A 144,179-nucleotide genomic window follows, 5' to 3' on the forward strand; every position below is an offset into this window, starting at 1 on the left:
TCCACTTTTTGAGATAAAGCACAGGCACGGCTTCAAAGTCTAAAATTAAGCACAGCAGCATTCCTGTGATACACACAATAGATGTACCACAATGGAATGGGAGCACTTTGACTCGGAAGGAGACACATCATGCAGGCTAAAAGGTTGTCTGTGGTCACTGGTCAGAGTGACAGGCAGGGACATTCTCAGCAGCAACAGGAGGATCACAAGGACAGTCAGGTGATCTACAGAGTAAAGAAAATCACCAAGGACACCTAGTGGACAGGTGTGGTACAACCAAGCCTAGCGATGAATGCCATATCCGCATACTACATAGAAAACTGAATACTGAATATCTGTTAAAGTAATCCTGCCTCATATAATACCACAATCAGTTGATAAGTTCAATAGATTTTTTTGTTGTTTTGTTTTATTTTGATGGGTTGGAACTCTTCCCCCAAAGCTTCTCAATTTTCTCTACATACTTGAATACTACTATCTGCTTAGAATTATAGAATTGGGTCACAGCAAGTTATTCATTCATTCATTTGTCGTTACCGCTTATCCTCTCAAGTATCGCAGGGGCTGGAGCATATCCCAGCTGACATTGGGCAAAAGCCCTGGACAGGTCGCCAGACCATCGCAGGGCTGACACATAGAGACAGACAACTGTTCACGCTCACATTCACAGCAGGTCACAATTCCCTATATATGTCAGAATTTTCTTTACTTACATCCTTTAATTGCATCTTACTTCTTTTAATTAAAGACACAAGCAAGAGATTGAGGAAAGTAGGAACTTAGCAGATGTGGTGAAATGCAAGAAAAAGTATAATCTTCATTACCAGAAGCAATATAAGTTGTTGATCACGGCTACACAGCTGCATCATCCATAACTACTCTTTGGGCTTAGATAATTTGGGTGTAATGTCTCAAGAATGCCAGTGCATCCCAACTCGTCTTTGTAAGTGGACGTAAACATAAAAAAACAATGCACGAATTGTCAGTTTTGGATTTTCAGGGACTGCATGTCAATTTATGACCGTTACAGGCATTGTGTCTTTTCAAAAATCTACTTCATTTTTGACAGGAAATGTACTGTTTCTGCTTGTTACATGCAGGCAGTCTTTTTTAGAAACAAACTTACAACATAGCTAAAAGACTGTGTTTATGTTATCTCCTTAAGTTTGGACAACAAATATCTGTGGTAAGTTTGAGAAAAAAAACCCACGCCATGGCCTGGCTGAAAATAAGTATGGTTGCTACGTTTCATGTGACATACAGTATGTCACTATTGTAGCATGCTATACATACTCAAACACAGGAAGGGAACGGCGACTACCCAGATACAAGTCCAGAATTTGTTTGACCCATCCACCACTCCTTCCTCCCATCATATATGAACTTTCATGCTTGTAATGCTTGTGTATTTAGTGGTGGCATTCAAAACCGACACCGGTTGGTGCATTTCATATTGCCCCAAAGGATGCCTTTGTGCGTTGGTAGCACGACATTCTCACTCCGAACTCATAACATAGTGACGGTTGGTCATAAACCAGGTTATAGAAAACGCACAAACATGCACACACATACACCCGGGATACAAACCCCTTATATTACATGGTTACCCAACCTGTTCTCACTCTGAACTCAGAATGTTGTAGGTTGATGCGTCAAGGATGTCTAAAACATCATAAGTTGACATGGAAGGTCAGTGACTGAGAGTGAGAACATGTTGGACAAAGCTGTGGTATTTGATGAGTTGGGAGTGAGAACAGACTAAGAGTATGGGTGTGATGTTGATTTAATCTAATTCAAGCTGCCTCTAAAGCTGACCCGCTTTGTTCTGAGCCCACAGCGTAAGCAGTTAAAAGTTTATTGCTTTAGCTGCTCATCTACATATAATGAAAGAAACATGACAGAGTTAAAGGTCATTTAGCTAAACAGCCTCTCTGCTGAACACACTGTTCTACACAATCTGCTCAGATCCAGTAAGCTGCAGTGAAGTGCTGTGTCTAAAGGGACTGAATGCTGCTTTATGATCAGCTAAAAATATAGAAAATCATTTGTTCTCCTCCAACCACTGAACATCAGTCATACAGACAGTCCCAGTCCACCAGGAGTTCACCAGCCTCCGGCCAACTTCACGGAGGTCTCTCACTTTCTGAAAGGTGTCGAAGTAATTGCACTTTCTCTCTCTCTTGTTTTCTGTGAGCGTGGGTGTGTAGGGGTGTGTGAGTACATTCGACTTTAGCCACGAGTTGTGTTAGAAAATCGAAAAACAGGAATTGATGTCCGGCAACAAAATAACCCTGGCTGAAAGGCAGCAGCTAGATGTACTGTAGCAAACCCAGTGAAAGAAAGCACCTCTCAACCACGTAGCCTCACATTTGTTTTTACTTAGAGTTCCAGTGTCTAACGCTTAAGGAAAGATATTGGCATAAATAGCATATAATATTCTCAACTATGTTTTCTTTTGTGTATAATCACCTAAAGTAAAAATCTTGTTTTGGTTACCTAAGAATGAGCCGTTCATTTCTGCACATGGAGTTGGTCCTCTAACATGGAGTTGCCCATGTTGTATATCACTGTTGTTGTAGAAACTGTATTAAAACACAGAACACAGAGATTATTCTCTGCAGATCAGGATAACACATGCATTTTTTTCAGGATAAAGACCAGCTGTATGGCCATATCAAATTTTGGCTGCACAGATAATGTTTACAGGATATATTCAGTGTTTGGTTTTGTCTCTGTAGGGGATTTGGTGATAACTCCAAAAAAACTGAAGCCAGCATTGTCCCTATATATGAACATACGTATATGTAATTATCAGTTACAACACAACAAACTGACATGTAATGAGAGATTGACAAAAAATGATTTGGTTTCCAATATGCAACCTTGTCAGTAGATCAGACTCCTCGTCTTACTTCCCACATGATCTTTCTTGCCACAGATTGATGAAGGACATGTCTATTTCATGGGTCACTTCATTTTAATTAGCCCTCGTGCCAATATCAAAGATCTCTTGCCAGCATCTGACAGGCTGGAGGAATTCTAATTGAACCCTAAACTCATTCGTACCCTCTCAGGCCAAACTGAGTCAAGTTTGATAAGATACAAAGTTAGAGTTAGAATCAGGAATATCAGTGTTATAACGTCATTTTTTTCATATCATTAAATGTTTATCATAATATTCTATATCATATTAAACTTTAAGCTGGGTAGGGAAGTAGGAATTACATCTGCCCAAGGTATGCTTTGAACTTTATACATGTTTTTGTTGCAAATCATTGTCCCCTGTCTGACCTAATTATCCCAGCAAGCCAGGGTAAAGGTAATTTGGCCTTGATTTAGATTAACGCTGTGCTCTCTGCACAACAGCTGCATGCAGCGGACCGCTGCTTTACTGGTTCCACTCCCTGGCATTTTGTATCTCAATGACAGCCAGAGAGCTCACTCAGTATGATATGATTGTTACAACTCTTGGAAACTCACCTCAGTGGCTTATTAATAGGCACAACCAAGAGCGCCCAAAGCATACAGTATGTCTCATGAATAACCTTTAACTGAAAAAGACAACATTTTAATTGCTGGAGGTTGGGTGTCCTTACTGACAAGTCTGTGCTTGACTACAAATGTAATCTTCACAGTCATTAGCGTACTGGTGTGATTTATAACTGAGGGTTAGAAGCAAAGTTTTATTAGAATTACTGGGCTTACTGAGAGAAAACAGCCATCTGTTGAGCTTGTAATATATCCAAAAGTAATTCTCCATATCACCTCACTGGTGTCTCAGAAATGAAGGCACCAGGTGTAGACTGTAACTGACTTGCACTTTCAATGTTATGCTACTTTATACTTCTACTCCACTACATTTCAGAGGCAAATGTTTCACTTTTTATTCCTCTGCATTGATTTGATATATTTTTGCTAGTTACTTCTATCATTAATAGAATATATAAATCAATTAATAAATCAATTACCCAGCAATAAATAGAGTAATTAGAATAAGCACCAACTTTATCAGCTGAAGAATTAAAGTGATGTACAAAAGACTGCATCATTAATTATAATTAAGTCATGATTTTTAAATGGTACTTTACGAACAGTGGCAGACCTAGCACATCCAGTACCCTGGGCAAGCTTCCCACAGTGCCCCCCACCGCCCATAAAAATAAATGATGATGATGATGATGATGATGATGATGATGATGATGATGATGATGACGATTATTATTATTATTGCATTTAATTTGACCAAGAAAAAGAGCTAGTAAAATATCAACATAAATAAAAATTGCAGCTAAAACAATAACAATTTCTTTCTTTTCCCCAGATGGCTTTTGCCTTTTTAAATTTTATCTTCCTCGAATGCTCTCCAAATAACCTCCATAATGTAATTTTTTTAAAATGTCAAACTCACTATCCAATGAGCTACAGTGCCGCCTATTGCAAGATGACAGAAAAAAAGCACATCATGATTTGTATATTTTTAGACGTAAGCATTTATAGGTAAAGAAACCAAACAACTTTCGTTCACAGGCTACAAGTCTAACAGGGGGTTCCATAAAATGATCAAAACTCAGTCAGGGTTCAAATTTAAACACAATAACGTCATCATTTCTTTATCTACACTCAGTTTAAAATAAGACTAATACATATGTAAATGTCTTTAAAAATCATCACAATAAATGTGTTATCCTCTCTCTTAGCTCAGCTGCTCCAGTGAAAGTTGTTCAGTGTATAACTTCATTCTCTTAGTGTTCCCACTTCTTTGGAGCATGACGGATACCCGTTTTAAATTCCTCCTCACTATACAATCCCATGATCCCTGTGATCCCTTCTTCCAGTGGTAATCGCCATGTCTCCAGGCAGCCCAGCCTCCATTAGTGACACTGATTAACCCCGCGGTGTCTGGCTGTTCACCGCCTGATGGTGCTGGACAGGCGATGGTCTGGGAACAGGACCGGTTGAGGAGAGAGGTAGCCTGAGTGGACTTGTTAAAATGTATGAGTTTTATCACTTCTTATTGAGGCTACTTCATTTGTTGATTGAAATGGAGATGTACAAGAATGCAGCTGAATGAGATTTAGTATTGGATTTTCTCAGAGGACTTAACCGGCCTGCCAATTAGGTGTAATTTGAATGATGCACCTTGAATCTGTTCCCTGTTCGGCTGGAAGCAGACACAAGTTTATCTGAAAAGCAAACGCAGGGCAGATATATTGTGCTCCGGGGATACAGAAATGGTTGATTTGATGGCTAGTTGATATTAGATTATTAAATTTACACCTACAATTAACAACTGAACTATCCCTGCTCATATATATCTGACTGCAATCATTAAGTTGCTGCGTCAATTTGAGTTTGATATTAAAAACAATAAATCAAGCGAGACTTAGAGTCTTAAAGCAAAGCAGAGAGGCTGTACTTGTGCTACATTTCCACTGCATGGTACAGCACAGTTCTACTCAATTTGACTCGCCATTTTCCATCAGAAAAGCTTGTAGATAGTACCTGGTACCTGGTACTTCTTATGGTATCACCTCTGTTGAGGTTTTACGTGAACTGTGCCGGAGAGATGGAATTAAAACACTGCAGACCATTTCATTGGTCAGAGATAGTCGTCATTTGTGCGATTATCATCCTGCACAAACCTACTATTTTTAAATAGCCACGCTGCCGTTTATAGCGAGAGCAATCTTTTTTATTCACTCGCTCAGTAGGATGTAGCAGTCAATAATAATAAGTAGAATATTGTTAGTGTAATAATTATTGTCTTGATTATCCTTAGCATAATTATTCTTTTTTACAAGTTTTATTTGGCTTCTTGACATGGAAATGGGTTAGTAGTATAGCTGTTATTTTGTATTATTTTTATTTTGTTATTTATAATTAATTGATTAAAAATTAATTATTATTTATTTATTTTAATGCAATGGCATCCTCTTGGTTCTTGGTATCAGTCGATATGTCAAGATGACTCATGCAGATTGGTATCAGGAAGGAAAAAATGGTGTCACAATATATCCAGTTAGAATCCTCAATTAAGAACCTCTCTCAGCAGCTCATAAAGTGTGTCACACAACATGTACTAAAAGTAACACTGGCACATGTAATATATACAATAAAAAGCTGCTTAGTTAGGAAAGAAATTAACTCACTGAAGTATTATTATTATTTTAAATTCTAAAGTTATTCAGTGATAGTTTTCCCCTTTCGGCTCTTTTCTTCACTTCTAAGATTTCCATTTCTTCTTTTCCTTGTTTCCTTTCAAGGTTAAATGTCTGAAAGCGCTTGTTGCCTATACTGTACAAACTCACATAGGTTTCTCAAGAGACTTTCTAAGGCGAAGAGTTTTGGTTTGACTCTCTTTGACTCCTCTTTAATTGCTGGAACCAGCAACATGGTGGAGCCTAAAACAGCAGTAGTTAAAACTAAAACTGCCTGAAAACAAACAGGGGACTCACACATAATATATTCTAATCCAAAATGAATGAATTTTAAAAAACAGAATATTAATATATAAGGAATTAGCATTTAAATAGACAGACACTTTGTATTAAGCATATATCAGATAAACTGAAGGATTCAGTGACAGTTATTTTGACTGCACTACAAAATGAAATGCCACCCTTATGTATTTTATTTCAGCTGTTGCAGAACAACAACCTGGGCCCTTGGGTGATTTTTAACAAGTCAGCGCTTTATGTAGTCAACTTGGCATCTTTTAAGCTCATGTCAAATCATTAACTTAGCATAATGTTTGTACTTTGTTTTCTTAGGGGATTGTTGATTAAAATTGAGCAGTCAACACTGCACTGTTATTCATTTTGAACAGGACTGCATTTAAATCAAATATTTATTTTACTAATAACATTAATCCTGCAATACCCATGATTTAATAATAGCTCAGTCATGGTTCAGCGGGCTGTTTGCCATTTCAGGGAATCTGATAACTGAAATGTAAATTATATGTTGCCAGATATTACTGTTTAGTAAACAGCAGTCCTGTTATCTCTACTCTTAAGCGTTTAGTTTTTTTTTTTTTCTTTTGCTGTATCACATTTAATTTGTTTTTTAATTTGGTAAAAAGTGACATTCACCTCCTGTTAAATATATAGATAAACTTTTATAGATTTTATCTTTTTTATCTATACATTTTATCTTTATGTTTTTAGTATTGAGAGAGTGCTTTTGTAATTATCATGTTAAAAGTTATGTAATCTGAATGTTTTTAGTGAAGGAACCTTGAATATGTTTTCTCTTCAGTTTCCTTTTTATAGTTCTCCTTACTTTCTTCGAAGGTATGATATGCTAATCTTTTTTTTTCTATTCAAGGTTTACATTATTCAAAAAGGGGTTGCAAAAGTCATGTTCATTTGGGTTGGCTTTAATACATTTGGCCCTTTCCTTCTGTATTGTCTGAGGTGCACTAACAGGAATTACATGGTGGGGGATTGAGAGGTGGAAGGTGTTAGCGCTCCTTAATGCCCTGGAGAGCTGGCCTGACTTCTTTTATCTCAAATAAGCAGATCAGAGGACTGCTGATGGATTGCTGACTGCGTGTGAGAGATTTTCAGCTCTACTGGGTGTATGCACATGTTGTGGATTCGCACTTGCATACAAATAGGCCTGCATTTTTTTTTTTTTTTTTTCGTGAGTTGTGAGCTTGAATGTTTCAAGATTGAGCCTTAGACATACTCTGTGTGAATAGCAAGGGCAATGGAACATTTTCATTCAGAATTCAGCTGTCGATGGTGTGCAAAAGCCTGACATTTTTACCACAAGTAGAGACTAATCCACATGCTTCTACTGTCAGTCAACATCAGCCTTGAACTGTATCAGCTTTTCCAAAAGGAAATCACTGCTAATTGCTTCCACATGTTCTGCAACTTTGACTTCTTGTAGATTTATGTGGAAAACAAATCATCACACCCATCACTTGAGCTAATTACACAACTATCTGCCACACAACAGTCTCTTTCTGTCACCCTTAATTGTGTGCAGAGTTTCCCATTATTATTTCATGAGTTGACACGACACTGGTCAGTGATTGGCATTTTGCACTGTTCAGCATCAGCAGCAGTATTTATTGGGTGAAACATTGTGGCAGAAAGCTCAGAGGAGGATGAATAATGAAATAGTAAGACAAAAAAAAAAAAAAAAAAAAAAAAAAAATCCAGCTGGCTCAACTTGATTATAATTCAGATAGCCACTCTGTTCAATTGACAGAGAGAGATACAATGAAGATGTTTTTCTGATAAGAATTATTATTATATATTGTTTTTTTATTTAAAAAAATGATTAATATAAAAAAAAGGTTGGTGGGACTAAAGTCTCACATTTCGGTCCTTGAAAGGCATCATCAGTTCCTGTTAACAGTCACACTCTGACATCAGCAGCTGCTCCAATGACTACAGGTCAACCTGTGATTGAAGTCTTTTTGGGAGAGAATTCACCAGAGCCCAGGCCACAGCAGTAACTGTTTGGTATGCAGACAGACACACTGTATTCCAATTGAGGCATCACACCGTGATCCTCAGCCCCTAATCCGTGTTGTTCATGGTCACGACTGTGCAGGAATGTGCTCCTCATAGCAAGCAAGCGATTAGGTTTTTCTAAAAAAAATATCTCAGAGTTGTATTCTGTGTCACGGACAGACAAACTCTCCATTTTAATTACATTCTGTCTGACTTACTTCTTTTCTTCCACTTGTCAAATTCTGGTATGTTATCGCTACATTGAGATTGCTCCCATTGTACCGACTATGTGTCCATTTCATTCTCTGCTTATCTCTCTCCATTTCTTTTCTGCAAAGTCCCTTTTGCACACTGTTGTTTCCTGTGACGGCAACAAGGCAAAATTGTGCAAATCCATTTTGTAAAGGGATCACAAGCAGATGCTCTGTGTCCTCACAGGAGACTACATGTATCTCTCTGTAAACCCTGTGTATATTGTCTGAAAAAACTGGAAAATAAATGTGCTCACAATGAGACATAGAAAGTAAACTAGAATTCAGCTTATGTGGTTGTCAAAATGGGATCATACCCTCTACAATACATCATAAATGACAGGGTAAATGAGCTGTTTTCATTTTGAGGGATAAAGGGACTACACTGCACTTAAAAGATACAGACAGGTTTAAATTATGATGCAGCTTGGTGGATGAAAAATGAAACTGATGGTTATTCATCTCTAAAAAGTGTCTGTTTTATACAGAGAGAGTTTGATCATTAAAAAACAGGAAGTTATCATCTCCCTTTCAAGAACAGACTGTTCATAATGACTCCATTTTTACTGTATTCATAATTAAGTTTTACTTTAAAAGCTGTAAAATTTCCTTTTTAGGCTGAGGCAGGGGAAGCATAGCAGTCTTCTTATACAGGAAGGAAATGCAGAGCCTTTCCACTTTTATAAGCAAACCTGTGAAGTGTCACCGTGGCTGAAGGCTGGTGAAGCTCAATCCTGCCTGACCTCGCTGTGGTGTCGCCCCCTGGGATTTATGAAACTTTATACTCAGGGCGGATCTGGGCTTTGCCTCATAGACTGTGTATTGTGTTATGGTTCCTTGTGCTCACACAATAATAGAGCGAGATTGTGGGGTTATTTAAGGGAACCATGGTTTAGTTACACCTGTGCTTTTCCTGCTGTGGCAAGTCAAACACAATAAAAAGGTCTGTTTGGTTTCAGGAGCTACAAGTTATATTAAAAACTGATTTTGTTGAATTAATTCATCAGCTGGGTTTTCATCCAAATGTAGCACAAATTACTGCAGAATTTTAAAAAAATCTTTTAATTTAAATGCTTTTCCATCCAGTACTGTCATGCTGACCCAATTGCCAGAAGCGTACGTGACTGCAAACCATGTTAAATTTGCATTTTTCATACATAACACATCAACTTTGCTAAAGTGACATGGAAATAGCTAAATTATCCTCTGCCAGTGGAGGGGATTCGTGGATGGCTTGACACCCAGGTGAGACACCTGCTATGCTGCAGACCACTGTTTAAACCAACAAACAACAAAAGTGGTTATTTGACTAAGTCAACACTGTTTCCAGTGGATATTTTTGTCACTTAATGTCACCAAACCTGACTTTTTTAAAGTGACCTGTTGGTGTTTTTTCAGCACAAATAGCAGTTCTTTTTTACCAAGACATTGCTTTTCCTGCCGGGGTTGTACCCCAAAGCAAGATATTTTAAGCCAAAATATAATCTTTTCCAAGCCATAACCACGTGTGTTTTGTGCCTAAACACACCAAAGTGTTGTTGAAAAATTTTCATGCATCTGCCACATTGTAAGATGTAACCAATCTATGGTTTGCAGAAAAGAACAAGGGCAACATTTTTTGAGGTGATTAAGTTGGTAATGCGGATATTGGGACCATTTCATCGAGATATGTCTTGGATGGGGTTAACTCTCCTGTCACAGCAGGAGGTAGTGTCACATGATGGCATCATTATCAAAACTCAAACAAAGAAAACTATGGAGGTATAATAACAGAGAACACACTTAATACAGAGTTTTGAACAACTAATAGGACAGCTATGTGCTTTTGGAAAAGTTCTGTTAACAGCCCTGTGTGCATAAACAATCATGCTAAAAGCCTTTAGAGACAAACCAAAGAGCTTTCAGTGGCCTATGTAATGATGGTTTGTTATGACTCTCCAACAGTGTTTATTCACTGAACCTGGTGCACTCAGTCACATTTATTGTTTACCTATACAAGATATAGCAATTTTTTCCCCACATTTTTACTATATCCACTAAGATTTTTTTGCACAAATTAAAAATGTGCATAAAATGTGTTGGATGGCAAGTATGTGTGTATGTATATGGGTAGGTATTTATCCTGCAGATGTATATACAGATATAATATTATTATTCTATGTTTTTTTTTTTTTCTTTCTTTTTTCTTTTATTAATTAATTAATTAATTAATTTACTTATTTATTTATTTTTTTGTTATTATTGTTATCGCAATACTTTTACTATAATTCATTTTTCTATCTGTTTATTTTATCTTATTTAATTAATATTATTATTCTTTTTTTTTTTTTTTTTTTTAATTATTTATTTATATTGTTGGACCTGTGTTTATTCTCATCAGTTTGTCTGTCACCTTCGTACTTTATAATTATACAAGGGGTTTCAGGGGATTTGGGTGGGGGGAGGGCACTGCTTATCTATTTATATTCAATTTACTTGTTAATGTTATAAAAAAAAAAAAAAAAAAAAAAAAGGGGAAAAAAGGAATTGTACACACTCTTATATACACTGAATATTGTTGACTTGTCCTTTATAAATAAAAGTTATAAAAAAAAAAAAATGTGTTGGATGGAAAAGTACTTAATTACTATTTGACATTTACAGCAATGCGAGTCATTTTGTTATATTTAGAAAAAAAAAGATAGAAAAGCAAGAAAAAAAAAAGCATTTTATAAGTGTAATAGAAATAAAAGACCAAAGGCAAGATGAGGAAGTTAGGTTGATGAAAATAGGTAAAATGAAACTTTAGTTAATGGATTTTTTTAAACTCACAATTATTAAACAAAAAGATGATCCATGCAGCATACAACAATTATTATTGCTTCATTTCCACAAATCCACTTTATTCCAGGCATCTAATGCAATTCTTTTTCATTTGGAAATGGGAAGTAAAGTTTTTAAATTAAATTTGCTAATATCAAACGCATTCATAAAAGTATATTACCGGGCTCCTAGAAGGTGATCAGTGACCTGGTGTACCTTTCAGAGTTTGTGGATCTGTAATCTGGACCAGCATAGGGAACTGTAACGTGAACAAATTGTAATGAATTAATATTCTGTACACATTTTTGAAACATTTCATAATTTCATGTAATTTTATTTAAATTAGTGTATGCCGAACTTAGTGTTTTTTTTGAACACCTGCCTTATATCTAGTAATTGGTCTGTAGATAATTTGTCTGCTTGTATTATCAGGCTCCATTGACATTCTCTCAGCATCTCATCATAGTGGCTCTGCAGCTCATACACCCTTCAAAAGAAAACTTTTCTCAGTTGAGGATGCATCCTTCAATGAACCCCACAGTTTGATCAATTTCCTCTCTATTCTGTGTGTTTGTCAATGTTTGCACTCCTCCACCATTTGTTACCATTGTCTCTGCATCTGCTCTCCTCTCCCAACCTTCCTCTCCCCTCTCCACACCTCATCAATCTCTATTCTGCAGCTCTATCTCTAAATCTGCTACAGTGCTTTCCCTCTCTTCCTCTGGTCTATCTCCTCACTTTCACCTCACTTCTCTGGTGCTCCCTGGAGGAAACCACTTAAAATGATGTTTTATTACAACTTTCAACAGACCGACCTTTCCCACAGTCGTTTCACACCTCCTTTCCTAACAACATTCTCTCAGATAATGGCCCGTGCTTTATGTTTGTGTGGTGCTGTATTTTGCATTTACGTGATCATTTCCTACAATGGCATTTTCAATATTAAATAATATACCTTTGATTTTACATTATCATATATATATATATATATATATATATATATATATATATATATATATTAAAAAGAACAGGATTATTCTTTTGACCCATATGATGCAACATTTTGGAACATAAATGTAATCAGAATGCAAAATGTGTGGTTTACTTTTTCTTGCTTTTAGTTTAGAATCAGCAAAAACAGCCTTAAGGCATGAGAGGATCACAGGTGACAGGATGACAAACCTACTGACACTCTGTTATCTAGATCAGCAATCACATTTGTTCCGCCTGTGACCCATTAACACAAAGCATTCTGTTATCGTGACCCCTTTGTGTTTTTAGAGACTTGTGTACATAAAAATACACAATATATAGACATTTGTGCTGCCACATTTATTTCTGACAAATCTCCTACCTCAGTAATCCTCCCATGACCCCTTCAGTTCATTGTGCAACACCAGGTTATGGAGCAATGATCTAAATTATTCAGCATTTATTATTCAAGACAGAAAGGAAAATGTACCACTACAGAAAACAAGTAAAGCCTTTATTTGAAAGTTTTGTATTTTCTTAATTATTCTTAGATGTTTCCTTAAAAAAAAGCATGTCATTAGTCCCAGATTTTAGTTAATGTACAGACAATGTTTACTGGGTCCAGACCTTTGAAAAAGCCCCCTCAACAAAGCTCAAGTTATGTTATTTATCTAGCATTGTGGCATGAAACAGCAGTTTCTTGGTTGAAAAAAACAACTAAAAACAATTGGACTAATGCCGTCGTCAAACTGTTGTCAAGCTGTGTGCTCAAGTGCACCAGACAGTTGAGGAGTATCAAAAATGGCATCCATTCTTTTGACCCATATGATGCAACATTTTGGAACATAAATGTAATCAGAATGCAAAATGTGTGGTTTACTTTTTCTTGCTTTTAGTTTAGAATCAGCAAAAACAGCCTTAAGGCATGAGAGGATCACAGGTGACAGGATGACAAACCTACTGACACTCTGTTATCTAGATCAGCAATTCACATTTGTTCCGCCTGTGACCCATTAACACAAAGCATTCTGTTATCGTGACCCCTTTGTGTTTTTAGACACTTGTGTACATAAAAATACACAATATATAGACATTTGTGCTGCCACATTTATTTCTGACAAATCTCCTACCTCAGTAATCCTCCCATGACCCCTTCAGTTCATTGTGCAACACCAGGTTATGGAGCAATGATCTAAATTATTCAGCATTTATTATTCAAGACAGAAAGGAAAATGTACCACTACAGAAAACAAGTAAAGCCTTTATTTGAAAGTTTTGTATTTTCTTAATTATTCTTAGATGTTTCCTTAAAAAAAAGCATGTCATTAGTCCCAGATTTTAGTTAATGTACAGACAATGTTTACTGGGTCCAGACCTTTGAAAAAGCCCCCTCAACAAAGCTCAAGTTATGTTATTTATCTAGCATTGTGGCATGAAACAGCAGTTTCTTGGTTGAAAAAAACAACTAAAAACAATTGGACTAATGCCGTCGTCAAATTGTTGTCAAGCTGTGTGCTCAAGTGCACCAGACAGTTGAGGAGTATCAAAAATGGCATCCACTGTAGACAAGATAGACACTGCTATCGAGGCTGTTCTAAATCAACATGTCTTCTCAATATCGCCAAACATCGTAGTTCATTTTTACTTTGCTCTGCCCCACTCTTAAAAGTCGAGTGTGTAGAAGTAAGCGTTGTGTTTCAGAACTGAGACTTCTCCCGTGTGCCAAGCATTTAGGAGAACTATGATGCCCTGCAGTAATGCGGACTCCTCACCGATTCAAGTACTTCTTTTTCTTGGAAATCAAAACTAAACTTTTTCTCTGCTTTGACTATATTTAGTACCACACAACATATTCTCCTCAGGAGACTGTCAGAAAATTGTCAGGATTTTTTAAAGATATAACATACCTGAAAAAAAGGTTTTTAATTAAATGAATACTGAATCGGAATATTGAATGAAACCAAAGAGACCTTGATATAAACAGCAAATTTTCTGCCCGGTCAGCAGTTGAAATATGTGGATATTTGCAAACAGAAAGAGATTAGTTTCAGCACAAAAAAAGCTACTGAGCAATTTAGCCATTAACAGTGACCTGCATAACTTTCCTTTTGAACTTAAAAGAGCCATGATCCTGAGGTTAATCTAAACAGAGGTCTTCTCGGGGTCAGGGAGGAGGAGGGTGCGCTCTGCCCCTGCTGTGCAATGGATTAGAAGCGGTGGCAGGTCATTACATACCTGGAAGCTGAAGCTAATCAGAATGTTGGCAGAGCCGCAGGCCGCCGGAAATGATTGCCTCTTTTTTTACCTTTCAACGTTCATCTGTACTAATGGTGTTGTCACAACGCTGGCATTTTTATGGCCACCTATAGCACATTTCCAACGCAAACACCGCAAGGAGGTTGTCCATATTTCAGGGGCTGTAAGATTCTTGCATAAAATGGGCATACATTAAGCACATGAGGACAAGAAAAGCAGGAGAAAATCTTTCAAGCAAAAAGGATTTTTGCTCCAGCAGGAAAAATGGAAAGTATATTGCTGAGCCATGTAGCATTGTGATGGGATTATAATGTACAGAATTTAATGCTTCTCGATATCCCGTGAAGCTGTTTCTTCAGTGCACATCCACGTGCCTCAAAGATATATCTGAACATACAGGATCCTCTTTACACGTCAATGTCAATATGAAAACACTTTTGTTCTATAACAATTTGGATATGATCATGAAAATGATCACATATCTCATTGAACCGTTTGTATATTATTAGGCTGTTCTCATGCACTGAGAAGTGAGACTTAAACTGCAACTGATGTTGCCAACAAGCCTAAAATTTATATTTATTAATCAGAAGTTATATTTATTATTCATGAGAAGAGTATTTGTAGAACAATCTCAGGATTTAGATTCAGATTGTTTTTGAAAAATATAAATATATACTTTTTTTGTCATAGTCTGCTGTGTCCTGATTCTTAAGACTTTTGGGAAGACTGGACTAAGTATCTGTACAAGACAATTTGAGTTGCCGCCATAAGTTAGTTTCTTTGTTTTCACTTGGTCGGCTTATTGTGAAGACTGTGTTTTCTTAGTTTTTGAGTTTCAGTTTACTGTGTTGTACCTGTGCTGCTTTTCCCTCACTAACCCATCCACACACATGCTCTGCATCACCTCCCTGCTCCTCAGTTTCTCACAGCCAATCAGCTTCCTGCCTGCTCCTCTGCCTCATTGCCTTATTACCCTCACCTGAGCTTCTTTGCCCTTTTTCTTCACCTGCACTTCATCACTTCATCAGTAGTTTGTATTTAAGGCCTGGTTTTCACTTCAGTCTTTGTTGGATCCTTGTTTTGGTCGTGTGGTTTTTTGTTGTCTCTGTGCTCAGAACTGGAATGAAAGAGTTATCTCTTTGAGTTGTCTGCTGTCTTCTGCATTTGGGTTCATGTGCTCTGAGTCTTACACTTTTAATATATTGCCACTTTTGCCAATGTATGCCAATCTCCAAACCTCATATGCATTTTATCTGTTTTAAATGTTTAGATTTTTACTTTCAGTGATATGTCCAAGATTCAGGCTCTTCAATGAGGGTAAATTGATACAATTACTATTTGGTGACAGTTTTAAAAAAACGGTATCCATAAGCAGCATAAGTTTGTCTTTCTTGACTGGATGAACAGTGAAACTTCTTATCTCTGAAATCCTCCTCGCTGAATCGACAGAGTACTTTGCGTTAACACCCTCTGAGGTATAATAAGTGCCTGTTGTTTAGATTTTATTTAGTTTGCTTTACATATGCTCAAGGGGCATGGCGTTTAAAGACAAAACTATATGAAATGTCTTTAGTCTGCTGCGGCTTTAAAGACATCTAATTTCAGCTCAGACTTAAACAAACAGGCAGCAACATTTTTACTGAAATGCAAAAGAAATGTTTGAGTTTTAGTAACATGTCTGCTTTAAATAGTAATCACTTAAGACAGTTATAAATACTATATGAATGCATATATATCCCCTTTTTTATTGAGAAGTGATTCCTTTTCCTGACTATTAGGCATGAAGATCTTATTATGCATGTTAAATTATAAGCAGATCTCATAATTAACAAATATGCACTAAGCTGTCCCACACCACTGAATCAGCAACTAAAAAACACTCCTTTCTCTGTATATACTGTAAATCTGTATATTTTCTTTGACATTTTGAACCCAACTTTCCAAGTTTACACAAATCTTCATACTGCTTCATACATCAGTGAAACAGGCCTGATGTGGAGGCAATTAAAAAGACATTCAGAGTCGGTTAGTATGTTGGTGATGATTAAAAAAACAGGGTTCAGATCAGAAAATGGTGAGAGCTATGCTTTCAGCCTAATAAGTTCCTCTGGGCAAAGTTTACTTTGTACTAAGTCATTTAGATATAGAGTCTTTTTTAAAATTCTCTTAATGGGGGTTTAACACCATCTGAAACATTAATTATCATTTGGGGTCACTCCATGGATCCAAATTATATACCTGCAAATGAAAACAAAGCATGATTAAACATCATAAAACACTGTATATTTTTCCCCTCTGGTATTAAGTGATGATAAATCTCCACAAAACATTTTTCTGTATGCATTATGGTTTTCACCGCCTGCTCACTGTTCTCCTTCTGTCTGGTCCCAGCGGTTCCACTTAGCACTCATTGCACCATTTATTTTCATTATACTCTGACACTGTGACTACAGCCTAAAACCAGCATCTCATCATCTCAGTGCTTTCTTGGTTGGAACTCACTATGGCCCACAAAACTCTGGATATTTTATTTCATTATCCACTTATTGCTCCAAACATTGTGTTTTAAGGGCTCTCATTTTGAGATCCAGAGCACAGCTTTTTATTTCATATTAACTTTATATAATAAACAACATCTCTGGAATGTCAAAGGAATAATAACATTGTCAAAGCTTTAATTAGAGACAGCTTTATTAGTTTTTGGCTGTATCTTCGCTTGTAGTGCTTTCAGTGAAGGTAAACAATAAACAAGATTGTTTTTGTCTTTGAAGCTTTGTTGTTCTGCCAAATATCAGTTCAAAGTTTATACATTTGGTCTTTTATGATCAGCCTATGCATGAAAAAAGCTGAGTGTCCAACAAATTGTGTATCTCACAATGAATAATTCATATCTCCCGAAGGCGTGTATGTAATCCTGCATGTGTATGATTTCTTGCTCAGTATGAATGAAGCTTAAGCTTTTCCATCAATGCACTCAGCAGTCTGCTGCTTTCATCCTGGAGAGCAGAGCCGAATCCCAAAGAACCTCTGAAGGAGCAATTACAAGACCACAGAAATGCCAACTGTCATGCTCCTCCCAGGGATGATGGCCAGATCTTGATGAACTGCCCCAAGTGTGGTTACTTTCTGCTGGCCTGACAAGAGGCAATGACTGCGAGCTGGGACTCAAGAAGAATAGCACATACACACTCTGCAACACAATACAGAATATCCTCAGTATGGTGGAGCGAACTGAAATCACCTGCTCAGCTGATATGCACAGTATCATCTTGAGTAAAAGCTGACAGCTTGTAAGACCCTCCAAAAAAGTGATTGTCCCTAAACAATAGTAAGTAAGCACAGCAGTCAATCTTAAGATTCCCCACATGTTGAAGCTGTGTGCTCAGGCACTGAGAGTCACATATATTTCAAGACTTTGGTGGATGGCATATCTTTTTGTAGTCTTTACAAAATAACAAGCACAAGGCCAAATTTGTGAAGAGCAGATTTAAAGGACCAGTGTGTGGATAAATATTTGTGTTTCATTAGATTTAGCTGAATTTAGGTTTTGATGATGGGTGACCAAAATTCTATGTCAAGACAACGTAGTCAGTTAGATGTAACAAACAGATGTTGTTGATATTTTGTTGGGTTTAAGTTGTGTCGTTAAGTAACCAATATCAAACTTCTTTTAAACATATTATCCCATCGTGATGTAGAAATGACATTTAGTCATAACGTATGGAGAAAGAAATTTTTACTTTGTTAGACATTTAAAATGTCATTTACCTGATTTTCTTTCCAGCCAATTTTTTTCTTGTCTGTCCAACACAAGACTCCAACATCTTTCTGACATCATACTGACATCCACTGCCAGCTGACTGTGACAGAATGGGAAATTTGAAAAGAGAGAACAGTAAATAAAGGGTGTAGGGCTAATGGTAAATTGTCTGTTTTAAGCTTTAATTACAAAGAAGGTACAGTTGAGGTGAAAAAGAAAGAATGGTGAGTGAGAGGTAGCAATACTAGCTGTATAAACTAATCTGTCCTCTCTCTGTTGAACAAGCTTCTCGGCTTATGCTCATAGTAATTGCTTATGAGTGATAGACAGACAACATGCATCACTGAGACAGCTATGAATACAAAATAAAGAATATAGTTTTACCTTACTGTGAGTGTTATGTAAATGTCCAGGTCTATGAGCAGCGGGCAACGATGTCAAGCAACTAAGCAACACAGATATTGAAGTTTCTGAGAGAAAATATAAAACCTTCAACTTTCAGACTTGGAACAAAACAGCTTGGCTGTCAACACCCTCCGTGCCTGCTTTGCATTTTATCATCACTATAAAGTTGGAACCGTACCGATCGCTTCTCTGCCCTGCTGTTAAACTGATTTTTTTTTTCTTTTTTTCTTTTTTTTTTACAGCTTGGCACACTACACAAGAGCTCTTGTTGTTCATAAGACACATGAATTTGCCGGAGGGGCGGTTTGGAGCACATGCCAGTTTATTTGGTGAGCTTGGCACCGCTGCACATGAAAGTGTAATAAAAACCCATCTGCTACAAGACTGACGCTGAGCCAGTCCAATAGAAATGAGGCTTGTCCTCTGTTTGTAATTGCTTTTTGTTTTTTTTTTTGTCGTGTTTGTCTGTCTGTGTGTGTGTGTGTGTGTGTGTGTGTGTGTGTGTGTGTGTGTGTGTGTACTTGAGGATTTGGCCAACAGTTTGTAATTGTAATTTTTAGATGTAAAATCAGAAGTGTGCTGCTTCAGTTCATACAGATACACGACATATGGACTGCACCAATGCTGCTGCTGCCAAAAATACCAGAACATGTTTTTGTAAAGATTTCATTTAGGACAGAAAATACAAGCTACTGAACTCACCAACATGATACACATTGTTCTAACATGCTGTCAATCTTGTGCAAACAATGCATTTCAGCAACTGTGAACGCTCAGTGTTGAACCTCTCATTTCCTTTTGAAGGCAACGGCAATGTATAATAGTGTTGTCATGACAACAGGGTATAGTGATGGAATTAAGTAGCTGCACACACAAGCAAATGCAAAATTGATTGACTCTGCATAATGCGCCCCGAATCGCACGCTCTCTCTTTGGGAATGCTGATGAACACGGGATGAATCTCATCAGAGAACAAACATGCTGCAGGATGCTACACTCTGGAAATCCCATCATCTTACAAATGAAGTAATGCATTTTTCAGCTGGCCAGATAGAGCTCCATCTCTTTTGGTGTGCTTGTTATTACACACTACCACCTTTATGTTTCTTTTCTGGAGCAGGCAGCAGTTTTAAATTTGAAGATTTGATACATTCACCCTTCTTTATAATATGTGACGGCAGCAAAAGGTGCCACAGCAGCTAGGCTGATTTCTCTTAGTATTCTGACAGTGAGGCCTGATGGGGATAGGGAGATTGAATGTGGGTGATCTGCAAGAGCATACATTCACATGATTTAAACCGCATGACTGTGAGATGTGGAGTGGGTTGTAATGAAGTCCAAAGTAAGCATAGAGATAGGCAGGTAGTTCAACATGTCACTGTGGTAAAATCTTATCAAAATTTTCACATTTCAGTCCGCTGCTGCAGAGGGGTTTGCTTTACAGTGGGACAACAGTCATCATCCCCTGGGGAAATTTTCAAGTACAAGCGTAACTTTAGAAATCCATTGATTCATTTTCCTTGAAATATGAAGGGACATAATAAGTAGTGACAAGTGACAACAGAGCTGAGTTGTTTCAAATACTGACTCACTCCATCAAATATGTACAAAGACAGACGACTCTATAACTAGCAGTCCACTGTAGACAAAGCAAATCATTTTCATGAGAAAGGTCTGTCTTCTAGACAACCGTCTTTAGGTTTACTCTAAAGACAGACATATAAAGAACTTGCTATGGCATTTCTTGTAGCCTACTATTTTTTCAGCTATTTTTGTCATTTAATCCATGGTTACAGAAGACTGCAGCCTCTCAAGACACCGAGCTTGTTTTGGGAAGTTCAAATTTTTCAGTGAATGTGATGTGGAGAGAAAATGTAAGAAAATACAGGCAAAACATGCAGATTCTCTCTTGCTGTCAAGTGACCATGCTAATAACTAAGACATCTCTCTGGTTTTGTTAATGATGGTTGTTGTGTGAAAATTTGGGAAATGCACGAGTTAAATGCGAACATTGATATAACAAAAAACTGTCACATAGCCCCAACAACTTTTTACACATTGGTTTCTGAAAGGATTAAAGAAAGGAAGATGATATAGCATGGCATCAACGCAAACATGTCCATTCAGCTATTCTGCTAAAGCTTCTATACATTGTGTGCTTTCAGCAACTTTATACATCCTAAAAACTGAAAATTATAAGTCCACTCAGTCTAAAAATACCTCAGTCTCCTGTGTGACAGTCCTGTGTTTAACCTATTCATCCATCATGTTTTACTCCCTCTATGGACTATGTCGCTCATTATGCTATGTCACCTAACTTTCTGGCAGTTAAATTATATGTTTTTTTTCTCCAAATTTACCACTTTAATCTCAAATAATTTTCAAGTTGGCTTTTACTAGCCCTAACCATGACCTGTTCCCCTAACCGCTTCCAACCTTGATGTGTCAACATGAGGAGTACTACCCAATCACAGCACATAGTGTGATCCATAATAATGTGTCATAGGGATATGTGTAAATATGTGAATAGCTGCAGTGTGACTTGTCTTACCTGGGCTGGGTGCAAACAGACATTCCAATCTTCAAGCTAGGCTAACTTGCTTTTGGCTGTAGCTGCATATTTAGCATACAGACATGCGATGTCAATCTTTTCATCCAACTCTTAGAAAGTGAATGGCCGTATTTTCTGAAATGTCAAACTTTTTGCAGAAAGGTGAACATCAATTTCCTAGTTTCTTGGGTGACTATATTTTTATGAAAGACATATTATAATCTTATAAAAATATTGTTTTTACCAGTTCTTTTTCAGCCAGACATTTTTTTTAACAACAGGGGAAAGTGCTTTTCAAACAATGGCATCTGATCCTGTCAGCCCTAAATTTGATTTAAGTATGTAGTTGCAGTTTTTCAGCAGTGCTCTTGTCTTGTTACATTGGATAGAGGCATGTCCGGGTTTGTTCACATTTAACTGAGATAGATTATTTACAAAAAGGCTTAATAGGCTTAATATGCCTCCACACGTGAGCCTTTATATGTTGATGTGACTGTTGCTTGGCTCATCAGTGTGGCCTGTAGGAAGCTGAATTGGACCTGAGAAATCCTGAGCCTGCAGTACTGATGACAATTGGTAAAGGATTAAATAGCAGTTGACTGCAATCTGCGCCCACTGTGTTGAAATGCCAAGGGCTGCTGAGAGTGAGAGCACAGAAGATTGCATCACCTCCTGAGCAAAGGCTGGCTCTAATGAGAGCGTACTAACACTGCACTGTTTAATAGCCAGAATGGATCTTGCTTGTCCAGCTCCCCATAGACGAGCAGGCACTGTGAGTCCACATGGCATTTATAGTAAGTGCTCACATAGCTATTGACTGCTGAGTCAATGACTAATAAAGAGCAAGTATTAAGTAGGAAGAATTTCACATTTATGTAATCACTTTAAAGTGTTTTCATAAGTTAATGCTAATTACTGTTGATCAGAACTCACTCCATTGCTCCACACTTTCTGTAGTTATTTGATAAAAATTGTAATTCAGTTTAATATTCAGAACCATTGCATCTACATGTGACACACAATACACTCATCAGCACCACACAAGATCTATCTTTATTCATTGCATGTTTCCGTCAAGCCACATTAGCCTCGGAAGGAAAGCGGTAAACGGAAAGATGGTTAATGTGCCGCACCTGCTGCTAGTTGACATCTTCGCTTCTCAGCGACAGCCAGTTAAAATTGTAGCAGAAATGAACAGGAAAGATTTACTGGAGCGCAAAGCTGTATCCAGTGAACCAGGAAATGGTGGCAAGGTTTTTGCCATTACATAATTTTTCCTGAACGGTCAGGGAGATGACACGTAGGAGACAGAGGAGACAGGCTGGCCAACAAGCTGCCTGACTGGGAAGTGATGAATTCTGTGGTGTGTGAAAATACTTTTCTCCTGTTGAGAACAAGTGTCATGGTGTAATGTTCATGAAGGGTCTTGTGTCGGCAAATGGCACTGCATCAGGTGGTGCTACAAAAGATGGCTTTGACTGTTTCCAGTCTGGTGGTTCAGCAGCTGTAAATGAGGGATAATTTTTCAACGGCACGCCGAGTTCAAGTCCAAGTGTTGCATTTCATTTTTAAAATCAACATGTAAATGTATTTCACTGCCAAACATCCTGCAGTTTTGAAGCCAATGCAGTTATTGTTGTACATAAAGTGTGGCAGACTAGAGCTTCAGATCCAGAATGCTCTATTTAAATGTCATAAAAAAGAAAGTGCATCTTTTTGCTTGTGATGCACTTTCAATGGACATGATAACTGATGAAAAAGGTGTACTCACTCTGCTCAAGTTAGCTTTCCCCTCCACTTGACCCCCAAGAGGGTCACTTTTCTCAAAATGTAAGCTCTGCACGTCTTCACCAGGGTATGGCAACATTTTCCTACATTTGACTCACAAAATAGCCTTTGGAGGTGATACCTGCACCATCTACATGCTAAAAAGCTTGGCCATTGCAAAGAGAGTTGCAGGAGGAGACGCCTTAGGACTTTTGAAGTTAAATCCCTAAGGATTGTGTAAAGGATCCAAAATAGCCTAAAAATACAGAGATGATTGAGCCTGCCAGCGACTGCACCCACATTTTAAGCCTTCACCTTGCACATTAAAGCTGTGGTCATATGGGTTCCAAAGCTCGGAGCTCAGTTTAATATTCATGAAGTGCTGAACAGCCTGAGACCTCTGTGCACTCGAGAGCCAAAAGATATATTGTTATTTGGTGTGGTAAACAGAGCTTTGGAAGAAAGTGCAGCGAGGCAATTTGCCACACATACTGTTATTTCCTCAGCCTTTTTGAAAACGCTATAGATGTATCAGACTGCACAGAAAGCTAAGGGTTAATGGGCAGAGGTGACTTTCATGGACAGACAATAGCGAGAATTGTGTCTCTCCAATCAACATCAATGTCACTTTAAGCAGTTAACATTTTCTGTTAAAAAAAAATTAACATCTGTTATTTCTGTGCATGGCTTTAAATAACTTATCGATGTATCTCATACAATGGTTTGTATGATATCTGACATATTGGTGCCCCACGATTGCCATTATGTACATACAAGGCAAGGCAATTATATTTGTACAACACATTTCATACACCAGGGAAATTTAATACGCTTTACAGGGTACTAAAATACAGGAAAGGTAAAAGATTTACTATTTAAAAAGTGAAAAGTACAAACAAGTGATACAAGATGTACAACATTTTAGAAGTAAGCTTGTGCAGGTCAAGTGAAAAGAGAATGAATAATTAAATAAGAATGCATTAAGTACCCCCAAATTTAGATGCACAAGTAATTTAAATCAGAAACAATTAATGGGTAGACTATATGTGTAAAATAGGAACATTTTTAGCTGTGACTTAAAAGTGTTCAGAATTGAGGCACATCTTATATACTGGGAAGCTGTTAAAGGTCTGTGTTACCTGATAACAAAATGCTGCTACACTGTGTTTTTCTCTTTGGACAACCAGTTGACCAGTCTCAAGTTTCCTTAGCGTTATTCTAGGTCCATATGCCACAAGCATTTCAGAGATGTATTAGGGCCCAGAGACACAAAGTCATTTGTAAAGGTATATACTTAACATGAAATTACGTAGGGTCAGGTTTAGGCAAGTGGAGCTAGCTAGGTGAGGTTTAGAAAAAGAAACACGGTGACGATGTCACTTAAAATAACTCAAAGTTCACTGGGTTTGACATGGTCTTAAACATCAGTCCCCTGGAAAAGTCCTGTGTCTGTTTGACCCATCCATCATCCCAACCTGCATCCTAATGCAGACTTTTGGTCTTTATTCAACTTCCATCTTTACTCCCGTCAGTGCACTGGTCACATGATGAGAGTCTTCCCAAATATATGCGTTGCACATGAATTACAAGTTTATAATTCCATGGGCTATATATGAATTGTGGTGCATTACTTTCCATAAATATACTTGCGAAGAGCGTATGCGAAAAGCCTGAACAGCTGTGTCGATCTAATTCACACCTGACACTTTTTTTTCTTTCGCCGTTTTTCATGAACATAGCTAAGCAGCTACAGGCTGGAAAAAAATGTTTAAAATGTTGATGCAGCACTTAATAAGTGTAATTGATGTACTGGAGATGACTGGAGCAGGATCAATGAGTAGTTCATCCAGTTTAAATGCCAACAAGCTTATACTGACCTGAAATATAAACACAAGGTATATGAGACTTGAGCTATGATAGCACAGCCTAAATAAATTAAGATCATTGGGGGAAACCAGCCTTTTTTCAAGCTAATTCATTTTCATGATGACAGCCCAGGGATGTCCAGGGAGAACATTAAAAATTGATCAGTATCTAAATGATTTATTTTTGCAATCCATATAAAAGCTGCAGCAAGTTCTTCTCATATGCTGAAACTTGTATCATTAGCCCTTTGTATTGTTTTATTTATATTCTTGTGGGAAATATAATGACAATGGAGATCAGTCAGTGGGGCCTAATGGGATTTTTTGGCAAATGATGAAAAGATAGCATTTTTCATTTTCCAGTAATAAACATTCATTTAAACCTAATACATACCCATAAATCTCATCTAAAATCTCAATAATATAATAATATTTCATTTATTGTCACATTGGGAGCAACGATTGTGCGTTACGTTCTCTGCTGATTGCATCAATTTGCTCAGAGAGAGGAGCGCGCTCCTCTGTTCTGCTATCTGAAAGCAGCAGGTAAAGAAGCGGCTGAATGTGTCAAAGAGACCTCAATAAATAATGGATGTCATGAAGCTTCTGTGGAAGCTGTCGGCTTTGAAATCCACTCCCTGGTTGAGTCACACTCCCAGTTCGCTCCTTTCATTTTACATTTAACGGACCCTGTGCTGTATAACCATCATCTTCTTCAACACACATACACACACACGCGCACACACACACACACACACACACACACACACACACACACACACACACACACACACACATATACTTCATCTCTGGCTGGGGCTGTCTGAGGCAGTTAGTGTTGGGGAGGTGCTGAGCTCAGAGCAGCCAGGCAGGTGTTGTGTCCGTCTTAGGGGTTCACGTCTGCATACATCAGCTTCAATTTTACCCTCAGTTCTCCGGGCTTGAGAGCCTGGTTGACACCCACAGGAAGGGAGCAGACAGCAGCATCAGCCAAGAGGAAAAATAAACAGCCTCTTTTGGACCAGGCACACAGTGAAAATTGTAGCGTTTCTCAAAGACCTCTAGGGTTAACTGGTTTTCTTTTGTAGCTGCGAATTGATTTCTGAGCTCTTCAAATGGTGCTATCTGTTCCCGCTCATATGTGGAAGGGGAGGGCTTTTAGCTGCGGATGTCCCAAATGTCTAAACCCCAAACAAATCACTTTCCAGTATTGCCAACACTGACAGAAGACAGCAGGTGCACTGGAATTAAATACCTCATTAAAGTCAGAGCAAACAAATAGATTTTATGGCCCCACATGACTTTGATACAACTCATATAAACCTGGGTGATCAAAATAACAGTTTAAATGTGTTCAAACTTTAATTAAAAAAAATACCTTCCCCAGAAAATCTAAAATGCATGCTGTGCGCTCCACATGTCAGGCTCTTGCACAGATGGATCAAAGTCAGCAGGATGAATGGCTCTCTTCGCTTTGATAATAATTAATTACACACTCAAGAAAAAACAAATGCCTATGCAGGCGCCATAGTAAGTGTGAGGGGATTATACCTCTTTTAATAAGCCCAGAGATAAAGAGTATCATGGCAAAAATTCTCGTCATGTATTTTACATTGTTTGTTACCAAAAATAGCAGAATAGTCTTTTTACATCAGATTAAGAGTCAGTCAGGATAATAGTTTTGCAACTTATTTGAGGCCATGTTGATTAAGATATATAAAATAGCAGCATTTATATAATAATAAAAGAACTGTGTGATAATGGCTAGCTATGGAGATGCAGTTTGTGCTTATTGTGCAATAAGTATGTCTTTAATACCAGAGGGACAAGGAGAAAGCCAGGAATATTCTCTTTGTCTCCAATATGAGATCATTGTTCTTCACCTATAATGTGAATCTTCTGGCTGTCAAAGTGGGAGAGAAGGCCGCTTGTCTTTTCACTGAGCCCAGACCATGCTTACACTGTCAGCCCTGGACAGCTCAACACAGACACACATCTACTTACCTCTGAATCACGTGAAGGTGAATCCGAAAATACTTCAGAAATATTGATATGATCAGGATTGGATGTTGATGACCATGGCATCACTCCTAGGTCACTCTGTTGTTATTCTGATCTCATAAAACAATTTGTCAGTGCTTTAATGAAAGTGTGCAACATGAAGAGGTGCCTTTTAATGTGCGCATGAAATGCTGCTGGGTGGTGTCAGCTAATAATGCGGCCAGACAGAGCCGGTTGCAGTGTTATAATATCCCGTTGGATGGGCGGACGGCCTGTATAATGGGGAGGTGGATAGATCCCACAAACCCTGGACCCTGATGCGGAAGTCTGGTGTTTGCTTCCCATGAATGTGATTTGTGTTTTTGGACCCTTACCCATGTCCCTCCTTTCCCTAAACCTAACCATTCGTGACTTTGTCACCTAAACCTAACCATCTGTGCCAGCATGTGTGTATGTTGGCAGTCTGGCATTGATTGCTATATGCTTTTGTTGTGTAAACACAACCATGCCATGTCATCCTACCATGTCCATTTGTTGACATCATAGTAGCGACATCCTGGAAAATAAACTACAGATGTAGAAGGACACCTAACTTGTGAAAATGTAGACAAAGAAGAAGTCCACGACGAAAGCTGCGACATGTGACAAGCTGGGACGAGAACGTGTTGCCCAGATCTAAGCTGCTTCACATCTACTTCATATTTTTTTGACAACCATTTTAAGGCACGGACTCATCTGCATCTCGCTGACCATCAGGATGATGCAAACCTTCTGCATGCTAGTAGACCCTTTTTACAGCAAATATTATGACTTGTTAAAAGAAGGAAAAGTGTGGGTGTAAATGTTAACATTAACACTTGCTCCATTCCATTAAGTATTCCAGCAAGCTTTGTCAGTGACTTAGTGTACAAAGTACCAAACCCTAGAAACGACTCACCTAAATGCAATCTAGATATATATAATGTTACTAATTCCACTGTCCTTTTTTCTGCTTTGGCAAGTCAAAATGTCTGCAGTGAAAAGGGTTTATGGGAGGCCCCATAACACTCACGCCAGTGTTAACAATCCTGTCTCAGTGGGAGTCAGCAGTTTAATGGCACTGACATTGTAGATTTTCTTTCAAACAGTACTTGTTCCTACATTAGCCTGTAGACTTAGTATCTTCTATGTTCCTGTTTTGAGCATCGCTGTAACCTCCACTGTGAGACTGTGTTTCTTGCCATAAGTTAGATGAGAAGACTGATACCAATCTCATGGTTGTCACTGTAATAGATGGCAGAAGCAGCCAGCTATATATAGTCTATTTTCAGTATTGTTTATTTACTCTTTTTTGTGCTTATTTTAACATAGGCCAATTTTGGGCAATGTCTTGTTAAATTGCTCTTTATCTTGGCCCCATGTTTCTAAAAGAAAACAAACCAATTTGTTGAGGATTTAAAGAGTTAATTAGGGGAACATTTGAACATTCACTCATGCTGTTAACTATAGTTTTCAGTCTTATATAACTGCAACTCAACCTATGCCTTTGGCTTGCAACCAATTATAAGTGGTAAAAACATCACCATAATCCCCCAATAATGGGTCAAAGTCCACTGTACAAAAAGTAGTTGTACATCTGATAAAATAAAAGTCCTTATTTAAAAAAAAATCCTGCATATTTAGATAAACTAAAGATGTAAAAACAACCTAAACAACGGTAGCAGTGTTCAAAGCTGACATAGTTACTGAAGAGAGTTAACAAGATATATAGTTATATATGTAACAAGATATATAATTCAAATATAGTGCAGTAATTTAACTTAAACTGACACAAACATGTCTGTGAGATCCCTCCGCCTAATTGACTCTCACAGTGTGAGCCGCTGCACCTGTCACCACGCCGCTTCTCCCTCCGCCTCCGCTGGCCGCATCATCTCCTCCCGCAGAGCCGAGCGGAGCAGCAGCAGCAGCAGCAGCGTCTCTCCCCTCCAGCCCTCAGCTTTATGTCTGTAAGGGTTGCTCAGCACCGGCGGGGATATTTTACCGATGCTCTTCACCTAATGTGACACTTTTTATACAACTGCTTGAAACACCGGCTGAAGCAATGGGAGCCTTTGGGGTGATAATAGGGATTTTACAGTACGCGGGACTTTATATTCAACTTAACGCAGCTCTCAACGGCGGACGCGGCGAAGTGGATAATCACATCTCCGGGAATGGTAAGTTGTCTTATGCCTGTGTTTGTTGGTGGTAGAAGGAAGAAGCTCTATAATAATAATAATGCAATATTCACTCTTGAGGAGTGACTGTGTGATTTTTTATAGGCCTATCCCTTTTAAAGTTTAGTCTTGTTGATATAAAGATATACAATATTTCTTACTGTTGTCTGTGATATATGCCCACCCAAAAGTGGTACAATATAGTACAAGTCTGTGAAGCTTTTGTTTATTTTTTTTTTAATGGAAGAAAATACGACTTATTTAAGAACTTATCAAGAGATGGGCACAAGCCACTTTCGTACCCCACGTTTAAATTAGTTTCAACACCACAATTTTTTATTTATTTTTTGGACAAAATTAGGTACAACGCCTTAAAAAGCTTTTTAAATCTGTATGAACCTGTATCCAAGAGGCTGGTTAAGCATATAATTCAAACAGCTGCTGACCAAAATGTCTTCACGATTGTCTGTGTTTAGTTATTTATGCAGAAAATCCTCCATGTAAAAATAACAGCTTAAAATCTATGAGAAATGTTAAGATAACTACAACCTAAATTTCTGTGCAAAATAAACAGATTCCCATTGAAATAGTGACAAAATATCAGGAAATAAAAGACAAGCTTGGGCTATGATAACCTTGCTAAATTATATGCGTTATGGATCATGACTTTTATCATGGGATCAGAGCGGAAATTAAAAATAGCTGAAGGTTGATGAGCTGAGGCTGTACCTTCTGTAAAGAATAAGTTGCTAGTTACACTGCTTTCTTGTCTGTGCACTCATCCTGGAAAATGTGCAGCAAAAGTGAGTCATTTTCCAGTCCTACATTACAAAAAGGCCCAGCTGCATCAACTGTACTCATAAGATCACACCTGAACAGCTCCATTTATGCATCTAAAGAAATTTACTCTCACCTGAGCCATATTAGAGATTTGAACTTCCAAACATCCCTTCACAAACACTATTCTCTGACCCGAAGCTCCCAGAATCCTAATAATCCTAATAACCTAATAAGGAAAACAATAAATGCTTTTCATTCATGGTTCGCAGCAGCGGCAGACGGTAGAGAGCAGGACGCAGGAAACCTGAGGAAAGAGCGAGGGGGGATGACATGCAGCATAATAAGCTCCTGTCAAAAGCAGATTGTGAATATTGCGATTTCATGGTATGTGCCTCAGACAGTGAGGCTACAGGCATAAAAATACTATCTTCTATTACCACTATCTTACCTCTGGGTGCTGTATATGAAATAATACATCATAGTATGTATGTAAAAGTGTGTTCAGCACTAAAAACAAGTTCAAGTCAGTTGTTTGAGGGGAGACATGCACCATAAACCAACACCAGATCAGCAGTCCAAATGGCCACGGTGTTATCAGATTAATTAAATGTACAGCACAGGTTTGGTTGAATGTTTTAAGCTAATGGACATGGAAACTTTTGAGAAAATACAAGTCAAGGTGAACCACAAAAAACAACAACAACAAAAAAAAAGCCAAGGGTATGTGCCTTCAGTGTTCTTGAGACAAATTACATCTCCTGAAGGCACCCAAAGGAGAGAGGGGATATATGCTGCACTATGTGCTTTTTATGGAGTTGGGTGAAGGCCCGCGATGCCCTGTTGCTGTACTGTAGCACCTTCACCATATTTTATATTCACAGCTCGATGCCTCTTGTTGGAACAAAATTCACAGCGTTAGGTTATTATTGTTAAACTCCTCTGGGGTTTGAACCACATACTGCCTGTGCACTTGACTTCTAGTAACTCTGATTTCTTTGGTGATTATGCACTTTGTTAGGCAATACATTAGTAATATTACTTTTCCAGAAAGAACCAATGTAATGAATTATTAATAACATGTCAGTAATAAATATTACAGTAATCCCCCAAAAAATAACTCTTTACAAACTTGCTTTTGTTGTTGCCTCCCTACTGCTTTAAAATCCTTCAATCAGTCACATCCCTGGATTCATTTTCATTATCGTCATGCTGTGCATGCACATCACCAAACAGCAAGCTAGCTTAGAGGATGACAAGTTTTGAAATGCTGGACAGATTCCCGTTACTTTTAATTTTGTTGGAAGAAAAGATGACAAGACCACTGTTGTTCCATGTAGTAAGTCTAAGACTGTTTCCAAAAAAACCCCTCAATCTCTAACCAACAGCCCAACAATGTGAAGCTCCAGTGTGAAGCTACATGGAAAAACAACTGTGGACAGCAGGCTAGACGCAACAAAGAACTGATGAAGCTTATGGTGGGATTTGTTGTGGATGAAATGTGGCCTATCTCCATGATCGATTCTGATCCAGGGGCATCTTTTATCCTGAGTCTCAGCTGAGTTGGGCTACCACACTGGTTTGGGCCAGTGCTATGCCAGGTCATCTATGATAACGTCCTAGTGATGTCAGTATCGACAGCTGGAATCGAACCAGTTTATTTGACCAGATTCTGTGGTGTCATTCATCCCAAGTCGGGAATAGCGGACGCAAAAAGATTTATTCCTTTCGGCATGCCTAGTTTGGGCAGATGCTGGGCCAGGTCATTTTGGCTTCCTGAGCAGTTTTATGGTGGAGATATCTCTCTGTAACTGAAATGCAATATGAATTGTGTAACAAATTACTGTTGGCAGGGAGTAAAAATATTACTTTTCAAAAGCATAACAAGTAATGAGTATTAAATTTAATTTTTTGACTGACAAGCCCAATACTATCTATCCATCATGTGAAATTGCCTTTTATTATTTTGATCAGTCAGTGTCATTCACTGCTGATTAAACTCGAAATAGCTTGAAAACCTGCTGTAAGATAGTTTTATCTTTTAATTAAGGCAAGGAGGAACATATATAAATAATAATGAGCACTATCTGGATAAAAATGTATGTGAGGATTTAGATCTAATTAAACAAAAGTAAAGCCTGCTTCAAACTTCTAATTAATGTCTAATTATGTTTCTTAGACTTTCTTGACACCACTTATACAGTGTAAATGTCACTGCAAATCTCTTTCTGAGTATAAATTTTCAACACATAGTAGGTGTTTTGTTTTAATTTGTTTTGTTTGCTTATATTTAGACAACTTTATTATTAATGCTTTCATTTTCAGTCAGTACTATTGTTTTTAGTGTAGAACACCTTTTCTGTTACTTTTCTCAGTGTCAGCTCTTTTAAAAATAATAGACATTTTCACCTACCAGCAATCTTACCTTTCTCCAGAAGCTCCAAACATAGATTTACTGCTGTCTAATTAAATTGTGTGATAACCACTTCATCACAGTGTCTCACCAGTTGTCCCTCGAGCCCTCTCTGCTTAGCAAGTTAGCTTTAGCTCGATCGCGATAAACGAATGCAGCATACAGCCGTTCCAGATAGATTGACTGTCTTGGACAGGTTAGAAAATCAATTAGTAGCATTTCTCCCAAAGGGAGTTAATTAAAATTGGCTATAATCATTGTGTTCCTTCTCCCACTCCATGTCTCAGACTGGCTTTAAAGACGAAAATGCCTGAGGGTGTTGAGTCTTAACAAAAATGAAAACCCCTGTGGAAAAACAGCTGTTCAGGTTTTTAAAACCTAATCCAAAAAACCCAAAAATAAAAGCCGTCTATTTTCACTTTTGAACAACTGCAGCTCCAGCACCAGAAAATGAGTTGTGGTATCCTTTGTGGTTAAGTAATCCTCAGGAGATTTTTTTTTTCTTTCAATCGCACTCTTTGATAAATTGCCCAGGCAGAGGGGTAGCTGAGCCGTCATGTAGAGCAGAGAGGCTGGATGCACTGTTCTAGAGAGTGCTTGTTAGATCCAGCCCTGACTCATTTGTTTCAGATAAGTGCGTCTGGCTGGGGCTCAGTCAGCCCCTGCACCCCAGTTTCCACTTCAGTTAAAGTGTAGATTGAGTCACCTGTGACACAAAATCATATGTTTTGTGTGAAGCCAAACAACCAGGTTACGTGGATCAGTGCCTTCACCTCATTGTGGCCCACATGTGTCAGAGTATGACTCACCTGCCGTACAGGCTGAGACTTGGCAGTAAAAAGGAAGAGTGAGCATTGTTTACATGAGGGTCATGTCGACACCGTATAACACAAAGTGATGATGATGCCACACCTGGTTTCCTCATCAATTCTGAACCCTTCATATCCAATGTGAGACAGTGTTAGTGCTCTTTGGCAGCGTTCATCCTGTTATCCATCGTAAGCGTACCACTTTCACAGTGTGGGGGCGTGTACCAATTCATTAGGCTTCCAAAGTGTCTGGGATTCTCTGCCAGTCCTCTGCTTGGTGTCCTTTTAATGAGGATGGCCAGCCCCGGCAGTTTGCATTGGCTTTCAATTTAATGGAGCTCTGGCTGTGCGAGGGGGGCCAACAGATTGTACAGTCATGCTGTCACAGCGGAGGCTGCTGGCGGAGGCTCGGTAGGAGAAAGCAGGAGAGTGAAAGGATGGTTGAAACAATGCTTACCTCGAGAGGATACCAGAGGCAGAAGTAAATTTTAACATGCCGCTTGAAGGGTCAACTGCTTCCTCTGGTGGCACAATAATCCTTGGTGTGATATAATTATTTATGGTATGACCCATGTTTTAAAAAAGTATGTCTGCTTCACTGAACTTTCTGTGGAATCAATGATAACATTTAATTTTCCATGTAGCTTTGCTATATAAAAACAAAAGCAACCAACCAGTCTGGGGAAGCAGCAAATTTGTAGAAATACTTACAGAAAGTAATGCACCTCAATTTGTACATAACCCAGGTAATCATGAGCCAATAATTTGTACATAGCCTATGTAATCAGGAAGGCTGCAATCACATGACCAATGCTCTGAGGGGAGTAAAGATGGAAGAAGAATTTAAGACCAAAAATCTGTGTAAGGACGCAGGTTGGGGTGGTGGATGGGTCAAACAAATGCAGGACTTTTCCTCAGTGGACCATGTTTGGAACCGTGTGAAACCAAGTGAACCTAGAATTAATTTATGACACATTTTTGCCAAATTTCTTTTCCCAGACCTAACAAAAGTAACTTAACTTGCTTTAACCTCACCTTTGAAACTTTATGCTAAGTACATAATGTCTTTCGTGTGGCACTAATTTGTTGGATATCATACAAACATACCTTGTGAATTTACACAGTTGTTCCTTATTCTTTCAAAATGAATTGACATGAACAGTCTTAAAATAGAACATTGTGCTTCTCTTGGATACTATCTGAAGACTAACTAATTATGAAGTCAAGCCTTTGGTCACATTATAGCACACTGTCTATACATGGTCCAGCCATATATTAGGTTTTGACTTACTCTTGTTCAGATATGGAGGGGACGTGACCTCAATCCCCTGCGGTGATTATGCACTTACTAATAACGGCAGGATCAGCTCTTGAATTTATTCTGAAGCACTGGAGAGAAGTTAGCAGTGAGCCTGGAAAATTTAGTTTTGTGTGGACCTTTATCACCTCTAGCTGAGATGGCCAGCTCTGCTCAGTGAAATGAGCAGTGTTAATAAATGACTGACACAGAGGTCCTTTAATTGAGAGGATGGATAATACTGTACAGGACATTTCTGATGAGGTCCTGGTTGAATAAACTCACTTAGACCCATTTAAAGAAATATATGTTAAAGGGACAATTCACCTCAAAATCAAAAATTGCATATTTTTCCTCTTGCCTGTAGTCCTATTTTTCAGTCGAGATTGATTGGTGTGATCATTGGAGCCATCAGTTGTAGAGATGTCTGCCTTCTCTTGAATATAAAGAAGCTAAGTGGCATTCGACTTGTGGTGCTCAAAGTGGCAAAAATATACATTACAAAAACTCAACAGCAATGTCTCTTTCCAGAAATCATGACACAACTGTTTTCTCTCTCTAACAAACCTAACCGCTTCACATCGCAGAAGGAAGCGTACATCTACTGCTGGCTCACTTGAGCTAGCTAACATAACAGCTCAGCCAAGGATAGCTGGCGCTACTGTTTACATCTTTCCCATGAGCCTCTTGTCAGTGAGTAGATGCATGCTTCCCTCTGCACTGTGATAAATTTTGCATGTGTAGTTGAGAAGAAAAAAAAATTTCCTACATGAAACTGCTCACAACAAGGCTTGCAGATTATCTTCAGTAACTGGGCCATGATGTCTGGAGAGAGACATTACTGTTGAATTTTCTCTTTTTTGGGGGGGGCGCCTTGAGCACCACAAGCCGAGTGCCATCTAGTTCCACAATATTTGAGAGACATCAGACATCTCTACAGCCATATCTCAAACATTGGGCAACTCACACCAAAACAATCTTGATGGATACACAGCACAACAGATCAGAGGAAACACACGTTTTTCTGTTTTTGGGTGACCTGTCCCTTTGAGGTTACATTTTAAAACATTCCTTAAACCACAGTGACACTGCTTCACCTTTCATTTAACTTTATCTCACATTCAAACAACACATAATTTCTAGCAGAGTGCTCTAAGCACTTGGTACTCAACTGTCGTGTCTCATGAAAACATACACACCATCACTTAAAGGTTCTTCAGGGCAACATATTCAAACACAACATAATGTTGCCTTTCATCCCCAGAGAGTCCAGATGGAGTACAATGTGCATTCTAGAAAATGGCTCCGGTATGTGTTTTCAACAACACATGCTACTTTGTGTTACCACACACTGGGAGGAAATTCAGAAATAGCCTCTGAGTCTTGTGTCCCAAGGGCCATAAAAAATTCACTCTGGAGTACCGGCAGCAACAGGCAGACAGCTGCTTGCTTGATTACCGCCTCCATTCTTATTTCATTATTTTACCTTCCACCTTGAATGGAGGCTGAAGGTCTCGCAGCAAGCAATTATTTCCCCAAGGAGACTCCTGTCTGTTTGCCCTGCCGCTGATTCTGAACCAAATACAGCATTATTGACTTTCTGGCAAATTCCAAGGGTGCCTATGTTTATCTGTGTTATTATGTTTTTCCACATTTTGTAAAAGTCTGTCACTTGTACAAGCAACTGCTATACAGAAATCTGTTGGCACACTAAGTCAGGGTGTATTCAAAACTGCAGGTTTATACCAATTTTTGGCTGCAAGTAGTAAATAAATAAGAATACATAAACTTAATAAAACTGACTTAATCCGGCAGTAAACTAATATCTTTTTAATGATACTGAGTGAAAACTATAGTCTCTAAACCAATATAACTGGCTGTAACCCCTGAAGGTTTTTCCCATTATCTCTAACTAGACATAACTTCATTCTCTAGTTGGTTATCTGCATGCAAGCTTTTTAAGATCAAGATGGATATATGCAGCAGGTCTCTTTATTACAGGAGCTCCTTGTTGTTTCATCCACCATTCCCTTGGGGCTCCCCTGATTATTAAAGCCATTCATCAAGTTAGTGAAAACCCTCTTCCGAAGGAATTCTGTTCACAGGCTATTTACATTCACCTTGGTGGAAAGTTACGATGTTAAGCTGGATTTTTATGTCTTGGTATTTACTGTGTCTGATTTCTTCTCAATGAATCATTCCTTCTCTTCAGTGCCCTGCAGATGCGACTCAAATGGAAGCATTGAGTTAATGACCCTGATTTTACTAGCTGTCCCCTTAAGGTGGCAACTTTTCAGGTGAAAAATGTTTGCACTTAACCTAGAAAAGGATTTTTCGACAATTCTTTCGGCTGCCAGGGCTTCATCCCAAATGCCTCTATTTGTCTCATTCTTATAATACTTTTACACGACTGTGAGATGTGCGCCGACAGTCTCATATTCCCTCATTTCAGACATGGTGATATAAACATGTTACATTGCTTGCATTTTCTCCTTTAAAAGCAGAAAAATATTTACCACAATGCTCTGTCTTTGCTAGAGGAGCATTTGATGAAACACTATAGATTTCAAATACTGGAATGTTGTTGTTAGAACACTGCCCATTTTTATTGTCTGTCCTATTTGTTTTTTCTTTTTGTTTTGTTTTTTGTTTTGGGGTTTTTTGCCTCTGCAAACAAGTACATTTTAATGGTAGAATCAATTCTGACCATGCTCTTTTTCAGTGTCTTTGGTGCCTTGGTATTTGACAAGTTACCATTACTGTATGGCAATTTTAAGTCTGCAAACCGATTGACAGAGCATTTTACAACACCTGCAGCTCTTTATAAATGTTACAGGTTTATTTGGTTGAATTTAGGTTTTGACGTGGAGTGATCAAAATTCAGTGTCAGGACGTCTATTGCCAACGTCAATTTGACGTAAAATATTGAAAAAATGGCACTGATGTTTGTTGGTTTTAAGTTGTGTTGTCAGGTAACCAAAATCCAATGTCTTCCAAACATCTCATGTCACCATCATCTTGACGTTATATAACAACATTTAGTTGTATGGCATGGATAACAAAACCCAATGTCTGCAAAACATCATAATGTTAATGTCCACACAACTTAAAATTTAATGTCATTAGACATTTAAAGTACAGTCAGCTCGATTTTCAATCCAACCAAAATTTAATGTCTGATAAGAGGCCATCACCTTTCTGACATCATATTAACGTCTGGTGCCAGAGGCGTTATTTCTCCATACCATAGAGTTTAATTGTTGTCCAAAACTGTTAAAAGCACTTAAGTGAGCCACAGTATTCTAGTACAATGACCACAAGTATGGTAATTTAAGTCACTCCTACAAATACTGTTCTGGTGCTGTATATACACTAAATGTGTGTAAATCCACAGCGTAAGTAGTTCCAAATAAATGCTCTATTTACTCTGGTTTGTGTAAAGTTTGCTAAAAACTACAGGGCCCAGCTGAATTAGGTTTTTTCATCTTACTTAAAGAATGGAACTACATAATCAATTAAAATTAATGTCTTAAGTAGGAACAACTGGACTTAAAAGTGTTGAGAGATGGACTAACACACTGTTGGTTTTGCCGTTTTCATGAGACATTTTCAAAGTAAGAAAAAAAGGATAACATAAGCCATATCCTTTAATGGTATGGCAAAGAAAAACAGAAGCATGCACAGTTGGTAACAAGCTTACCCTGCAAGCTTGTCTCTCTGGCTCTCTCACTCACAGACGAGCACACACACATGGACCAGCAAAGATACGGGTGTCACACTTGCTTCTCGTCCATGTTAATAAGCCCTCTGTAATTTAGTCATCCCCAAACAGCTCAAGCTCCCTCCAAAGCAGAGAGGGAGATGGAGAGAGAGAGAGAGAGAGAGAGAGAGAGAGAGAGAGAGAGAGAGAGAGAGAGAGGATCGATGGATTGACCTCACACTGGCACTCAGGCTGGATTTATCCCTCTCATTTTGCCTTGGACCTGAAGTGAGAAAATATTTAAGAGTGGTCTCTTTTGGGCTGGAGCAGTGTACACGCATTTGTTTATATATTTATGTCCTCCACCGTGTTGCTTTCTTTCATTATTTTTTCCCCTTTTCATTTTTAATGAGTCTTTGGTGAATAGCGAGCAGCTGCCTCTGTGTTCTTGTGGCCTCGCTTCTATCATTGCTCTCTGAGCAATATAGTTAAAAATGCCAAGGAGGACCATTTTAAAAATGCATGTACTGTACTTGCATCTTGAAACAAGGGTCCCCTGCCTCTACTAGAAGGCGGTTTTGACAAGACCGCCTTTATGAGAATCTATACTTAGAAAAGGCCAAGCCAAGCAAAGTCTTTCTGTGCCAGCTATATAAGCAATATAAATGAGACAACCCAGTGTGCTTGAGATTTCCCTGGAAGTCAATATTCACATCAGAAGTGTGTGTTTTCACTCTTTTCACAGCCAGCTTGGGGCCGTGAAAAGTTACTATTGGCTTCAGCTTTTGTGTTGATATAGCATTCCACCAAGGTTGTAGGATTGATTTCCTGACGCTACCGTGATTAAAGTCAGGAAACAGTTGGCTGTCTGCAGAGCAGGCTTGTCAGGCCTAACGTCGGCACAGCACTCACCGGGAGACGGTCTGGTTGTCAACAAGCCATGTTTCACAAGCAGGTAGAAGAGGGCACCTGCATAGCAAACTGAAGCCAATTTGACAACTGTCAGATCGATAAAGCCAAGAGAAGGTGGTTTGGGCACAGCATGATATGGTATTGCTAATGATTTAGGATGTATACAGAGACCTCTAGGAGTGTATCTGTCATAACTGTCATTGTGCATTTGAATTATTGTCCTCCAATCAAAGGATAAAGCTGAACTGTGATCAACAAAATAATCTTTGTTATTGTCACAGTCGGTCTTTTCCTCCTTTCTTGCCACAGTCCCTATTCCCCTACTTTCCATTTTCCATCCATCCAGTGTCCGAAATTAAGTTTTTCACCCACTGGCCAAGATGTCTGGTAGATAAAAAAAAAATCCACTGGCCATGCAGTTTTTTTACTGGCCAAAACAATAAATTGCCTTCTTTTCTCCACATATACATGTGTTTCAATACATTTCATTGAGATAATAATGTATTATGATGAATGCAAACTTAACAAGAAGCCAGAGCAACATCAGAATCTATATAGCTAGCTTATACAGTTATACTGCTCATCTCCTCATCCTTAACGTGTGAATAAGAAAGGTAAGCAGTGATGCAGTTTATTTGTGTAAGGCTTTTATTGTGATAGGTAAGAACAGAAAAAAGTGGAGCTAATGCTCTGTCACTGACTATGTGGGAGGCAATAAAGAGTTTGCTGTCTTATTGCAAACTATGGGGCCTGCTTGTTTTTATTTCCCGATCTCCGTATGTATGCGTGCAACACTAGTTAGCAGCAGCAGACCGGCAACAATTCAAAGTTTAGTGGATCAACTGATGTCCCGTACAGTAAATGGTGCAACAGAACTATTATCCAAGATTACCCCTATTTTCACCTGACAGCCTCACCTATCTACTAACCTGTTCCCACATTATAAGCCCTACAGTTACCTGACCTTCCCTGTCTACCCTATCATGTGTTCCTTCCTCTCCTCATTAGTCCTGCATGTCACGGTCCTAATCAGTTTCCAGAGGCCCTCACACTTTTTGTTTAAGACGATCTAATGTATAGCTTTAAGTTGTAGCAACCTTTCTTTGTTTTCACATGTCAAAATTTATTAGCATGTGGTTTTCTAGGTTTGGGGTTTTTAGTGTTACTTTGTTGCATTTATTCAGTTAGTCATGTTTCCTAATTTATTTTGTAGGTTTACTCTTTATGTGTCATGTCTGGTTTTACTTCCTGCCTCTGTGATTGTCTGCCCACTTTGATTAGTTTCACCTGTCCCTCACTCTTTCTGCAGTCTTCTCACCTGTTCTCACTTCAGCAGTTAGTGTTTTCCTACTTAAACCTGCCCAGTTCTTTTGTTCTTTGTCAGTTTGTTGTCATTTTTGGTTCAAGCCTTCTATCTGCTCTCCAAGACTGTGACACTGCAGTACATATACCAGCCCCTGATCTCCAGTCAGTTGCCACATTGCACTATAAAGGGGAGTGAATTTAAATAGCAGATGAAGGAGGACTAAAATGCAGACAGTTGAGGCTCATTTCAGTGATTAATAAACAAAAGAAGAGCTACAGAAGCTTAAAGTAGAAAGTCCAGAAGTTTTATTTAGTCCGTGGGATAGCAGGAATGGAGCAGGGGAAAGTACAGGCAGCATCTGAGTCTGTTTCAGGTTTAAGTGCAGATGGCTTGAAAACATATTGAGGCACATGGCAACTTGGAAGCTGAAAAAACTGCAGACTGATGGGAAGCATGGGAACAGGTGTGTAGATTGGTGCTTCAGTCATATGGTGAGGAAAGGAAGGAACGTTGTCTTGTGGGTGAAAAGAAAGACGGCCCATAGAGAACAGGGGATGTTACTGGAGAGGAGGGACAGAGAGAGACACTGTTTCACACCTGTGTGTGACATTTCTGATTCTGACTCATTACATCACTTTGTTATTTTGAATTAATTGTCCATAATGTGACACTTTAAAAGCTACCACTTTGTGTTGTGTTTTAGGTGATGAATATCACAAGTGATTTTTCAGATTCATTTTTAGCTCATGAAGTACAGGCTATAGTTTGCAAACACTTTTACACTACAGTGAGTGACAGGTACTGAGTCTTAGGCACTACAGCTCATGAATATGGAACAGACAGACATGACAGAAGAACATCCTGCTCAGAGGAGGTGTGAGAAGATGGTGGTTATGTGCAAGGGTGAGATGAAATTTAGTGAAATTAGTCACTATAAGATGCACAATTTGAATACAGCTTTAACTTGAGAGTCACATATAACGTTTTTGATAAAGCTGGGTTGTACTGCCTAAGTTTTGTGAGATATTTTCAGGTGAGCTGCTGATGGATTTTGACTCTGTTATGTATAGTAAATATGAAAGTTTCATGAGAGATTAAGGAAAACAACTTCATTGTACTTGCTGTGGGACACTAGAAAGTTTGTTGTTTTTTTTGTCAGAAAATGTGCGCACTTGAGAAAAATATGAACAGACACAACCCCTAAAAGCCTGCAGACCACCCCTAACATGTTGAGCAATGCAGCACACCACAGATGGAGTATTATTTGCAAAGCATACAGTAACATCTCGCAAATTTGGCTTTTGATCCTTCTTTTTTTTTGTGTGTCTTTTTCTGTATCTGCGATTTGCCTTTTGTTCCTGACAGTGGTAATGAGGCCGTTGCCCTTCACTGGAAACAAATCAGTGAACAAAATGAGTTATACGATGAACTCAAAGAGAATAAAAAAACAATAATGTCATCTTCATGATGAAAGAAAGAAAGGAGAAGGCAGAGTTTGTGAAACTGCAGATTTTTTTTAACACTTTCAGCATATAATGTGGGGAGTCAGTCATACATTTTTTCTTTGTTTAATTTTCTGTCCTCCATCTTGTAAAATAGTTCATAACTTTGATCTTTTTTAGAGTTGCTGTAATTTCCTGTGTTTTGCTTGTGTGGATGGGAGACATGACTGTACTGTGTGTGTGTGTGTGTGAGAGAGAGAGAGAGAGAGAGAGAGAGAGAGAGATGCTGCAAAATGATAATTAGAGACACTCTCACTCTGCCTCACATCTATTACTTTCACATATAGGGACACAATGCATTATGGCTTGGATACAAAATGCAACAGAAACACACTACAGCCCCATTATGGTTTATTTGTGACATGCATTTCAAATCAGCACAGCTCCGTTTACACACATGCACTGACTGTATGCTGACTAAAAGCCAGAGGGCACCACACACAGTGAGACACACTCTCACAGGGTAAGTCTCCTAGGATGCTGAACACCTGCCAGAGCCAGTGGGCAAGGCTCCAGGAGATGTAGTGAGCTACTCTGAGAATTGGAAGCATCTCTTTATGCCACACACCAGAGAGCCAACAGACACAGATTGCCCACTCAGCGAGAGAGCCACAGAGAGGAGGAGAAAGTGTGGAGGGGAACTGTATTAAAGGAGGAAGGAAGGTGAGAGTACTGAAGAGGCTCGAGGAGCAGAAGGAACCTCTAATAGGTAGAAAGTTAGAATGAAAGGGCAATAGAAAAGGGAAAGAGAAGAATAGAAACGTAGTGTCAACAACAAGAGGGGAGATTGTTACTAGCTGGAGAGAGAGAGAGAGAGCTAAGAAAGGATTAAACAAGAGAAAGAAAGGGGTGGAAAATTGAGAAAAATGTTGCGTTTGCAGAATTGGGGTCTTATTGGTTGGCTGGGGAAATGGGAAAGTGCAGGAATTACCTTGCAGCAATAAGCCTGTCGGTCTCTATAGCTCTGGACTCCCGAGTGTATTTTTCGGACTTCCCATGCAGCTGTCTCCTTGACTTGACTTTGACTTCAGACATTGTGGTTTCAAATGGCTGTGGAGACTGAGTGAGTGTCATTAGGCTAATTCTTCACCAGTTCTCCTTTACAACCAGAGTATACTTTGATTGTAAGTTGTAGAGAATTACTTGCATTTCTTACATTTGAAAAGGTATCAAGAATTAATTTTTTAATTGAAGAATTAATGTTTTTGTGTCTAAGTGACAAATGGAAACATCAGTTTTTAAAATTGGTCCAGCGTGACCATTGCAGACAGCAGCGATAAAATATTGCAATGTTACCACTCAGGGCATGTTCACAATGTCAATTTACATCCACTTCAAATTACTGTTATAATAAGTGTCTGACAACATTAGGGAAATACAGAGATAGATTGTTTTGTTAAAGAATAAGATAATTTTTGTTTAACCAGATTCAGTCCCGAAGTAGCTTTTGCCAAACCCATCAGACTGTTTAAATAAACAGTAATTTTAGCGTGTAATGCCACCCATATCTGGGTTAATTAAGGGTTTATTTCAAGCGAGCATAGACTGGTTTCAAAAATTGCTGTTTCCATTAGTCACTCACAAAATATAAGGTCCATGTTGAAAAATACCAAACTTGCCCTTTAAGTCTATAAAATTAAGAAGGATAGAAACAGCCAATAATGTGTAAGAATAATGCTTCTATGATATGAACCAAACACGAGTGGCATCGTCTAAGTTGTTGTAAAACTGTAATCAACAAATGTAACCATTGTAACTTAAAGTTTACAATGATTATGGTTTTAACACATTTTCCACTCAAAATTCTTGGTAATTTTTGAAAAAGTGGGCCTTCGCTGATAATTTATTAATCTTTTTTACTGATCAAACAATTAAGTAATAAGATATCATTTCAAAATTACATTACTTTAGTTAATTAAGATGATGTTTTTCTACTTTGTTTCAAAATCATTCTTTGCACGCTCTCTTGTTTTTATTTTATACAGTGTGTGTCCCACAAAGATCTTTTTGTGTGTGGGAACACAGCCTGTTCAAAGTGACAGATGCTGCTGTCTGTGCTGTGCCGCTAGCTGTTGATACTGTATCTTGAGGACCAAGAAAAAAAAAATGTCAGCCCCTGCATCGAATACTAAGAAAACTCAGAAGATTGAAAAGCCACCCTGTGTTGTTTTGCTCATATATTTTATACACAGTGAAGTTCTCTGCTATTCCAGGCTTCGGCTCTGGCACCATATGTTCAAAACACATTATTTCAAGACACTGTGATAAGTTTTGTCATACCCTCTGTGCTCTTCATCATGCAAACCTGAGAGAGGGGGTGCCAGTCTTGAATAATAAGATATAGGAGACGAAAAATGGCAGAAATAATAAAAAATATGCAGATTTTCTTTTTGTTATTCATACAGCACTTCTTAAAGTAGGCTTACTGTGCTTTTTCAAACGAAAGTTAATACTGTTACAGAAAAAAAGAATCACTGACAAGAAACCATGAAGAAAATGTCCTTTTTCAGAAACATGTTTTGAGGCACAAATGCATCAAATACATATTTTACCTCAACTTTGCTCCCTTCAGGATATTTTTTTCAATTTTCGTTCTTTGTCCTATCAGTGTGAAAGAAATTTGTGGCAAGCGATTGATTGAGACATTTATCTTTGCCGTCACTAAGTATTGATTTAGCCTCACAACAAAATTATAAAATTCAAGAAATAATTTGCAGCTTAAAAATTGCAACACACGCTAAGTAGCTATTTCTGAAATAACTGAGCTCCCCTGGCATTTATATACATTTATAGATTAAAAAGTTTATAGTTCTGGTAACATTACAGCTTCATTTCTGAATCCTTTAACTTTAGAATAATCACCAGAGCTTTTCCTCAGATGCTATTTCTGAATCTCTTGGACTTGCTCAGTTCAGATTTGGGTTGCTTTGTTATCCTGAAAGATTTTGCTGCCATCAGGAAAGACATGCATCATCAGATGAAAGTGAATCATTATGCCAGCTGTGATTACAGTCAACAATGGCACTGAAGGAACAGTTAGCGCTACAGGAAATTGTCCCAGAAAATATGTCCCACTGTGCAGCAGAACCACAAGACGTCGGTGCAGGAGCATTTAATGTTTGTGTCTCCTTCTGCTTCACACAGAGCTGCACCAACATCAGAACTCTAGCTCAGAAAAACCTCTATTTGGATGCTTCGGTATCTTGTTATCTAGCTTGTTTTGTCTGTTTTCATATCGGTCTTAGTATGTAGTATAAGTTTGACAGTTTGAAATTAAGAACCAAACAAGAAACCCTAGCAATATGCACTTTTAAAACAGCTATGATTTTAAACATCTAGATAACTGGACTAAAAATTATATATCCTATTTCATCTTAGGCACTATGCCTCCAGTCATCCCTGTCATCCTCTATTTTTGTATATCTAACAAAAAATGAAAAAAGATTAATATATGAAAGCTGTCTTAAGAATTAACCTTTTAGAAATGCAGTGTTTTAAATGAAACTTTTTTAAAATCGTTTTTAAATGTCATAAATACCTTATCTTTAAATGTTAGGTCCACAATTTTTTTTCTCATAACAATCAAATGTTAATGTATGTCAATACTATATATATACAATGCCAAATGTTTATTATATGTGACCAAAGTTTTAAATAATGAGGTAAATGTGTGAGACAAACTGACGTTGGCTTGTGATGAATTTCTGTATATGGTCATCTGCTCCAAATACGCTACTGCAAGTATTAATATAAATTGCAACATGTAGTTATATGCCTGCGATGGTCTGGCGAACTGTCCAGGGTGTACCCCGCCTTCCGCCCGATGACAGCTGGGATTGGCTCCAGCCCCCCCACGACCCTTACGAGGACAAGCGGTTGCAGAAAATGACTGACTGATGACTAGTTATATGTTAACATCAGGAACCAAGATAATCTTGGTTCCTGATGTTAAGATTTTGCTATTTTTAATTTACGCCATATATTTATATTTTAGTCAAACTGCGTTTTCAAAAAAGAAGAATGAATTTTAACACACACAAAAAAAAACTCTTTTCCCCCCTTTAGTTTTCACTTTGATCACAGTTTTGTATTGTTACATAAAATAGCTTCAAGCCATGTGTTTTATACGCTATCGCTTCCGGCCATGTGTTGTATAGCACACCTCATGATCTGCTTGTAGCTGACAGCAACCATAGGGAGAAAGTATGTTCTCTGCACTGATATCTGTCAGCATTTTAATAAAGCCTCGCACTGTGAGATGGTGATGGAACAGGATTGAGGAGGTAGACTGAGTTTGACTGAAATGTATCTTTATCTCACCTGTTATTTTTAATCTTAGGAGAATTTGCATAATAGAGGAGAGCTGGAGAGAAAAGTAAAAGAACGAGTTATTCTCAAGTGGCTAGAATATGCTCTTATTCCATCAAGTCTGTGCATACATAATGGTCCTGCAGGCTGCCATGACAAAACACACATACAGGAATTTAACACCTTACATAATGTGGGAGACATTCCAAGGACTTAAATCTACATATGGGAACATTTTATTTTTGGGCCTAGCCAGCTTGTTTATCCTCCAGCTGAAGAATAAAACATATGCACATGTATTGGATGCTGTTGTAACTTTTGATTGATGACTCAGTAGCTTGTCAAGGAAGTAAATGTGTTTATTTGTAGTCTGTTGGAGCAATACTGGGAGAATATTAATAAAACCCCTGACCTTTGTTGGCAAAAAATGTCGTTGTACATACACTAACTCCATTAACTTGTTTACTATATAACGTAAATGTCGCTGTCACACTGTGCATCCCGCGGAGCCCAAGCAGACTTTAAACTTTGTATGGAAAACAAAGCGATTGAACAGCAAAATCTCATTCGACTGGCATGATTCTGTGTCGGGCACAGCCCTAAATATCTAGGTTTCAAAAAACAGGTGCTCTTTGGGTCTAAGGACAAATATGACCAAAGAAAGAGGGAGAGGTTAGACTTTTTGGTTATGACGGAAGTCAGTGCGTGCGTGTGTATTTAGTTGCTCTGATTTAAAGCTCTTTTCCTCACTTTTCCATCTATCTTTCCCAGCTCTTTCTTCTCAACACAGTTGCCTTTGTTCACTTCTGCCCCTGTCCTTCTTTTCTCTCTTTTCCTCTCCTTCCTTTTCCTCTACATTTCTTGGCCCCTGTACGGCTCCATCCCTCCTGTATGTCTCTGTCTGACAAATGAGGCCGCTGCCAGGCCGCAAGCAGCAGTGCATCAAGGGCACGGCTCCGAGGGCCCAGTCGCTCAAACGACACCAAAGCCCTCTCCACCGTTCCTCTATACTCAGCCTCTCTCCTCATCTCTCCTGTTCATCCCTGGATCAGCTGTGCACAGGAGCCCAGTGAATGTCAATTACAGATACAGTGACTGACTTCTGCTTTTGCTCAGCTGCTCTAAATGTTCTCAGTTTTTTGTTTGGTCTCTTTGAATGGGGATTATACTGTAGATGAGAGGTAGAATTTTACCTGAAGATAGCAAAGACAGATTATTCTCTCATCACACTTCATGTACAATAATGGGCTGAAGTTTTTCTCTTATTTTTACCTGTTTTTTTTAAAATTTATTTATGTTTTATGTGTACCTTTAATGAGTGTTCATAATTTTATTTTTGTATAAAATGTATTTATGTTTATGTTAAGTGTGAAATCAGAGGGTGCTTTTAATGGGTTGCTGATGCGTTTGGGAGATTTTTAGTTGAAGCAGAAAGCCTCAGAATAAATGCTTGGACTAATACATATTCATCACACTGTTTCAATAAAATAGGATGTACAGAAATATTTTTTGTTCTCATCAGAGAATTGCTGTTGACGTTTTTTTACGTGGTGTCAAACAAATGTATCTCAGTTTACAACAACTTCAACTCTGCGGTAATTTGTATTTTTATATTAACAATTAATCAGCTGACAATGTTAAACTCACAGATAATTATTAACCAACTCTGCAATACCTTCAGCACTATGAATCATTTTAGCATCTTTCAACTCAGTGTTTTGGTTTTACGTCCACAGCTTTACTGTTTTGGTTCAGTCTCACAGCTCTAATTGAACCAGATTTCAGTAGTAGCCGGTAACTGTTTTTACCAGAAAAGGCGTGATAAACCCATGCTACACTATCCGCCCAGCACCATGCAGATGAAAGAAAAAGATATCAATAAGCTGGTGAACATAGTGGAGCATGTTGGAGCTGAGGAACAGTGAGTATTCTCATGACGTGGTGGAGACCAAACCAGAGTGAAAAAGAGAGTGAAAAATAAACTTATGATGCACTGTGTCTCTTGACTGACTAGATAAGCAACTGCATGTTAGTACTTTCGGCATATCAACTCAATAAAGTGATGTCAATGCTGTGTTTACCAAAGTGGACAAAAGCATAGTTAATGCAGCTCCATGACATACTAACACTATGCAGCTGCTGCAGCAGCACTCTTATTCCTGTAATATTTCTTAAATATGTTCATATAAAATCATTGCAATCAATGAGACAGAGAGAGGGTATGAGAGATGAATGTGTGAGATGAGGAGGAAGTGAGTATTAGGTGGGTGTGAAAAAAGGCTCAGTGTGGTGTGATGTACATTTAATCAATGCACATCTCCTTGGATGGTTTATGTAAACCATACTTTCATTGTACAGTAAATTAACTATATTATAATAAGATTGGTCAATACTATATACGATTATTGCCTGCACAACATTAAACTGACTATAATGAGATTACACTTTATGCTATATAACTTTAGTGAGGTGTTTGTATTGATTCTACGTGTAGCTGTTGCTTGGAGAAAAGAGCAAAGCAACAAAGTCATTTTTGACTTATGTCTGAGTTAAGCATCTATGTTAAATGTATTATTTTGATTTTATATGAAGTGGTTACGCATAACTTTTTAATCTTAGCTCATTAAATTCTTGGCTGCAGTAGTCAAGTTAAATTTGTAGTGAGAGTGAGAGGTTTATAAAGAAAAACAAAATTTGTCCCTACAGTTACATGTTTAATTCATTTTTACAGTTTTAAGTGCAATGTGTTTATACATAGTGAGCAGAGCAGAAGGTGCATTTGGGTCAGTTGATGTCTCCATTTTGCTTGAGCTTCTATAGACTGGGAGGATTACACAGTGTCCCCCCACACACATACTGCATGCTGAGTCAGATGGTATGTGATGGAAAATGTGGTGTTATGTTGAATTATTGACCATTACTGGGAGCCAACCCAGAGAAAATGATGTTCTCTGTGTAGGTGGTATTACAGTATGTGCGTGGGATTGAAGTGTTATGACACTTCCAAATTAGTATATCGGTACAATGTTCAACACAGGCTGCTGTACCGTTGACAGAGGGATTATATAATGTTCTTGAACCTTGAGTTTGCTATACAGTATCTGGAAAAACGTACAGAACTGTTGCAGATAATTGATTATGCAGGATGGATCTTACCCAAAAATGGCGACCAAGTAATGTGAGCAACTCTTTCATCTTATAATTAGCACTGGTTCGTGAGTCGATGCCTTCTCTCTGAATTTCTCATTGCTATATTTACTTGGCTACCAACACCTTGTACCTGTGTGTCACAGTTTTTCTCTCGCTGAAGTGTGATGCAGCTGAGTTGCCAGTAAAATGTTGTCACTGAGCTCCGTGAGAAATGAAAATCTTGAGGAATTGTTTTTCTGCCATTTTAAGGACGTCTTATGCCCATCATTTTCCATAATCTGTTGTTGGTTTTTTTTGTCTTGCAGCTCTCTTTACAGAGGTGCCACACGACATCACGACGCAGAGCGGTGAGGATGTAGAGATGGCGTGTTCCTTCCGTGGAGCAGGCTCTCCCTCCTACTCCCTGGAGATCCAGTGGTGGTACATCAAGGACCACAGAGACTGGCAAGAGAAACCTGCACAGATCACTAATAATGTAAGATGCAAGGAAAAATAGGTTTTTCATGATATATTTTTAATGTGCTAGCAACTAGCTAGCAATTGAGCAGAGTTAACTAAAATCATTGACTCAACTTTTGAAATTGATTAGTTTTGGCCAAAGGAGTAACTGCTCATAATTGGAATACAAACCTGACCAGTGGTGCAACAAAAAAAGTTTTGGTAGGGGGGTAATTGGATGGGGGTGGCACACCAAAACAAAAAAAAGCCATTTGAATTAATTGAAGAATTTGAGTATGTGGTTAAGACATTGCAAATATGACAATTAAGGAATCACATACTGATATACTTTGGTATCTCATTTTACAGTTATTATTACTAATTATCCCATGTGCATAGACTATTAGCCTACAGCCTACAGCAGTATTTTGGATTCAACAACAATCCTCCAAGACAAAAAAGACAAATATACAGCTTCAATTTGAAAGAGTACATTGAATATAAGTAAGACAGCATGGGAACAAGCCTTCTTAAGTTTAGGGGAGACTCGTGGGTACCCATAGAACCCATCTTCATTCAGATATCTTAAGGTGAGAGTTCATGGGACCCCTTTGAAAATGGCCACGCCAGTTGTTCTCTCTCCCAAATGTAGGCTCACTTTGGAGCATTATTTAGCCCACTTCCCAACAAGCCACGCTGACGTGGTTGGCACCTATCAATGGCCTTAGGTTATTCAGCTTCACAAGATACAGATGTGGTATCTGTATTTCATACTGGCTTAAACAGCGAGTGTTCCACAGCCTCTTGAAATAGTAATGTCGCCCCCCCCTTACTCTCCCTTAGAGGCACAACTGAACTTAGCAGCTTAAATATTGACAATTCAATTGTATGAACAAAAATAGTAATCATTTTTCAAATAGTTGTGTTAAATAATAGTTTCTGATTCATTCATCAGAACATACTCTGGATGGTGTAGATGAAGGGGTGCTTGAGCTTACCTAATAGGACTGCAGAGATATGAATAGATAGTTGGGACCCGTTGTATTAGTGCTGGCCTCTGTAAGACATGCATGACAAAGATACCAAGACATACAGGTGCACATGGACAAAACAAAAACATAAATTATATTTTCATGACTTCATAATTACACAATTTCAGGTTGCATATGTACTTATATACTGTATACACTGAGTAGAGGGGGGAAAAGGGGGAATGTAACAAGCTCGGCATGTATCCTTCATCTGCCAGGCCTTCTGCAAGTGACTAACATATTACATGTTTAATATGTTAATAACCAACTCATTTTTTGTGTGTGTTGTCAGTGTTCTTAAAAAATCAATTTTAGTTTTTATCTTATTAAACAACAGATTGTGTGAAGAAACCCAAACTGAACTTCTTTTCTGTGTCATTAAGAGCCTTGTGGTTAGTGCTTATAAGCAGCCGAGCATAACATAATCTACGATGGAGCTATTTTTGCATGCATGTTTTTTTATTTTTATTTTATTTTATTCAGTAACCCATATTCGTTCTTCAAGGTGAAGCAGAGTTACAAAGTCTGTTTTCTGTTTTTTGCAGTTCACTTTATTCGGCCAGAGGTGCCCAGACTGAACCTAAAGCTCACTGTATATCAGGGAGAGGGAAATGCACTATTAGCCACGGCAGAAACCCTCTGGCATGGAAACGAAGGGATAATTGCTGATTAGCATTTGCCAGCACTAGGGGAACAGGTTGACTCTCTCCCATCATGGGAGAACTCAGGCTCCCCTGTTGTGCCTCTAGACACTATAATTGGCACTGAGAAAGAAATAGATTTTCAAAATCTCTGCCTGCTCCATGCATAATTCATACCTATGCCCAAAAGAATACCTCTGTGCCTCTGCATACACATTCACACACACTCTGCTGCTCAGAGGCTTACGTGCTCAGTGCTGTAGAGTGTGTGCTCATACAAGCTTTTAAACATGTATAAGCATGCCTGCCCACGCACACAAACATACATAAAGCTCAACCACCGCGGAAAATGATAACTACAAAAAAGCTTTGTTCAAAAAAGACTGCTGAAAACATCAATAGTGTTTGTCCACTGCAATGTTTCACTGTTGTAAGTCCATGAAATGAGTCTGTTTTAGCATGAGATGTTTTTAGAAATGTGTTGCCTCGATCAGCCTTCCGTTGCTAATGCATCATCCGTATTTCTGTACAGGTTGTACCCCTGGAGGAAACTTCCAAAGATGCCACCAAAATTAGTGTGAGTTTGATCTTGCATCAGCTGTCAACAACCACAAAGCAAAAACACTATCAAAGAAAGCAAGCAGAATTTTTCATTAAGATGAATATTAAAGACATCCAGGGTTTGGCAAGATATATTTATACTATCCATTCAAGGATATGTGCTTCTTTTACTCTTAATTACAATTAAAGCTCGTGTGGAGAACTTATACATATGAATGAATGTGTATTGTTTACACAGCACTGATAAAGCCATCACATCGCTGAATTTCACAATATAAAGGAGTTGTGGAGTCTGGTGCCTGGGGCAACTTAATATTTCTTGCCTTTAATGTTTTCAGAAACATATTTACTGTACCATTTAGCTGTTTAAGTCCGGACACACCAAACTTATATAGCATATAGCAGCAACAAAGCCGACTGATGCATTGCTTCATGTCGCCTGCGTTTCAGAGAGAAAGTTGCACACAAACACACACTATTCATAAAAGGAAACTGTGTTGATGCTAGTTAGCCAGTTAACACATTAACACGACAATCCAATGTAAAAAAAAAGAAAATCTAGCATATTTACCAGCAGCTCCACAGTCTAACTGGCAGTGAACAAAGACACAAACCATCAGGAAACGTTTCTGCTAAAGAGTGCAATGGCTAAAAACATAATTTTACTTTATATAACAAATGTATGCCAGTCTAACTGCCTCTTGACTTTGAGCCCTACTTTGCTCACCACTGTTTCTGGCCTTGTGTGCTGAGCTAAACTGCCAGTCTGAGTGGTTTCATTCTCAGATGGCCTCCGCTTTCTTCAATGCCAATTCATGCTGATTTGGTGGGGAAAAAAGCTGCTGAGGGCCAATGGTGCAGGACATACCGCAGTAACTAAGGTGACCAAAGGCCCAACATTGATGTTGGGTGTGTCAGGGCCTGAAAATGAGAAAGTTGCTCACAAACTTTCTCATTTTATATCAAAACAGTACACAAAAATACATTTTCTCAAAACATTTCGAAATGTTATTTTAGTGAAAGTAACCATAGCTGCTGTAAGCTCAGAAAAAAAAAAAACTTGAAGAGCACACTCCTGGGGGCCAGAGAGACGCATCAAGCTCGGCTGCAAACACACCTCACAAGCATGCATCGACATTGTTTGTGTAATTACTCTCACTGCCGGAGGGGGGAGACAAATGTTCCACATTCCAGCTTTAAAGGGTTTAGATTAATGTCGAACATGTTTTACTGTATGTTTACATCATCAAGATTCAGTGTTGGGCTAGTTACTTTCAAAATGTAATACATTACATATTACCAGTTACCTTCATTTGTATGTGATGTTACATTACAATATTACTCTCTGTGTAGAGTGATACGTTATACTACTTTTATGTTACTTTTTAAAAAAAAATGTCAAAAGTACAACTAGGCATTGTAAAACAGAAGATGGTCATGTTGTCTAAGCACAGAGTGACAAGTTTATTGCAGTTCATTAACGCACAAATCCAGTAGAGGGCGATATTGCTCAGCCCTGGCAGAAGTGGTGTGGTGAGGGTGAAAAATGAAAAATGAAAACACTTTGTTTTGGGTGATAATAGTTTATGTAGTGTAATTTTATAACCCTAAATCCTGTTTTGTTTGCATGTAGTTACTTTTGTAACACATTACCTCAACAATGACAAGAATATGTCATGTTTGTTCCACATCAGGTGGTAAAAGTGGCTGGCAGCAACATCTCCCACAAGCTCCGTCTCTCCAATGTCAAGCCATCAGACGAGGGCACGTACGAGTGTCGTGTCATTGACTTCAGCGGCACCGTGGCTCAGCGACATCGTGTTCGCGCCTACCTCCACGTGGAGCCTGAAAGAAGTCAGGGGTCAGAAGACGTCAAGCTGCAGGAGCCAGGGCAGCGGTCACACCCCCACCACCAGACTGAGGGCAGGGAGCTGAAGAAGCGATCAACTGGCAGCACCACTGACTGTAATGAGAGCTGTGTGCTTTAGAGTGGGCAGTGTGCCCGTCTGTCTGCATGTTCATGACTTATCTCTAAAGAGGGACTGTCATCAACACACACACACGTCATCACAGAGTCAAGGCGTCAGACCGGACCCTTTGTGTTTGTTCTTTAATATTGCTGTTTGGATGCCAATGCTGTTGAATGCCAATAAAGGGCACGGTTTTACTGACTGTACATACGATTGTGTTCCTTTTGTTGCTTTGTTATTTGTCTCTGTGCTTTTTCCTATTGCATTAAGTTTGTGTTAATGTGACAGTAAGGCTGTAATCACAGAGAGCTTTTGTTATTTTGTCTGAGCAGGACTCATTCAGTGTCCGAGCACCCAGAACTTCTCCTCACAAAGTTACAGTAAAGGGCAGTGGAGAGTCAAAATTATCATGGATATCATTAATAACAAACATATACAAACAGACAGACCAATTCCTTTGCAATGTGCCAGCTCTGCCATCTTTTACCAAAACATGTGCCAGAAGCTGCAGTATTTCAGTGTAAATGCTTTCTAAGGAGTAAAGAATAAATTAAGCTTCTTTTTTACTTTATCTGAGAACGTTTCAATGTGCATTAATGTCATTTATGTACCCTTTGTTTAAACATTCAGTATTTAGCTTTCTAAATCATGACTAGAATGTAAATGTATGCCTTCATCACATCAAGATAATATATCAATTCTTATGTATATTCACACTTGGCACCGTAGACTTTTACTGATATCATTCAAATAAAGTTTTCTCTGTGCTACTTAACCAAATGACTCAAGAAACATAACTACTGTGTTAATTACTCCAAACTTTAGTCACCATTTTCTCAACGACAGTATAACTTTTTGAATTATTATGGAGTTTGTCATTTGAATTACGTTCTTCCCTTGACCGTGTTTGTTCTAAGTGCTGCTGTTTGGTATCTGTTCTGTTAAATACATTCATTTGAAATTACTTTGGTCTTTTTTTCTGTGATTGCGATAGTGTTGTACAAACGTGCTTTACTTTTCCTTACAGGACTTCTCTTCTATTGTATAACTGACGCCCCCTGACTAAGTGATATATTTAATGGATATTCATATTATACTTAATGTATAACAATAACAGCACATAAAAACTGATCAAATGTTAAATGAACCCAAGTAGTGAATGCAATAACTGCAGGAAGTTTGCTTAAAATGAACGATTTGAATAACGTTAGAGACGCTTTCTTCACAGAAATGAATGAAATGCTAAGGTACAGGCCCACTGTATGTTTATTTTTAAATTTTCTAATAGCCCTTAAAAGCAACAAAGCTGTGTAGTAATGTATTTTCTACTTTCACTCCACTGTACCTTCTGTTAAAAATGATAACAGTTGAACAGTTGTGAACTGTGCCACATGCCTTTTACAGCAGCTCCCCAGCCTCGTTTTAAACACTTGCAAGAACAATTTGTGGCCAAAAGAGGGCAGCAGTTCCCTTAACTTTTGGAAAACAAATCAGCACATCCAAACATGTAGGTCCAGTGTACTGAAGGTAGAAATGTATTATCTTAAAAATTTGGTGATTTTTTTGCAAGAAGAGAAGAAGCTGACTTAGAGGTGAAAATGTGCTTAAAATGAATAAAATATGTTGTTACTATTCCCATATCCATGGTGGAATGTAGTGAAACACTACTTGCTGGATGTCGATACTCTGATTCTGCTACTGAACTATTTAGTTGAACTTGACCTCTTCAGTAAAGATATTCATGATTGAAGTAACTTCACTAAGACACCAGGTGACAATTGCTGTAGGTAGAATGTGCAAATGGTAGGTTGTTGCACAAAGTGAAAAGTGACCTCTGCTATATCATCTGTGCTGTTGATTTTTGTGAGCTTTCTTTGCAGGCAGGTGATTGTTAGGGCAAGTGGGAACACCTGAGAGTGTGCAGGTTATTTAAGTCTGTGTGCAGATGGTAGTTCAGTCTCCTGCCTCCACTATGTGACTGCATTTCCCTTCCCCTCTCTGGTTTGATTATGTTGCCTTAGTTCGATTTTGCTCTTTCGCTTTACAAAACCCAGACACATTTTTTATTCATGCACCACACGCATGTCTGACACCATTGACTTCCACACTAATTTAGTTAATAATTTAGATTCTAGTCTGGTTTAGTCTGAAGTATATTTTGTTCAACTTTGCCATTGTGTGTCTCAGTTTTGATATGGCCATTTGAGCCAGGTCATAACAAAAATCATTGCATTTGTGCTTTCAGTTGCACACATTTTATCCAACAAGGTCAAAGTTTGTGTGAAGACATTTAGACAGGTTGAAACATTACAACAAAACAAAAAGACATGTGTAACAACTCTTTTAATTGAAGCACTGAAAAAATATTAAAAAATAGTACATAGTACTCAAAATACTAAGCCTCACTTGAGATCACAGTATGTATTCTGTTAAAAGTTTTGCAAGCAGAGATTTGATCAGCATCAATGAGTACAAAGCGTTCACATTTAAATATTTATGGCTCTGAATAAAAACAGGTATAATTGGAGCATTCAGGAATATATAGTGAGATTCTAAAGTATTTGAACTGATGAGCATTTTATCTTCTAAACACTGTGCAAAGGTGGGAGCATTCGTATTTGCAGTTCTGACAAAATAACAGTACTGCCGTCTAATACATTTTCAGGATTACAGGGCTTTATTTTCCAATGATGACATTTCTGTAGCCCTTGACATGACACAACTTGTTGCTGTCGAAGTCGACCACCAGCTTTCTTAGCCCAGAATGGGTGGGAGTGAAGTATATTTTCACCTTGGCATCTTCCCCTGGTCCCACTGAGGAGTCCAGCCTGTAACATAAATATTTAAATATTGAAGTTTGAGACACACATTAGGAGGGCTTTATCTCAGTCCTCTGATTGCATAAATATTTAGACAATTGATTACCACTGACATATTGTAGGACTCATGTGAGCTTTGACTATTTATGGAGATGATAAAGAAAGGAGCTGCAGTGTTTGAACTCAACAAAGTACCATTTTTTTTTCATATACCAGAGCTTTGGCTGAACAACAGCATTGACCGTGAAAATGCATCATGCAGTCAGAATTAAAGGAACTGATTGGCTACTCCTTACTTTACTCGCTTAATGAGATCACAGTATATAAATAAACTCTTAGAGATTATTGTTGAGCAAAAACAAACTAGCTCAGTGATATTTCATTAAGTGCATTCTGTTTTAACCTTGTGGCTGCACCAGTAAACCCCTGTACTACTTTTTTTCACAAGTGGGCTCCTGTCCTGACTAAACAGGGGTGCATCCAGCCAGACATCTGGATGACCGTGGCAACAAATTATAAAACAAAATAAAACATATCTCACAGTCTGGAAGTCAAACATTTCCATGGCACTCATTTGATGATTTTTAAAAGGCCAAAATAAGCCCACATTGGAGGGAACATGTTCAAATAATTTTGTTACAGTGTCTAATTTATGTCAAGTATTTTGGTAATCTGTGTGAGTACAGAGTAATGATTTCTAGATGAATAACTCATATTACCTCTCAGAGATGACGCGTCCCGCCGTGAGGTTGGCCCCCTCGATGCTGAAGCAGCAGTTCTCCAGCGACTCTGGCAGAGGGTTTTTGAGGGTGATCTCTGCAGCCAGCTTCCGATTCTCCTTTGGTTCACCCAGGATCTGCAGAACACAGTCACATCTAGCTGTTAGTTAATTGAAAGTCTCACACTTGAGTACAATACACTTTTATTTACACCAAGCTTTGTTTATAATTAATAATACAATCTCAGATCCTATTAATAGATGTTAGACTGCCTGAAAGGCTAGAGAGGTTCGGAGTCTCACTTGGCTTTATTGGGAGATACAGCTGCGTGTCATAGCAGTGGAATGAGAGCTTATATCTATGTATCATGTGGCAAAGGGGGAGCATATAAATACACACTGTGGGAACATGTGTTGTCGTTCCAACATTGCAGTCGCATACTGATATAACCAAGGTATGGGAGAACTTGTTTGGTATGGCTGATACTAAGCTTTAAACATCACCATCAGATGGCCCATAACATAGTTTTAGTGATTTCCTTGACAGATTTTTTTTAATTTTCATGTTAACATTTCTAATTACTAATTTTCAGGGCTTGTTTTGACTTTGAATTTACATTTTAAGATCCAGTATGTAAGATTTCAGGGAAAAGTTTGTTTTCTTTCATGAAAATTCACCTGAAAATAGTTGTGTTTTTTTTTTTTTTACCTGAGAATGAGCTGTTAATATCTACATAGGGAGCAGGTTTTTGTCCACCATGTGTTACAGCACTATGTTTCTACAACAGCACAGAAGGGACAAACTTAACACTGGCTCTAGATAGGGCCATTCATTTTGGCCACTATAGTTAGCAACGACTTCGCAATGGGTTAAACTGTGTTGGAGAAATGCTGACATGACTGAAATTGCTTTATCCAGTGTATTTACCAGTTTTAATAACCTTGTTCATTTATTTTGGAGTGGAAGAGACCTCTGCAGATAATCCAGCTCACATTTAAAACCTCTTGGACAATTGACACTGGAGTAATCACAACTAGGTGTTCATGCTTGGCACAAGGGAGAAGTTGTAGCAATCTGCTGTCCTCACTACAAAATGGTTCCAAATCATATGAATGCTACACACTGCTCCTTTAATTCAAAATGACAATGTTATTTTTTGGCATTATTAATGACAGTTTGTCCCAAGTCTGTATCTCTAGTTGCAGGACATAATACTCACTCTGACTTTGATTTCAGGATTGTCCAGCACAATGTTTCTCACTGCCAGTGTTGCATCTCCAGTGGAGTAGTCCACCAACAGAGCCGCCAGGCGGATTAAGTTGTCCTCAGTGATTGCGCCTCCATATTTAGAGTAGTTCAGCCTAAGTGGAACTCGCCTCTCTAGATGAACAAATACAATATATTTAAAAAAAAAACAAAAACAAAACAGCTATAAAGCAATCTGTGAACACCATATGGTGATTTCTCTCACCTCCTCCTGGTGAGAGTTCAACATTGAGCAGGTCTTTAAAACCACAATTTTCTCCCAGCAACCCGTTGTAAGAAACGGCGCAGGATCCAAACACCAGGCGGCACTTTTTCTCACTTTGTGTGTTGTTTGTGACCACAGCAAACACATCGAAGTCACAACCCTTCCTCATGTCTGATGTGACCTTGATAGTGAGATGTAGGCCCTCATTTTCCTGCTGCTGGAGCAGCTTGTTTTGATGGTTGGCCTTCTCGAAAGTCTGCCGCTCTTCATCAGAGCCTGGAAACATAAAATAAAAGGGGAAAAAAACAACTGAAGAACAAAAGTTCAAATTTGACTTTTGACAAATAGCAAATTTCTATATAATTAACACAATGAATTACCTTTACGCAATGGAGCAAGTCTTACCTTCTTAAACTACATTAAGCGCAACACAAATACTGACAGGGAATGAAAGAATAGACACAGCAGGTGACCTTGTTGTAACCTGCTGGCATGCAGAGGAGCTCTGTATATAGTTAAGGTCATGTTTTATGGTGTCTTATAATAACACACACTATTTATGGTGATGACCAACTCTACTGATGCTCAGTTAGATGTTCAGTGCTCTCTACCTTCAGGGTACTTGTAGAGATGAGTGATGTCCTCTCTGGCGTCACTGCCCACACGCTTTGTGCTGATCTTCTGGCCCACCAGTGTAGTGCTGGTGACTTTTGATGTACTGTTGTCTTTTTTCTTCATGGTGGTGATGACATCAGCATTGACTTCAGCAAAGACAAATGGGGCATCATACTTGAATGTGAGGTCGCCTTCCTTAATAGCCCTAACAGGGATGGGGCCACAGCAGTACACTCCTTAAGGAAGCAAGAAAAGGCAGAAACAAACATGACTGTGAAGATTTGTTTCAATCAAAAATTAGCATTGTGGGTTCATTAACGCAGTGTGTTTGTTACCTTCACTTTTCTCCTGGGGTGTGGGGTCACTGGCCTGCCAGCCATTAAAATCAGATTTAAAGTCTGGCCTGGTCATCCAGCTCTCCACCCAGCAGTGATAATTCCTGCAGACACAAACACACCATCAGCTTGATTCCTATACTTGACACTCTTTCTGTTTTGGCAGTTTAATAGAGACATCTGATTAGTGCACCTGTTCCAATGTCTTTACCAAAACCACAGTAAACTGGTTGAATTTAGTTTTGTCACAACTAAACTTCTACTGATTGTGTCTGCTCCGAAGAAAATAGTTCCATTGCAAACATAATGGTCACATCTTAGTCAATAATTGAATCAGTATTCCAAAGTAAACAGTAAAATAAATGCATCTGATTTTTTTTTTGATGAAACTATATTCTTCAGAATATGTAATACTACCACATTCCAAGTACACTGATACTACACAATCCTTTCTACTGCTGTATGACAAATGTAAAATGTATGAGTTCTTACCAGATCATTTCTTTAGACTGAATGAGCTCTCCATTTTCGTTGACTAAGCGGTGAATCACCAGGTCACCGTTGCTGTCGTGGGCTGACAGGTAGTTGGTGACGACTCGGCAGGGGATGCCAAGGGCCCTGGAAACTAACAGGGTATAATAATAACTTACGTGAAAATTGCAATACCAAGAGGAGGAGCAAGATGTATACTGTAACTATGTGGTTACATATATGGTGTTATGCTGTGTCTGTTTGAGACAAATCAAGTGTGTTTTCCAGTGATAGGCCACCAGGCTCCACCACGCCCTATCTTACTTGAACAGGCCACTGCAGCAAACACCCAGCACTGTCCATAGCGAACAGGCTGACAGGCTTGTGTGTCCCAGTTGCGCAGAATCTCCACACTGCCCCTCCAGAACATGGGGCTGACACCTCCCTCATAGCCATCTGTCCATTTTCCCAGCAACACCCCTTTGTCGTCATTACAATTCACCTAACAGGAAAAAGAAGGGAGTGCTTTTGTATGGTTACTTTGAAATGACATAACTGGTATCACACATGAGCTCATCTATGCAAATTAAGACAGCAAAAAAGATGGAGATATCAGAATTTAACATGACTTACCATGGCACTAAGCACTCTGGAAACATAGATGGGATTTCTCCTCCCTGAGCAGTCTTTGCCAGGATTCCTCAGACATTTAGGATTCATGTCCAAAATCCTGAGACAGATGTCCAGGATTCCACTTTCAAACTGTGTTTAAAAAAAACAACTGCTGATCAGCTGTTTGTCACTGATACAAGTATCAAGGTGGAAAAATAATCAAAAGAGAGATCCAAGGTTAAAACATCCTTTGCAAAAAAAAAAAAACAACAAAAAAACAGAAAGCAAATTATATGTGTAACTCTGCCATGCTGTAGAGCTCAATAGCCATACTGTTAATGCACTGCTAATGCCAGACTAATCAAACCGTATTGAATATCAAAGACAAGGCTGAGAACAAAAACAGTCCTCTCACTTTATCAGACCCAGACTGTCCACTGTCAGATATAAATAACTCACTGTCTAATTTCACTGTCAAATGTTCATCAGTTATTGCCTGTTTGCAGTTATGCAACTCATCATAAATCACTTGATAAGTGAGCCTTTTCCTGTTATCAGAATATGCTTCAGACTCCTTCACCCGTCTGGCACAATGCTGGCTTGGTGGACTGTGGATGTAAGATGAAGTGCTGATGTTGGTACCTGGCCAAAATTCCAGGCAGTTGCTATTGGATGTTTGTAGCTGCCACGAAAGATGATTCCATCCTGAGATAGGACATACTCAGTTAAACCCTGCTCGTCGTCCATGTACACCGCATCTCCTGTTGCATAGAAACATCATATAACAATACAATGAATGACCTTCACAGCATTCTCATAAAAACTTAAAGTTTCACTTAACTTAAAGGAATAGTTTATCATTTTGTGAAACATGCTTATTAACTCTCTTGCCAAGAGTTAGATGAGAAGATCAATATCACTCTCATAAATGTGCATTCAATATTGAACTACAGCCAGAAGCTGGTTATGTGCGCTGAGTATAAAGTCAGAGACAGGCTCTTTGGCTCTGTCAGTCAGCCTACACCTGGACTGTAAGTTCACTATTTGCTGGTTGCCCGGCAAGCTCAAAGTCAGGCATGACAATCTATCAATATTTTATTAATACTGTGATATGAGACTATATAATGTCTTCGATTTTGGAAAATACCAAAGGAGTTTATAGTTTATAGTGGCTGCATAACAGTGAAGTGATGTAATTTTCTGAACTGACCAGACTGTTCTAGCTGTTTTATTATTTGCCTTTATTCATTGAGTCATTAATCCACATTATTAATGATTATTTATCAAAAATCATTGTGTAAATATTTTATGAAAGCACCAATAGTCAATTCTACAATATCATCACACTATCAAGTTATTTGACATCTTTCTTAAAATCTTTCTTAAAAAATGAATATTTGACTTTCTCCATATCACTTAACCCTAGCTAAAAGTTATAGTATTGACAAAATAATGATTTGTTCAGATCAAATGAACAAGATACAACAAGTTTATTAATTAACTTTTGAGATGCTGGTAGGTAGATTTTGTTACCCTCAGGCAGTGCCAGGGTAGCTTTTTGCTTCTGCTTCCATTCTTTATGTTGAGCTAAATTAATTGTTTTCTTGGTGTAGCATCATATTTGCCATAAAAATACAAGAGTGGTACAGTATAGATTGGCTGAAAAAAATAAAGAAAACACTAATCATATCTCTAAAAATGTTAAACTATATCTTAAAAATCAAACAATCATCATTTACCTAAACGATTACAATTCCTCTATATAATCTCTTTCACACTGCTGCTGAATAGCTTCTATCATAAGCCTACTCTGAAGTGAAACATGATCATCAAAGCACTTTGTAGCTGAAGATTGCTACACATGATCCACTAAACGACAGCTTGACATATGGTCTGTTTACCCACCTGGGCACCAGGGGTTAAAGAGCAGGATAAACTCAATCCGCGATCGCCCCAGGGTCAGGGTGTAGCGACCAATAGGTGCATCAGGGGCAGAGCAGATGCACAGAGCCACCATGTCCCCAGGGGGACTTGTCACAGCAGCACTCCAGCGGGAAGTGTCAATGTTGGCAGAGAGACCAAAGGAGGCCCTGGTGCCATACTGCTCAGACGGCTGAGGACCTGTGTGTAACAGACAATATGGTCAGAGCCCTGAGATTACATGAGGGAAAAAAGCCAAGAGAAACATTTGTGTCTGGGGCATTGAAATTCGCAGGGTTTATTTTCACAGTTTCCCAACCCTGCCTAAATTTAATTCAAACATCTCTGGAATCTTATCTCATGCATGGACAGCCTAACTGTGTAATGGCACATAATTATGAACAAAATTGTTTGGGACCCAAGTCTCCCTCAGTACAGATTTCAATTCTGGAAAGTTATATAAACTTAAAGGGACAGGTCATATCAGAATCCAAAATATATATTTTCCCTCCTACTTGAAGTTCTATTTAATAATCTAGATTGTTTTGGTGTGAGCTGCAGAGTTTTGGAGATATCAGCCATAGAGATGTCTGCCTTCTCTTCAGTGTGATGGAACTAAAAAGCACTCGGCTTGTGGTGTAAAGTCAACAGCAACATGTGTTTTCAGAATTCAAGATCCAGTTTCTCAAGATAGTCCACAGACCTTGCTGTGAGCAGTTTCGTGTAGGAACTATTTTCTTTCTACTAAATATCTGCCAACCATATCAGCTCACATCTAACATAAGGAAGTGTGCATCTACTACTTGCTCAATTGGCACCACTGAGATAGCTAATGTTACATCTCAGCCAAGGAGGACGTCATTAATGTTTACATCTTGCGCTTTCACAAGAACAAGCTTCTCATACATGAGTAGATGCGTACCTCCTTCAGTGCAGTGATATGGTTGAAAGGTGTATTTTGGTAGAGAGAAAACAGTACCAACATTAAACTGCTCAAAACAAGGTTTATGGATCATCATAAGTAACCGGGTAATGATTTTTGGAAAGAGACGCTGCTGGTGTTGAGTTTTTTCTCTTTGTTTTTTGGCGCTTTGAGCACCACATGCCAAGTGCCATCTATTTCCATTATGCTCAAGAGAAGGCACACATCTCGCCAATATCTCAAACACTCGACAACACTCACCAAAATAATCCAGATTGACAAATAGCACAACAGGTACAAGGAAAATAGGTCATTTTGATTCAGGGGTGATTGACCCTTTAGTCCAAACAGTCAATTCTTTCACATCCTCCACTCTATGAAGCCAGCTAAATCGACAGCAGGAGACTTCTTTCTCACTGGGTGGGATTGAGGGTCCAGTCCATAAAAACATTCTTGACTTTCAAAGTTTGATAATGTTATCTCTGACAAACCCTTTCCTGTTGGCAAGCAACACTTCCTGTTTATACAGTTAGATTCATTGGCAAGTAACAGCTGTCTTATCACACACTTCATGAGAAGTTTATCCAAATATGAACTGAGGAGAAGAGACAAATGGTTTTATGTGTATATAGGGTATGCTGACCGCAAATATATGAGAATTCATTATCTGGGGCTCCCAACAATAACAGTTAAGTCCATCAACACCCACAGAACAATAAGGGAAGAGCTGAGGTTAATAATGGAAAAAACAACAGAACATCTTACAGCTACTGTAAGTGTGCTCATTGTAAAAGCCAGTAGCAACATCACTGGAAACTGAACACCGGGGGAAAAAAAACTTCCACTTCCCTTCCATTAACATTGCGGCTCCTTTCCCTTATCATCTTTGAAAGTACAATAGGTAGCAAAGAAAATAACATCTGCAAAAACACACAGTAGGTTCCAGTGTGACCCTTACATCCTGTGTGAGAGGAAAGTGAAAGCTTTGGTCAATTACTTTTCTAAATGTTTTAATGCAGTCCAAATTACTAATGTTCTGCACTAAAAGTTACAGTATAACATAATAATTACTCATGGGAACATTGCATTTCGTATATTAACTCTAAAATTCTACAAATTTAAGAAAGATGTAAAAGTAAATAGAAAAAGAAAGAGTAGTACCTGTCTCTACGACACAGTCAAGAGAGCTGACTCCTGGCTGGTAGCTTCCAGAGCGAAGGTACAGGCTGATTGAGAACGGTTGGCCTCTCCTCACAATCAGACGGTCTATACCGTTGAGATCAGTGCGATGGTCCACGTTGTTGAACTCACACTCCAGGTTCCAGCGATCAATGTCCAAAGCTTAAAAAGAAAAATGGGCATTTAAAAAAAAAAAACAGAAACAACATACATGCAGAAAATTATCATCCTTATATTGGGTATTTCAATTAGTATCCTTTAAACATACCTGTACCTTGACAAAAATTTGTACTACATCTCTGTATTTAAAGTACAGCTTTATCTATGTTTTAAAGTATCAAAAGTAGATACACACTTTGATTTTTATAAGAATTCTCATAGTTTTTTAGAACAGATTCATAAAATGCAAATAGAAATTAAAGGGTATCTCTTCAAATTCATTTAAACGTGTAGAACATCTGCTTACGGCACTCTTTTAGCACTATTATAGGACCTTGTTTTCATTTAATGGGAGGATAGTGTACATGTTTATGTGATGCTGTAAATGCTACAACATGGTCTCAGTGAATGCATGTTGTAAAACTTCTGTTTATATATATATATTTGCAGCAGGCTTGTGGTAAATTAACCAGAAAACTGTTGTTAAACTGTTTAAACTGTGTTAATAAACTGACTCTTATAATAGCTGTACTTTCCTGAGGGACTGAAAAAAAGGTCAAATGTTTGCTTATGTGATCTTCAATGATATTACAAAATTAGTGGACTTTGGAATAAACCGGAGGACTACAGGACACTTGCAGTCATTTATGGTAACATCATTTAGTTTCACAGGGCTTACTGCATGGATTTAAACACAGACAGAGAGTCACTCCTTGTGTAGTGTGCAAACACACAACCACTCCTTCTCTCTGAGGTGTATTGAGACTAAGAGAATCCCACCCTTTGATTTCCTGTTTATAGGAAAAGAAAGGGTCCTATATAATGCCTCCATGGTCCTCCTGCTCCATGACATGTTAGGGGGTTAACCTCTTCCCATAAATTATTCAAAGGTGTTAAGAAAAGTCCAGGAAATGAGGCGGCTGTGTCAAGGCTAGGCTAGACGTAGATAAACAAAGACTAAGCTGCAAAAACTCCCTGCTGTTTTACATGAGGTCTTTCATTCCTCAGTGTGTCTCATAGCTCTGATGTTTTACTGATCTTACGTCAGTTCCTAATTAAAGACATGTTAGAGTAACTAATTGAGGGCAAATGCCTAAAAGATGCAACACCACCTATTCAGCTGTAGTCTGAGGATTATCTGAATCTTGCTGCTCAGCCTGTGCATACTCTGCAGTCATTTAGCCCACATTTGATCTGTGCAAATATTAAAAGCATATTGGCATTGCTTTGTGCAAATGCTATTTAACAATTTATTCCGAACCGTCTGGCAAAAGAAATACATCACATGGCTCCAAGAAATACAAATTTTCTTCACTTTTTTCCTTTTAAAAAGTTTTACAGTACTCGCACCTCAAGAGAGTCCAATAAAACAGATCAGCAGCTTACAGAATGTGAAAACTATTACAGAAATCAATAACATATGACTGTCCAACACCTGTCAGAAACAACAGACTTAATGGTGTAATGCAGACTGGTGTCATGCTTTCTGTAGTAATTTGGGGGTCTTTTGGTGGCTACGTAATTGTTAAAAAAAAAAAAAAGCAAATGAAGTGTGATTTGGTCCCAAACCACAGTGCAACGGCATGTGTCGTTGAAGGTGAAGCAGCTGTGGTAAAGCAGATGGTATTCATGTGTGATGTAAATCCAAACTGATTACATTTTATTGAACTTGCATTTTTTTCTGTAGTGTTACATAACTTGCAGCAGCACAATGCTCTAATATGAAATGCAGAGGCAAAGATTCCACAGCACTGACCCTGCCGTCTTCACTAACCTTTACATACTGCACACGCCCACGCCTCAAACCCACTGTACCAACCATGGCCCACACTACACACAGACAGCCTGTCTCAGTAAGCAGCACTGAGTCCAGCATTTGCCTAATAAGGAAATTAAAACTAGATTGAACTGGTGTGAACTTGGTAGTCACTGGTACAGAAAACACCACTTTAATGCGATGAAAAAAAATCTGAAAAACTCCCCTCCGATGTGAAAGGAGTTTTCAGTCCTGCAGGTAACTGCTTTTTAAACTTCCCACAGCTGGAAAACAAGTGACACTGGTTTATATATATGCTGTTTATTCTACTTACAAACTATGCAATGATGTAAGCTTTGCTCATATATTTGTTGGTAGCTGATCCAATGCACACCTTACTAACATCCTGCGACTATGAAGAGTAAATATACCAAATTTAAAGAAAGCTTTTTTTGTAATGACTGTTCCAGTGCACAGGTTAAGTGTAAAACGCATATTCTATAAGTGAAACTTGTGTTCATTTTCTACTATAAAATTGTCGTCCGATATTTTTGGCATGCTACACATTTTGCCTACACACACAGGTCAAAGACTTATATCAGTCTTTAGAGGTGGTTCTGTGTTAATCTGGAAGTTTGACCACTTTCTTGTTTGGAAATTCTGAATGTCTTTACAAGGGCTTACAAATATGTGTAGGGTGGTGTGTGAGTGCCCGTAAAGAGGAGAAGCACAGTGACTGTCTGCACTCCAGCTGCTTCTTGGCTGCTATTATAAGGGTCCCAGGGCAACAATCATATGCTCAAACATGAGGGTGAAACATTTTTTAGATGCATTGGTCTTTTGATCTCCGATGATCGTGTGCTGGACACAGTTTCTCCTGCAGCTCTGAAAGCAGCAGGTACAGGGTGATGATATTTGCAGACTATGATAACTTTAAACGTATCACCTTAATTATTTTCAGATATGCTGTCTACAGCACGCTTAATGATAGCAGTGTCCTAGAGTTAGTGAAAGTGTGTCCTTCCTGGTCATTAACTCCTGAATGAGTGTCAAGACAACTGCACACATAGCATCAAAATACACTGACAGTGAGGAAGGCTTAAAGTTGCATTACCCCAAACAACCATATTAGGAAATAATGGAAGAAACCATAGCAGCAAAATCTTTTGGGAATTGAGTTAGGGAATAAAAATAGCCTACAAACAGATTATTACACCACCAATCAACATGTGAGTATTTTAAACAATTTATCTTGTTATAAACTACTACTAAATTATACTGGCAAATGAAAAAATAGTTTTTTCCACCTTTTAAGCCTAAATGTTACTGGCAATAAACAACAGGAGTGTTAAAAAAAATAAAAGCAGCCAGAGTAAAACTTACCTTGAGCCATAACTGCTGCTGTGTTCTTTGAGTAGTTTTCAATGAATGTCCTGCTCAGAGGGGAATAATTGTGTCTCCTCTCCGTTATCTCAGCGTTATTTGTAGTCCCCCTCCTGCTAGTCTGTCTGATGGTGGGCGTGACGCGACCCTTCACCAAACAGAGCGCGCCCCTTTCCGCGTGTGCTTACATGCACGCGATCTCACACACATGAAGTTTTAATCACTGCACAGCCTCCGGTGATTCATTAATGTTAGTACGTAAGAACGGTGACTTTTATGCTATTGCGTTGTTACCGTGGAATAATACACTCTCTGAGCTTTTGACCCCCCCCCAAGAAAGAAGAAGGATATTGCAGGGTGCAGTGTCGTTTCTCCAATATTTTCATTATGAGACAAAATAAAACACATTGAGATAACATGGTAGTACGGGGGTTATGGAAAATATAGGCAGGTGACTATGGAGATTTGTTGGGAGCAGGAGGAACTGTTAAATTGTAGTTTCCCTGAGGTTTTAAACAGTGGTGCTGGCAGCATTTTTTTTCATTGGTATGGCCAGATGGGGCTACTTTTATCTTCGGGTGGTACAGAAAACCAAAAGCCATAACTGAATTTCAGGAATTTGATTATGCTGTTGAAATATGTGTCCGTGTGACAGTTAAAGATTCACATATCCATATACTTTGATGTCTTATTTTACAGTTAATATTAGGCCAATAATTATCTAATGCGTATAGACTAATACTGATACAGTAAACACTTTGAGTTCCAAGATATGTGGATAAATAATGGGTTCTAAGGGTACCCACAAGTCTCCTTTTAACTTGAGAAAATTTGTTTCCACTAAGTATTTTGTTCCTTACAATCATCAGTCTTCAAATATAAGCTGTATATTTGTCTTTTTAAATACAGTAATGTGGGCATCCATTTACATTTCCCTGGTAAGACCAGTGAGAAGCCATTAGTTGTGTCAGGGTTGCAAGTTAAAAACTCAAATGAGCCATGTCGGACTTGGTGACATGTTTTTATTATCACAAACATGGGAGCTGTAGTTTATCTTGAGTGATAACTCACTAGCACATGCTAATTACAGTCCCAAGCGGATGCACTATTTACTCCTTTTTGAGTAATTTTTGTTGTAAACTTTAGCATTCAGCTGTTATATGAAATAACTTTACTTATCTGACTGATCTAACATTTACATCCTCAGAACAAATGAACAGCATTCAGAAAACCCTCAATAGGAATGAACACACAGTTGGTTTTGATCTTTTAATGGCATTTATTGACATCTTATCTGCTTTAATCTTTCAGTCAACTCACCTGTCAGGTCAAAGGTGATGCATCACGGAGAAAATGTGCTCTGGTCCATGATGAGGTGAAGAGCAGGGTATGCACAGGTAAAAGTGCACAAAAGGAAAAGTTGCAAACAACTTCTGAAGTCACTGCTAGTGTCACTGTTTCTTCTTTGGCACAAAATGTAAAAAGCTTTCTACAGAATGCTTCTTGTGCTCAATATCAACTGTTTCCACTGTAAAATTTGTACCATTTATGCTCCAAAAGTAAAGTAGATAATACATTTCTAATTGTAACCATGTCAATAAAAGCAGAGGTTTCAGCCAGTGATATGGCTTACAGACTCTGGACAGAACGGATTTAACTGCAAACATGCATCTTGGCTCCAGAGTTGGGCATTACATCAGGAGAGTGAATTCAATGATTAACAGAAGTGAAACCAAAGCCAGAGCACTGTGCAAGCCCACACAGTGGAAATGACTGAGTGTCTTTGCCAAGGCGGGCTTGGGTACTTCAGAGAGACTGTTGAATGTATCGCCTGGATTCACCTCCAGATGTAACAATAAAAAGTTTCAAACTTGTACATCACTAATGGACTCCTGGGCCCCTGAGCTCAGGGATGCAAAAGGTCCCGCCACCTCTCCAACATGAGAGTTAGACACAAAGACTTAAATTTTCTGTCTTTTTTTGTGTTTCTCTTGTTGGTTTGCCCGTTTCTGTAGTTATTTGGTGTCTGTTTGTAGTCCCATGTGGATTTTTTCATGTCTTTTTGTGGTAATTTGTGTCTGTTCCTGGTCAATATGTTAATTTGAGTAGTGTGTTGCAGGTAAAGACCAGAGGGGAACCTGGCCCTTTGCTTGGCAGGCCCGTCCACTAATCCATCCACGGTCGAAAAAATGTTCCATAAAATGGTTTGAGGGAAATCTTGTTTTTTTCAGATGCAGAAAAGTGTAGAAATTATGGCCTTTGACATACATGAAGTAACCTGGTAAGAGTAAGTCAGCATAATATTTCCTTTTAAATACTGTTGTTAGTAGTTATGCTACATGTCTGTGATTCAGTGAAATGTCAGTTGACACCTGCAGTGTTTCATTCTCTTCCCTTCACTTTCAAAATGTCAGTATTGTGGCAAAACCAAGTAATCCTCTAGATTTCATGTGGGAGGTTTCACCTAGATTTTTGTCTTCTATATGTGAAATACTCACAAAAAACTTGGACTGTATGATGGTCTGATTCAATTCCATTCAACTTTATTTGTAGAAAAATTTAAAACAGCTGCAGTTGACCAAAATGCTGAACAACATAATGTTTTGCTTTTTGCTTTTTATCAGGGAAAGCGATCTGTGGAACACATTACACCATAAACGTATGTATTACATTTGTATCAAATATTATTGCTCAGCCATATCAATGCCTGAATTAGTAATGGCACTATTTGGCAAATGCCCATAATAAACGCATATCAGCCACCAATATTTGAGTTTAGAAATTTGAATCTGACTGTAAGCATTTTCTATTAAGTGAAAACAGACCGCGCCTCTTGTGTGTCCAAGTGGGATTATTGTTGTCGCTGCTACACTAAGATAACCAGATCAACTTCTGTTTATCTCAAAGCCTAACTAAAACAGTTTCCATACTTATTCCACTGTTCACCATTTCCTCTACAGGGAATAGTAACTCCAAAGAACTTATATTGATTCTCTTTGGTAACTAGAGCAACCGAAAGCTATCAGGGAAAACAAATGCGTTAACCTTTTCCTGTTGTGGTTGCGCAATGGTTGACACACCTTATTTGTGCCGCAAATCAAGCCCTCATTTTTACAGATCAGACCCTGTGGCAGAGGCTTATAGGGGACTTTTTTTAAATGCTGATGGCATCATTATTTTACAACTATTACATGCAAATGTGCAATCACCACTGATTCATAATGATGACCTAAGCAAAAAAAAAAAAAACACCTATTTACACTTACAAAAATGTCAACATGCAAATAAAAACACAATTTAACATTCATCATTGTTTTGTATTTCAAAATGAAAGCCATACAAGTGTTACATATCTCCATACCAGTAACATATTAGTTTATACAAAACGGTTAATGAAAAGAAAGTACAGAGTGAATGTGTATTATTTTCAGAGGAAATAAGTATGAATTAAAGTAATTAAATTTGATAAAACTGTACAAAAGAAAATACATGTAGGACATAAAAGTGGCATTGTCTCTGTGACACAGTTCTTCACGGATCTCCTTAAGATTTCATTAATCTCCTGGGATCAGGATGGGGCACATCAGGATTATTCAGCCGCATTCTTTTACTACTGTAAAGTTTAGCATTATGTTATAAATAGCAGGTATGATCCTTTACATAAGCTATGAAAGTAGACTGTGCACTATGCAAAGCCATGTCAGTTACACATTTAGAAATGTATCACAATTTAAGTACAGTACATTCACAGACATCTTGTGACCTATTCTTTTAGTGGTGAGATTAAAAAAACATTTATTTACAGAGTGGTAATGGATTTCAGTAACAGCTGGTATAAAAGGATGCTGTTTGATGCTGACACCAACAGACGACTTTTTTTGGGTTGCCTCCAAATCTGTAGAAAAAAAGGATATCTTTTAACTAACTTTTCCCCTCCACAGCACAATCTTCACCATTCATCTTTAATATACACATAATAATTGTTCAAAAACTAGTCATATTATTTACATGTTGAAGAAAGATGGGCAATGTATAACACACTATACACTCACCTTGTACCGCATTGCAGGTCAAACCTCAGTGGATTTTCCAACAGTTGTGGTTTGAACCTGAAGCATTCATAAAACTCTATTAATTTAATTTAAATCAGAACAGAAAATTAATCATGAACATGAGAAAATCCACCTAGAATTAAGACATAAAAAGACTTTTGAGCATAAGGATGACAGAGATAGTTTATTAAGTGAGTAATTTACTTTCTGGTTACATTAGGTATTTTTTTGCTAATGTTTTTAACCAAATGAACAACTGCTCAGTCAGTGGTTATGCACTTTGTACTGCACCTTGCCACAGGGCAGATCCTTGGCCTGGTATTGTGGTTTGGGTTTGGGCTTTGGTGCAACTGGTGGCTGGGTTTTTTCTGGGGATCCTGCCAGAGCATTTGGTTTGTGGAAGACCGCAGACGCTTCAGCAACCACTGCTTCCTTAACAGTGATCACAGAGGCAGAGACGGAGGAGGTGTCCTCCGCCTCTCCTCCAATAGCAGAGTGGTAGCTGTGACTGGAGCTGCTGAAGCCACTCACACTATCTCCTGATGACTCAGAGCTGTCCACTGGAACAGAGACAGGCTTTGATTACACACATGATCAGTTGATGGATGAATGCATGGGTGGGTGATTCAGTCTCAAATTTCTTTACTGGAAAGCCAAGTTTCAAACACTGGTGCAGCAATCAGTGTCCCTTCTCATATGCCCTCAGGTGTTAAAAAGTGATTGACCTCTGACCTTTATAATGTGACCTCATTGGAGTGGAATAAAACAGTACAAAACATCTTCAGTGAAGCTGTTAATGACCATTATGATGAAGTTTCTAAGTTGATTACTCAAACTGTTTTTTGTAATTATTTTTTTTTTAGTTTTTAAGTTACTAACCCTTTAAATTATTAATTTATTGATTTGCTACTATTACATTTTCTCCAGTAGTTTTTAATTTTTTATGCTTTTGTTTATGTAGCTTTAAAGAAATTTATTAATTCATCAACAAAAAGGCAATAAATATTTTCAATTTTGAACTGGAGTTGTATATTTCAACACATGATCTTGACAAAAAACAACAAGAGAACAGTTTAAATTGCCTGACAAATAATGAATAAACAAATTGGCCATATTGTTTTCGAAATTTCCATCAATAACACTCATCATGGCACTGGGAGGTTCATGTGTGTACCATTGTATCTAATTCTCTAGTCCATTTGCAATAAATCATAAGCAACATTCTGTTCATATTTGAGTTAAGAGAACATCAGCTTAGTTGTACACAGTAAACTCACACAATAAATTGTGACTCCCACTCTCATGGTCCAGGTCATCCTCCTCCAGACCTCCAGGAGGCGATACATATCCTCCAGGGCCTCCTGAAACCACTCTCCGCTTTGGCCCACACAGGTATCCCACAGGGGACAGGGAACCTCTTCCAGAAGAAGAGGAGGAAGATGAACTGCTTCCTGAACCAAGAGATTTTGGCCGACCCCCAGGAAGCCTGTCCTGTGGACTACCTGATCCCAAAGAGGACAGCACCCTGTTCTCTGCAAAGACCAAGTGAGAATCAGTTTGATCAAAGGAAGTGTGATAAACTGGGATGTCAAAAAGTCATAGAAAAGTGAGTAGAACTGTTTTTTTTGGCAGTATTTGATTACCTCTTCCCATTAATACGTAGTTGACAGCTCTGTCATTGATAGCTGCATCACTGGGCTGGATGTCCATGAAAGGCTTGTTTCCAATACCCATGAAAACTCTCTCCTGCATGCGGACCTCTAAAAAACACACAAGATACCATTAGTGTACAATATTTCAACCTTAAGAAAAGACACAAGCACATACAAGTAAAAACACACTGACAATTAAAAAATAATATGAAATGTCAAAAAAGATGCAGGTACACATAAGCAGTGCAAATTTTAATATATCTATAAACATACCATGCTCTTATCACATTAACTTCCAACATTACCATGTGATGATGTTATGTACAGTATATATATTGGCATGGTGTCATTTCTTTAACCTTACAACCTTAGCTGTGATGTCGCTTGACGAAAAAGCTTGTAATCAGTCTGTAATCAGAGCGTCACCAGTGTGTGTTTATTTGCGTGCGGTACCTCGGTTGTGTACCGCCTGCTCCCACAAGATTCGTTCCAGGTCCTTGGTCCATGCCTCCTTCACCTCCCGGCTGACTGCTTGAAGTGTGTATGTGTCCTGGGTTTTTCTTTTCCTGAACCAGATCTCAAAACACAGGCCGCTGTCACCGCTGTTCTGGGTCATCCCTACATCTGATGTCTAAATTTAAATAAAGATTGTGTAAGATGGTGGTTTAAGGTTTGCAATAAGACCGCAGCTCAAAGCCTGTCCCTGGTGTTACTAGGTTTTCTTCTCAGATAGGTGTTAGTCTAATATATACTCTCTTGCTACTATAATACAAAATGAAGTAAAAGTACTACAAATTCATTAACTTTTTCTTTAAAACTACCTATCTTATCTTATCTCTACTACTCTGGATGTTTGTAGTTGTGTTGTGGCTCTTTTATCTCTTGAAAATGGAAAGAAATAGACTGAAAGATTCCAAATCAGACCAAGGCTGAGAGATTCGATTTGTGATATAAGATTCTTTTTACAATGTTTTTGTTCAGTCTTAGCTCTGAAAAACCTTTTTTGTCCACTGATTGTATATTCATTTCTATTGACTATAGATACGGCAACAGTGCATTTCAAGTAATAATAGTAATAATAATAATAAAGACTTTTAGAACATGAATATGTTCTAAATATGGCGCCCACATAAGCCATATGTATATCAGTTACTCAACCCGCGTTACCTTGAATTCAGAAAAAAAAAAGACCAGACTGATGTGTGTTTTGATGAATAAACTTATTGCAGGATTAGAGTAATTGTTTCTGCTTAAGTAACCTCTGTAGGGAGTAACCCTTTACTGAAGAGGAAGTGGTAGCAATGCTTAGATTTTTGATTGCGTTGATTGCTTAATTTACTGGCACTTTCCGTACACAAGACTACACTTGAAATTCACATGAAATTGGTTGACATAGCAATTATGCGTACCTTGAATGACTGTTTGTAGACATATGTTTCATTTCCTATGTCTGTCTTCCTGGTTTTGCTGAAAAGGATGAGTTCTTGAAAGAGAAAAATGTGACGTAAACATTTCTTCTTCCTGAATGTGACCCAGAACTCATCCTGACGTATCAGCTGCCCCTGCTCCTTCAGATTAACCTGCAGCACACAAAAGGCAAGTCTTGGGGTCACATACTGTAGTCAGCAAGAATGCACCAGAAAGAAGAGAGTATATTACAAACATACAGGCTTGAAAAAATTGAACATAATGGCAGATTTGGTTAGTTGAATCACATAATTACCCTGAACAGAAATACAAAATAATGTGATTTTTTTTTTTATTACCTCTTCCAATGTAACAGAGACAATAAGGTTCATCTAACTAACAAAATTCCTATGAATCCAGCTCTGTTTCCTTTATCTCTGCCCTCCAGATATTATTGCTCCAGAGCATCATCCCACTCACACAAAAAAAACTCCCTTTACATTCCATGGAAAAGATGATTAAACTATTATTTTTTCCATATACTTTTCATCCATCTCATTTGTTCCCACCCCACATTAATCAGCTGTACTGCACAAATATTCATCACAATGCTCTGAAGAACACTCCTCACCCACACTGTACACATCATCCCTTATGGAAAAATGCCCTGGTCTTGCCTGAACCTGTTTCTCCGCTCTTCTAATAGCGTTGCCCAATGCTGGATGAGATAAGTCATTCTTATCATAGGATAGATATCTGCACACCACCCGCACTTGTATGTCCTGTATAAAAGATATGAAATCCTCCCTTCTAGTAATCTTACTTGATATTTCAGTGTACAAAATTACACAAAAGATAAAAGAAACAAACTGTCTTACATCACACTGATGGATGGCGTCCATGGCCAGCAGGTTGTTGCCGTGGCGGAGTTGGAAGTGGATGACCTCCAGGGCGGCCTTGATCTCAGCCATCTCTCTGGTTTGTCCTGCACCGCATTCCCTCACCATGTCCTGGAGCAGCAAGCTGTACTTACTGATCCGCTGAACGGGCTTCAAAAGGTATGACCACAGGTCCATTTTATCCCCCAGTTTCAATTGCTTTTGCTGTTGTATGAAGAGAGACACTAATTTTAAAGTAAGCTTAAAACTCAGATTTTATGGAAATGCACAGACATCACCACCTTCAGTAAAAACTGTGAAAACACCTCTCAAGTGACAAATTTTGTAGTCAATAAAGTCAAGGTTAGGCATTTTTGGGGACATAAACATAAGTAAAAGTAATTTGTTGAGTGAATGGGAGGGCATCTAAGAATAAACTAGTGTATAGAGATGCACTTTGCATCTTTATTTGGTCATTACTTTTTATTCGCTTTTTTTTTAAGTACAGCCTCATAGAGCTGCCCACATAGCCTGTGATCTTGCTAAAATATACTCTCATTTAAGAAAATCGTGATGTGGTTTTAGGAAGAGAAACGAGAGAATGAAGAGCAAAAGGAGGCTGGCAGCAGTCCTCACCTTGAAGAAAGCCTGTCCGTGATTGATGAGAAGACTATCAGACTGCGGTTTGTTCTTGCTGTAAAGGGCATACAAGGCAAAGCTCTCTCTCTAAAAGAAAAGGAATTTTAAAAAAGACCATAAGGCATCATTGTTTTCAGCAACAATAAAAATGCAAGTACCACAATGTGAAATGCATACTAAGCAACAGACCACAGCAGTTCACAGTTGTGTGAGCTAGGTACTCCTTATTTCAAATCAATGTGGTCAGTGATATCAACACTAAAGCATTTGAATCCTTGGAAGCTGAAGACATAGCATCAGTCTGCCGTCAGGACACATCTGGAAGGGCTTTTGTCAGCAATCGATTATACTTAATTATCACAGTTTTGGTTCAAAACAGGAAACCATGGACTGCGACTTGACATTGGACAGACATTAGACATCTGGCAAAACCATGGAAAGAACAATAACTCAGGTGCACCCCACTTGCAAACCATAATTCACACACAGCTTTCAATGCGCCGTCAATAATACACCTACGTGTCGTAGGAAGCAGCGTCCCACTCTGAAAGGTTCATTCAGGCAGGTCTCCAACTCATTCAGGAAAAAATGTCGGTGGAAGTCGTGGAGCTTTTCTAAGTTGCCGAAGATGCTCCCCCTCTGGCCCCTGAGGTCCTGAGGGACGTCAGACCTCTCTAGCTCAGGGAAGTAGTGCTCTCGAACGTAACCTAGAGCCTTCACATACTCCCTCTCTGTGGACAGCAGCTCCTCCATGATCCGCCGCAGTTTCCTGTTACACATATAGGAAATGGAAAATGTTAAAACTTAAAGCTCATAACTAAACCCGGGTGTGCTCGGGATCATACTCAGTTATTTATTTGTCAGTATGACAGTATTGTTTAACTTGAGAACAACTGCAGCATTCATGACTATAACGTATGTAGTTTGCTGTAATGTCCTGGACAGCATCTCACCGAGCTTTAAATTACAGCAGAGGGAGGGGGGTGTTACTTACAAAACATTGCTGCCATTGTCTTCTGCTGCCGTGAGTAATGTCTCCGGGGTCCTTGACTCTTTAGGGCTCTGGTGTGAGACTGTACATCCCCCACCCTCTTCTTCATTACTGTCTCTTTTTGACTCGCAGCTCAAGTTTCCAGAGCATATACTCTCGTTATGGGAAATGGGCATATTTTGGATGAGCTGCAGATTTTGTTCCAGTGGCTGTGTTTTGCCCTGACAGTGTTTGTGTCTTACATTCAAAGGTGAAAAGTCAGAGATGCTCACCAAATGAGAGCTCACACAAGAGCCCTCGCTTAGGGACCGACCCAAAGGTTGGTGCGGTGAAAAATTATCCCCCCCTTTGACTGAGTCTGCGCTTCTCAGATCTGCCTCGCTGTGGTGTTCTCTTAGCCTCCGTTTGACTTCTGGATGACAGTCAGATTTTTGTGCAAAAACTGGAGCCAGTTTCTCATTTTTAACTGCTGCTTCAGGTACATTCTGCGCTTGTGATTGTCCTTTCTTGCTCATTTTTGAGTCAGTTTTTAATTGTTGGTTGAAGCATGCAGCAGTTTCTCTTTCACTTTCTGAGATATTGACTACCTCTTTTTGAGAGGTCAGCTGCTGGGTCAGGGAGCATTCATCCTCCCCCACCTCGCTCCCCTTCTCCTCCTTCTCCAGTCCTCCATCTTTCCCTTGAGACTTTGCAGATGTGGTATGCTGGATCTGGTTCTTATCTGTGCTTTTCTCCTTTTTTTGCATCTCCTCAAGACGCTGCCTTACTTCTTGGCACTGGACCCAGGCTGCATTCCACACTCTCATCACCCCCAAGGCCCCTCTTTGCACCACACAGGCCTTAGCTTTCACAGCCTGGAGGTGCGGGGTGGAGAATTCGCCACCTAATCTTTCTTCATACATCTGGAGTGTGCTTAGGGTCTGAGCTGAGTAACACCCCTGCTCTACCTGCTCCAAAAAATGACTGCATTCCTTGGCCAGGGCAGATGCCTAGAGAGAGAGAAAGAAAAGGGGATTTTAGATTTGAAGGTTAACACAAATCAGTCAGAAATATATGGACAAAGGGCAAATGAAGAGAGAGAGACTCAAAATTGAAATGTCAGATGGGTGAAAAAGCAGGCAAGAATTACACAAACCTGTTCACAGAAGCGGTACATATGAACCAGTGTGTCCAGTTCTTTGTGCCTCTGTTCTGCCCGCAACATAAAATCATCCATATTGGATTTGAAAGTGCTGACCATAGTGAGAAAAACATCTGTTGCAGGACTGGAATCACTCATGCCAACAACTTCCTCTGCCGCCGTCACTAGCGTCAAGGCGTACCGTTGTTTCTCCTGTAACAAATGATAAGATGTCAAGTGGAATTTGCGTTTCCTCCCCTCTTCTAAGGAAGTTCCTAATTCACTATTTACAGTTAACAGCACAGCAATTTAAATATTTTCATTGTCAGGAAAATAAAAAAACTACTGGTATGCGTAGAGAAATCAGACAGCCAGATAATGTCAGCTGTTCTTATTTCTTGAATCTCTTTTGTTTAATTGTTGTAATACCTTAGACTCAGTGAGAAAATCATCAAAGTGTTGCAAGGCCTTTTCAGTGCACACCAGGGTCTCATCTGTTGTGTAAGAGTCCTTTAGTCTCTCTTCGCCTTCTGAACTGAACCACATCCCAGCCTGCAAGACGTAATGTACAATTATGCAGTGTTAGTTTATAGCTGGGCAAACTGAGTAAAATATCACATATTTTATTTTTGAGGAACAGTGACAGTTCCTTTTGAGGAACATATTATGCTTATTTTCGGGTTCATACTTGTATTGGAGGTTTCTATTATTTCTATTTACATGCTTAAATGTTAAAAAAAGGAAGTTATTTTCCTCATACTGTCTGTCTGAATATATCTGTGTTCAGCCACTGTCAGAAATGGTCCGTTTTAGCGCCTGTCTTTTTAAGCCCCCTCCCGAAAAGTCCTGACTTCTCTGATTGGTCAGTCTTTCCAACTATTCATCATCCAGCTCTCACCATTGCAGCCATAAACGACTGTAGCAGCACTGTAATGACACTTAATACCTTTATATAGTATATCTGTAACAACACAATTAAACGGAAGTCCTGAAGGCTGGTTTAAAGGCAGTGTTTTTTGGCTTTGTGCATTTCTCTGTGAATCGAGCGTTTTGATACTTTCACAGTATTTATACAGCACCTATACCTGCTTCATACTAAAAAAAAAGTGAAAATTTAACTTTTTGGGGATCTTAAAGAAAATATACAAAAGGAGACCAACTTTAATCTGCCAGTGATCAACACCACGTTAAAGAATTTTTAGCTGTTTTAACCCATACTGTAGATTTTAATATGCTGAACAGACTGAAGAAGTGGTAGTACCGTGCTAATTTTGGCCTCCATCTCTCTGAGCCTGAAGAGGAACTCCAGGTGCTGCAGTGACTCATTTGATCTCATCACCAGAGTGTGGAGCTTCTCCTCCACTTGGTTATACAGACTCGTCACTGACTCCAGAGCATCTCTGCAATGAGAAGGAAGCAAACATTAAAAAAGCCTGAGAGAAGTCAAAGTCGGCTTCAGTGGCAGTGCTAGCATCATTTGTATTTTCAAATGTATAATGGGGATAATTTCACTTTTAAAAAGGGTCCCCTGTGGTATTTAAATGCCAGTTTTTGCCAAAAAGCTAAATATTTGATATAAGTAACACGTTAATCGAACAATGTTTATGGGCATGTGATGCCACAGTGCTCAGATTAGTTTTGGTCTTTATTAAAGTTAGTTACCAGTTGTCAGACTGTAATCAGCAGGCCCCCAAAAAGGCACAGCACCGCAAAAAAATGCAAACGAGAATAAATCTAGGGTTGTCTTTTACCTCCACTTTCACCGGCGAGTGTGTTTACAAATCCACAATCTTGCAGAGTATACCTTTGACTTAAAGTACGTAAATATTATTAGAGATATGTACTTAAAGTACCAAAAGTAAAAATAGTCATTACGCAGAGTGGCCACTGATGGTGTTAAATTATTATTTAGTATTGATTGTTTATACTGAAACATGAAAGAGCAAGTCCCATTAATGTTGTCACTGGTCATGCAGGGTGGTTTAATCAATAATCGTATAATTTGTATGTAAAATTGTAAAACCCGTGCATACCTATGGTTAACTAACTAAGCTCTTTCCACATATGATGCCTAATTTGACCTGTTCTCAAGACAGTGTGGGCATGGACAAACTTGCACTTGACTGAATGTAATGTAACTCCCAGCATTCCTCCACCCAACTAATTCTGTGTTGAAATGGGCTTGTGTTTAGCATGTCATTATGAATACTGTATGCTCTTTGTCTGCGCTGTTGGTGATACGAGTGGCAGGCATTACAAAAATGTTAATGTTCAGCCTGTTCGAGTAACAGCGTGAAAGCCTACAAAAAGGGAGAAGGAGCACTGGTTAGATGAAGGGAAATTCACCAAACTTCATCTACACATACTACCCACATTGTTTTGATTCAAAACTGGTTGAAAAGATACAAGACGATGCAGGTACATTTAGGTTAAAACACTGAGCGATGCTGCTGTGATATGCAGTACGTCTCTCAGAGTACTGACTAAAGGAGAACTATATATTCTATCAGATACCTGTAGTCTTCAGACTGAGGGAATCTGAACTCCTCCCTCCTCATTCTGGCCAGTGCGGCCCCTCCTTCTCTCTGCAGAGTTACCAGTCGAGTATCCTCGAGCACTTCTTTCATTGAGGCCCTCTGTTCCTCAATGCATTGCTGCACTTCCTGTAGCAGCCACATCAAAAGCAAAGTCAGCATGTTTGATCTGGTCCAAAGTGTTCTGTACACGACATGACGTCACACCGTGGACATGTATATTTTTACCTGGGCGGTGTCTATCTTTTTGCTGCCATCCACTTTCTTGATGGCCTTCTGCAGCAAGCTGTCTGCTCCTTGCAGGTCAGCCATGAAGGAAACCAGTCTCTGAAAAGAATAAAATGTAAGACTTTAAGACCACAGGCTGCTTATTAGCTACAAAGAGAAGACTTACCTCAGTGTGCAGTTAACTATGGCTGAAAAAAATCTTAAGAGCTACTGAACAATGGCATCCTGCTGAAACTTCCCAAACAACATTACTGTAGTAGGCTGCATAAAGCAGTTCATCAAAACTTTTCATCTTCTAGCCTGTATCAGTGCTTCTGCTTTACAACTTCTTTTGAACTGCACATGTCCACAAGTGGTAGCCCATTAAAATATTTTTTCTTTCTCAGATTGTTTTATTTTTAGGAACCTGAAGGTGAAAAATCCATCCATAAATTCACAAACAAAATGCAAAGATAAGAAAAAAAGTCATTAAAAAACATTATCTTTTGTAAGCATCCCTATTCAGTAAATCACCTTTTGACCCCTCAGATTTATTTTGGTTTTGGGAGGGGGGTCACTGGAACATTTTTGTTGATAATTATAACATGAGATGGAGTGCTTTTTTATTGAGCCGTGCTTATATTCAATACAGCAGCACAACCTTGAGTGTGGCATTGCTTTTACAACAGTCCTGCAAGCAACATTTACGAGTTAACAGTAATTTGTTTGTTTGTTTATTATTTATTTGGCGCTGCCACCACATTAATGCTGAATTTATGTGTTCTTTGGATGGTCCCACTTCCTGAGTTAGGAAGTCATTCTTCTTCTTTGATGCGTTAACGAGCACAAAGTTGAAACAACAGATTTGTTGCATTTTATTGCTTAGAGCATTTAAAAAAACAAACCATGTATCTTTATTGAAGCTTTATATAACAACATGCTTTTGTCTCAGATTTATTGCAGCACCAGAAAATCCCTTAAAACTACTAAAATACTGCTTTACCGGACTAATGCTAACTGGTTACTCTGCATGGACAGCAACTAACAGTTACAACCAATGCCATATTACAAAAAAATGACATGCAATATGTAAATTAATTAAACCTTTTTTACCATCAACAAAAAATCTACTTTTGACTCGGCAATATTTGTACCAATTTCTTTTGAAAAATGTCATGGTTGTTGCTGGTAACGTGAATTATTGCAATATGGAACTCTTTTTTTCTTGAGTATTCTGACGCCACATGAATGCATAATAGGGATAGTTTCGCGGCTGGATTGGGACTGCTGCCAAGCGGCACATAAACATTCCTGCTGTCTAGCTACTTTGTGTATGTCTACACGTTACTGCAGGCCAGCTACTCTGTATCGTGAACATTTATCTGTATGTTTCCATTTATTGTGCAATCAGTGAAATTAGAGTCTGTCGACAGTATTCTGATGAGTTAACATTTGTTCAGACAGTACGTTATGTCATTGGCTGATGTTATTTAAGCACGACAGGAGGTTTCCAGTAAAGTTTCAAGGATTTCCCTCCCATCATCCTCTTCTGATGACCATTCATAATTCAACCCAGATATTTTTTTGTGGAAATAAAGTACTATTTTTGTGGTGCAGAATTTGTAACAACATCTGGTAATGTAAGCTAATTAATGGTAAATGTAATGAACATCAGTGAAGTGGAGTCATACATTTGACCCTTTGATTTCTTTCAAAAAACATGGGTCGAAGGTAATGAGCAACTTTAGAATAAATGACACAGAAATTAGGTAAAAGTACAAGAAAATTTCCAGAAAATTAGTTTAAAGAAGTTAAAAAGTTGAAAAAAAGAAAGAGAAAGGGAAATTAACTGGAAAAGGTGCTTAAAGATTAGCACAAATCAGTATACATAAAAAAAAAATTCTGTGACAAAATTTTAAATATGTAATTAGGTGAGATAGAAAAACAGTTTTTCGTTTGCTTTTTTTCCCCTTGACATTTTCCCTAGCTTTTCAAAAACAATTTTCTAAAACTACTAATTTCATGCAATCTGTAAAACAATACTGCTGAGTAATTGCCTTTTTCCCATCTTTTTGAAAGAAATTGCACAAATTTGCTCAGGGTCCAGAGGTTTATATACTTGTTAAACGGGTAAGAAAGCACCATGAAAAAGTGATGTCACTCCAGGTTTCAAAAGGTTAATAATGTGCAAAAAAAGACAAAATGTTTTAGATTATGCTGCAACCTAACACATCCTAAAATATGTTTATTTCATTTGTAGTCATATATTTTATATGATCTATATACTTAAATTATAAATACAATCAGGTCCTGGCTATGGAGCCAGGGTTATACTGATCAGTGTTGCATGACCAATATAAAATATCCGGCCCTTCTTATCCATCTGCAATTTAAACTATAATGAACAATATAATTAATCACCTAGATTGGACTTTCCCCTTGTTACCTCATGCTTCCTCCACTCAAAGATCAACGCTAAACGTGGTGTTAAAGAACAACAGAGATGATGAATGTTTGGCGTGGCCTTGTGGATAACGAATCATCCCCAGTGGGCAGACTATGGTTAAACAGCAGTCTCCTCTGAATCTATGGAAAACTCCACAGTTTATCAACATGATTGTGGGATGTTATATCACAGCTGAGAGCGAATAGTCAGTACCTGATGGAACTGCAGCCAGTCGGCATGACTGTAAGTAAATGTCCCTCCATGGTCAGAGGTCAGCTGGGAAGATTCAACTGTCTTGTTGAGGGCTTTCATAGAGGTCACCATGTCCATCTTATATACAAACATAAAGGCAAGGTTAGGCATGAAGGAGCACTCATCTCTAGTGTCGAATCAAAAAACAAAGGAAAACATGGAAGTTGTTTTCACGTCTGACCTGTAACCCTGGCTGTTTTTCAGGTCGAGGACACGTGTCTTTATCCATCAGCATCACAATACTATGGACAGCATGGAGAGCTTGCTCCTGCAGCAGATAATCAAGGTAAAGGTTGTTGTTAACTTAGATATTTTTCATCCTATTTTCTCATTTTTTGTGTTTGTGAGCGGTGGGAAGAACCACTTTTAAAACTGGTCCAGTACTGAGTGAAAGGGATCAGTGGTGGAAGAAGTATTCAGATCTTTTAACTAAAAGTACCATGGTTTTCCAAACCGTTTCAGTTTCTGGTTCAGTGTAGTAGGATTATCTTTAGCTTTTAATTATTTTTTACTTGAGGAGTATCTTTGTTTTCGCTGAGGAATTTCTGTATTTCTGTATTTATTTCTGATGTTGACACACTTTTGTCAATGACAGTCTGAGCCTGTCAGTGACAAAACCAAGCTCTTTTGGTGGGCTTACATTTATGGTACTCCAATTAGTTACACTGCAGGCCGTTTCACAGCAGTCAGTACATTAGTACACAGTAGTGCACATGTTGCTCCCACTAGACACAAACATGGCAAAATAGGGTTCAGGTTGAAAATGGTCAAAGTTATCCTTTAAAGGTAAAAAATCACGACAGACTGTGATGTGTTTTGATTCAGCATAAGTAGCACCAGATGTTCTGATAATTCAGATATGAGATGGATGATAATCACAGCAAAACAAGTGTACTCTATCATTCATCTTTCCACTATTAACAAAAAGCTTACAGTGAGAATTATAGTATATTTGGACATATTTTAATGCAAACCTGATTTAAAAAAGGGAGGATTGCGCCCCCTAGTGCAATTCTTTACTACTAACAAATCTTAAAGTTGCACAACCTTGATTGAACTAATGTCACCCAGGGTGTGTTTCACGTTCTCAGGCACACGATGACTAATCCTGACATGAGTTTCCTCATCTGTGTGAAACCAGGAATGTGACAATTTCTTCATCTGCCAGTGTTGGATGACATGGTGTTAGTGTTTTTTAAGGTGAATGCACGCATTGATGATTCAGACTTGTGCATGCAGGTTTTTTTTGTTTGTTTTTCTGCTTTACCTGCGCCATCAGTAGAGCTTTGTAGAGGTGAAGTGAAGGAGGCTTCTTCCTGGCATTGATGACCAAAGTCATTCCTAGCTCCCGCACTTCTTTCCTACCAAAACATTGAATCATGTTAGGGCACATTCAAACATTACCCAATCTTCACAGTAGTCTTTGTGATATAAAAGGTTTTTAGACTTATTTACTTATCCCACTTCTCAAATCTGTATTTATCTTTCAATCTTGCCCTGACATCCACACCCACACACACACACATATATCTTCACACATCCTATTCCACACTTTGACGCCTTCACACACCCCTCTTAATGGCCTCTTCTTGGGTTACTGTTGTGCGAGCCTACATCAGACATGGCTGCTAATTCTAGCGAGGCGCTGCATACCAGACAGTTGGCAGCCAGCCTGGCCAGAGACTGTTGTGGTATGGCTCTCTGGTGGGGACAGAGGAAGGCCAAGCTATCTGGTGAAATGGCTCTTTGCACTTCAAAGACTCCATTAAACCCAGTGCAAACAAATAACACTGTTAAAGTGCTCGCTCGTAGACTTTGTGGGGGACACTCATTTGGCAGAGGGTCAGCACAGGTCAATGTAACTGACAGCTGATCTGTAGCTACTACACATGACACAGTCTTTCAGTTCATAAAGTTCTGCATAAAATGTATTGTTTTATTGCTTGTAAAACTATTACTATATAAAGAGATGACCCATAAAGGATCAGTTAGTGTGAATGTAAGAGTATACATCATTTATTCAAAGCTTGTGCTGGACACTGGAGATATTGCAATGGTGTCTGCTGTCCTCTTGTGGTCAGACTTCTTATTGCATACAAGCAGACACAGGAGCTGCCTCATAAACCTAAGAGCTGTCCCCCAGCCATCAATGAGCCACTTATCTACAGATATTTGGTCTTTTTTGATGATAGAGATCAAAGGCGTATCATTACACAATGAGTCCTTGGGCACAGTAATGCAAAAGGCACCACAATAGTTGCATGGCAAAAGAAATACTTTCTTGAGGGAGGGGGGAAAATGCTAAAAAAATGTTAAAACATGCCAAACATTTCTAAAACACCCACTACTTAAACACAATCACAACAAATATTATGTGTGACAATAGACAATGCCATGCAGCCAAGCATGCAAGCATCGAGCAGGTGGCTCGCAGACAACGATGTCAGGCAATACAACAAACAGAACAGGTGTAGAATACACAAGCAGAGAGACAAACAGCCACAGCAAAATAGCAGCCAGAGAGGTAGAGTTTGCATGGGTCAACAGTAAGGAGACAAAGGTTAGAGAATGTTAGTGGAGCAGGACACAGTTGCATGCATCAGTGAGGATGTCCTTATGATGATCAATTCCTTGTTTTTTTAATACCTTGGTATGGAGTGTAAGTAGAGTAATAATTCACAGACATTCTGGGCTGTAACAAGAGGGGACATCCACTCATCTCTGCCTCCATGGACCTCCACCACTGCCCTGCCTGTCCTGTCCCTGCTGCCTGAGGGTTAACAAGACAGAGAGAAAAGATAAAGACTATAGATGCATTTTATTTTTCTTTTAAAGATGCAAATTGTGACTAATTAAAAGTCAATTTTAATGAAAAATGCCATGACAGTACAATTTAACATTGCCTCTTGTAGATATAGGAATCATATCATTTGAATGCTTAAAAATGAATGTTAGAAGTACCTGGCAAAGTAATAATGCCCAGTTCCAGTAGACCACTGATGCTTTTCAAACTTGATTCCTTGGTCTGTGGTGGCTGAGGAGTGTCAGAACTTGCAGAGGGTAATTGAACTTGTGCAGAAGATGGCTTTTCTATCTTTGAGTTATGGAGTTTGGCGTCTGGTCCATCTGCAGTGGAGGGAGTCTCACCCCTACTTGACTGTGAGTCTGCATGACAGTAAACACAAACATAATTGTCTTCTCATAGAAAGAGCAAAAAACCCAAATAAATCAAAGTAGAATTGGAGCACTGCAAGAAAAATACAGTGTGTGTGTATTTTGTTTCTCATTACATTGATTTTGTGAAATCCATCACACTGCATCTCTTGAGGATGCTCTTCTAAGACATCATTAATATTTTCTATAAATCAACTCTTGTGAATTTTCTGTTCTGTCCATTAACCTTTGACTTTTTATACAAACAGTAATAATCTAGCTCTTCATCCATTAATCTTAATAGTCCTCTATCAGCGTGGATGCAGTTGCACAGCTGTGTACAGTCAGCCTTTAAACATTGGACATGGTCTGTGTAACAAAACACTGCAGTGGCCTGGCTACTAAGCCTGGCTTTGATTTTAGACATCCTAATTGGCCTCTCCTTAGGGCCAACAAAGCCTTGCCTGTGCTCTCTCTCTTTGCTGCTTTAATAGTCCATGACAAGCATGTCTCCAGTCAAGATCTCAACATGCCCTTCTGAGGGCATGAGGGTGCACGCCAGCGGGTGCAGTGGGACACAGAAAGCTCCTTCTTGCATGTTATTCTGTCTCTATACATTAGAGGAATGCTCTGCACTTTCTTTCTCCCCAATGGGTTCAGGCCCCTCCTTTCATCAGGGTGCAGCATGCTATTTCCGTTCACTCCCTCGGTAATGGGAATAACGTGAATGTAGCCGTGCTGCCGTAGACCCCAGACAGCAGTGGGAGAAGATCATACTCAAGACTGAGCTTTGACCCTTTGAACTCTCTTTCTGAAGAGCTTCTATGATCTCTTTGTAGCACATTCCCTCAAGCACACGAGGTCACGGTCGAGTTTCAATCAGTCTGTTTGGTGTTAATGTTCAGTTGCCCTTTCAGCGTTGAGCAACGGATCATAATAAACAGCTGTATGTGCAGTAATAACAGTGTACAAACTTTGCATGTGAGACAGAGGAAAAGGAAATGAAGATTGTATCAGAAAAGTCGTTTGAACATTCAGCATTAAAGGGTAACTGTTATTTTTCAACACAGACTTCATTTTCCCATGTTTTGTGTCTAATGAGAACAATAATTTCTGAAACTTGAATCCAGTATTGAGCGGAACTGTGAAACAGGCTGTAATGTTACCACTCAGGGCATTCATTACAAGTGCTTGTTTTTGCCAGTGGCAGATTATTACACTATGTATCTGATAACATTAAGGAAAGGATCCTTACAGTGCAATCCCTTTTTAATTAAGAGTAAGATCATTTTTGTTTAACCAGAAACAGCCCTAAAAACTGCAATTGCCAAACACACCAGACTCCATTTAAATAAACACTTTTATCACTGTAAATCACACCTTATTCAAGGTCGACAGAGACAATATAAAGTTGACAAAGGCCATCTTGATTCGCCTTTCCAATATTTGGACAATCAACAAATCTGGCTTGGTTGAAATAGACATCCAGTTAGATGTGAAAGTATGCCGGATCTGTAAACGCTAAAATTACCGTTTATTTATGAGTCTGGTCAGGTTGCGATAGCAATTTTCTGGTGGTTTCTGGTTAAAGAAAAAGGACTGTCTCTGTTTGGATCCTTTTTATAAGTTGTCAGACACTGTGACACTCAGCCTGTCAGTGGCAAAAAAAAAAAAAAATTTTAGTGGACATAAATTAATGTTGCACAAATGCCCTAAGTGATTACATTACAGCCTGTTTCACAGCTGCCGACTCCATCAGTCTTTTTTAATTCTGCAGTTTCAAAAATGGTTGCCACCATTAGTCACTGTGACAAAAACATGGTAAAATGGGATCTAGGTTAAAAATACAAAATGTACCTCTGACTTGCCTACTCTGTTTACCTTTTTTAGGGGGCTTGAGTCTTTCCAGCTTCAGAGTCACCTGATCCAACAGTTCACCTTTTTTACACTGCATTATGCTGGTGATTGTTTCAGGGCAGATATCGCTGTGGCTCCTGTTGTTGAGTTTATAGAGAAGTGGACTTCCTTTAGAAGTCTCTGACACGGTGGACAGAGACCTAACCTTAACTTTGTGTTTTCCTGATGGTTTCACGACCTCCACCTTCTGATGTGGTTTAACATCACCATCTGATTCTGGATGCACACTTGCATTATGTTGTGACTGGTGGGATATAAGTTTCATGTGAACTTTGTGACTGTGGCTCAAGCCAGGGGTTGATATCAAAATCTTGGGTGATTCCTTCATGAGGTTTTCTGAATCAGAACTTGTGGGAAGGTCCTTGAGGTGAGGCACAAAGTTTTCCGGTGTCGGTTCACAGCAGTGTCTGTATTGGCAGAGCTCCTTACTTATCGTGGGTTTGTTACAGTGGACACAAAAGTTTGTGAGTTCGCCTCTTTGAGCTTCAAATGCACCCCTGGATCTTAGTTCACCCTCTTCACAAACGCCGACCTCCTCCAGCGCAGCCAGAAGGTCCACACTCCCCCTTTCAAAGGCAACTGGGTTTCTCAGTGCTGCCACATATGAGTCTCTGTATCTACACTTCAAGTCTTGATCAGTGAGCTCATGCCCCAGCCGTCTCTGGCTGCACGGTGTACAAGGCTCCTCTGGATACTGAAGGGTGCGTCCACAGGGAACGCTATTCCCAAGAGGCACAGGTGGCGGTGGTCTGACAGGTTTGAACAAAACTGGATTGGGTGGATTTGGATGACTGCCTCTCTGTTTATCCACAAACTCCTTCCCTTTGGCGATATCTACCAGGTCTACATAATCGCCCTCTATCTCTCGATAGTTACGGCTGTCCCAGGTGTTAGGAGAAACCCAACCAACAGGTTTGATTAAAGGTCTGGAGCATGACTTGGGGGTTCGTCTATCATGATCCATTTTGACAAGTTTGGAAGAACAGTCCGCAGGTCGCAAAGATGCTGGCATTCGGTCTTTTGAAGAAAGAAAAATGGCTTCCATTGGGAGGGTGGAGGAATTGAAATGGGAGGGAACTGAGATCTGTTTTGGCTCAGGGGGAGCTTCCCGGTAAGTTGGCATGATCTTAGGTTTGTCTAAAAACTCTGGGATGGCAATTGTAGCCCAAGGCAACTTAATTACTCCTTGATCTGTGCAAAGCAAGCAACGTGACAGAGGGGTTCCCTGGCGTCCTTCATTGATGTCCTGCAGCCATTCCTCAGTGAAGATGCAGGGGTAGGAGGTCTCAGGGACGGGGGTCTCCTCCACCTCTCGACAACCCTCCTCCAGAAGACTTTTGAGGACAATGCGAGCTGCTTGGTCCCCGAAAGGTTCAACCTGAAGATAGAAGTCTCCAGGGCGCAGCAGCAAAGGGTTAACGGGTGCTAACTGGATGACGGTTTTGTCATGGAGACACAGAGGCCAGCCCTCACAGCGGAAAACCACATCAGAGTATCCAGCCTAAAAAGAAAATAGTTTTCAGTGTAATGCTGATTTAATTTGCACTCTTTATAATTATATATTTTTTTACATTTCTATGCACTTTTCTGACCTTGTGTTTTCAAATAATTTTTTTGTAGCATACTGTTAAGTTAAATTTGCAATCAATATAATTTGAAACACTGATGATTTCAAGTCATACATACAGCATGTGAAGAGCAGATTTACGTCACTTATATATTTCTGTGTGTATATATATTTTGTAGTCTACAACACAGTATTTACAAGCAAAACTATAGCTTTTAAATGTATCATGTTTTTACACAAACCTGTTTATGGGATGCATAGACTCCCTAACCCTCCACTCTGAACTGTAAATAAATGGATCGAGAATGTCTGTGCTCCAGCTATATAAGGACAATGTAAAAGGGACATCCTAAGCCCTAATAATGAAAAAAAATCCAGTTAGTGCAACACTGAAAAGGTTATTCCTAATGTATTGTAGCATATGCTACTCCAATTATGCTACTATTGTCTTATACCTATTTTGGAGATGAGCATGGGCCACGTGTTGGAACTACAGCTCCCATAAATTTGGGGGTTTGGGGGAGTGTAAACAGGAAGTGTGATGTCGGAATGCTGACTGTGGGCACCAGCCGACTTTCCTATAATACATTCATGGCGAAACCAGCGTGAATTCCTCTTTTAAAAACGTATATTTGATTACATTTGATAAATTAGCACTACTAAAGTAAGCCGACTTCAGTATTAGCTGTTCTTTTTTCTTTTCTTTCTTTTACAATGTACTGATGGATGTAGAGACAACAAACTGGATTACTCTGATACTGACGGAAACTTAAAAATGCGACGATTCTTACGTAATTCGGGGAGTTCTGTAGTAATACGGAGCGTTTGTTTTCCCTCTGTGATTTCTAAAGCAAATATATGGACATTTATTTGCGATGGACATCGTAGACAGTGGTATCTCGTAAGGGTAAGTCACACTGAATGTAAAAGTATCTAAGGTGAAGTCAGGTAATTTGTGAAAATGGGAAAAATAAGGTTTGACATCTTTGGGTCTTTACATATTAGCAGCAATTTTGTTTTATCAGTCAAAGATAGGATGAGCAGAGCAGAGAGTCAAAATGATATGATAGCATGGTGATTTTCTGTTTTTGGTAACAATATTGCAGCTAAAAAAACGGTTGCAGGATGCTTTTATGAAATGTTTCACTTTCGTAATATACTTAACTTTCATGCAAAAGAGTTGTATGTGAGCACGTAATATAGTCAGATAAAATGGGACATTTTTGTGTGGTAAAACTAGCGTGTTTTCAAGCTCCCAAGTGCCATAAAGCCATGACTTATGCTATTGTGTGCCAAACTGTCATATTATAGCTATTTCTGTCATTTGTGTCACTCAAAAGATGTTTAACATGATATCTTTTATCTCATTTTACCTGGCACTGGAGTGAGGTAGGGGTCTTAATGTGTTTGAAGGTCCAAATTTCCAAAATATTCTGATTTTAAGAAATATAGCTGAGAACAATAACAGGTTCTGAAAGTAACCTTGAAAGTAATATTCAGAGTTTCAGGTGGTTTCATTGTTAATCTCTAGTGTCACACATGAAATGACTTCACCCCACATAATGTCTGTTTTACTGCAAAATGCTCTCATAGAGCTGATGCTGCTGATGTACCCACTGATGTGTATTGATACTCACGCATGCTGCCTGTTGGACACTCTCCAGCAGGTGCTTAGAGGGGATAAGGAAGTCCAGCAGACACTGTAACGCATCACCGTGGTAACGCTCCTCTATGGTGCGAAACAACTGGCTGAGGACGATGGGTGCTGTGGCCTCGAAAGGAGGGAAGAGGGCCGAGAGGGCACCCTGGATGGACGAGTCCAGAGATTCTGGGTTCTGGAAGACAACAAGAGGTCATGATTGGTGAGGTATGTGCAATAATTATTCTGTATATAGCTCGTAAGACTCTGGCATAAGTTTTGTCCAGGACACATCTCAAGAGTGTCAGCAGCAGCAAAACGTAAAAAAATGTTTAAAAGCATTAGGTTTACTTTTTTGTGATTTTTCCATCTTATAGTGTACGTTTGGGTTAATTTTACCAAGTTTTCATGAGGCACAGGGCCTTAAACAAACTCTAAAATGCAGACATCAAATTTAAAAAAATACAACAACGGCAAATTATCACAAGGAAACAGCAGCAACATATGACAAAGGCTGAACAGAACATTAGTGTCAGTGCAGAAATAAAGGGGTGGTGTAATCTGCACATTATTCTCAAATGAGAATTGCATTGACCTTTCAACTAAAGCACATTAATCATGAAACATTTAATTTAGGACAAATAAATCTTCCATTGCAGTATGTCTTGTCTCATATAATTAAAACAGCGGCCCCCATCTGAAATCCTGCCATCACAGTTAATAAATACTATCAAATGTGGTTTAAATCTTAATTGAAAGGCCTTTAATATCTCTTGTTGTGCTGTGTATGTTTGGGTCAAATGTGTGTGAAAATTAGTAACCTGAGTGTCTAATGTGAACCCTAAATTGCAGCTGTAAGTGTCTCTCAAATAAAACTGATTTATTTGAAGAAGGTTCACACGGCCCAGATGTGTCAAGAACAAATGCTCTGCAAATGCAAAATGACAGGACTAATATTTTCCTTGGCCTTTTACCCCTCACTGTGCTCCTTTGGAATCCCCTCAAAGAGTTTTTGGGTTTCCAGGAACAAAAAAAAAAAAAAAATGATATGCCTCTCTGCATGAGTGCACTTCTTGGATCAGTGAAGTATTACCGGGCCTACCTGTATCAGAATTAAACTAAAACATGCAGCACAAGTTCAAACTCACAAGAATCTAAACATTTCAAATAATTCCATCCACTTAACAAAAAGGCTTTGAGGTAAATTAAAAACTGCCATCTATAGGGGATTGAGAGGGGTATTTTGGTTGAGCATAATCAAAAGCTTTTCAACTTATCTGGAGATGATTAAGTCTACATGAGTTTGGACAACTTGTTTCATGTCTGGCCAGGATATGCTTCATTTAAACTGGTATATTTGTAGCAGACCAAGGTCAGCGTCTGATCTTATTCAAAGTGACAAGAAGAAGCAAAGCAGACCAAAGAAATGCATAGTCCCATTTAAAGATGCAAGTGCGTGGAATGACATTATTCTCTGTCAAGAGGCACACTAGGTGCCTCTGTTTACTGCATGTATATATGTTTATAGCATTTTTGTTGAACAGCCCTATGGCATGAATGTGAGGTGGTGATGTTTTGGGATGTGAATGCTGTCAACATAGATTAGTAAAACAGCCAAGCATTTTAATGCAGTGCTGAGCACTGCAAAAACTGCACCCTAGATTTGATTGTGCAATATTGAAGCTACAGTGAAATGACTTCTTGGCTTTGCTTGTCAGTTGGTTGTAAATTTTTATATGAATCTAACAATTACTTTATGGTAATATGCTGGGACAGGGCTCTTTTAACGAACTGTAGCAGCTCTGTGAGGCTGTACTGAGGAGGCCTTGAGTGCTAACATCAACAGGTCAGCATGCTAACATGAACACAGTGGCAGCATTTCGCTGACACGGTATAATATTGACCATGTTCACCATCTTGGTGTGTAAGCAAGCTCACATTTTTTCTTATTACCAAGACACGCAAAGTACAGATAAGGCTGACTGAAACTCACTGTCATTGCAGGTGTTTGTTCATAACCCAGATCATTAGTATCTGGTATTATAATTTCATGGCACTAAATGAAACATTTTGTTTCTTTTTTTATATTTGCTTGGTTGTAATATTTTTTTTATATCCTATTTATTGGATTTATGTGCAAAACTTGATGACAGTACATCCAATACATTTCACTACATAACAAAAATGTGAACTTCATGATGATGTTCATGAGAAGTCAGGGGATTATCAGATACCCCTTTCCTACCAAAAATTAGCACATGCATGCAGGTTTTTTAAACAAGAGTAAACCAGCTAAAAATATACTAGACTGCTTTGACATTACCAGTACAGAGTAGAGGTGTATACATGGCTCTGCAGCAGGTCTCTTAACACATGCAGGCTCTGCAGCAAACAAGTTATGTGTGTGTGTGGGTCGTGCTGGTGTGTCTGTGTGCGGGTTGTGTTGGTGTGTCTGTGTGCGGGTTGTGTTGGTGTGTCTGTGTGCGGGTTGTGTTGGTGTATCTGGCCTATCTGAACAGGTCTTAGTCGCTAACCACAGCAGGCGTGCTTTTCATGCGATCAGTTCACAGTACCCTGCTGTGTCAATCTTCCAGCCCCACAAAGGAGTCTGTTTTTGCCCCCCTCCCCTCCTCATTTAGCTTGATGGCCTGTGAGACCAGAGAGCGGCCCAGGGTAAACACAAGCGCTGCAGCTTCAAAGACCTCACACTGGTTAACACTGGGACTGTACTGACTGCTTGGCTAACGGATGCTTATGTGAGCAACACACTGGGAACAAAGGTCATAAAGCTGTTTCACTATTCAATGAATAATTCAGTAAATCATTCAACTTTGATTGTACAACTCAGTTTAGTTTTTGCATTCACTGTTGGCTAAAACTTCAGTATTGTGTACTCTGAGACAAGGGGGCTTTGTCCAATTTCAGTGTCTGTGAAATACGTTAGTGAACCTATGCTAAGGCTTTGTATCTCTTATAGACATTGCATGTCCTCAGTAGAAAAGAATGCTTCCTTTTTCTGATTGTGCACATCTGTCACAATAGATTAGGAAATGGAGAACAGAATACCTTCGAGGCAGGCTGTAGAATAGTAATGCATCACAGCTGCTTTAGACTTACTCCAGCCATTCAAGTTTGGGTTCTACTGTATTTCTCAAAGCTAATGATAAACCTGAGGTCACTTGTAATATGACACAGTTCTGGGAAGTCACTGTACAGGGTTAGGACCTTCAATATCCTTGTGTGTAAGTTTCATTTAAAAAAATTGTCTGATGTAGACTTTCATATTTTTTTTGATGATACCACAAAATCATTGAAGCATGTCCACTTCTCTGTAGCCTGACTTTAAATCAGTACTTTCTTGAAATTCAACCTTAAACAAAAATATCAGTGACTTATTATCATAACATTACTTCAACATCATTTGAGATTTAACCCTCTTTTTGTTAACACTCTGGCTAAAATGACAAACTCTTACGCCTGGATAAACTTCTTCTGAAAACAAAGACGGTAAAAAGCATGAGACATTTCCCCCTGACTGGAGCTCCTCTCTGTGGGTGGTTTGGTGAGTGATACTCATATGAGTGAGACCCTCTTGAGATTTTAGTGAGCATTGCTCAGCTGGACCCAGTTCAGACAGGCCAGCCAGCCAAATGAACTGAGGGTAAGCTGCTGGTGTTGTGAGCACTTCTGTATCTCATTACATCTGACAGACTGCCAGACAACATGCCAAACAGGCCTGGACTGTGAAAGGTTCAGCAGGAATTTTTTTGGAGACAAAGCTAAATTGTGTCCTGACTGAGAAGATGCTAATGGTGTGATAGCTGAAAACATAAATTTAATCATAATCATAATAATTGGAAACTTAACTTGTTAAAACTAGGGCTCCGTGTTGAAAGAGACTCAGATCATCAGTCGAAGACTGTCAGTCGACTGAGATTGTTCAAGTTAAGCGGTGATTTTTCAGGACTTTTTTGTCACATATTGTGCTGTGCACTGCACTTCAGGGGATGTTTTGGTCCCCAGACTTTGCTGAGGAGTGAGCGCTTCTGATTTTCAAGCAATTCTTTGCAGCTGTGGACATTGAGGGAGACAGAGACCGCACTGTAAGGTGAAGAAGTGGTGACTTTACAGCTCACAGCAGGTTAATACAACACAGTCTCTGGCTTTTGTTTGATATCTAGTGGCAGCAAAAAATGTTAATGTTAATGCACATTTAGAACCTGTCATTAGCACTGTTAGCTTGTTATCTACATTACGTGAATGGCACAATGAACGTCCAACAGACCCTGTTCAGACTTCACAACTTTGTATGGAAAACTAAATATTAGAAATGAATTTCTAATATTCATATTGAGCAGCCAAATCAGATTCAACTGGCATAATTGTGAGTCAGGTACAGCCATGTTTAAAGTAATTAGTACTTGCACATAATATGCAAGCAATTTTGAATCTGAAAAAGAGCATTAGAACGAATGGAAAACTCTTCTCTAGAAGAAGAAAACATACTTTATTGATCCCAGAGGGGAAATTCATTTTTGTTTTTTCCCTTTGTTGTTATTTTTACACATTACACACACAGGCCTGAAATACACACAAACCCTTACACATGCATTAATAGAGAGATGTCAGAGCGAGGGGGCTACATGCAAATATGCACTAAGCATTGGGGGTTCAGTGCCTTGCTTAATAACACCTCAGCAGTGCTCAGAAGGCAAACTGGCACCTTTCCAGCTACCAATCCACACTCCATACTTGGTCTGTACAGGGATTTGAACCACGACCCTCTGGTTCCCAAGCCAAGTCCCCAAGGACTGTGCTACTGCTGCCCCCATAAATAACATATGAGGAAAACTCATTTCAAACTTCATTTTCTCTAGTTCTCATGAATTAGGCCCCGTCTACAGAGATATTATTGGTTATTAGTGAAAACTGATATTTTCCCCCTGTGTTTTTAAAAATATTTCTGTCCACATAACCTTTGTTGTACTAAATATCTCTTTCAGCAATAGAATACAAAAACTAACACTGTCTTTAGCTGTCCTCAGCAGTCTCCAGCAGTGTCCCCTCACGACAAAAGTAGTAATGTGTCCAGAATTATTCAAATCAGTAACCGGAGATCTCATCATCGTTGATTCTACTTTGATATGAGGATGAAGGCCCTCACTCAAATATACGATTGATGCTCTACGAGTGCTTAAGTTTTCTTTTCTTTCTCTTTAAACAACAATCCCACGTTGAAAAGTCTCTCACTATCTGCTGATTTGACAGGGTATAATGCAAAACTGCCTTCACTGGCGGACTTTAAACAACAGATGCAAAGCTCTGCCTTTGCATTTGTCTGCTAAGTGGTACAACAATACTAAGTTTATGTGTAAAACAGCCATTAGACCAAAAAGCACTTAAAAAAAAAAAAAAATTTCCAAACCAGTAGCGTGCCATTGTTTCTTGCATATGCCAGTTACAATAAGCCACAATGGGCATGTGCTGGGCTAATTGAGGAGATAATGTCATCGTTTCCCAAACACTCTGTTTTATATGCACACTCATCCGTGTGCACTTTTTATCAAAACATTAAACAAAGTTATGTAAAATGTGCACCTTAGAAGGTTTTTTAAATTTTTCTTTTTTAAAATCTTCATTTTAGTGTGCTAGAACTCTTTGTCTGTGTGTGGGGAAGAGTCCAAAATGTAGAGGAAAATGTAAAAAAAAAGCTGTATATAGGTTTTAGGCGTTAGATTTGTCTCGTTCTGCTTTTTGAAGGTATTTGTTTGTTTGCTGCTGGTATCACAGCTGTCTTAATACAGCAACAGAGGAGTAGTTTGGTTAATAGGTTGTACACTGAGTGGAAAAGTGATGCCAGTGCATACCCTGTATAAATGCCAAGAATACAACTGAAGTTCTGAGACGTAGTTTCTTTTCATGCAGGCTCCCTTTTGATGAACACACCCATAGCATCATAGTTTCGACTTTGTAGACATCCATTGCTAGAAAACCAAACTGCATGCAGCCGGCTTCTGAATAATTAGCTGAGAGAGAGAGAGAGAGCACAGGCATGTGTTAATATGAGTAAAGCAGATTTGGGGAGAGCTGATTCACTGGACCTATTCACCTATTTGAAGTGTGCAGTACATTTGCAATGTCCTTTTAAACTTTTTGTCACCCTGCTATTTTGTCTGCACCACAGCCTTTTCCTTTTGTGTTTTTAACAGATCCTCCCGCAACAAAAACTCCTGGTTAACAGCAATTTATTCAGTCCCGCTTGAGCACTCAGACACAATCACTTCCCTTCATCCTTATGATAACACAGTCTTTCATTATATATTGCTGCCCAGCATCTTGCTCACGTTTCCTTGACAGAAACAAAGTTACTACTTCTTTTTCCAAAGTATTTTTACTCCCACGTTTAGCCAGCAAGGAGTGTTCAATCATGTTTAAATCCTGAACCTTTATCCTGGCCTACAGAGACAGAGGGTTTTGATTGATGTCCAGCTGACGACTACATTCCACGGCCTCCTCCTCTCCACACTCAGCACAAGGGGGATTCCCTCGCTGCCCAGTATTGTCCACTGCAGCCAGTGATTAAACTCTAGAAATAGCTTCAGTCGCTAACAAAGCTCATTGTTTGACCTCAACTGGCATGCTACTGTGGACAAAAGGCATCTGTCTTTGTCTGGTCCTCCATCCAGGCCCCCTGGGAGTTTTTGCAGTGATGACTATTAAGCAGATAATTACAGGTTTCCTCCATATTGCCTTGGGCTTTGGCCAAAGACAATCAGGACCCAGTTTTGAGCCACGGTATAAACAAGCTGTCGAGGTATGTTACGCACAATGTGTATCCGTGTTTTCAGCCACAATGGCTCAAAAGATTAGAGTAGGTAAGCTGACAAAATTTGATTTTAAAGAAGATTAACTTCAGCTAAATGGACGCAGCTCCTGATGTGACACGCTGAAAGGATCTGTTGATGACTCTGTCTTGACTGGTCATCACATTTGCTTGAAATCCTCATAAGAAACGGACTGTCACTGCACCTCCAGGCTGAACCCAAAACATAAGCAGATGTGACAGTTGAGTCGAGACCTGCCAGTTAATCCAGAAGACTGCCTGACTTCTGCATGTACAGACATGCAGACGTGTCCGAGTGTCTCAGATAACACAACTCAGCCGTAACATTAGCCAATCACAGCACCGGCACAGAAAACTAATGGTGTATGACTCCACAAGAAATATTAAGAAGTAATAACATGTGGAAAAGAGAGCATAATTCACGGCTAATTAATGACTATACCTGGTTTTACACTAAAACCTAAACGTGGGTAGATACTGAGCCTTGTTGCAAACATAATCAAGATTCTAGTCTTATGCTGCGTGTACATGGATTCAGGCAGACAGTAAACAGCAAACTGGATATTATTTTAGTGGATGACAGCAGGGCAGTAAACTGAGGTGAGGCTGACAGAGAATAACATCAGGCTGACGGTAGACAGCATTGCCATCCAAAGTTAAAATATTTTAACTCTGTGGCAAAATCTACAACCACGTTACCTATCTCTCTTCCAAGTGGACAAAACATCGGCAGTCTGGATAAGGATATTATGTTACTGTGATCATTCAGATTCTTTCATAATTTTTTAAGCTAAATCTTTTATTGACAAACAGATTTTTTTTAAAATCTCTACCTGATTTTTCATGTTTTCTTCTGCAACTGCATTTTTGTTTTAAATCAGGTTATTAGACAAAAATATAAGTAATAAGATTTTCTAACTTTTTTCCTCTGACTAAACATTTTTATAATTGTGTATGTACCCCTGTTTGGGTTTTTTTTTAATATAAATGTCTTCTAATGTCTGCTTTTAAGTGTTTATACCACTTATGTTAATACTATAATCAGATAATGATTATTAACAGTATGGCCATAAAGAATGTGAAAGTCAACCATAACTTTGTCCACTTGGCCTTTCACCTCACTATATTAGTATTTTTTACTGCAGGAATCTGTGATTTTTGTTGCTTCCTCCTCAGAAAAAATGCAGGCAGAGGGAAGGATTGCTGCAGATAAAAACACTGCCACACACTTCTAGTTTGTCATAAATGATGATTGAGAGGGATTATGTTTGTATAATTCTATACATTTTGGGGGGAAATCTTACATAGTGTACCTTTAAGATTTTCTATTCCATTCTTAAAATACATTTGTTTGTTTGTTTTTCCTGTTGCGTGCAAAAACTCTTGTCTGTCTCCCATCTGCCTGAATCCATGTGAATGCAGCATTAGTCATATCATAATCAAAAACATGTTCCCATGTTATCTCAGTTTTTTCCCTCTTCCACTTTTTTCCCTCTTAAACCTTTAGTATCTCCTGTTTGGCGCAGAGACAGTGCTGTCTTTGTGTATGATCCACTCTTGTAAACTCAGCAGAGGGGCACTCTATTCAGCTAAGCCATCTTAAATCCTTTTAACCAGTAAAAGAGGCTCCGACGACACAAACCTCTACATCATTTCTTAGTCACTGCTGCCAGGAGCAAACACAGTGTGTGTTCGCTATCAGACTTTTAATCTGGCGGTGTTCCTGATATTCATTCACTTTGTAGTTTGTAGGAGCTCAAACTATGTTTGTAAAGTGAAGAGGCCCCTTTAATAGTGTGTCAGGTTTCTGGTTTGACCTTCTGTTTTGTTATATCACACAAGATCCAAGAATTTAAAACCAGCCAGTTTGTGCAGGATGACGGTGAGCTGAGATTTGATTACACAAGTGAATCATTAATCCGCCCTGAATCTGTAAATAATGAACAATGAACTTGTAATATTCTGCCGTTTAACTTGGAACAACACTGCTGCAGATATCTGTCTCTTACTGTCTGACTGAACAATCAACCAAGTGTCTGAATCCGACATTAATCTGTGCTGTCATTTTTAAAATGCTGACTCACAGCCGCCTTTCATGGCAACCACATGTTGCGAAATGTATCATTTAAAAAACTTGTTCTGAAACAAAGCCTGCATTTACTACTGTTTTGGATACACTTTACAAAAGACTGATTATCTCTTATCCTGTCATGCCAGGTGAGCATATTCTTAAGTGGAACCACAGGATCAGACAGGTGTATACAGTAGTTTCTCAATGCCTGATGAGGTGATTGGCAAGGAGGTGCAGCAGGGTGTGAATACAAAATTTAAAAAATGCGCAAGGCTTCCCCACAAGATTAAAAAACGCCCGATGTACACTTAAAAACAAATACAGGCGTGTAACAATTGAAAAATTCACATTTTTCTGGAATGTCTCCATGACTGATTCACAATGAACCGCTCCCATTTTACATGACAAAACAAATTCTCCTGGATCACAGCTTATATCCCAAAGCTTACATCCTGGCAAACTATCAGGAAACAAAATTCAAAACGATTTGTTTTTTGAGACAGTAACACACTTTGATGGCTCCCATAGCTCACCTCACAATGTTAAAATGGCCTAGAAATCAGGAAAGACAAATAATACAAGTAAAGGAAGGCTCTATGAAATCCATTAGGCTGTAGCACAGGGGATTTGTTAGTTGGTCGGCATGTGAGTGTGTTTACAAGGAGTGTACTAAACACTGACATCTGCTGCTCTTCATTCTGGAGCTTTGCAAAGTTTTCTGTAAGTCCAAACAAGTGCACAGCTCCAAACAGAGCTAAACAGAGCAGCTCTACATGGCATACAAAGTGTGAGATTTATCCCTTTGTTGCCCCGTCACACAGGGTGTCACCTCAGATTTGCCCTCAAGATCTGATTGTCGTTCAGCTGGTTTTGAATTTAAACAAGCAAACTGTGATTCTTGTGACTTGAGACTGAGGTGTGGTGATCACTGAACCAGCTATAATACAACTGTTATCTTCCCAAAAAAGCGAACAGCGGAGCCACAACAACTTTCAAACACAGTCTCGGGAGGAAATGACAATGTTGCTGTAACTGAAACACTGCAGACAATGCTTGCTGAAAACTCACAGAAAGCCCTATAGCTGAGCCGATATTTTCCCTCTAAACACTCACTGCAGAACCTCTGTTGAGTTTGACCCACTTTTTTGATGCAGGGATAATAAACACACTGAAAATGCGTCTCACAGCTCCACGAAAACTCTCACAAACTCAACTTGCTGATTGAAGCAGAATAGAAATAATTCGGCTCAAACAGCTTCTCGGAGCAGATGTCTGCAATTATACATATTTTCTCTATAAATCACATTGCTTTATAGTTTAGATTTTCCCAGTCTGCCTTTGTTGAACTTTGGCAAAATCACAGCAAGTGAAGCAGCGGCAGGAATTCATCTGCCAAAAGGAGCACAGACGATAGTATTGTAAAGACTTGAGGACTTGTTACAGTCAGAGGAGGAAGCTACTGATGACTGGCTGTCTCATTGCTGTTAAAGAGAGAGACACACAGCTGTGACCCTTTACAGCTGGGCCAGTATACTGTCAGCCAGTCTGAATCTGGATGCTCTCAGCGTGTCCACAGTGTTTTCTACAGTTAATAGATTAAGGTATGTGCATGCAATCTCTGAGCTGAGTGGTTGAGAAAAACACTGTGACTGATGAGCATATCTGACTGATGATATTGAGCAGTTATGTGATATTCTGTGGGAGTCTGTGACTGTTGCTGTTATCAAAAAAAGCTGAAGCTTCAGTCATAAATATATATATCTATATATATTAACAATGGGTCAGATGACCTTTTGTGCAAAAGGTGTTAAAGGAACAGTTCATTCCTAAATGAAATATATATATACATATATATATATATATAAGCCCACTGCACTCTATACCTGCCCAGCACCAAACAGCAGACAGGCTAAATTAGCGACTTGCTGGTGAACATGATGCATTTAGCAGTTTAAGAGCCTGAGATTTTTTTTTCTCAGGAATTAGCGGAAAGCAAAAGAAGCCAGAACAAGATTCATCAGATGGACACGAACACAAAATGAATGCTAATATTGCAATGTGTCAGCTCGATGTTTAAGTGGCACCTGTTTGCCCCAAAGCCAAGTAAAGCATGTTTAAATGTTCGTGCAGTCATCTTGTTATGACTAACAAAAAAAAAACAAAATCTGAAATACAAGTTTGCCTTGTAAGAGCTAAATCTGTCGTCCTTCACTTGTTCTTCTAAAGTATCCTTTTGCCAATGACAGTTGGCATTTTTAACACTATATATCACAGAAAAACCTGCTCAGCTCAAACTACAAACTTTTTGGCAAAATACGAGTTAATCAGAAACCTGAGAACAGGCTTTGATTTGCATTCACTTTGAATACACTTTGAATTCTGCAACAGACACACAGCAAGTACTATCACCGTGTTTACTGTGCAATGAATGAAACATGCTGCTGTAAGGCCTTGAGATGAAACTGCTTGACCTTGCTGGTGAATGAATGACTCTTGGCTGTCCTTCTCACACAGTAACTCCTGTAAAGCAAATACAGTCCACACCGGTAAGCCACGGCTCTGGGTTATGTTGTATTGCTGAGTGTTTACCCAAGATTGACGCTCCTAGTCATGCATGGTGCAGTAATCTAATAATTTAGAATCTGCAGGCTCATGACTGGAAGTTGGAGGGTGGTCACGGAAGACAACATCAGTCATACAATAAGTAAAACAAACAGTTAAGGCTGTAAAAGCTGCTCAAATAAGTGCTGCAGTGCATGTGAGGGGAGGGCAAAGTACAGTGGTGGCCAAGTCTGGACTCCTTTAAACATCCTTCCTTCCTGCTCTCTTTAAAGCTATCATTTATCTGGCACGCTGGGACAGATGTTAGGGGTCTGACTGATTTCCATATAAAGAAGAGAGGCACACTGAATAAACAGAATGCTGAATTTTTGGAAAGTGCAAGCTAAATATGCAACACTATGATCTGCATCCAACCCTGATTCTTTATATACATTTATTTGACAGTTTTTGCAGCAGCAACACCAACCATTAAATACAAGTTCAAAGATGCCACATCCTCCCACAAACCCATCATCAAACATGTTCCCATCTTGTGGCTTGCTCTTTGTCATTAATTAGTTTCTGTTGTGACCGGGATTAGACTCTCAACTCATAAAAAGCCCTGTAGTTTGAACCTTTTAAAGTGCCAAACACTGAAGTGGACAATTCCATTATGTGCGCATGCAAAGCAGAAGTTATTTCTACTGCAAAAGCCCTCTCTACTCACTGAAGTATGTGTGCCATCTGCATCAATTAAGTCCCAATCAAAGGACTTAAAGATGCAAAACAAAAGACAATGTGCTTCTCTCTTTCACTCTCTTTTTGTCAGCATGCACGCACTTAGAAAAGCTCGAGATGCTGTGGGTTGTTGATGTTAAACAGTCCCTCTAACTGTGCTCGGGAATAACAAAAAAGGTTTGAAGAGTGCGGTTACTTTAGCTTTGTGCTGCCATTGAATGTCACACAGATGAGGTTTCATAAAAAGGGAACAAAGAATGTGAATCAATACTTTGCTCAGTATCATGCAACTGAAAAAAGGCTGCTAAAAGCATGTAAATGCATTAGTTAAAACATGTCAGGTTTCCGAAACTTCAGTCACACATGACTGGCAAAGCCACAGAGAGAAACAAAGTCACTTGTCCAAACCAGAGGCACACACTCTCAGTTACTGGGTCAGTGGAGCACTTCAACTCTAAAACCAGAGGGTAACAAAGGACAAGAATTAAAGCCAGCAGTAAAACTTTTGCAACTGTGATGTTACTTTACCATCTTTGCAGATGTGTCTCCTCTATAAGGCAGAATGTTTTCTCATTTTTGTCCCTGATAATCCTCTCCAGACAGCCTCCCTTGGCTCTGTGCTGAAAGACTTGCCATGTTTAGAGCATCAACGAAAGAAGTCGACTGAAGTACATCCACATGACAGTGAGTTGTCTTGGCCAAAAAGTTACACAAGTCTTTCCCATTCTTTACAGGCTTTGCACAAGTCTTAAGTTTGTAGCAACAGAGAGCAGCGAATGTTCAGGCTGCCTGTTGATCCTTCACTTCTCTTTGGCTTCTCTGGCTACTCTGAGTGTTTGGGGGACAGAGAGAGAGAGAGAGAGAGAGAGAGGGAGAGAGAGAGGGAAGGAGGGAGTAAGAGAGGGGGAGGAGAAAAGCTTTCCCTTTCAGAGGAAATCCCCCTCGAGGCTTTTCAGACTTTCTTCGCTCTCTCTCGCAGGCTTTATCACATACCCGAGCACACCCACAGACACAATATGCCACAAATGGATACACAAAGGCATGCCCAGTCTGCACAAGGACACTCACTGATTGTATGTGTTACTGTATGTAATATAAGAATTGAAATATTCCTTTATCCATGTATGTTAACACACACATGCATACACAGTCCTTTGGTCCGGCACAGAGAGCTGCAGAAATCCAGCCCCTCGTTTGAGGCCCCTTTCTTTCTATTTTAATCACTGGGAGCTTTTAAAAGGCTAAGTCAGTCTTTCTTCTCTCTCCTGGCCCTCGTAGACTTCCACTGTCTGCTCCGGGCTTTCTCATTTCCTTTCTCCAGCAATTGTCTTCCGGCAGACTGCCCAGTCTTTGACTCATATCAAAGGGAGAGACAGCAGAGGGGGCTTCCCTGCAGAGGTCCGAGCCAAACAGCAGGCATGTGAAGAAAGCTGCTATACCTCCACATTAGGCTGAAGGAATGTAGGGGTTATACCCTCTGGATTACATTTTACATCTGCATTTGTAGGATGTAAAGAAATCCAAGACCTCCTGCTGCAAGAAGTGAGGTTCATCACCGAGGCATTCCTTGTGGGAAAAAAAAAGATTGACAGGTGATGGTTTATTTCTGTCTGAGAATGAGTGTGAGTGGAGCAGCTCACACGTGGCCTCAAGCCTCTGTCTGTTTCTTCGTTCAAATTCCAGAAATTACACGAGAGTCCATAAATATTTTCATCACAAGGAAAAAGGCACAGACTATATTTCTTTTAATCAAAAGTGCCTCATTATTCAGCAGGTGAAGTTTCAGCTGGAAATATGAAACATAAGCCTCTGCCCGTCTCTCTCTAATTCCCTCCGTATCTGTGGTTTCTTGCTCTGGAGGAATTGCCGTCTCCTGAGCATTCCTCACATGTTTTTCTTTTGCAGAAAGAAAGCCTCGCTAATTTGTCTCTCACCCTGAACCACAGAAATATGTAGGTGACGTTCTTGAGTTGAGGTACACTACAGTATTCTCTTCCCAGTTTATCCTTTTCTGTTTGATTCTTTACTTCTCAATCATTCTTTCTTTATCTCCTTGGTACTCTTTTAAAAAATGACCACAACTTGTGTCTTTGACATTCCACAAGAATATCTTATCCAACTTCCCAATAGATTGTAATTTATTATACTGCCTTCATAAAAAAAACCCTTGTCAAACAGCAAGAGCTTGTTGAAGGAGTTCAACCAGATGTGCTAGGTCATACTAATTAAACAATAATCAGTCTCCTCCATGGTTAACAGTTGCTGGATAATAGACCAGTGCCAGCATGAATATTTAAGAGAGCTGAATGAAAAATCAGAGCCTTAATATAGCAGCAAACTGCTTTTTGCTTTGACAAGATATAGTGGAGTATGGTGTCCTGAGCAGAAAATAAAATCACACTACCTTTCTGTGTGTGGTAATCTGAGCCTCGCTGTTCTTTGTTGTGGTACACAGTCTGGCCACATGGCTAGCTAAATGCAATCCCAACCCACGGTGTTGTAATGGAAGGTTAGCACACATCCTCCATGTCCCCCCACGTTAACACAGTTACCTCTGTCAGCACTGTTGTTGTTGTTGTTGTCAGCACTGTTAGCACCATTAGCTGCTAGCCACTGGCTCAGCCACCACCATGTTAAGAACCATGTGCAGACAGCTTAAGTCTCTGAGTCATGGATATGCTTTAAAAGTCATTAAAAAAAACATTGAAGGTGTGCAATGACTAATTTTTTGCAACCAGAAAACAAGCTGTTAACATTTCACATATATTTTAACCTCATCAAGTATATGGAAACATATTTGCAAAAAGTTGCTTTTTTACAAACCCAAGAGATATTGAGCAATATTAGTATCATTGTAGGTGTGTTTCCAGCCACCAGGTGAATATAAGTGTAACATTCACTCTCCTTTTAGCTCTGTAATTGGTCTCCACCAACTGTCTTTACTCTGTTGTAATTCTGTTCACCTGCTAGTAGCTATTATCTTTTTGCCATTTAGTACAAGGTAGGCAGCGTGCAAATTGGTTTACCAGTGCTTTTCCCGAGAGGGTGCCGAACAGGCTCCCTCTAGAATTTATACTAAAGAGTGCCGACCAAAACAATGAGCATAAAGACACTAAAAGGCAGTGAACAGTCAATGAGTTTGTTGTCAAACAAGCAACACCTGTTACATTATAAGCAGTCATTTAATTCATATAAAAACACTGTTTGAGCAGCTTTAATTTAAAAAATCGGTGAATAACCTATCGGCCAATATATGTTTTTCAACATAAACACATAACATGCATACACATTTTCTAAAAGCTTCCCTTAAATTTGTATGATGACCCAAATATATACCTCTAAGCAGGCCATTTCACAGAAGAACAAACTATGTAATGCTGTTTCTAAGTGACCTCAGACATATCTTTGGGAATTTATTGTCACTAATCCACCAATATATTCGGCAAAACTAGATAGCATAGATAAGCTTAACTCAGCCAATACTTTCGTGCCGGCCTATGTATCGGTTCTATCTGTGACTCCAGCTGATTTATGAGAAAAAGGGGGAATCTACTTTTGTTTTTGTTTCACTCATTGTCAAGGTCCATATCAGTCCAGGCTGTCTCACCAGCAGAAACGTGACGGTGAATCTCAGGGCAGGGAGGATAAAAGTGGGCCACAGCCGGCTGACACTCAGTTTTGATCCTTCTTTCATGAAAACCAGATGGGCGTCCATCTAAGCCAACAGAGAGATGGCGGAGCGGGTAGAGGGGGGCTGCTCTGTGCTCTCTGAGTCAGTGCATGGGGAGATTTGATAGGGCACTCAGACATAAACACACATAGGTACACAGAGAGAGAACCAGACAAAACTAGACGAAGAAATGTACACAGAGATAGAGTGCGAGAGTTCCGGAGATACCGCTAACGCCAGGAAGTTTTGGAGCACACACCCACACGGGTTCATTAAGCAACCGTATAAACATGCACATGTCGTGCAATTTCATAAGTACGGACATTAACACATGCATTCACACACACTTGCACGCAAACACAGCAGGATGAACCCTGTGCGCCCTGTTTTCCCTTCCTCCCTCCATGTCTAATTCCTTTCTAGTGAGTGGGAGACCCCGAAGGCGAGTGTTCAGGACCCCTTCAGTGATTTACTTCAAACCAGCACTCGCCCCCTCATAACCTCCCATACACACTTAGACACAGCAGCCCACGGTCTCGACTGTTTATAAAGCATGACTCACAGTGAGTATATTGCCATTAACGGATGGGAAAACACAAACTTTCCTCTTGGCAATTGACCCCCTGCATCACTTCTTGGATCAATTACCTGACCCGCTTTGCTCTCCAAGTCTATACTCATTAACTTCATGTGTACGGGTTGTTTTGATTTAACACAAGGGGAGAAGAGCAATCTCAGCATTGATAATTCATATCCCCCTCTTAGACTCAAACACGTCCAGCATGTCTTGGTGACATTACTATGAGGTGCACTGTCTCAGTGACAAATGTCTGAATAGCTCTCAGCTGTAATCACTCACATCTTGATGGGACAAGATGAAAGTGGGAAGGAGAAGACAAAGAAGTTATCTGTCTCTCCCTTGTGTCACATTCACAGGGACAGCGACCTTATCAGCATCTGGAGATCTGCTGCTGTGACTCTGACATCATTTCCTGCCTGACCCCGGCCTGTCAAGATTAGGGGCCGAGCTTGTGATTTAGATATTTGGTAGTTCTTTCAACAAACAAAAGGGATACAGCTCTTCCCAGTCAGTCGATATCTGTCTACACCACAGATGTGTTTTTGTGTGAGGTCTTTCAAAAGAGGATTTAAGGCTTGTTTTGAGTAGCGTGTCACTTCTGTGCGGCAAAAGAGAAAAATAAGGGCCTCGTGGAGAAAAGATGTGCATTGAAGGACATTCCAGCAGAGTCAGAGGGGCTCCGTGCATGTGTTTGCTCGTCTTTCATTGTTCATTCAGGTGGCGACGAGTGATACATCGTGACATTAAGTGTTCCCAAATGTTCGCTTCCCTTGTAATTGTAAATCCATCGAGTTCTACATATCACGCTCCATTTTTAGGGCTAATAAAAGACAGGACAGAGACGCTTCCAACTCTTTAAATTGCTTTCCATCTGTCCCACTTTAACAGCTTTGCTCCCGCTGAGATTTTATAATGAGACATCACATCTTAATACGAGAAGGTCTCGCCGGGATACAAACACATTCTTTTGTCAGTGTAGCCACTCTGATTTTTTCAAAGGTATTTTGTTTCTTACAAAAGATGTTCAAAATTAGCAAATGATAATGGAATTACTTTTAAAAATTGCTTCTCATTCATTCTAGAAAGTTATGACTGGTGTAATTTACAAAATGATTGCAAAAAAAAAGAGCAAACTGTCCTTCCAATAGGTTTTATTCAACAAGAACATCTCGCCAGGATACGAACACATTCTTTTGTCAGTGTATACCTAGTCTGAATTTTCAAAGGTATCTTACTTCTAACAAAATACTAAAAAAAGACAATTGACTCATACAAAAGATATTCAAAAATAGCAAACAAAAATAAAATTATTTTTTAAAATAGCAACTTGTTCATATTAGAAAAAAAATAGCTGGCGTAATTTAACGACTTATAGCAAAAAAAGAGCAAACTGTCCTTTCAGTGGGCTTTGGTGCAGCAGCTCCTCATGCTCTCCACGTCCTAGGTGATACTGTCCTCATGTTATTATATCCTGTTTATAGCAAATCCACAATAATTTCAATCCCTTCAAAAAAAAAAACCAAAATAGTGCGCTTTGCCAGTGAATCCCACTCAGCTGCAATCTAGGATGTAGCCTGAATCTATCTGTGTGTGAGAGCTTAGTAAAGCAAATGCTGGGAATAATGATCCATGCATGCTCTGCAGGAGAGGAATGATGCATTAAAGACTTCCCAAACTGGAAACATCTTTGCTATAGCTGGAAAGAACAAAAGCATATCTGTTCCATATTCTTTCTGCTGGCTTTGAGTGGACGTTCAAGGGTAAATGTATTTGAAGTGTTTGTGGTTTAATGATATCACGTCAGTTTGCAGTGTAGTAATTGAGGATGGTACAATGAACTTCGAAAGAGAAATTGTTTCTCCAGAGATGGTTTTGTAAAATAAAATGAAAGCGTTTTCCATCTCTGTGGAATATTTGTAAGCTTAAACAGGATAAAAGAAGCATTTAGGTGCTATATTGATTATTTTCATATGTGAAACTTTCGTGGTGGACCTACTGAGCAGTTCCACATGTTTTGGTTGGTCTGTCTCCGTCCTGATGTGTTTTCCTGAGAGCCACAGTGCTGAGAGGCTTTAACCTCAGCTGGCCACTGCTGGGTGCTGGTCCAGTGTAGGAAGCAGGTGTTACATTCACTACAGCAGACAAGTTGGAGGAAAAAAAGCGGCTGCAAGCTGAGGCACAAGAATGTGGGAAGCTTGAGAGTTTGACTCAGAATGTTTCCCTGTGTTCACACAAGTTACACAGAATAAAACGTGACTGACAGTCTGGAGTCTCGCTAGCGACCCCGTGAGGAAACAGTGTTCATAACATACAAGAAAAGCTACAGTAGATGGCTGAAAAATGAAGTTTTCTTAGGTTTTATCACCAGTGAGGCAAACATGTTAGTACTTTTCAGATTCATCTTCTCAGGCCCAGCTCCAGGTTGTTTTACTTGACTCAGATTCATCAGTCTATTGCTTCATTCACACAAGGAGGATCACACTAGGAACTTTTTCATGGGCCCCCTTTCTTCATGTGTCTACACCAGAACAACTAGGAGCAATCACAGTTTGTTAAATGCCACTTTGACTTTTTTTTAGCATCTTTCTTCTCAGCACAAGAAGAACCACTTATGATGCAAGTTTACATAGATTGGTCGAAGTCAGCCGGTGCAGGATCAGTGAAAACCTTGAAGGTAGACCTATGCAGTTGTTGGTGGAGCTCCTCAGTGGGCAGATGATGCTAGCTTTGCCATTAAATGATTTAAGTGGCCTGAATTAGCTTCTTCTGGTGTGTTGTTATGTTTGTGGTGTGGTTTGTTGTTGTTGTTGTTTAGTGAAACCAGATACAAAATTCCTAAAATTCCTCTACAACAACAACCATGAAGGTGAGATCTGAACGAGACCAGAATGCATTATGTGCTGCAGTTTGTCAGCGTCAGCTGTATTTGACTACTGTTTGAGCTAAATGTTTAAATAGCATGCTAACACGCATTGCAATAGCATGTGCACATGTTAACAGCTATTGAATAGCATGGCAATATGCTAACTGTATGCATAACATACTAACATGGTAACAGGGTGACTGTTATCATGTTTGTGTAACATTTTAAAGTTCAGTTTGTCAGCATTAATCTAAAAGTAAAACTGAGGCTGAGCTTTTTTTGGAAATATTGTCAAGTATTCATACATAAGGAGACATTTTGACATATTGTGGCACTAGAGGAAGTCAAGGCAACACCCAACTCATTGACTAGGTTTACAACCACTTAAATTCTGAATATGATAATATTCCAATTTTGATAAGTGGCATGTAGCTAAACACAATTTTCTGTCTGGATGTTCTGAATTAGGCCTTATTCCGAATGTAGCATTTTCTTATTAAGACACATGAGACATGTTGTTATTATCCAGGTTTTAGGAGCATTCTTTGGGCACGTATAAAGCAGAATATATATCTCGGTCTTGATTGGGGATTTCACTGCAGTTTGTGACACAAGGCCCCTTGCATGTTTACAGTCAGTTGTGCGTTGTCACGGATGTGTTGTACACAGACCAACTCACCATTCATTCTGGAGTAGGGATGCATACCCAAAAGAAAACCCCACATTCATGGTCGGAAGAAGTAACACACCTACTTGAAAACATTATGTTTTAAAGCAAAACATTATTAACATAATTATTATTGCTGTTATCTTAGCCAGTCTTTTACATTAATCTGAGTCTGCATGGCTGCATTTAACAGGATTAATTGTAAATTATTCATTTACATTAAACAAGCAGCTTAATGAGGCCAAAAAATGGGAAATTTTGTACCTAAATGTAGTAGCTAAGATTCTATCTTCTAGAAAACATGAATGTCTGTTTGTCCATTTGTGAATACATTTCATGCTGGACCAATGTGTTGCACCAATAGACTGACCAACCTTGCCATTTTATAATTGTCTTTGGTTGGCTAAAAATAATTCAGCAACATGGAGGTTTTTTCACACCGATAGAGTCGAGCTTTTTAAGGAAGTCACCCAACTGAAGTAGTCATTAGCCACACTCGTGAAGACACCAAGACAGTATTTAATGATTCCCCCTCAACTCTGCTCACTTGTGTAAGCAAAGCTGTCGACACAGTGGTGTTTTGGGAGAGTGGTATCTGAAAACAACGCCTGCTGCCAGGCCATGGGAAACAGGGAGACCCAAACACGCCGCTGAGTCACAGATAGACCGCTTCACACACAGACAATGTTGTTTCAGGTGAAACGGAGGACAACAGGTGTGTGTGTGTGGGAAAAGAGCAGTCTGGAGATATCTTCATGCTTCTCCTATCCTCCCCCTATAACACATGACCAGTCAAGAGCAATTATGTAGAGATTGTTTGGTTCTCACTAGATCCACTAACAAACAGAGGAAACCGTCCAGCATGAGACAGCAAAAAGCTTTATTTGAGAAGGCCTCTTTTGAGATGAAGCGGAGAGCAAAGGGCCAAATATCACTAGATTTACAGTGTGATTCAGAGCCTGGCATGCGAGTAAACAGGAGTGTTAATTTTGTCAGGAAAGCCTGAGACAATAACACAGTAATATGTGGGCTTTATTAAAATACCCCTGAGTCAGTAAATCAGATCTGTCGTCTATCCCCACCCTTCTATTCCCCCTCTCTTTTCCGGTATCTGTCTCATCATCTGTCTCATGAGATCATTTCTCTCTGACCGCCTCTAACTGCTTTACCTTCCCTGACACGGATCTCTCAGCGCTCCTCTGTGTCAGCGTTTTTCTTTTCTTCTCCCTTTTCCCTTAAACATGTCTTGTCTTCTTGCATTAATTCCTCCTGCCACTCTCGACTCTTTTTTCCCTCTCACTCTGCTTAATTCCTATCCCAGCTGGCTTTTGCTCTTTTGTCCCTGCTCTTCTCACCCTCCTCTCCTTCCTCCCTCTTGCATTTTTTTTGTTTTTTACAGTAAGCAGTCCAGAAGCAGCTGTTGGGAGGTGGCTCCCTCTGACTGGAGCTAATCTGTCTGATTTATCACTTGGTAACTGGAACTGAAGTGGACAAAGCTGATGATGCTTCACTGAGACACCAAGCGTAAAAAACGAATACATGTGCATCATCACTCCACCCTGTTTTTCATTCTCTTCCTTGTCATCTCTGCTCTCTTTGTGCTCTAAAACATTATAAAATCATTACAGATAATCACATTCTTCCCTTTTTTCCCCCCTTCCTCTTGTCTTCTTTGATACTATTTCTATTTTGTGTAGGCGCGTCTGCTTACGTAAAACTTTGTTTACAGTAGTTGCATTTGGTTGCGCTTCGTCCTAGCTGGGCCTGCATTGCTTGCTTTCTTTGGGTTGTGGTTGTGGGTGACGCAGATGTTTTGGCTAACCATAAAGCCACACCACACAGCAGTGGGTTGACAGTCTACAGGGCCAACCCAATGCACAACAACAGCAAGATTTATTTGCAATTTAATGGTAAGGGACTGTAATTATATGGGGAGGTAGTCAGAAGGCATTGAAATTTTCTTTTGGCTGGAAGTAGGGTAGTCTGACTTTTGTTTGTAGGAGAATTATAATGTAGTTTTTGTTTTCTAAATGTATATTTTAATTAGCTGAAAGTAACATAAATAGTTGCATTTGAAAGACATGTTTTAGGGAGGGTGACCGTGATAGCCGTGGTTATATATCCGTCTCATTCTTCAATGTAATATCTCAAGAAGGTGTTGAGGGAGTTCCCTAAAATTTGGCACAAATGTCTTCCTGGACTCAACAGAGAACTGGTCAAGGGTAAAGGTCATTGTGACCTTGCATCTGTCTTTTTCTCGTGAACGTGATGTCTCAGGAACACCTTTAGAGAATGTCTTCGAATTCGACACAAGCGTCCACTTGGACTTAACAATGAACTGATCAGAATTTGGTGGTCAAAGGTCACTGTGACCTTTCGTCTGTTTTATGCAATATCTCAAGAGGGTCTTGAGGGAGTTCCCTCAAATTTGGTACAAATATCCACTTTGACTCAAAAATGAACAGATTACAATTTGATGGTCATAGGTAAAGGTTATTCTTGCATACATGTTTTTGGCCATAACCCAAGAATTAAGTAATCATAACTAAATAAATGTCTGTATGATAAAATGATGAAGTGATGATGTTTTATAGTCAAAAGGCCAAAGGTCAATGTCCCTGTGACATCTTATTGTTCTGCAAAAACACGTCCATTAGTCAGCATCTTATCTCAGGAACAGAAGAGGAGGCATTTGGTCAGATACTGAATTGGTGACACTAATTTTTGACGTCCGCCTTGAAGCTGTGCTTATTGTAAAGATTGTCTGTGCTGCCAGGGGGAAGACGTGTGTGAAGCATCCATCTTTTCACAAACATGGATGTAAGCTGTAACTGCAACTTGACTGGTGCGCGGAGGCATACAACCATAAGGCAGTATTTCTAGTTTTGTTTTTTTCTTACAAAATGAAACAAAGTCCAGCCCCCCTCACCACCCTAATGATTTTCTTACGGTCCCTTAAGTGGGACAGGGAAAAAAATATTACTAATACACATTAAAGCTAGATTTTCAATATAGAATATGGTGAAATAATTCACCTATACTGTATAAATGAGCATATACACTCACGGTTGAGCCTGCGTCCCTGCCTTGTATGGACTTCCTTCTCTGAACCTGCAGTGTAGATGCTTGTCCACTAGGTGTCATGTTTCATCAACTGTCACAATTGTGTTGTGACTGTAATTTTAGAAGTCTCTGCCTCTCAACAAGGCCACAGAAAAGGAGGGCTGCATAAGCACCTACATATCATCTCTTGACTTCAAAGCATCTGAAATGAGAAAGACTTGGACGTGTAGTTCAAGTGCAGGAGCAGCCTTTCCTAAAAAGGACAAGATGATCCACTGAAACGAGCCTGGGCCAAACAAGATAAGTGCTTCCTCCCTGTTGCCAGGTGAAGGCAGTCATTTCCACTGGCAGGATAAATTGATCCAGATGGCATGTGGACTTACGAGCATTATGACCCTCTCCTCACCTGCCTCCTTGTAAGGCATTATTATCCTAAGACCAGAAAACATCTGGCAGAGCTGTGTAATGCAGGGTTCACACACACACACACACACACACACACACACAAGCATACTTCAAGGTTTTGTCTTTAAAGAAAGAATCTCCTGGTTTGGCTCTTTGGATTCGCTCCAACTTTCTTAATCATCTTAGTGTAAAGAGACAGCTGGTTTGTTGCAAAAAAAAGGGATATACACAAGTCGTCCAACATGGTGTGTGTCTGGAGCATTTTGTGCAAAAGGCAATTGTATATGTGACAGAGAAGGAGTGTGTGTGGCTACCTAAGTGTGCAGCTGTTTAAGCGATTGAGCTGACAAGGATGTTAGTAGCAACGAGCTAAGCCTTTAAATACATGTTTACCTACGTGTGTGTGCACACACATGCGCACATACACACACACACACACACACACACCTATACAAAGGATGTGCTCTTAACAGGACACACATTGCTACTCATGCTAAAAAGCTTGAAGACTTTGCAGTCAACAAACACATTATGCTGCATGGGTTTAACCTTTTCACATAATGATTAAAAGTTCAGTTCTAAAAATGTCAAGAACAATCAGCAGGTGGTCAAGGCACAAAAACCATCAACTCACTGAATTCTTTTATTCCTTAATTCCTAGCATTCGATTTCAATGCTGGTAGTAAGTGTAAATGAATGTTTAGCTGTCATGACATAGTTCCTTTTACAAGCTTGCCAAGAAAAGAAAAAAAAGAACACACAACAACTGTGCGTGCATGTTCCTGTTTTTTGAGGGGTTTACTGACACACCTGTCACTCTGTTTCTGTGTTTGATTAGGATTGTAAGACTTTTCTTTCTAGGAAACATTAAAGGCTTTTATCTGGGAAATGTGACTGAGCATCAGCTGGAAATGAAAAAGAAAACTAATAATAGAAAAGCCAGGTTTAATATTGCCACTGCAAAAAAACACAATACAGTGCATGTCGTGATTTATCTTGTATTGGTTAAACTTCTCATAATATAATGCAGGGGTGAAGGCAAACATTTTAAACACTCAGTTCTCACCCCAAACCTAGGCTTTGCCCAGACTTCAGTAGTGGGGTCCAAGGGGGTCCTACTCTGGGATTTTATTTATTTATTTTTTAAATTAACAAGCACTGCTTTAATGCTTTTATGAATTGTGATATAAATAATAACAGTAGTTTTTAGTAATAAGTATTGGGTAGTAGCAGAATACTATTATTAAAAAGCTTTTGACTAGAGTTGGAAAAATAGTTATGTTTTTGTGTTAACAGTGCTGGAATGTAACTAAATATATTTAATCAAGTACAGTTGTTAACAAATGACAGATTATTAGATCTGGGGTTTTTATTGCTATTGTCATTAGACCTCATCTTATTTTTGAAAAAGATAGCTAGCCTACGTATTTAGATGTGGAGCTATTCATAAAACATTTGAGGCTGAAACCTGGGATGCTTACGCCAAACAATGGTGCTGCATTTACGGCAGCTATATGCACTATTTTTCAAACCATTTGAGATAATAGAATGACTAAAAATATATACATGGTTTTGGAAATACATGGTAAAATATCATCTTGTATGCCCACATCCTATTTTGTATCTAATCATTCTCCAAGTGTCGTCATCATTCCAAAACACAACACATATTTAGGATGACTCATTTTCACTCCTGCCACTTAAAAAGAGGCAAAGAAATTTTGTGATGTTGCTATTTTAAGGGTAGAGATTTACCTTAAACAGCTTTATTAATCTTGAAACCTGTTGTTGTTATGTTATGCTGCAGTGGAGTTCATAACATAATTGTTTATCTGACAAATCTGTTATATTTGAATTCATCTCATAATAATCTGAGCTTCTCTAATTACATATCAAGGATACCCAAACATTCCCAGTTAATATGATCTTCAAAACTCTGAACTGAATATTAGGCCAGCAGAAGAATATTTTCTTAAATATATTAGAGCTTTTTATGAAATAATTTGGTAGGATAAACAACATGGGCAAAGATCTTAACAACACAAAGTTAAAGGTATTTTATAATTCTAAAAGATTCAGGAAAAAGATTTGGGGCTGAGGCCATCCGCCACCCACCCCTGCTCCGCCCCTGCCATAAAGCACTGTAATATTTTGATCAAAGTTTAGTTTCAAAACTGTAGAAAAACATTTCACTCTTGTGCACAACCATAAAAGAGCCAGCAATTTTCATTGAAATGACATGTTTGGTTTTTAAAAAAATCTCTGTTGAGTTTAAAACATAATAATTCAGCAGCATAAAGGAGTGAAAGCTTAATTCCAAAACCGCTGCTGTTCACACTTTATGAATCCTCAATAGATGAGTCATGTTGCTCAAGTTGTAAAAGCCTAATGACAGCTCAGCTCATTACAGAAGCACTAAAATAAACACCCAGGCATCTCTAGGGGCAGCTGAACCCCAAAACAGGCTGCAGGACACTATTAAGAGGTTGTGACCTTTAGTCTCCATGACTCAACACATCCCACAAGTCTAGAAAGAAAACACACACACTCATACACATCAATGTCTGTAGCCAACAGGTGGGATTCCTTGACGTAAAACAGGGAAGTCAATAACACTACTGCCTTTATGTAGGATGACAGGCCTACAGGTATGAAATGTGACCACTGGGATCAAATTAATGTCTTTTACCACCAAAAAATACATCAGTCTACTTTGTCCAGTTGTCTTTTGTCTAAACGTATAACAGGAACAGCTCTGTGTCCTGTCTGAATGCGAGGCCTTGTATCACCTTTCTACCCTATTATTTCTGACACAATATTTTCAAGCTTTGAATAACATGTTCACAGATCTGTTACTCTGTAGAGGAAGTAAAACATCTGGACATGCAGACAGAAAAAGAAAGGAAAAAAATAAAAGTGAAAAGAAAAACCTTCTCGCTGTGATTCCTCCACGGGATACTGAGAAGATGTGAAACCTGCACACAGACAACTGGGCTGAAGACGAGCTTCAAAGCCGAGCTTTGGAAAGAGCGTTTCTCTTACAGAACGTTTCTCTTAACTGGAGCCAAAAATCTTGCTGTAATTGGCCTTCCCACGGGAAAAACACACTGCATTGTTTTAGTGGCAATTTGGCAGCAGCCTTTCAATTAGAAGCTGTTTTCCAATTAGTTTCACAGCCAACCCACACAACCACTGAAGACAAACTAAAACTCCATTAAACATATCTCGGCAATAATCCAAATCATGACTGGAACTGACATTTGACACTTGGGAAGCTTAGTTCTAGATCAGGTAAACAGCAATTATAAAATAATATTGCAGTGTATATTAGCTGAATTCACTGAAGATGTAACATGCTTCAGTTTGCACTGTATGGACTGTAAATAATGTTTGTTTTAATCTTTAGCAAAAGCAATTGACTTCATACATCCAAACATTCTTAATGGAATATCTTGCTTTGAAGGGCATTTTTTCACAGTGGTGGAAGAAGTATTCAAATCATTTACTTAAGTAAAAGTACTAATACCATGCTGAAAATATGGTGCTATAAGCAAGTGAATTCAAAACTTACTTAAGTAAAAATATTTAAGTATTAAAAACAAAAAAAATACTCACTATCACGGACGTAGCACCTAATTCTGGGCCTCATGCATAACCAGTCTGTGTGGGCCCCCCTGCCCTTCCTCACTTTGTCTTAGACACTTAGTCTCTGTCATGTTCCTTTTTTTTTTAATTCTACAAAGTTGAATTTCTTTTTTTATTTCCCCTTTTCTTTCTTTCTTTTTGGAATCCCATTTTCCCTTTTTCTTTGAGAAAGACATGACCGCAGCTTTAGCAGTCTCTTGGATCCAGCCTCATTGAGTGCGGAGGCAGACTAAACCATTTTGCGCCTTCAAGGGTTGAGGGGTGCACCAACGAACTTTCACCATTTTTTACAGCGACTTCAGTCTTTCAATCAATTAATCCAGCCAATTTTTATTTAGTTATGGCACTTTTTACTTAGAAATAAAAACTTGCAAAAAAACCCAAACTTTTCATTCTATGTTTCTTGCAGGCCTCCTTCCCTCAGAGTCCAGTTAATCAGTCCCACTTTTCCCACCACTGTGAAGCCCCTGCTTATTACGCAGTCAAATGCTCCCTGTCAGTGTTTTACTATTCTGTATGATGTTGTCGGATTAATATTACTGCTGCATTAATTAATATGTTGCATTTTAATGTTATAGATGTGCTATTTTTAACTCCTTTATAAACTGTTGGCTGGTTTAATCAACAGCAATGTACAGTCCTGTTAGAATCATACATCTCTAAAAAAAATCAGCTTACTACGGTGTCAGAAAAACATCCCTTTTTTCAGATTTGTGACAATGAATTTCGGAGTCGATCCAAGATGATTTTTAAAATATTTATTCAGCTTAAAAAGTAGGAGAATTTTTCAGTGCATATAGGAACACTTCATCCTTAAGTTTATCAGAAAATAACCTCTAACTGAGTTGTCGGACAAATGTAGTGGAGCTATGGTTAGAGTAAGCAAAGAGGTCATGTTCGGGGGTAACAGCCAATCACAGCGCAGTAGGGCAGCTGTGATTGGCAAAACACTGTCATTCGCAGGGTACATTTTAGCATCTACCCATGGAAACTGTTTCTGATTGCAAATTTGAAAACTCTAACTGACTCTAACAACACCTCACTACTGAGATGTGCATCAAATATTAACATTTCCCTCAAAACCCAAAGCACAGGAAAGTGGGAGCTTCATCTGCACAGACAAGCCCTGAGGCTGAGTGTTTCATAAGCCCCCCCTTCGTCCCCTCACACACCTGGAGGCCAAAACATACTTCTCCTAGTTGATCTTAACTATTGAGGAAACCTTAAATTACCACTCATTCAAAGCTCTCACTAATCTGAACATTGTTGCAACATCATGAAGCCACAAAAAGCCATTTTCAAACTATGAAATGCAGATTTTAATAAATTTGGTAAGAAATTTCAATATTAATATCAGCATTATTGAGTTCTGTTATAGTTCGGTCCTATAATTTACTTAACAGCTACACGTTTAAGTGTGCAATACCTCTTTAAGTCTGCTTCCTTTGCTATCTTACAAAAGCCTGAGGATATACTGTTTAAAGCTTGAAAAAAATGATAAGGAAAGATAATAAATATTTTTAAAAAGTTAACATACCTTGATACAGCCAGTTGATCGAGTTTTCTGCCTTAATGTCCAAGAAGGAGAATCATCCTTGTGCTGAGAGATATCAGCTCATCTATAGGGCTTAACATTGGAGGGGCAAGCTGAAACAACATGCCATATCCTATGCAACAGGTGTAGCCTCGGAGGAAGGGTGGAGGGAAAAGAAAGGAGGAGGGCTGCGGTTTATTTGGGGCGGAGGCTGCACACGAGACTGTTTTGGCGAGAACCTGTGGTCATGCTTCAGCAGGTTTTCAAGATCCATTTATTCACAGGTTTTCTGAGTGTGTGTGTGTGTGTGTGTGTGTGTGTGTGTAGCTGTAAAGTGAATGCACTAGTTTAAAAGCTGTTTTTCCAAAAAGTAATAAAAAACATTATGATACACACTGTAAAATAACTCATCTGGAAAGATAAAATAAAGACGGATTTTAACGCAAACTTCAATCTGCGGGTAACACCAGAAACAGAGTAACTCTGCCCTTGTTGAAGACTCCACAGAGAACACTCTGGCCTTCATAAGAGATCAGCTGGTGATAGAGGTTGCTGGATGTAACCTCTTTTGAATAAATATAGCTGTGTACTATCTCATGCACAGCCCGACCCTGTTCTCGCTGTGCCCAGTGTGCCTGCCTTCCACCCGTCACACAAAATGGAGCTCCGAATTGGGTCAAGCAGCCCCAGGAGTTTAGGAGGCTGTCCTGTTCAGACTGCGGCATTGCAGGGATTATAGTATGTGTTCTGTAACCTTTGTCTTAATCACACACTTTCTTTTTTACCCCTGTGCTCATGTGTTTTGATTGCTAAAATGTCACAGTGGATTGGTGGGTGAGGAGTACACACTACAGTGCATTTCTTCAAAATAAGCTGACAGGTGTGATCAACTCTGCCTCTGCATACATCTTTAGTCTATTTTTGTCCAACCCTAAAAACATGCTAACTAATAGTAAGGTTTGCTCTGTCAGAGCTGTATTTTTGTATTCCTGAAGACTCACAATATGATACAGACAATATGCTGTTTAACTTTAAATCTGCCTCATTTGCTATGTCATAAAATCTAAAGATGTTATATCCTTTTCAAAGTTTGAAATGGTCACTTGTCAAATACTGAAAGACAGTACTGATAAATTCTTTGGTATATGAGAACTTCACCTTCTGATCTAATGCGACCTGTCTTCTTTTTTTTCCTCGTCTATTTATTTATTTTCTTTTGTAGCCTACATGCACCAACCTATAGAGGAAAGCTTTGGATTTTTCATATTCTGTTGTCACAAATTATATGACACAGAAGAGCTCAGTCTTTTGGACAACAGATTGTAAGGTTGATGTAAGGTTGACAGATGTCAGGAATGTAACGGCATTGATGCATAGCTCACTCACAGTGTGTCCGCCATGAAAAGAAAAAAATGGGTGAAAAGTTGAGGAATGACAAGAATGAAAAGTACTCTTCATAAGTCATAGGAAATAAAAATTTGTCTCCAGAATATCGTGATACACTAAGTTACAATTATAAGAGTGCTTTTAGATCTCGAAATTACTGCCCACACTATCCCACTAAATGTCTCTTTATTTAGCTGTTATAGTAAAAAGCTTTTGACTTACTCAATCTAAATTAAGGGACACTCAGCAAAATCATTTTGTCTTATTGTGTCCAAATTAACTTACAGATTAATTGTAATATTTTTATACATTTAAATATTTCATTCAAATTAAATAAAATATGATGCGAACAGGTCATTATTGCAAAATAAACCTTGACAGTGTTGGTGACAGGGTCTGTATCATCTTAAACATCTAGAATCACAATGGTGTCCATAGCAACGGTCTGTTATTCATAGCAGTGGTCTGCTATTAAAATATAACAGAACATAAAAGACAAACATATATATATATGATGATAAATTAAAACATATATATATATATATATATATATATATATATATATATAGAGAGAGAGAGAGAGAGAGAGAGAGAGAGAGAGAGAGAGAGATACTATATATAGATATATTCACATTTTTTGATACCTGTCCAGGGCGTACACCGCCTTCTGCCCGATGACAGCTGGGATTGGCTCCAGCCACCCCGCGACCCGAGCGAGGACAAGTGGTTACAGACGGACATTTTTTGATATAATATGTATGTTTGACTTGGTCTGTCATAATTTTGGTTTACCTTTAGAATTTTTGTTTTTGTTGTAGGTAACCTAAACGGTATCATTTTAATCTTGTGAAATCATTGTAGTTTCAGAGACAGACATCTTGTTTTTAGACATGAGAAATATGGACTTACTGACTGCTGATTCTGCACACACTTGCTTCTGCACACACTGTCCTGCCTGCACCTCAGTGTTTACAGAATACTGCATGCAATGTCTTCGACTTCCGCGACTGTCTCAGCATGACTGTGCGTCCTCCTATAGAGAAGATGTTATCACAGGCTCCCTGCTGTGTTGCTCATGCAGAGATGTAGGCCAGTTTAAATCTGATCTAATCCTTCACTCTTTAAGTCTTTAATTATTGGCAGTGGTTCACTGATGGGCCAGAGGCCTGATGTGCTTTTGCTGGACAAGTACAAAACACAGAGAAAAAAATCGTGTAACAGCGTAAGAGGAAATTTTAAATGTTGCCTTCAGAAACGAGAGCTTTCTTGCTTTTTATAATGAGGAAACTTAATTGTCATAAGAAAATATTGTTGTTGTGAATCTTTGAAGATTGGGATTATGGCATTTACAGTAGCTATATTTCCTGTGGAGAATATTTGCTATCTGAAAACAAATAGCGATTAAGTGTAAATTTAAAGCACACAGACCTCTCTTTCAGGACAGACTACCATGTAAAAGTCTTCATCAAATAGCAATGTTTTGTTTTTTTAGTATTGTACAATTATAGTATGCAGTCATGAAATACAAAGTAACAAAGCTTTTTTTTTGCTCTAACAGGATATTTCTATATAAATGTAGCAGAGACGTAGTTTTTTTGGAATGTGCGTTTATCCCCCTAATAAAAACATGAAGTAGCAGAGTTTATTTTGACAGAAAAAGACTTTCACACCATAATCTTGACACACAAGATTTCCTTAAATCCCCATTTAATGTGACGATACCCCACCCCATATGTTAAAACTAACTATTGACATTTGGTCATGTTTCTCATGAAGACATACTTGTTGCAATATGTCTGAGAATTCTCATTATAATAACAGGAGTGTAAGAAATCTATTTTTTGAACAGTGACAGCTCCCCATACACAAGCACATACTGTATATTACTTAGCTGTTACGTATTTCACAACAACAGATTTGCTTCAGGTGTAATAATAGCAGGTTTCACAGAATAAAGTGGCGAGCAGTTGGTTGTCTTCACAGTTAATCTGACAATTCTGTGTTCCCAGCTAAATTTTCTCTTGTTACGTTTTGCTCCCAGATATAGAAGAAGTCACTCCAGGCATTCAGATATTTTCAGCAAACTAATGAAAGCACTTGATATGCAGTACTGAAAGTAAAAGCATGCTGATTCCAAAAAACTGTGTAACTCAAACAGAAACCCTAATGAGTTGGGTTTTGATCTGTTGTAGCTGCTGCAGGTCTGAGACCAAAGCGAAATATTAGGAATTCAGCATTTGTTTGTGTTGCCTCTCAGGTCTTATTGATGAGATATGCCGCGCGTGCTTCCTCACGCATGACTACACTCCTTCCCAGGAATACTACTCATCCTTGGGCCAACTCTGACTTCAAAGATGTGTATTTTTTGCAAATATGACTCATTTCCTCCTGTCATCATGGGGGCATACATTTAAACAGGCATGTTGTTTGAGGCAGAAATTCTTTCATGTGCTGTGTGAATGAAGAATGAACCCTATGCCTACCTTACAGAGGAAAACCAATTAATGATTATTGCTCTGTGCACAATAAAACCATATGGAGGAAAATATGTATTACATTATGTTACAGTTTATTGCATTATAGCAAAATGTTGTTGGTCATGATTAAAAAGAACTAGCCTCAGGGTGATGGAACGTGTCTGAAAACCTTCAGTTTGACCTTTGAAAAGCGTCTCATGAGAGACGTTTGTGTTTGCATGGAGTTCAACTTTACCTCTATCTTACATGTTGATAAAAGCCTCGCCACAGGCCCAATCAATGGAGACATTCCTGCTGTGCATTGTGCCACTGTAGAGGATAATATCAGGTGCGTATGGAGATCTGGGTAATCAATCATTACAGGATCTGATGCTGAGCACATACAAAATTGTTGATGAAAACAAGCTCATCAGTAATAGCATGCGTGCCTTGTTACTGTCTGCAGTTGACCAACAATTAATTTAACAGTGGATAAAGCACAACAGATCAAATCAGAACCATAGTTTTTTGTACTGTAAAATATTTAATGAATCTTTTAGTACAGTGAATCACCTCCACAAACAATTTCAATTTCTGCATTCATCTTCTTGTGCCCTGGAAAACCACATGAGCAGTTTTGCAGCCAGACTAAAAAACCTTCCACTACATTCCAGATAATCAGAGTTCATAAAGGTTTAAATTAAACTATCTGTGTCTTTCACACCAGCACCACAACTTTGCCAGCCTAAATGTTCCAAAATGGCATACTGATGCAGTAGCTATAATGCATCTGGACATGACGTATCCCTTCACATTTAAGTCAATTTTGGTTTGATAAACCAAAATCACAAATCACACATTTATCTCAAGGAACATTGTACTGTACAACATGTAAGACTGTTTATCTTATATCAATATCAGTTATCTTTTATCAGTTTTAGGGAAATTTCAAACTCATGTAATTGCAAAGGAGTGAGATGGGCCATTAAAAGCGCAGTTGCTAAAAGAAAAAAGCAGGAGCTGGGTAAATGACAGAGAGGATGCTATTATATACAAGCAGAACCTAGGACACTGCAAAGCAGTGGAATACATGAGCAAGAGCAACCTCTAGTGGATCACAAGGTCTGGGTGGGTGGACGGCCGCTCGGTGGAAACACCTGTGATGGGGAGATTGTTGAAGACTATGTGTTAGTGAGTAACTGAGAGAGAGAGAGAGAGAGAGTATGGGGGTGTTCAGACATCAATGTTATTGTGAAGTCTGCAGATACTGTAAAAGTGTGGGCGTGAGCCTGCAGATCTCAGAAAGTTGTTCAACACAGAAATGTGGCTGCTAACAAAAAACGCATGCGGGTGTGTGTGTGTGTGTGTGAATATGTGTGTGTGTGCGTGCATGTGTGTGTGTGTTTGAGTGGGCTCGTCTTTCTGTGTGTCTGAATAAAATTTGAATGTGTTTCATTCCCATTTGCACTCATCAAAAAGAGGATGTTGCTGCATGATGGTAGCAGAGTGCAGTACTGTAGCTACACAGAATCATAGAGAAGGCGCCCACCAAACATTAGAACAGAACAGCCCAGTTTCATACGTGGGAGCCAGGATCTAACTTTTTATAAGATCTCCTCAGCAGATGTGTTAACTGCTGTCCTTGGCGTTTACACATGCACACATCAGAAGTTTTACTAGGAGACAACTTTCCATGTGCTAATATCTTCCAACGTGTGAAGGTGTTAATGTACTGTATGTCACATCTGTGTGTGTGTGTGTGTTTGATCATTATTCGTCTGCAGCAGAGACGTTGAATGATCTCAGCAACTGCCAGCTGCCATGCTGTGTGGAGGGGTGAATGATGTCCTGAGATTTCACTTCTATCAGATATCTGCTCCGTTTTTCATCTTTTCTTTAATCTTTTTTCAGGCAAGTGGAAGTTAGAGAAGGAGACAAAAGGGAAGGGCGGGAGTGGGGCAAAGACAAGGCTAGGTAATTTTATATATGGCACATTTCATTAAAGTAAGCTCTGTGGTGTAGTGCAGGGTATACCAGCACTCCCAACTCAGTTGATACCGTGGCTTTTTCAGTAATCTTGGCAATACCGATGCATAGAGGCATGTTTTTGCACGTGGGTGGCGTCAGTTGTTGATGGAGCGGACATCAACCCAGCTTGCAAATATCGCCACTTTGTCGGTGGACTTTGGCTTCACAAACTGTGGTGCATAGAGCAAAAAAAGCATACATAGTGGAGGTGGCTGGGTCAAACAAATGGAGTCATTTTAATAATAGTGTAGCGTGCAAGTATGTGTAGCATACAAGACCTGTGTTACATGACGTATATCATGTAATGTTACAAGACATTAGTAAGAACCATACTTATTTAAAGTCAAGCCATGATGTATTTTTCTTAACTTAACCACTTTTGTTGCAAGTGTTTTATGCACATTGTAAGTTTATTTTTGAAAAAAGAAAAAAAGAAATAGCAGTACATTTTCTGTGAAAAGAGAGGTGTATTTTGTAAAGACACAAAGCATGCAACAAGCATAAATTGATGGGTCAACCCTGAATGTCCAAAACTGACACAGGAAGGTACCGATTGCATCATATTTTGACATGTGGGTCCACTGACAAAGTGGGCTGTATATGTATTTAAGTTGATAGGAGAACATATTGGGTATACCTACCTCTTTCTGGCCATTTACAGCAAAAAAGACCTATCAGCCAAAAAACAACAGGAATATACAGGAGAGATACCTACTTCCTCTTCACTTACCCATCTGCCTAGTAGTAAACCCACCATTTCAGCTGCCACTACACCACTGAGTAAACTCAATTAAATTAATACACGAATAAGTAACATGCTAAAAAAACAACAGAAATACATGAAAATGACACACATACATTAGCTAATCACAAGCCTGAAAAAATAGAAAGGTTTAGATTTTTCTTTGAATCTCTCTTTTTCCCATCAAATTATTTCCATATTTCTGACTTAACTTTTTCCTTTTTGGTGTCCACCAGTAAGGCATGTAAAAATCATTCAGGTGAAACAATTTTAGGGGAAAAAATCCCCCTTTGGTTGTCTACCACTCATGTCTAAACTGAGGCCATATACTGTGATTAAGCTCACAGGTAGATATTACTTTATTTCAAGGGGTCACAAGCCAATAAAAATAATTTGGGTTGTTATTTCTGCAGCCAGGATAATACTGAGAAGCTCATTGCTTTTCTCAGGATAATACTGAGAAAGAAATGGGCTGGGGAACAAAGAAAGCAAAACAAGACAGATGCTGTGTAGAGGAATACTGTTACATCTGCCCTGTTTAAAACATGAACATGGATGAGGACTTTCAGGTTTGTGAACACTTGCTTTCACAAGTGAACAGACTTGTGACATTTACATGCTTAAGTAGTTCCTGCTGCTGAGGCAAAGCCATTTATAGCACAAGCACGGAAAAAAAGAAAAATTCTTGTAATTTGGTTCTATTCATCAAGGCAAAAAATGATTTGGGAAGACTAGAATAATGCAAGTTCTCTCTGATCTAATCACAAGACCACGCAGGTTTATGGTGGGGTATGTAATTTCACTTCCATTTGGCTATAATCACTGTATGTCAGTTCCAGATGAAGAACTGAGGATGACCTAATGACAGGAGAAAACAGATAGAATGACATGAATAATAAAATCACTGGGTCACAGGGGGCTAAATGCAGACACCAAGTCATCAATATCTGGGCATCTTAATCAGACACTCGAAATGATCACAATAATTGAGTGAAATGATCCTCACAGACAGCGACACCCACCTGGCTCCATCTGAAGGCACTGTGGGGAAGTTATTTTTCCTATTATGCAAATTGGTTTGTCATATCACCTTTTGTTACTGAGACTCACTGGCCACACTTGCACACGCGCACACACACACACACACACACACTCACACACTCACACACTCCTGTCCACTTGCCAGTGCTAGGTGACAGGCTAAAACCTGATTATGCACATCATAGTGAGGGAGAGTCGTGAGTTATTACTTTGTACCTATGAATATTACTTGGGTAACAGTACAACAGAGAAAGTGGGTAGTGGTTAATCGTTAATGTCTTGGGTGTGAGCTGTGTGTGTGTGTGTGTGTGTGTGTGTGTGTGTGTGTGCGTGTGCGTGTGCGTGTGCATGTGCATGTGTGTGTGTGTGTTTATTAGAGGACAGTTCACTACTGAAAAAAGCACAAGTTAATTAATAACCCTAAGTCTCCTTTGAATTATGCAAACAGGAACACATCATCATTGTATATAATGGACACAAATAGCTTTTTTTTTTTTTTAGAAGACCAATATGAATTAGTTATTGAAATACCATTTATTCGGCCTCATATCCATTCAGCTTTCTACCTTTTAAACCAATTAAAAAATGAGGACCAGAAAAAGGAGACTGTTCTCCTCAATAACAAGAAAAAAATAGACATGAGAATAAAAACATTAACTAAGGCAAACACTGTGATTTGCAAAATGATGTAATTATGTATAAATGTTGGATTACACATAGAACAAGAACACTTAAGGCAATCTCTGTGTTCCTTATTTGCTGTTAACTTTGCCCTTAAACATGTTTGGCTATTAAGTCACTAAGTCATTAGTCTATAAGTTTGGAAAAATACACTCCCTCACTACCTTGTTTTCAGCTTTCAATCTGGTGGGGGTGACCAGCCATTGTTTATTATGTTTTCGAACAGCTATATTAAGATACATATAGAAAAGTAGTTATGCTTGCAGAGTTACTGATTCTTCTGACGAATAATTTAAATAATGTAACATTAGTTTGGTTAGCTGTATTAATAACAGTCCATGTAATATTATGTTTGTTCTGTACAGGTAGTTTGTATCAGTAGTGGTTGAATGTAAAATTAGCTTGACCGCTAACTATTTTTTAGCTGCAAGTTCTTCTCCAAAACAAAGCAAACTTGAAGGAAGAAATGTAAACTGTGTTAAATTTGCACAGTGTGAACAAATGTTTTATTATAATATCACAATTCATTTCTCTTACACACAACTATATTTACATTTTTTTGTGTTATACTTATCAAATTCATAAATATGACTCTGGGGTGAGGAATGATCACATTTAGAAATATCACAGTAAAATGTGCATGGGATTGAGTTTTCATTGTTTTGAGGTTGTAGTACAACTAGGGACTATTTGCATTTAGGGCAGAAAATCTGATAACACTGGAAGGCAGTATGCAGATTTAAGCATTATAGATGATTTAGACTTTTAAATGTAACAGCTGTGAGCGTAAAGCAACAGAAGTAGTTTTGTCTTTAGAGTTTTTGATTTTTACTGTTAATGCTGTTATCGCACTTTAACTGGATTTGGCTCATTTGCATTAGATGCACAGTTGGGAGTCCCTTAGGGATACACAGCAGTTTTCAACATCTTGTAAAAACAGAGGAAAGGATGCCTAAGGAGAGATGGAAAGATAAAGACTTGGGGAGCTACACAAGCATAAATAAACATACACACACACACACACACACACACACATATATATAGAATATACACACACTTATCACAGACTCTCAGATTCTGTTTAACACTAATATTAAAGGACACCAAATTGGCACAAGCATAAAAATACAAAAATCTGAAGCAAATCCAACATGTTTTATAACCAGTATATTTAAAGCTTCTGTCAGGACACCACACAGGCTACAAAAAACATCCCACAATATCACTAATAATTGCCATCACATAGACTGCAGTTATTTTTTGCAATTACATGACAGTTCTTAAGATTATAGAGTAAAATGCTTAAGTTCTTGTGTTTTCCTTTTTCCCTTTGAGTCACATGCAGATCATGGTAACTCTTTCTGCTGGTTCACAGTTCTCACATATGCTACAGTAAATTTGTGATTTTTCTTAACAAAAACAACCTCATGTAAAAGTGGTAACTCCTATCGCAGCCAGCGCCAAATGTTTTACAACAAGCTCCAAAGTGTTATGTGACCGTACTGTTTAAGCAGGCAAACAGTTCCATTACATTAAGGTTAAAAATATGCTTGGATTAAAGGTTAACGATGTACCAGTCATGGTGAAGATAAGAACTGTATTACATTTACAGTATTTGGCAGATGCTATTGTTCAATGTGACCTACTTTTTTTATGTTTACACAGTTTTGGAACTCAATGTCGTGCTGGAGGCTCCTTCAACATGTGGACAGGAGGAGATGGGGATTGAGCAACAAACCCTACGATTAACGGCCATCTGAGCTACAGCCCGCAGAGAATGACTGTAAGTCAATAAATGTCCTTGAAAGTACCGTGGTGCAAGATTGTGTGTGGGTGATTGAGCATTGCTGGCTCATGTCCAAGCTTATTAACACATAAACAAGGTCATGTGTGGTGTCAGTGACATGATAACCAATGTGTCATGGCATACTTCACACTGATAAAAATGTATTGCTGCCGTACATTTTCTGGATACTTTCGCAGCACATTTGCCTTTGATTCCTCTTTCATGCCGTTTTACCATACCGCTAACCGACAGGACCGTGTTGATATTATTTACTAAAGGCCAGGTACAAATTAAGGTTATGAGGTATTTAATGTATGTGGTTCAGAGACATATTGTAGATGTGTAAGGTATACACACAAGCTAAAATATTTCAGTGCAAAGAGGCTGTGAAGACAAATGGATAATTAATGCGATCCTATCCGATCCTATCCGTGTTTAATGCGGTATTCCCACAAAAACATTGAAACACTTTGCATTAGTACACCAAGTGTTTCCAAGGCCTTGTAGCCCTGAATAATGGATTAATGCACTCGTGCAGAAGAGATGCATAGTATGCATTTATAATACATAAAAGCTCATTCAGAGAATAAACTGGCAGCTGGTGCTGGTTTTTCTTACAAAATCATGACTGGCAATATGACATTTGTGTCAATTTTCTCCAGTTTGGATCCAAAGACAGTAGTATTGTGTATTCTGTGTTATCTTGTGTGTTTAATACCAAATTAGGCATGAGGCCAACATGTGTGACAGTTAGAGGGTTTTCTGTGTCGTTGCAGACTGCAACTGAAAAGCATTTCCAATGTTTTGCCAGATCTTCAGGAAAAGGTCAGTCAGTGTTTGACCAGAATAGTTATTTTCGGAGAACAAATACATGACTACAAATTCTCTAGACACTAGCACTCTTCACATCTGACATATTTAATTTGACATATGCTATTGCCACAATTAGTTAATAGCCAGTATACTGGACAGATTTGTCCTCATCTCATCAGAAATCCTCTCAGTAATCTTCCCTTTAATCCTGCTGTGTTAAAGAGGAGAAGTTTCTAGTCACTATTCTTCATAGGGTTCAAAAAGCATCCTGGCTCTGTTAGCTCTGCACTTTAGCAGTCATGCAAATCCCCCAGTCTCTACCTTTGTCGCAAAGCTGCTTCTGCTCCCATTTGGCTGATTTCATTCTTTTCCCCCCATCTCTAAATGTCCATGGTAGCATTAAGGAACCATCTGTGGCTGTGTTTCATTGGTGACTGGCTCAAGGCTCTGGTTTTTAAATAGAAGTAATGGAAGGGTTAGCCCCAAATGGAGCGTGGTCAGGCTTTGGAAATGTTTGTGCATGTGTTTAAAGCATGAATGTTGTTGAGTGTATTAAAGGATAACTATTCTAAAATGGATACACAGTCCTACAAGAGGATGTGATGTGAGACAGCAAGCAGGCAGCCTTCACTCTGCACTCACATCCTGATCAGCCGCGGCATGTACAGCTTGATCTCTGTCGCTTCCATAACCTTTCAGTGCATACATCAACACAGATTTCTCTTACTGCAAAATGTCAAGAAAAAACAGCTCAGCCCATATCAAGCTGTAACTGTGTACCTCACAGTGCAGTATTTACAGTCTGCTTGTTACTTTATGATATAGAGCCCTTTTTCATTGGCAATTGTTATTGCTGAGACAAGTCAAACCATGCAGCATTGAGTTGCACTTCCATTACCAGTTTCAACGCTTGACCATCAAGCAGGTTGCTGTGATGTGAGATGGGTTTCACCATCATTATTCAGTGTCACCATTCACACCTCAGTGACATGTTTGAATAGCCTCTGCTGCTATTGCTAGAAATAGAAATGGAAAATACTACATCAGTTTCAAGTGTCTTAAATAAAGTGAAGACAAAAGAAAATGGCAAGGGCTCAGTCTGCAGATGAATTGCAAGCCCTGCTTGCTGTTTGAAGCAAGAAGACTTTGCAGGCAGGTGATGGGCATCCTGCGTATGTTCATGCTGTGCAGAGAGAGAGTAATAAAATCTGACAACAGTACAAGAAAGTTGTTGACCACAATAACATCAAGAGTTCAGACAGAGAAACATTCCATTGGTTCATAAACACAAGCACCTCAATGGCCTGAAATACATGTGCACATTCCTGGTAGATTACTTACTGTAACAGGACATTGTTAAACTTCACCTTGCAATTTCTGCAAAGAAAGATGAGTTACTGCCATGACTGATTTGTAAAATCCCACCTCTGAGCATTTTGGAGTGTTTTGGCATCCGATTAGACTGAACGCATTAATATGTTACAACAACTGGACCTAATGGACAGCATTTTGTTTCGTTTGTTGTCACCTTAAACATCACACCTCCACCAACACAGCCTGCTGTTGTTGTTTCTTTTGCCTCAGAGGATTTTCTTCAGAACAGAGGAATGTCCTCACTGATGCTCATAACAGCATAAATTAAAGCTTTAATGAACTGAGAACTCTCTCTCTGTGTGTGTGTGTGTGTGTGTGTGTGTGTGTGTGTGTGTGTGTGTGCGTGTGCATGTGCGTGTGCATGTGCACGCGCGCGCACACGGGCGTGTGTGAGAGAGACCTAAGACGCACAGTTGGAGGGATAATGTGTAGGAGGAAGAAGTCAAGGTCAGAGAGGAAAGAGAAAGAAATTGAGGTCAAAACTCGATAATAACGTTAACATAACATAATTTGCTCCAGATTTATATGACCCACACTTAGACACACACACTATAGAACTTTTATTGAGTCCATCATTTTATCATAACCTTGGTACTACAGAGAGGAATGTTCTCACTAAGATTGTGAAGGTGGCGAGCAAGATAATGGGAGTGCCCTCCAGTAGCCTAAATCACATATTCAACAAATAGTTGCTTAACAAAGCAAAATGGCCATCCACTAAGAATGTGCCCATCCCCTTACATAATTCACAGTACAAGCTGTTACCATATTGCCACTGCTTATGTACCCCTACTTCCATGAAAAACTGGTGCAAGAATTCTTTCATCACTGCTGCCATTCAAGGCTTGAGTGCTGAGGACAGGAGGAGGTAACTGCAGCTGTTGTTGATAAGGCCTGACCAAAGTGGTGATGTTAATGTTGATAATGATGATGATGAGGATAACGATGATGAGGATGGTGGTAATGATGATGATGATGATGATGATGTTAAACTGACACTGACAGTTATTCTTTTGTTCTTAGGTGCAGCACATTGTATTTGTAGTGATGATCTTGTGTATTGATGTCCAGAACTACAGAACCATTCTGTTGACTGTGATGTATATTGCATTAAGAGTGGTTACATTGCTAGGTGATGATGACAATATTCAGTGTTTATTGTATTATTTATAGCCCCTGTGCGGTTATAGTGGACGCTCTAGAGGAGCTTCAACAACTCAGAACAAGTCTCCACATGCACAGCTGTAATCCATCCTGGCTACGCGTTAATGTCAACTGCTGCATGATGTTATATTGAATGTTTTATGTCTTCTGTTTTACGCGTATGTTTTTTGCTTGCTGCAGCACAAATTGTCCACTTGGGGCCAATGATACATTGACTTGACTTGACTCACAGTGGGGCTCGTTGGTATGAAGAAAATCAAATGTTACAGTATTTTTGATCAAACACCTTTATATCAAAGTTAAGACAATATAGTGTGGTTGATGACTGCTTTCATAAAATATTTACACAATCAGATTTTTGATAAATGGTCATCAGTAATGTGGGCTGAATAGGTAAAAGCAAATAATAGAACAGCTAAAAATGTAAGTTCAGAAAATCACATTACTTAAATGTAAAGTTGCTTTTAAAACCAAGAAAGACTTACGATATCAAAAATCTAAGACCATATCTAGTCTCATATCACGATATTGGTATGACGTCATGATATTGCACTGGCCAAATTTTCTGTATATTTAAAGATAATTTTTTGGGGCATTTGCCGTTTATTCATAGGACAGTTGAAGAGAGTTGGGAAAGGTGGGAGAGAGAAGGGGAATGACATGCAGCAAAGGGCCACAGGCTGGACTTGAGCCGGGCCGCTGCAGAAGCCTCAGGCATATGGGGAGCACACTTTACCTGGTGAGCTAGAGGCCGCCCCTAATTTTCTGTATATTTATATAGTGCTAGTGTCATACTTGTCGTATGGTGCATATCTTTGAAGATGTCAGCTTGAAATTGGGATGGACATTTATTTTTAGCATTTTATAGACTAAACAAGTAATCAGTGACTCGAGAAAGTTAAGAGAAGTTTAATCATGAATTAACACTCAATCACTTTACAGTAGTGCAGCCATTAAACCTGGGAGAAGACAACACTCATGATGTCAAGATATCCAAAATCTGAGACAGTCTCATATTACATTATTGATATAATATTGATATATTGCCTCAGCCTAACTACAACACAACACAATTCACTACCACATATCTTTAACCCAACTGTTGTGGTGGGGATGGGGGGGCATTTCTCTGTCACATTGTAAGTGTACATGGGTGCGCATGTGGCACTGTGAGTTTCTCAAACCTTCATTTGCCTATACAGCATATGTGTGTGTAGACTATACATCAGTGCCAGTGCATGTATGTGTCAGTGTCTGTCTGGGCTTGGCTCACAGGTCATGTGAGTGGGCAGATGTTGACGTGGTGAGTCTACTGATGAGAAAAGAAAGAGAGACACAGTGTAAAGACAAATAAACCGGTGTGGTTCTGGCTAAGTGAAGGGTGGCTCATTTTTCTGACATTTCCTCTGGTGACATTTCCAGTCGAGAGAAAAGAGAATAAAGGGAGGAAGAAATGTAAAAACAAAACAGTGCAGCGGTGTGGCTCCTTGTCTTATGATGGAATTGGGTAGTTGGTCTTCATTTGCTCGGCTTTCACAGAGGAAATAATTGGTGTGACCTCTGGGAGGCCAACACAGATCAATTATCTGTGTTTTTGTGTCAGAGCAGTCTTGTTACAGCCTGACTGAGGCAAAGGTCAGAGAGGCAGCGGATTGTGCAGGTAAAATCACTTGATGGTGTATGTATAGACTGGATGCAATGTATGAGGAGCAGTATGTGAACACTAAAAGGGTTTAGATATAGTTTTTGTGCTCAGAATTGTATTATAACACTGTCTCTGTAATGGCAACACATCTTTGGTTTCATTTTTTCAAAGGAGTGGGAAATTTGCTGATTGTGGTGGAAAGTAATTTACAGATGTACGGATACTGCTTGAAGATGAATTGTTCCAATATGTTGCTGTTAAAAAAAATAATATACCAGGGAGTAAGAAGTGATATCTCAGCACAAGCAAAACAGGCTACATTAAAGATGGTGTGAAATTTTCATTAATATGTTGGCTGAAGCGAAATTGGTTTAGCGTATGGTGTAATAAAAAATATTTATCAACTGATCTTCTGTTAGTCTCTATTTTCCTTTATCTGAAAAGGAAATGTGGGTGCTCTATAGAGGCAGGGAGTTTAATTCATTTAATTCTTAATCGGTATGGGATAAAGACTACAAATCATAATTTGATATACTGCATCATCTGCATTATACTAAGACCAAATCCTACACAGGTTATTTAAGACAGTAATGATTCCCGGAGCACTTTAACGTGATTGCATAAAGATAAAATTCCTGCACTTTAATGCTGTTCTGATTGCTCAAAGCCGAGGCATGGTTTTGTCTGAGGCAGTAACCTCCACTGGGCATCATCAGCCATCAGCTTCTCCCAGTGGCCTATAAACTCCCCTGTGTTCCTGTCACTGGCTTCAAGTCTTATTTGTCCGCATTCACCCCCGGGGACCAAGCATACGGAAGGAAGCCTGGCTAAAACCAGAATCAAGGCCTGAAGAGTCCTGCTGTGACCTCTTGTCAAATCCTGAGCTCTGAAAAGCGCAGTTGTATCAGTTGTGCACCATGGAAAACAGTAAATGTATAATTATCTGTAGAGATAATGTTGAATGTGTTATGGTAATTGATGTGTTTGTGATCACCTACATGTAACTGGCCAGATTTTAATAGTAGATCTAACACTTCAGTTTAAAGACCTCTGATTGTTGCCACGGACGCTTAAATAGCTACAACGGCACAGCACTGATCACCTGAATGATCACAAAGAGATTTATTTTCAGTGCTCTCCATGCTGGTTTCACTTTGCCCTTGTCATTAATCACACTGTATGTTTCTTTATGCGCTTAAAGTGCATTCTGAAATCTGCTTTTCAGGATGCCAAGAACAGACCTGTGTTGATTACAAGGCTGTTTTTAGCCATGCTAGCAGCATGGCTCCGTGAATGGCCATGTCATTCTCACAGTCGTTATGTCTGTTGGTGGGTAAGTCAGTCCTTTTGGTCCTGGCTCAAATATATCAACGACTATTTGATGAATTACCTTGAAACTTGGGGCAAACACTTTGGTGATATTTCCTACTTAACATCACCAGGATAATATTGATTTACACAATAATCAGAATAAATAAGTGCAAATCTAAACACATTTCCAAAAGCCTCTTTTTGGAGACTTTTTTATGTGCTAATAAACACTTGCTAGCATGCTACCTTGAAAAAGTAATAACTTAACATGGCAAACACAACCTGTTAAACATTAGCATGTCAGCATGTTTGCAATAAGCTGTATAGAGAAACTGATGTATTGTGATAATACTTAAAATTCAATGTAATGAGATCAGTACATATTGGAGTTCAGTTTGGTTATAGCTCTGGGGAGACTATGTCCTTAAGTCTGTTTGTCCTTTTTCTGGACAGACTGGACCTTTAGCATCTTTCAGAGGGCAACAGGTCAAACATCTTTGTGTACCAGTAGTTGTACCTTATATGACTTAATGCAACAAATAAATGATTAGATGATTGATTTAGTCTAAATTAAGTTAGACTACACTCAAATACAAGGAATATATACACAGTCTTTGGTATTTTCTGCCTCCCATCTTTTCAAAGTGAGTAACTCAAGCTGATAATAAACTGAATGAGCAGAGAAAATTTTTTAGAGCTCGTTTGTATCACATTTGAGAGGTGTTGACAGGGCAATATATAGCACCGAAATCCACTTGGCGGAAATCTCACATACGCTATAGAGTGTGATGTTTACCTCATACACGCTGTGAAATTGTATAATGTGCTCATTACAGGCAGTGAGTGCCTATTACATGCATTGAGAAAAACGCTTACACGATTATTTTTCTTAAGGATCATTTTGTTGGAGTTCAGTAGGAGAGCTTTGTGTGTGTTGTATTGTTGGCTGGATCCCATGCGGAGCAATTGTGGAGCAAAGATGATGCAATGAACTGGTTGTTTTACAGTAGATCAACGAGCTGCGTGAGGCAACAGTACAAGACATACAGTCTGCAATGCATGAGATGATGCTGATATACTTGCACGTACTATAAGTTGAATGTTGCATTCCATAAGATTTGTTGAATTACTACTGACGTTCTCCTGCCTAACAAAAACAAATCAAATGTGGTTTCATTCCCACCAGATAAAATGGCCTGAGTGTGTTGATTACTTGACCATGTTCTCTTCACGTTGCAGGAAGCTCTAAATTTGAAATCCAATTACCCACCAAGCAAAAAAGCCTTGCAACTGACACCAGCTGACAGCCAATTCAGATGGTAACATTTAGCAGAGGCGGACAGGTGCACCAGTGTGTGTGTGTGTGTGTGTGTGTGTGTGTGTGTGTGTGTGTGTGTGTGTGTGTGTGTGTGTGTGTGTGTGTGTGTGTGTGTGTGTGTGTGTGTGTGTGTGTGTGTGTGTGTGTGTGTGTGTGTGTGTGACTTATAATTTGGCAGCGCTCTCTTTCTGTTGACTTTTATTAAGCATTCAGCAGTGTCTGCATTAAAATGAGCAATCTGACAGGAGGACAGGTGGTTGGCAGGGATATATGCTCCAAAGCAGTTGGTCATAACATTATCAGAGTGCAGGCGGGAAGAGCGAATTTAGAAATGGAGGCATGTGCCATTGTTTATTTTCTCAGCATTCCCATTGAGAGCTGCTAGATATGCACGCTTTTGTTTAATCAAAGTGATTGTTTTCCAGAGAAAACAATGTATTATTAGATGGCTGGAGTGCCAAATTCAAATCAGGTGTGACTCAAAGGCCTTGCCAACTGGAAGACAAATTGACAAATTGGAAGACAATGTGACAATACATACTGTATGTTGTACTGAAGAGATATCTAGTTTGTCAGTTGATTATCTTCATGAGCCAATTTTCAGTTTTGTGTAATAGCAAATGGCTGTGTTTTGGTCCTCTCTCTCTCTCTCTCTCTCTCTTTCTCTCTCTCTCTCTCTCTCTCTCTCTCTCTCTCTCTCTCTCTCTCTCTCTCTCTCTCTCTCTCTCTATATATATATATATATATATATATATATATATATATATATATATATATAATTTTGTGATGATTTAATACACACTGGTGATTCACCACACAAAAACTCATTTATGCTCAACATTAGATACATATTTGGACACAGATGCAGCCTTCTGTGTGTACTCTGTATTTATTTTGTCCTTTTTGTGTGTGCACATTTTCTGAAACCTTACTGGTTCGGATGAAACAGCAGCACCACCGGAGGTTGCGGGGTCAGTGTAGTGAAGCTCAGCGAGATACGAGTAATAAAAAAACAAGAATTCTCCATCCATATGTTGGAATATATGTAATGGTCTATTGTCCACTCTGTGTACAAAGCTGCCACCGTTAAAAGGTATATTATTACAACCCTCCTCCCCCGTCACTTTGCTTGTTGTCATGTAAAACTTTTGACTCTGCCCTATGGTGTCATGTATTGGTTGTATTTATGCCAACGTAAAGACCATGTGGAAGCACGAGGGCAGTGACCGCTAAAAACAGATGTATCTATTTTGTTTTGTAAAGGGAGTATAGATGATCCCTTAGTTAATTAATTGATTCTGTTGAACGACACAAATTTAACTAACACTAGTAATAAGATACATTTTAATCTGCAACTTTTTAGAAATCCAGTTATCATTTCAGTAACTTTTTAAGCAAAAAATGAATATATATATATATATATGTATATATATATATATATATATATATATATATATCATCAGATGGTGTAGTTAATTGAGACTTCCAGAGCCACAAAAACCACCACTGTTTTAGGGATACATTTTTGGCAAACTGTCTTCCCTATACCTCCTCCTCTTTGTCTTCTAGTGTCAAACAAAAGAAAATCCAGACTCTAAATTATGGAGTCTGTTTTGTTTTTCTCCAGGAGTCAAAGCGCAGTGCACAGTTACAGAAAGCTCAGAACGATAACATGGCTTGAACGACTGCCCTTCAACATTTGTTTCTTTGGTTAATGAGCTGCCAAGCCTTCTCTTACACAGCATGCACTTAATCAATGTTGTCAGGGATGTTGATGAGCAGGTGCACACATTACACATAAACAGGACTATTTCCTTAATTAGCACAGGCCACAGTCATACCAGTGTTCATGGAACAGAGTGAAAGGTTCCTTCCATTCTGCGAAATGTCACGACTAATTCTGATGTGCAGCTTTAATCGCCTGATTTTTTCCTGATTGTGTGAAACTTATTTTCTTCTCTGAACAGGAAGCAAGGGCATTAAGCCTTTGAAACCTCAGAAAATCTATATCTCTCAAAAACACATGAAGAAGTTACGAGTTGTGAGTTATAATATATAATATAGTATTCAGGACTTTTTTTATAATTTATTTTCTTGTTCCCCTTTCCTAATGTCTTGCATGCAAAAGATGTCAAAACGAAGCACAGGAAAACTGACGACGATCCTGGTTTCATAAGGTGAAATGCCTCTGTGTGTGTGTGTGTGTGTGTGTGTGTGTGTGTGTGTGTGTGTGAGAAAGAGAGAGAGAGGGGGGGGTGGGGGGGGGGGACCATCTGTTTATCAGCTGGACCATCACATGACTTGCTGTGTGGACACAGTCATTCTCTGTCATTAATTTCAATCCATTAATGAATTGCAAACAAATGCATATTTACTTCTAGCCATGATGTGGAATATTAATGCATCCCAGGCCGCTCTGCCAATTAAGCTAAATGATCTGAAATGTGAATTAATGTATTTTAATATATGTGGTGTAATAGACGCCACTATCTTGTAAAGCAAATGCTATGGGAAAGCTCAAATAGATTCCAATTAAGGTGTTTGATTACCTGTGATTATGCTCTCTCTCTCTCTCTCTGTCTTCTTTCTTGTCTGTCTCATGTGTGGGGAAACTAACACACACACACACACACACACACACACACACACACACACACACACACACACACACAAAACTCACCTCCCCCTCTAATTAAGCAGGTAATCCACCCCTCATATTCCCTTCTCACACAGCACAGATGCTGCTGAAAGACATGCTTAGAGTTGGGGAGAGAGCCGCTTAGATTCAAATACACAGGAGCTGGGCTTATCTGCAGGATTCATGTTGCAGCAGACATGATCAGAATACATGCCGAGGTGACTGCCATGCATTGTGGGTTCAAGTCTGGATCTTGAGGGCTTTTACCATCAGCTGGCTCTTTTAGTGCCTCTCGGCTGCTCCTCTGCATTGTGTAGGACAGCAGAGATGTCAGAAAAACGGATATGAAAGTCACAAAGCTGGTCATTACTCCAAGTGTCTCCTCTGAAAAACATGTCAAGTGAACAGTTGCTAAGGAGTCACTTCATTACCAGTTCAGTTTAAAAATTTCCCCTCAAACTACTAAACGGGAGGTCTGGTGAAAGAGTGATCAATGAGCAACAACTTGCCCTGCTTCAGAGAAAAGTGGTTACTGTAGTCTGCAGAAATTGATTGATTGAGACAGCGAGAGAGAGAGCCGTGCTTTGGAACAGATCCACATTGCACTACTGCACTAACAGCCTTCTAACCCACTAATGATTATTTTACTGCAGAGCTAAATTAGGCTTTTTACATCTGAGTTCAGTTAAAACTTTCAGCGAATAAAAATTCTAAGTATCACTTGTAAATTGAACTTTAAGGAGCTGTCAAATCACCAGTTTTGGCCAAAAGATAGATCACAGACAGTGTTTGACACTTGTAGTACTGCTAACAATAATGAATGAGGCTATCCTCACTTGTAGTGTGTGTGAGTGTGCATAAGAGAAAAAGTTCCTGTGTGTGCCCAGCTTTGTAGTACATCAAGGTAAATGTCGACCTTTTAGGAAATACTTTTATTTTCTCCCTGGCCTTCACCTTTCAGGCACAAGAGCGATCAAATGTGACAGTTGGAAGTGGGCCTATAATAAAGCAATAAACCTGCTATCCTTCTGCTGCATTAGCTGGACTTAACCTTGTTTGATGTCTCAATACACTTCATATGTTTTCCCGTCTTTTTCTCTCTTACGACAATGGCATCTGTTTCCTGTGTGTTCTGTCTCAGAAGTACAGTATGTGATAATAGTTTTGTTATAGCACAGCGACACTAATGTCAGAATATCTTTAGTCTGCTCCAAGCTGAATTTAGATTGACATAATAAAAGAGGTGACAGCAAGAACACGAGCAAAGTGTTTGGCCTAGTTAGGATACACAGTGAGCTGTCCATGGTCCTGATTCCATTTCATATCTCCCCGTTCTTCACTCTCTTTCAATTCACCTCAGTCTGTGCATTATTGGCATGACATACGCACTTCATACAGTGCTAAAGCACAGGGTGGCAAAACAAATTTCATTCCCTGCACAGACAAATCAGCCTGATAAGACATATGGGCGGATCCACACTGTTGTTTTGTATTTTTTACGGTTGCCTGTTTGCCCTAATGTTAGACAACAATCAACACATCTTGCAGAAAAAAATTGGACTAGATACATATATTTTTCCACCTCTCTCAGTTCAATTCACTCTGTATTATTGGCTGCACAAGAAATAACTCAATGCTACTAAAGCAATATACACATGAGGCTGAAGGTGAGCTAAACTTTAAAACCAAATATGTACGAATACTCTTCTCTTTTAGAGATATCATTTTGTTTTGTATGTAGTTTCCTTTGCCTCCTCATCTATAAATAACATTGCATTTTTGTTGAACATTTGTGAATGCATGTTGTGCAGTTTATATATTTTTATGTAGTTTCCCTACAGTTCAAATCATCTCTTGTTTCCCATTCATTTCTGTGCTCTGTACTCTATTAACAGGCTCTTTAAAGTTGTTTAGGTTCTACAATCAATTACAGTGAACTTCAAGGCTGCAATTATTTTTGTCACTAGTGGCATTATCATTACCATGTGTGATAATGCATTTTATGTGTGGATTCATAGTGATAATGGATTAATTAAAGGGGCACCCCATTGTTTTTATGTGCCAGTATATTTGTCATTAGAAGTATTACTCAGGTTGTGGGAGGAGCTGTAAAATGTCCTCTGTGGCTCTGGAGGAGCGTTGACACATCTGAAAAAATAACTAAAACCATCCTGCAGATGTCACCAGGGTTATCAGGACTCAGGCTTGGAGGCAAAAAATATAACAGAAAGCATAGTGTAGATAGT

The 144,179-nt window shown here is 39.0% G+C and overlaps 3 protein-coding genes across 3 annotated transcripts; 1 reads left to right on the top strand and 2 right to left on the bottom strand.

The window, feature by feature from the left end:
• The first annotated feature begins 29,038 nt into the window (after positions 1–29,038).
• vstm2l (V-set and transmembrane domain containing 2 like) lies at positions 29,039–54,232 on the top strand. Its single transcript, XM_042511310.1, has 4 exons — positions 29,039–29,299; positions 49,779–49,948; positions 52,116–52,160; positions 53,839–54,232. Exons 1-4 carry the CDS (start codon positions 29,185–29,187, stop codon positions 54,130–54,132), a joined length of 624 nt encoding a protein of 207 aa, XP_042367244.1. The 5' UTR covers positions 29,039–29,184; the 3' UTR covers positions 54,133–54,232.
• Positions 54,233–56,443: 2,211 nt separating this feature from the next.
• Positions 56,444–68,681, bottom strand: tgm2b (transglutaminase 2b). Its single transcript, XM_042511112.1, has 13 exons — positions 68,476–68,681; positions 65,160–65,339; positions 63,062–63,277; positions 61,799–61,917; positions 61,178–61,306; positions 60,869–61,046; positions 60,566–60,698; positions 60,074–60,177; positions 59,735–59,974; positions 59,124–59,399; positions 58,872–59,032; positions 57,653–57,789; positions 56,444–56,942 (listed from the first exon to the last, which is right to left on the bottom strand). Exons 1-13 carry the CDS (start codon positions 68,483–68,485, stop codon positions 56,792–56,794), a joined length of 2,034 nt encoding a protein of 677 aa, XP_042367046.1. The 5' UTR covers positions 68,486–68,681; the 3' UTR covers positions 56,444–56,791.
• Positions 68,682–71,777: 3,096 nt separating this feature from the next.
• On the bottom strand, positions 71,778–105,926 carry LOC121954103. Its single transcript, XM_042501439.1, has 24 exons — positions 105,652–105,926; positions 92,928–93,125; positions 89,688–91,224; positions 87,615–87,818; positions 87,300–87,423; positions 85,921–86,014; positions 84,835–84,921; positions 84,615–84,731; positions 81,977–82,075; positions 81,729–81,877; positions 80,476–80,614; positions 79,644–79,766; positions 79,230–79,427; positions 78,098–79,083; positions 77,623–77,872; positions 77,101–77,190; positions 76,465–76,689; positions 75,589–75,759; positions 74,633–74,810; positions 74,171–74,287; positions 73,805–74,059; positions 72,819–73,087; positions 72,528–72,584; positions 71,778–72,370 (listed from the first exon to the last, which is right to left on the bottom strand). Exons 1-23 carry the CDS (start codon positions 105,652–105,654, stop codon positions 72,546–72,548), a joined length of 5,652 nt encoding a protein of 1,883 aa, XP_042357373.1. The 5' UTR covers positions 105,655–105,926; the 3' UTR covers positions 71,778–72,370; positions 72,528–72,545.
• Between the last annotated feature and the right edge of the window lie 38,253 nt (positions 105,927–144,179).

Source organism: Plectropomus leopardus, chromosome 2, assembly GCF_008729295.1.
Source record: "Plectropomus leopardus isolate mb chromosome 2, YSFRI_Pleo_2.0, whole genome shotgun sequence".
NCBI lineage: Eukaryota > Metazoa > Chordata > Actinopteri > Perciformes > Serranidae > Plectropomus > Plectropomus leopardus.

Excerpts from the sequence above, each read along its gene's own strand:
- vstm2l (XM_042511310.1), top strand. The coding sequence starts at position 29,185 with ATGGGAGCCTTTGGGGTGATAATAGGGATTTTACAGTACGCGGGACTT. Across the intron at positions 29,300-49,778 it reads TAATCACATCTCCGGGAATG|CTCTCTTTACAGAGGTGCCA; the intron begins GTAAGTTGTCTT and ends TTTGTCTTGCAG. Across the intron at positions 49,949-52,115 it reads CTGCACAGATCACTAATAAT|GTTGTACCCCTGGAGGAAAC; the intron begins GTAAGATGCAAG and ends ATTTCTGTACAG.
- tgm2b (XM_042511112.1), bottom strand. Across the intron at positions 61,918-63,061 it reads CTTTAACCCCTGGTGCCCAG|GAGATGCGGTGTACATGGAC; the intron begins GTGGGTAAACAG and ends TCTATGCAACAG. Across the intron at positions 59,400-59,734 it reads TCTCTACAAGTACCCTGAAG|GCTCTGATGAAGAGCGGCAG; the intron begins GTAGAGAGCACT and ends TTATGTTTCCAG.
- LOC121954103 (XM_042501439.1), bottom strand. Across the intron at positions 79,428-79,643 it reads ATTTTCTCACTGAGTCTAAG|GAGAAACAACGGTACGCCTT; the intron begins GTATTACAACAA and ends CATTTGTTACAG. Across the intron at positions 79,084-79,229 it reads TGTACCGCTTCTGTGAACAG|GCATCTGCCCTGGCCAAGGA; the intron begins GTTTGTGTAATT and ends CTCTCTCTCTAG.